The sequence below is a fragment of the Eleutherodactylus coqui genome, chromosome 2 (assembly GCF_035609145.1).
Source record: "Eleutherodactylus coqui strain aEleCoq1 chromosome 2, aEleCoq1.hap1, whole genome shotgun sequence".
Lineage (NCBI taxonomy): Eukaryota > Metazoa > Chordata > Amphibia > Anura > Eleutherodactylidae > Eleutherodactylus > Eleutherodactylus coqui.
Genome location: NC_089838.1, coordinates 16,571,001 through 16,715,179, shown reverse-complemented (window position 1 = coordinate 16,715,179; position 144,179 = coordinate 16,571,001). Strand labels below are relative to the sequence as shown.

General features: G+C 41.0%; 1 protein-coding gene across 2 annotated transcripts; it reads right to left on the bottom strand.

The window, feature by feature from the left end:
• Window positions 1-71,882: 71,882 nt before the first annotated feature.
• Window positions 71,883-129,023, bottom strand: LOC136610206 (small COPII coat GTPase SAR1A-like). 2 transcript variants are annotated; one of them, XM_066589449.1, is made up of 7 exons: window positions 128,974-129,023; window positions 123,026-123,101; window positions 107,089-107,208; window positions 103,087-103,152; window positions 94,367-94,470; window positions 73,320-73,451; window positions 71,883-72,078 (listed from the first exon to the last, which is right to left on the bottom strand). In XM_066589449.1, the coding sequence occupies exons 2-7, from the start codon at window positions 123,081-123,083 to the stop codon at window positions 71,962-71,964; spliced, it is 597 nt and encodes a 198-aa protein (XP_066445546.1). In that variant the 5' UTR covers window positions 123,084-123,101; window positions 128,974-129,023; the 3' UTR covers window positions 71,883-71,961. The 2 variants fall into 2 exon arrangements, with proteins under 2 accessions (XP_066445546.1, XP_066445545.1); XM_066589448.1 differs by lacking the exon at window positions 128,974-129,023 and adding an exon at window positions 128,820-128,944.
• Between the last annotated feature and the right edge of the window lie 15,156 nt (window positions 129,024-144,179).

The window sequence follows — 144,179 nt, the reverse complement described above, 5'->3', positions numbered from 1 at the left end:
ATTTCCTTTTTACCTGCCAGATGGATAAAGTTTGTGGCTAATATATTTAACTAAAATGTTTTTGCCTTTCATAAAATAGTTGTAAAGACTTGATCCTTTTTGGTTCCGCACTTATATGGATACAGATTGGCCAAACTAAAGTACTTGCTTTAAATTAAAATATAGTAAGTGCTTCCTGTTTGGTGTATCTGAATGCCATAATTACTCTTCAAAATAATTTTTAATCTTATGAAGAAACTTTGTCCAATTGTATTTAAGCAAAACAAGAGCTTTAACATGCCTTCAATCCTAAAGTATTTTGCATACATCTGTATTATTTCTATGCCCAAATCATGGAGCCACATGGGCCAAACTTAAGCATTGACTTTTCTATCATATACAGTAAGTGCATTTTGTTGGGGTAATCTAAATACCATGACTGCTCATCAATGTTGCATATATAGTCTTTTAAAAAACACTCAATTCCCTAGTCTTGACCCTAAAATGTCTTTTAACACACATTCTCTTCCCATGTTTTATGTGATAGGCTGTAACTTTTGAATATCAACATTTACTTTTTCAGCTGCCAGATAGATAAAGTTTGTGGCTAATATGTTTAAAATGTTTTTGCCTTTCATAAAATAGTTGTAAGGACTTGATCATTTTTTGTTCCGCACTTATATGGATACGGATTGGCCAAACTAAAGTACTTGCTTCAGATTAAATATAGTAAGTGCTTCCTGTTTGGTGTATCTGAATGCCATAATTACTCTTCAAAATAATTTTTAATCTTCTGAAGAAACTTTGTCCAATTCTATTGAAGTAAAACAAGAGCTTTAACATGGCTTTAATCCCAAAGTGATTTGCATGCATCTGTAACATTTCTATGACCAAGTCATGGAGTCACATGGGCCAAACTTAGTCACTGACTTTTCTATCATATACAGTTAGTGTATTTTGTTGGTTAATCTAAATACTATGACTGTTGATCAATGTTGCATATATAGTCTTTTAAAAAAACACTCAATTCTCTAGTCTTGACCCTAAAGTCTTTTAACACACATTCTCTTCTCATGTTTTATGTGATAGGCTTTAACTATTGACTATCAAAATTTCCTTTTTACCTGCCAGATAGATAAAGTTTGTGGCTAATATATTTAACTAAAATGTTTTTGCCTTTCATAAAATAGTTGTAAAGACTTGATCCTTTTTGGTTCCACACTTATATGGATACAGATTGGCCAAACTAAAGTACTTGCCTTAAATTAAAATATAGTAAGTGCTTCCTGTTTGGTGTATCTGAATGCCATAATTACTCTTCAAAATAATTTTTAATCTTCTGAAGAAACTTTGTCCAATTGTATTTAAGCAAAACCAGAGCTTTAACATGCCTTCAATCCTAAAGTATTTTGCATACATCTGTATTATTTCTATGCCCAAATCATGGATTCACATGGGCCAAACTTAAGCACTGACTTTTCTATCATATACAAAGTGCATTTTGTTGGTTAATCTAAATACCATGACTGCTTATCAATGTTGCATATATAATCTTTTAAAAAACAATTCCCTAGTCTTGACCCTAAAAAGAATTTTACCACACATTCTCTTCCCATGTTTTATGTGATAGGCTGTAACTTTTGAATATCAACATTTACTTTTTCAGCTGCCAGATAGATAACGTTTGTGGCTAATATGTTTAACTAAAATGTTTTTGCCTTTCATAAAATAGTTGTAAAGACTTGATCATTTTTTGTTCCGCACTTATATGGATACGGATTGGCCAAACTAAAGTACCTGCTTCAGATTAAATATAGTAAGTGCTTCCTGTTTGGTGTATCTGAATGCCATAATTACTCTTCAAAATAATTTTTAATCTTATGAAGAAACTTTGTCCAATTGTATTTAAGCAAAACAAGAGCTTTAACATGCCTTCAATCCTAAAGTATTTTGCATACATCTGTATTATTTCTATGCCCAAATCATGGAGTCACATGGGCCAAACTTAAGCACTGACTTTTCTATCATATACAAAGTGCATTTTGTTGGGTTAATCTAAATACCATGACTGCTCATCAATGTTGCATATATAGTCTTTTAAAAAACAATTCCCTAGTCTTGACCCTAAAAAGAATTTTACCACACATTCTCTTCCCATGTTTTATGTGATAGGCTGTAACTTTTGAATATCAACATTTACTTTTTCAGCTGCCAGATAGATAAAGTTTGTGGCTAATATGTTTAACTAAAATGTTTTTGCCTTTCATAAAATAGTTGTAAAGACTTGATCATTTTTTGTTCCGCACTTATATGGATACGGATTGGCCAAACTAAAGTACCTGCTTCAGATTAAATATAGTAAGTGCTTCCTGTTTGGTGTATCTGAATGCCATAATTACTCTTCAAAATAATTTTTAATCTTATGAAGAAACTTTGTCCAATTCTGTTTAGCAAAACAAGAGCTTTAACATGTCTTTAATCCCAAAGTGATTTGCATACATCTGTATCATTTCTATGCCCAAATCATGGAGTCGCATGGGCCAAACTTAATCACTGACTTTTCTATCATATACAGTAAGTGCATTTTGTTTGGTTAATCTAAATACCATGACTGTTCATCAATGTTGCATATAGTCTTTTGAAAACACTCAATTCAATGGTCTTGACCCTAAAATAACTTTTAGCACTCCTTCTGTCCCTAAGTATTAGGTGTTAGTCTGTATCTTTTACATATTAAAATATAGCTACCCATCTACCAGATACATAAAGTTAGTGGCTAATATATTAAACAAAAATGTTTTTGTCTTTCAAATAATAATTGTTGTAAAGATTTTCTCATTTTATGACACTCTTTTTTGTGGATACGGATTGGCCAAACGAAAGTACTTGCTTTGCTTTAAAATACAGTAAGTCCTTCTTGTTTGGTATATCTCAATACCATGATTCATCATCATTTTTCCCTTAAGCCTTGTTTCAAAATGGTATTGGATTTTCTATAACCAACACAAGAGTATTATCTTTTCTAATATGCCCAAGTAGTATGTAATAATCTGTATCTATTACATGGTATAAAAGAGATCACATAAGAAAGTAGCTTCACTAAAGTGAAGTTGGGAAAAAAATGTTAGAAGGGTGTGTCAGTGGGACCACACATTTTAAAACAATGATACTAAATGTGTGCATGAGCAAGAACATGATATTGAATGTGTGTATAAACAAAAGACTATTGTTCTGCAAATTTAGTCTCATGTACATTTTAATCATTGAATTCATTCACCCACTAGCAAAATATACAGGTTGGATATACTAATGTGTTAATGAAACTAAGGGAGGGTCAAATAACATGTGATTGGTTGAAAGTCTTATGGTTTTAGGCTTATAAATAGGCAACATTTTTGATACTGTGGCAGTTGCTAAATGGAAACTTGAAGAACCATGTCCTTTTAACAACCTAGGTAAGCAGTTGTTTTTTCATGTTTTTTTCTCTTTATCAGAAAGTGTTATGCATGCATCTGTATAATTTATATGCTCGAATGATGCAGACACATGGGCAAAAGTCAAGCACTGACTTTTGTATAACATACAATAATTGCATTTTATTTGGTTTATCTGAATACTATTACTGTTCAACAATATTGCATATATATATAGTCTTTGGAAAACACTAAAGTCAATGATCTTGACCCTAAAAAGACTTTTCCAACACTCATTCTGTTCTCATGTACTATGTCTTAGTCTGTAGCTATTGCACATCAAAATACGCTTATCCAGGTGCCAGATAGATAATGATTGTGGCTAATATATTTACAAAAATGTTTTTGCTTTTCATAAAATAGTTGTAAAGACTTGATCATTTTGTGTTCCGCACTTATATGGATACGGATTGGCCAAACTAAAGTACTTGCTTTAAATTAAAATATAGTAAGTGCTTCCTGTTTGGTGTATCTGAATGCCATAATTACTCTTCAAAATAATTTTTAATCTTCTGAAGAAACTTTGTCCAATTCTATTTAAGTAAAACAAGAGCTTTAACATGTGTTTAATCCCAAAGTGATTTGCATGCATCTGTAACATTTCTATGACCAAGTCATGGAGTCACATGGGCCAAACTTAGTCACTGACTTTTCTATCCTATACAGTTAGTGCATTTTGTTGGTTAATCTAAATACCATGACTGTTGATCAATGTTGCATATATAGTCTTTTAAAAAAACACTCAATTCTCTAGTCTTGACCCTAAAGTCTTTCAACACACATTCTCTTCCCATGTTTTATGTGATAGGCTTTAACTATTGAATATCAAAATTTCCTTTTTACCTGCCAGATAGATAAAGTTTGTGGCTAATATATTTAACTAAAATGTTTTTGCCTTTCATAAAATAGTTGTAAAGACTTGATCCTTTTTGGTTGCGCACTTATATGGGTACAGATTGGCCAAACTAAAGTACTTGCTTTAAATTAAAATATAGTAAGTGCTTCCTGTTTGGTGTATCTGAATGCCATAATTACTCTTCAAAATAATTTTTAATCTTCTGAAGAAACTTTGTCCAATTCTATTTAAGTAGAACAAGAGCTTTAACATGTCTTTAATCCCAAAGTGATTTGCATGCATCTGTAACATTTCTATGACCAAGTCATGGAGTCACATGGGCCAAACTTAGTCACTGACTTTTCTATCATATACAGTTAGTGCATTTTGTTGGTTAATCTAAATACCATGACTGTTGATCAATGTTGCATATATAGTCTTTTAAAAAAACACTCAATTCTCTAGTCTTGACCCTAAAGTCTTTTAACACACATTCTCTTCCCATGTTTTATGTGATAGGCTTTAACTATTGACTATCAAAATTTCCTTTTTACCTGCCAGATAGATAAAGTTTGTGGCTAATATATTTACCTAAAATGTTTTTGCCTTTCATAAAATAGTTGTAAAGACTTGATCCTTTTTGGTTCCACACTTATATGGATACAGATTGGCCAAACTAAAGTACTTGCCTTAAATTAAAATATAGTAAGTGCTTCCTGTTTGGTGTATCTGAATGCCATAATTACTCTTCAAAATAATTTTTAATCTTATGAAGAAACTTTGTCCAATTGTATTTAAGCAAAACAAGAGCTTTAACATGCCTTCAATCCTAAAGTATTTTGCATACATCTGTATTATTTCTATGCCCAAATCATGGAGTCACATGGGCCAAACTTAAGCACTGACTTTTCTATCATATACAAAGTGCATTTTGTTGGGTTAATCTAAATACCATGACTGCTCATCAATGTTGCATATATAGTCTTTTAAAAAACAATTCCCTAGTCTTGACCGTAAAAAGTATTTTACCACACATTCTCTTCCCATGTTTTATGTGATAGGCTGTAACTTTTGAATATCAACATTTACTTTTTCAGCTGCCAGATAGATAAAGTTTGTGGCTAATATGTTTAACTAAAATGTTTTTGCCTTTCATAAAATAGTTGTAAAGACTTGATCATTTTTTGTTCCGCACTTATATGGATACGGATTGGCCAAACTAAAGTACTTGCTTCAGATTAAATATAGTAAGTGCTTCCTGTTTGGTGTATCTGAATGCCATAATTACTCTTCAAAATAATTTTTAATCTTATGAAGAAACTTTGTCCAATTCTGTTTAGCAAAACAAGAGCTTTAACATGTCTTTAATCCCAAAGTGATTTGCATGCATCTGTAACATTTCTATGCCAAAATCATGGAGTCGCATGGGCCAAACTTAATCACTGACTTTTCTATCCTATACAGTAAGTGCATTTTGTTTGGTTAATCTAAATACCATGACTGTTCATCAATGTTGCATATAGAGTCTTTTGAAAACACTCAATTCACTGGTCTTGACCCTAAAATAACTTTTAACACTCCTTAAAATATAGCTACCCATCTACCAGATAGATAAAGTTAGTGGCTAATATATTAAACAAAAATGTTTTTGTCTTTCAAATAATATTTGTTGTAAAGATTGTCTCATTTTATGACACTCTTTTTTGTGGATATGGATTGGCCAAACGAAAGTACTTGCTTTGCTTTAAAATACAGTAAGTCCTTCTTGTTTGGTATATCTGAATACCACGATTCATCATCATTTTTCCCTTAAGCCTTGTTTCAAAATGGTATTGGATTTTCTATAACCAACACAAGAGTATTATCTTTTCTAATATGCCCAAGTAGTATGTAATAATCTGTATCTATTACATGGTATAAAAGAGATCACATAAGAAAGTAGCTTCACTAAAGTGAACTTGCGAAAAAAATGTTAGAAGGGTGTGTCAGTGGGACCACACATTTTAGAACAATGATACTAAATGTGTGCATGAACAAGAACATGATATTGAATGTGTGTATAAACAAAAGACTATTGTTCTGCAAATTTAGTCTCATGTACATTTTGATCATTGAATTCATTCACCCACTGGCAAAATATACAGGTTGGATATACTAATGTGTTAATGAAACTAAGGGAGGGTCAAATAACATGTGATTGGTTGAAAGTCTTATGGTTTTAGGCTTATAAATAGGCAACATTTTTGATACTGTGGCAGTTGCTAAATGGAAACTTGAAGAACCATGTCCTTTTAACAACCTAGGTAAGCAGTTGTTTTTTCATGTTTTTTTTCTCTTTATCAGAAAGTGTTATGCATGCATCTGTATAATTTATATGCTCGAATGATGCAGACACATGGGCAAAAGTCAAGCACTGACTTTTGTATAACATACAATAATTGCATTTTATTTGGTTTATCTGAATACTGTTACTGTTCAACAATATGGCATATATATATATAGTCTTTGGAAAACACTAAAGTCAATGATCTTGACCCTAAAAAGACTTTTCCAACACTCATTCTGTTCTCATGTACTATGTCTTAGTCTGTAACTATTGCACATCAAAATACGCTTATCCAGCTGCCAGATAGATAATGATTGTGGCTAATATATTTACAAAAATGTTTTTGCCTTTCATAAAATAGTTGTAAAGACTTGATCATTTTGTGTTCCGCACTTATATGGATACGGATTGGCCAAACTAAAGTACTTGCTTTAAATTAAAATATAGTAAGTGCTTCCTGTTTGGTGTATCTGAATGCCATAATTACTCTTCAAAATAATTTTTAATCTTCTGAAGAAACTTTGTCCAATTCTATTTAAGTAGAACAAGAGCTTTAACATGTCTTTAATCCCAAAGTGATTTGCATGCATCTGTAACATTTCTATGACCAAGTCATGGAGTCACATGGGCCAAACTTAGTCACTGACTTTTCTATCATATACAGTTAGTGCATTTTGTTGGTTAATCTAAATACCATGACTGTTGATCAATGTTGCATATAGAGTCTTTTAAAAAAAACACTCAATTCTCTAGTCTTGACCCTAAAGTCTTTTAACACACATTCTCTTCCCATGTTTTATGTGATAGGCTTTAACTATTGACTATCAAAATTTCCTTTTTACCTGCCAGATAGATAAAGTTTGTGGCTAATATATTTACCTAAAATGTTTTTGCCTTTCATAAAATAGTTGTAAAGACTTGATCCTTTTTGGTTCCACACTTATATGGATACAGATTGGCCAAACTAAAGTACTTGCCTTAAATTAAAATATAGTAAGTGCTTCCTGTTTGGTGTATCTGAATGCCATAATTACTCTTCAAAATAATTTTTAATCTTATGAAGAAACTTTGTCCAATTGTATTTAAGCAAAACAAGAGCTTTAACATGCCTTCAATCCTAAAGTATTTTGCATACATCTGTATTATTTCTATGCCCAAATCATGGAGTCACATGGGCCAAACTTAAGCACTGACTTTTCTATCATATACAAAGTGCATTTTGTTGGGTTAATCTAAATACCATGACTGCTCATCAATGTTGCATATATAGTCTTTTAAAAAACAATTCCCTAGTCTTGACCCTGAAAAGTATTTTACCACACATTCTCTTCCCATGTTTTATGTGATAGGCTGTAACTTTTGAATATCAACATTTACTTTTTCAGCTGCCAGATAGATAAAGTTTGTGGCTAATATGTTTAACTAAAATGTTTTTGCCTTTCATAAAATACTTGTAAAGACTTGATCATTTTTTGTTCCGCACTTATATGGATACGGATTGGCCAAACTAAAGTACTTGCTTCAGATTAAATATAGTAAGTGCTTCCTGTTTGGTGTATCTGAATGCCATAATTACTCTTCAAAATAATTTTTAATCTTATGAAGAAACTTTGTCCAATTCTGTTTAGCAAAACAAGAGCTTTAACATGTCTTTAATCCCAAAGTGATTTGCATGCATCTGTAACATTTCTATGCCCAAATCATGGAGTCGCATGGGCCAAACTTAATCACTGACTTTTCTATCATATACAGTAAGTGCATTTTGTTTGGTTAATCTAAATACCATGACTGTTCATCAATGTTGCATATAGAGTCTTTTGAAAACACTCAATTCACTGGTCTTGACCCTAAAATAACTTTTAACACTCCTTAAAATATAGCTACCCATCTACCAGATAGATAAAGTTAGTGGCTAATATATTAAACAAAAATGTTTTTGTCTTTCAAATAATATTTGTTGTAAAGATTGTCTCATTTTATGACACTCTTTTTTGTGGATATGGATTGGCCAAACGAAAGTACTTGCTTTGCTTTAAAATACAGTAAGTCCTTCTTGTTTGGTATATCTGAATACCACGATTCATCATCATTTTTCCCTTAAGCCTTGTTTCAAAATGGTATTGGATTTTCTATAACCAACACAAGAGTATTATCTTTTCTAATATGCCCAAGTAGTATGTAATAATCTGTATCTATTACATGGTATAAAAGAGATCACATAAGAAAGTAGCTTCACTAAAGTGAACTTGCGAAAAAAATGTTAGAAGGGTGTGTCAGTGGGACCACACATTTTAGAACAATGATACTAAATGTGTGCATGAACAAGAACATGATATTGAATGTGTGTATAAACAAAAGACTATTGTTCTGCAAATTTAGTCTCATGTACATTTTGATCATTGAATTCATTCACCCACTGGCAAAATATACAGGTTGGATATACTAATGTGTTAATGAAACTAAGGGAGGGTCAAATAACATGTGATTGGTTGAAAGTCTTATGGTTTTAGGCTTATAAATAGGCAACATTTTTGATACTGTGGCAGTTGCTAAATGGAAACTTGAAGAACCATGTCCTTTTAACAACCTAGGTAAGCAGTTGTTTTTTCATGTTTTTTTTCTCTTTATCAGAAAGTGTTATGCATGCATCTGTATAATTTATATGCTCGAATGATGCAGACACATGGGCAAAAGTCAAGCACTGACTTTTGTATAACATACAATAATTGCATTTTATTTGGTTTATCTGAATACTGTTACTGTTCAACAATATGGCATATATATATATAGTCTTTGGAAAACACTAAAGTCAATGATCTTGACCCTAAAAAGACTTTTCCAACACTCATTCTGTTCTCATGTACTATGTCTTAGTCTGTAACTATTGCACATCAAAATACGCTTATCCAGCTGCCAGATAGACAATGATTGTGGCTAATATATTTACAAAAATGTTTTTGCCTTTCATAAAATAGTTGTAAAGACTTGATCATTTTGTGTTCCGCACTTATATGGATACGGATTGGCCAAACTAAAGTACTTGCTTTAAATTAAAATATAGTAAGTGCTTGCTGTTTGGTGTATCTGAATGCCATAATTACTCTTCAAAATAATTTTTAATCTTCTGAAGAAACTTTGTCCAATTCTATTTAAGTAGAACAAGAGCTTTAACATGTCTTTAATCCCAAAGTGATTTGCATGCATCTGTAACATTTCTATGACCAAGTCATGGAGTCACATGGGCCAAACTTAGTCACTGACTTTTCTATCATATACAGTTAGTGCATTTTGTTGGTTAATCTAAATACCATGACTGTTGATCAATGTTGCATATAGAGTCTTTTAAAAAAAACACTCAATTCTCTAGTCTTGCCCCTAAAGTCTTTTAACACACATTCTCTTCCCATGTTTTATGTGATAGGCTTTAACTATTGACTATCAAAATTTCCTTTTTACCTGCCAGATAGATAAAGTTTGTGGCTAATATATTTACCTAAAATGTTTTTGCCTTTCATAAAATAGTTGTAAAGACTTGATCCTTTTTGGTTCCACACTTATATGGATACAGATTGGCCAAACTAAAGTACTTGCCTTAAATTAAAATATAGTAAGTGCTTCCTGTTTGGTGTATCTGAATGCCATAATTACTCTTCAAAATAATTTTTAATCTTATGAAGAAACTTTGTCCAATTGTATTTAAGCAAAACAAGAGCTTTAACATGCCTTCAATCCTAAAGTATTTTGCATACATCTGTATTATTTCTATGCCCAAATCATGGAGTCACATGGGCCAAACTTAAGCACTGACTTTTCTATCATATACAAAGTGCATTTTGTTGGGTTAATCTAAATACCATGACTGCTCATCAATGTTGCATATATAGTCTTTTAAAAAACAATTCCCTAGTCTTGACCGTAAAAAGTATTTTACCACACATTCTCTTCCCATGTTTTATGTGATAGGCTGTAACTTTTGAATATCAACATTTACTTTTTCAGCTGCCAGATAGATAAAGTTTGTGGCTAATATGTTTAACTAAAATGTTTTTGCCTTTCATAAAATAGTTGTAAAGACTTGATCATTTTTTGTTCCGCACTTATATGGATACGGATTGGCCAAACTAAAGTACTTGCTTCAGATTAAATATAGTAAGTGCTTCCTGTTTGGTGTATCTGAATGCCATAATTACTCTTCAAAATAATTTTTAATCTTATGAAGAAACTTTGTCCAATTCTGTTTAGCAAAACAAGAGCTTTAACATGTCTTTAATCCCAAAGTGATTTGCATGCATCTGTAACATTTCTATGCCCAAATCATGGAGTCGCATGGGCCAAACTTAATCACTGACTTTTCTATCCTATACAGTAAGTGCATTTTGTTTGGTTAATCTAAATACCATGACTGTTCATCAATGTTGCATATAGAGTCTTTTGAAAACACTCAATTCACTGGTCTTGACCCTAAAATAACTTTTAACACTCCTTAAAATATAGCTACCCATCTACCAGATAGATAAAGTTAGTGGCTAATATATTAAACAAAAATGTTTTTGTCTTTCAAATAATATTTGTTGTAAAGATTGTCTCATTTTATGACACTCTTTTTTGTGGATATGGATTGGCCAAACGAAAGTACTTGCTTTGCTTTAAAATACAGTAAGTCCTTCTTGTTTGGTATATCTGAATACCACGATTCATCATCATTTTTCCCTTAAGCCTTGTTTCAAAATGGTATTGGATTTTCTATAACCAACACAAGAGTATTATCTTTTCTAATATGCCCAAGTAGTATGTAATAATCTGTATCTATTACATGGTATAAAAGAGATCACATAAGAAAGTAGCTTCACTAAAGTGAACTTGCGAAAAAAATGTTAGAAGGGTGTGTCAGTGGGACCACACATTTTAGAACAATGATACTAAATGTGTGCATGAACAAGAACATGATATTGAATGTGTGTATAAACAAAAGACTATTGTTCTGCAAATTTAGTCTCATGTACATTTTGATCATTGAATTCATTCACCCACTGGCAAAATATACAGGTTGGATATACTAATGTGTTAATGAAACTAAGGGAGGGTCAAATAACATGTGATTGGTTGAAAGTCTTATGGTTTTAGGCTTATAAATAGGCAACATTTTTGATACTGTGGCAGTTGCTAAATGGAAACTTGAAGAACCATGTCCTTTTAACAACCTAGGTAAGCAGTTGTTTTTTCATGTTTTTTTTCTCTTTATCAGAAAGTGTTATGCATGCATCTGTATAATTTATATGCTCGAATGATGCAGACACATGGGCAAAAGTCAAGCACTGACTTTTGTATAACATACAATAATTGCATTTTATTTGGTTTATCTGAATACTGTTACTGTTCAACAATATGGCATATATATATATAGTCTTTGGAAAACACTAAAGTCAATGATCTTGACCCTAAAAAGACTTTTCCAACACTCATTCTGTTCTCATGTACTATGTCTTAGTCTGTAACTATTGCACATCAAAATACGCTTATCCAGCTGCCAGATAGACAATGATTGTGGCTAATATATTTACAAAAATGTTTTTGCCTTTCATAAAATAGTTGTAAAGACTTGATCATTTTGTGTTCCGCACTTATATGGATACGGATTGGCCAAACTAAAGTACTTGCTTTAAATTAAAATATAGTAAGTGCTTCCTGTTTGGTGTATCTGAATGCCATAATTACTCTTCAAAATAATTTTTAATCTTCTGAAGAAACTTTGTCCAATTCTATTTAAGTAGAACAAGAGCTTTAACATGTCTTTAATCCCAAAGTGATTTGCATGCATCTGTAACATTTCTATGACCAAGTCATGGAGTCACATGGGCCAAACTTAGTCACTGACTTTTCTATCATATACAGTTAGTGCATTTTGTTGGTTAATCTAAATACCATGACTGTTGATCAATGTTGCATATAGAGTCTTTTAAAAAAAACACTCAATTCTCTAGTCTTGCCCCTAAAGTCTTTTAACACACATTCTCTTCCCATGTTTTATGTGATAGGCTTTAACTATTGACTATCAAAATTTCCTTTTTACCTGCCAGATAGATAAAGTTTGTGGCTAATATATTTACCTAAAATGTTTTTGCCTTTCATAAAATAGTTGTAAAGACTTGATCCTTTTTGGTTCCACACTTATATGGATACAGATTGGCCAAACTAAAGTACTTGCCTTAAATTAAAATATAGTAAGTGCTTCCTGTTTGGTGTATCTGAATGCCATAATTACTCTTCAAAATAATTTTTAATCTTATGAAGAAACTTTGTCCAATTGTATTTAAGCAAAACAAGAGCTTTAACATGCCTTCAATCCTAAAGTATTTTGCATACATCTGTATTATTTCTATGCCCAAATCATGGAGTCACATGGGCCAAACTTAAGCACTGACTTTTCTATCATATACAAAGTGCATTTTGTTGGGTTAATCTAAATACCATGACTGCTCATCAATGTTGCATATATAGTCTTTTAAAAAACAATTCCCTAGTCTTGACCGTAAAAAGTATTTTACCACACATTCTCTTCCCATGTTTTATGTGATAGGCTGTAACTTTTGAATATCAACATTTACTTTTTCAGCTGCCAGATAGATAAAGTTTGTGGCTAATATGTTTAACTAAAATGTTTTTGCCTTTCATAAAATAGTTGTAAAGACTTGATCATTTTTTGTTCCGCACTTATATGGATACGGATTGGCCAAACTAAAGTACTTGCTTCAGATTAAATATAGTAAGTGCTTCCTGTTTGGTGTATCTGAATGCCATAATTACTCTTCAAAATAATTTTTAATCTTATGAAGAAACTTTGTCCAATTCTGTTTAGCAAAACAAGAGCTTTAACATGTCTTTAATCCCAAAGTGATTTGCATGCATCTGTAACATTTCTATGCCCAAATCATGGAGTCGCATGGGCCAAACTTAATCACTGACTTTTCTATCCTATACAGTAAGTGCATTTTGTTTGGTTAATCTAAATACCATGACTGTTCATCAATGTTGCATATAGAGTCTTTTGAAAACACTCAATTCACTGGTCTTGACCCTAAAATAACTTTTAACACTCCTTAAAATATAGCTACCCATCTACCAGATAGATAAAGTTAGTGGCTAATATATTAAACAAAAATGTTTTTGTCTTTCAAATAATATTTGTTGTAAAGATTGTCTCATTTTATGACACTCTTTTTTGTGGATATGGATTGGCCAAACGAAAGTACTTGCTTTGCTTTAAAATACAGTAAGTCCTTCTTGTTTGGTATATCTGAATACCACGATTCATCATCATTTTTCCCTTAAGCCTTGTTTCAAAATGGTATTGGATTTTCTATAACCAACACAAGAGTATTATCTTTTCTAATATGCCCAAGTAGTATGTAATAATCTGTATCTATTACATGGTATAAAAGAGATCACATAAGAAAGTAGCTTCACTAAAGTGAACTTGCGAAAAAAATGTTAGAAGGGTGTGTCAGTGGGACCACACATTTTAGAACAATGATACTAAATGTGTGCATGAACAAGAACATGATATTGAATGTGTGTATAAACAAAAGACTATTGTTCTGCAAATTTAGTCTCATGTACATTTTGATCATTGAATTCATTCACCCACTGGCAAAATATACAGGTTGGATATACTAATGTGTTAATGAAACTAAGGGAGGGTCAAATAACATGTAATTGGTTGAAAGTCTTATGGTTTTAGGCTTATAAATAGGCAACATTTTTGATACTGTGGCAGTTGCTAAATGGAAACTTGAAGAACCATGTCCTTTTAACAACCTAGGTAAGCAGTTGTTTTTTCATGTTTTTTTTCTCTTTATCAGAAAGTGTTATGCATGCATCTGTATAATTTATATGCTCGAATGATGCAGACACATGGGCAAAAGTCAAGCACTGACTTTTGTATAACATACAATAATTGCATTTTATTTGGTTTATCTGAATACTGTTACTGTTCAACAATATGGCATATATATATATATAGTCTTTGGAAAACACTAAAGTCAATGATCTTGACCCTAAAAAGACTTTTCCAACACTCATTCTGTTCTCATGTACTATGTCTTAGTCTGTAACTATTGCACATCAAAATACGCTTATCCAGCTGCCAGATAGATAATGATTGTGGCTAATATATTTACAAAAATGTTTTTGCCTTTCATAAAATAGTTGTAAAGACTTGATCATTTTGTGTTCCGCACTTATATGGATACGGATTGGCCAAACTAAAGTACTTGCTTTAAATTAAAATATAGTAAGTGCTTCCTGTTTGGTGTATCTGAATGCCATAATTACTCTTCAAAATAATTTTTAATCTTCTGAAGAAACTTTGTCCAATTCTATTTAAGTAGAACAAGAGCTTTAACATGTCTTTAATCCCAAAGTGATTTGCATGCATCTGTAACATTTCTATGACCAAGTCATGGAGTCACATGGGCCAAACTTAGTCACTGACTTTTCTATCATATACAGTTAGTGCATTTTGTTGGTTAATCTAAATACCATGACTGTTGATCAATGTTGCATATATAGTCTTTTAAAAAAACACTCAATTCTCTAGTCTTGAACCTAAAGTATTTTAACACACATTCTCTTCCCATGTTTTATGTGATAGGCTTTAACTATTGACTATCAAAATTTCCTTTTTACCTGCCAGATAGATAAAGTTTGTGGCTAATATATTTACCTAAAATGTTTTTGCCTTTCATAAAATAGTTGTAAAGACTTGATCCTTTTTGGTTCCACACTTATATGGATACAGATTGGCCAAACTAAAGTACTTGCCTTAAATTAAAATATAGTAAGTGCTTCCTGTTTGGTGTATCTGAATGCCATAATTACTCTTCAAAATAATTTTTAATCTTATGAAGAAACTTTGTCCAATTGTATTTAAGCAAAACAAGAGCTTTAACATGCCTTCAATCCTAAAGTATTTTGCATACATCTGTATTATTTCTATGCCCAAATCATGGAGTCACATGGGCCAAACTTAAGCACTGACTTTTCTATCATATACAAAGTGCATTTTGTTGGGTTAATCTAAATACCATGACTGCTCATCAATGTTGCATATATAGTCTTTTAAAAAACAATTCCCTAGTCTTGACCGTAAAAAGTATTTTACCACACATTCTCTTCCCATGTTTTATGTGATAGGCTGTAACTTTTGAATATCAACATTTACTTTTTCAGCTGCCAGATAGATAAAGTTTGTGGCTAATATGTTTAACTAAAATGTTTTTGCCTTTCATAAAATAGTTGTAAAGACTTGATCATTTTTTGTTCCGCACTTATATGGATACGGATTGGCCAAACTAAAGTACTTGCTTCAGATTAAATATAGTAAGTGCTTCCTGTTTGGTGTATCTGAATGCCATAATTACTCTTCAAAATAATTTTTAATCTTATGAAGAAACTTTGTCCAATTCTGTTTAGCAAAACAAGAGCTTTAACATGTCTTTAATCCCAAAGTGATTTGCATGCATCTGTAACATTTCTATGCCCAAATCATGGAGTCGCATGGGCCAAACATAATCACTGACTTTTCTATCCTATACAGTAAGTGCATTTTGTTTGGTTAATCTAAATACCATGACTGTTCATCAATGTTGCATATAGAGTCTTTTGAAAACACTCAATTCACTGGTCTTGACCCTAAAATAACTTTTAACACTCCTTAAAATATAGCTACCCATCTACCAGATAGATAAAGTTAGTGGCTAATATATTAAACAAAAATGTTTTTGTCTTTCAAATAATATTTGTTGTAAAGATTGTCTCATTTTATGACACTCTTTTTTGTGGATTTGGATTGGCCAAACGAAAGTACTTGCTTTGCTTTAAAATACAGTAAGTCCTTCTTGTTTGGTATATCTGAATACCATGATTCATCATCATTTTTCCCTTAAGCCTTGTTTCAAAATGGTATTGGATTTTCTATAACCAACACAAGAGTATTATCTTTTCTAATATGCCCAAGTAGTATGTAATAATCTGTATCTATTACATGGTATAAAAGAGATCACATAAGAAAGTAGCTTCACTAAAGTGAACTTGCGAAGAAAATGTTAGAAGGGTGTGTCAGTGGGACCACACATTTTAGAACAATGATACTAAATGTGTGCATGAACAAGAACATGATATTAAATGTGTGTATAAACAAAAGACTATTGTTCTGCAAATTTAGTCTCATGTACATTTTGATCATTGAATTCATTCACCCACTGGCAAAATATACAGGTTGGATATACTAATGTGTTAATGAAACTAAGGGAGGGTCAAATAACATGTGATTGGTTGAAAGTCTTATGGTTTTAGGCTTATAAATAGGCAACATTTTTGATACTGTGGCAGTTGCTAAATGGAAACTTGAAGAACCATGTCCTTTTAACAACCTAGGTAAGCAGTTGTTTTTTCATGTTTTTTTTCTCTTTATCAGAAAGTGTTATGCATGCATCTGTATAATTTATATGCTCGAATGATGCAGACACATGGGCAAAAGTCAAGCACTGACTTTTGTATAACATACAATAATTGCATTTTATTTGGTTTATCTGAATACTGTTACTGTTCAACAATATGGCATATATATATATATAGTCTTTGGAAAACACTAAAGTCAATGATCTTGACCCTAAAAAGACTTTTCCAACACTCATTCTGTTCTCATGTACTATGTCTTAGTCTGTAACTATTGCACATCAAAATACGCTTATCCAGCTGCCAGATAGATAATGATTGTGGCTAATATATTTACAAAAATGTTTTTGCCTTTCATAAAATAGTTGTAAAGACTTGATCATTTTGTGTTCCGCACTTATATGGATACGGATTGGCCAAACTAAAGTACTTGCTTTAAATTAAAATATAGTAAGTGCTTGCTGTTTGGTGTATCTGAATGCCATAATTACTCTTCAAAATAATTTTTAATCTTCTGAAGAAACTTTGTCCAATTCTATTTAAGTAGAACAAGAGCTTTAACATGTCTTTAATCCCAAAGTGATTTGCATGCATCTGTAACATTTCTATGACCAAGTCATGGAGTCACATGGGCCAAACTTAGTCACTGACTTTTCTATCATATACAGTTAGTGCATTTTGTTGGTTAATCTAAATACCATGACTGTTGATCAATGTTGCATATAGAGTCTTTAAAAAAAAACACTCAATTCTCTAGTCTTGACCCTAAAGTCTTTTAACACACATTCTCTTCCCATGTTTTATGTGATAGGCTTTAACTATTGACTATCAAAATTTCCTTTTTACCTGCCAGATAGATAAAGTTTGTGGCTAATATATTTACCTAAAATGTTTTTGCCTTTCATAAAATAGTTGTAAAGACTTGATCCTTTTTGGTTCCACACTTATATGGATACAGATTGGCCAAACTAAAGTACTTGCCTTAAATTAAAATATAGTAAGTGCTTCCTGTTTGGTGTATCTGAATGCCATAATTACTCTTCAAAATAATTTTTAATCTTATGAAGAAACTTTGTCCAATTGTATTTAAGCAAAACAAGAGCTTTAACATGCCTTCAATCCTAAAGTATTTTGCATACATCTGTATTATTTCTATGCCCAAATCATGGAGTCACATGGGCCAAACTTAAGCACTGACTTTTCTATCATATACAAAGTGCATTTTGTTGGGTTAATCTAAATACCATGACTGCTCATCAATGTTGCATATATAGTCTTTTAAAAAACAATTCCCTAGTCTTGACCGTAAAAAGTATTTTACCACACATTCTCTTCCCATGTTTTATGTGATAGGCTGTAACTTTTGAATATCAACATTTACTTTTTCAGCTGCCAGATAGATAAAGTTTGTGGCTAATATGTTTAACTAAAATGTTTTTGCCTTTCATAAAATAGTTGTAAAGACTTGATCATTTTTTGTTCCGCACTTATATGGATACGGATTGGCCAAACTAAAGTACTTGCTTCAGATTAAATATAGTAAGTGCTTCCTGTTTGGTGTATCTGAATGCCATAATTACTCTTCAAAATAATTTTTAATCTTATGAAGAAACTTTGTCCAATTCTGTTTAGCAAAACAAGAGCTTTAACATGTCTTTAATCCCAAAGTGATTTGCATGCATCTGTAACATTTCTATGCCCAAATCATGGAGTCGCATGGGCCAAACTTAATCACTGACTTTTCTATCCTATACAGTAAGTGCATTTTGTTTGGTTAATCTAAATACCATGACTGTTCATCAATGTTGCATATAGAGTCTTTTGAAAACACTCAATTCACTGGTCTTGACCCTAAAATAACTTTGAACACTCCTTAAAATATAGCTACCCATCTACCAGATAGATAAAGTTAGTGGCTAATATATTAAACAAAAATGTTTTTGTCTTTCAAATAATATTTGTTGTAAAGATTGTCTCATTTTATGACACTCTTTTTTGTGGATATGGATTGGCCAAACGAAAGTACTTGCTTTGCTTTAAAATACAGTAAGTCCTTCTTGTTTGGTATATCTGAATACCACGATTCATCATCATTTTTCCCTTAAGCCTTGTTTCAAAATGGTATTGGATTTTCTATAACCAACACAAGAGTATTATCTTTTCTAATATGCCCAAGTAGTATGTAATAATCTGTATCTATTACATGGTATAAAAGAGATCACATAAGAAAGTAGCTTCACTAAAGTGAACTTGCGAAAAAAATGTTAGAAGGGTGTGTCAGTGGGACCACACATTTTAGAACAATGATACTAAATGTGTGCATGAACAAGAACATGATATTGAATGTGTGTATAAACAAAAGACTATTGTTCTGCAAATTTAGTCTCATGTACATTTTGATCATTGAATTCATTCACCCACTGGCAAAATATACAGGTTGGATATACTAATGTGTTAATGAAACTAAGGGAGGGTCAAATAACATGTGATTGGTTGAAAGTCTTATGGTTTTAGGCTTATAAATAGGCAACATTTTTGATACTGTGGCAGTTGCTAAATGGAAACTTGAAGAACCATGTCCTTTTAACAACCTAGGTAAGCAGTTGTTTTTTCATGTTTTTTTTCTCTTTATCAGAAAGTGTTATGCATGCATCTGTATAATTTATATGCTCAAATGATGCAGACACATGGGCAAAAGTCAAGCACTGACTTTTGTATAACATACAATAATTGCATTTTATTTGGTTTATCTGAATACTGTTACTGTTCAACAATATGGCATATATATATATAGTCTTTGGAAAACACTAAAGTCAATGATCTTGACCCTAAAAAGACTTTTCCAACACTCATTCTGTTCTCATGTACTATGTCTTAGTCTGTAACTATTGCACATCAAAATACGCTTATCCAGCTGCCAGATAGATAATGATTGTGGCTAATATATTTACAAATATGTTTTTGCCTTTCATAAAATAGTTGTAAAGACTTGATCATTTTGTGTTCCGCACTTATATGGATACGGATTGGCCAAACTAAAGTACTTGCTTTAAATTAAAATATAGTAAGTGCTTGCTGTTTGGTGTATCTGAATGCCATAATTACTCTTCAAAATAATTTTTAATCTTCTGAAGAAACTTTGTCCAATTCTATTTAAGTAGAACAAGAGCTTTAACATGTCTTTAATCCCAAAGTGATTTGCATGCATCTGTAACATTTCTATGACCAAGTCATGGAGTCACATGGGCCAAACTTAGTCACTGACTTTTCTATCATATACAGTTAGTGCATTTTGTTGGTTAATCTAAATACCATGACTGTTGATCAATGTTGCATATAGAGTCTTTTAAAAAAAACACTCAATTCTCTAGTCTTGACCCTAAAGTCTTTTAACACACATTCTCTTCCCATGTTTTATGTGATAGGCTTTAACTATTGACTATCAAAATTTCCTTTTTACCTGCCAGATAGATAAAGTTTGTGGCTAATATATTTACCTAAAATGTTTTTGCCTTTCATAAAATAGTTGTAAAGACTTGATCCTTTTTGGTTCCACACTTATATGGATACAGATTGGCCAAACTAAAGTACTTGCCTTAAATTAAAATATAGTAAGTGCTTCCTGTTTGGTGTATCTGAATGCCATAATTACTCTTCAAAATAATTTTTAATCTTATGAAGAAACTTTGTCCAATTGTATTTAAGCAAAACAAGAGCTTTAACATGCCTTCAATCCTAAAGTATTTTGCATACATCTGTATTATTTCTATGCCCAAATCATGAAGTCACATGGGCCAAACTTAAGCACTGACTTTTCTATCATATACAAAGTGCATTTTGTTGGGTTAATCTAAATACCATGACTGCTCATCAATGTTGCATATATAGTCTTTTAAAAAACAATTCCCTAGTCTTGACCGTAAAAAGTATTTTACCACACATTCTCTTCCCATGTTTTATGTGATAGGCTGTAACTTTTGAATATCAACATTTACTTTTTCAGCTGCCAGATAGATAAAGTTTGTGGCTAATATGTTTAACTAAAATGTTTTTGCCTTTCATAAAATAGTTGTAAAGACTTGATCATTTTTTGTTCCGCACTTATATGGATACGGATTGGCCAAACTAAAGTACTTGCTTCAGATTAAATATAGTAAGTGCTTCCTGTTTGGTGTATCTGAATGCCATAATTACTCTTCAAAATAATTTTTAATCTTATGAAGAAACTTTGTCCAATTCTGTTTAGCAAAACAAGAGCTTTAACATGTCTTTAATCCCAAAGTGATTTGCATGCATCTGTAACATTTCTATGCCCAAATCATGGAGTCGCATGGGCCAAACTTAATCACTGACTTTTCTATCCTATACAGTAAGTGCATTTTGTTTGGTTAATCTAAATACCATGACTGTTCATCAATGTTGCATATAGAGTCTTTTGAAAACACTCAATTCACTGGTCTTGACCCTAAAATAACTTTTAACACTCCTTAAAATATAGCTACCAATCTACCAGATAGATAAAGTTAGTGGCTAATATATTAAACAAAAATGTTTTTGTCTTTCAAATAATATTTGTTGTAAAGATTGTCTCATTTTATGACACTCTTTTTTGTGGATTTGGATTGGCCAAACGAAAGTACTTGCTTTGCTTTAAAATACAGTAAGTCCTTCTTGTTTGGTATATCTGAATACCACGATTCATCATCATTTTTCCCTTAAGCCTTGTTTCAAAATGGTATTGGATTTTCTATAACCAACACAAGAGTATTATCTTTTCTAATATGCCCAAGTAGTATGTAATAATCTGTATCTATTACATGGTATAAAAGAGATCACATAAGAAAGTAGCTTCACTAAAGTGAACTTGCGAAAAAAATGTTAGAAGGGTGTGTCAGTGGGACCACACATTTTAGAACAATGATACTAAATGTGTGCATGAACAAGAACATGATATTGAATGTGTGTATAAACAAAAGACTATTGTTCTGCAAATTTAGTCTCATGTACATTTTGATCATTGAATTCATTCACCCACTGGCAAAATATACAGGTTGGATATACTAATGTGTTAATGAAACTAAGGGAGGGTCAAATAACATGTGATTGGTTGAAAGTCTTATGGTTTTAGGCTTATAAATAGGCAACATTTTTGATACTGTGGCAGTTGCTAAATGGAAACTTGAAGAACCATGTCCTTTTAACAACCTAGGTAAGCAGTTGTTTTTTCATGTTTTTTTTCTCTTTATCAGAAAGTGTTATGCATGCATCTGTATAATTTATATGCTCAAATGATGCAGACACATGGGCAAAAGTCAAGCACTGACTTTTGTATAACATACAATAATTGCATTTTATTTGGTTTATCTGAATACTGTTACTGTTCAACAATATGGCATATATATATATAGTCTTTGGAAAACACTAAAGTCAATGATCTTGACCCTAAAAAGACTTTTCCAACACTCATTCTGTTCTCATGTACTATGTCTTAGTCTGTAACTATTGCACATCAAAATACGCTTATCCAGCTGCCAGATAGATAATGATTGTGGCTAATATATTTACAAATATGTTTTTGCCTTTCATAAAATAGTTGTAAAGACTTGATCATTTTGTGTTCCGCACTTATATGGATACGGATTGGCCAAACTAAAGTACTTGCTTTAAATTAAAATATAGTAAGTGCTTGCTGTTTGGTGTATCTGAATGCCATAATTACTCTTCAAAATAATTTTTAATCTTCTGAAGAAACTTTGTCCAATTCTATTTAAGTAGAACAAGAGCTTTAACATGTCTTTAATCCCAAAGTGATTTGCATGCATCTGTAACATTTCTATGACCAAGTCATGGAGTCACATGGGCCAAACTTAGTCACTGACTTTTCTATCATATACAGTTAGTGCATTTTGTTGGTTAATCTAAATACCATGACTGTTGATCAATGTTGCATATAGAGTCTTTTAAAAAAAACACTCAATTCTCTAGTCTTGACCCTAAAGTCTTTTAACACACATTCTCTTCCCATGTTTTATGTGATAGGCTTTAACTATTGACTATCAAAATTTCCTTTTTACCTGCCAGATAGATAAAGTTTGTGGCTAATATATTTACCTAAAATGTTTTTGCCTTTCATAAAATAGTTGTAAAGACTTGATCCTTTTTGGTTCCACACTTATATGGATACAGATTGGCCAAACTAAAGTACTTGCCTTAAATTAAAATATAGTAAGTGCTTCCTGTTTGGTGTATCTGAATGCCATAATTACTCTTCAAAATAATTTTTAATCTTATGAAGAAACTTTGTCCAATTGTATTTAAGCAAAACAAGAGCTTTAACATGCCTTCAATCCTAAAGTATTTTGCATACATCTGTATTATTTCTATGCCCAAATCATGAAGTCACATGGGCCAAACTTAAGCACTGACTTTTCTATCATATACAAAGTGCATTTTGTTGGGTTAATCTAAATACCATGACTGCTCATCAATGTTGCATATATAGTCTTTTAAAAAACAATTCCCTAGTCTTGACCGTAAAAAGTATTTTACCACACATTCTCTTCCCATGTTTTATGTGATAGGCTGTAACTTTTGAATATCAACATTTACTTTTTCAGCTGCCAGATAGATAAAGTTTGTGGCTAATATGTTTAACTAAAATGTTTTTGCCTTTCATAAAATAGTTGTAAAGACTTGATCATTTTTTGTTCCGCACTTATATGGATACGGATTGGCCAAACTAAAGTACTTGCTTCAGATTAAATATAGTAAGTGCTTCCTGTTTGGTGTATCTGAATGCCATAATTACTCTTCAAAATAATTTTTAATCTTATGAAGAAACTTTGTCCAATTCTGTTTAGCAAAACAAGAGCTTTAACATGTCTTTAATCCCAAAGTGATTTGCATGCATCTGTAACATTTCTATGCCCAAATCATGGAGTCGCATGGGCCAAACTTAATCACTGACTTTTCTATCCTATACAGTAAGTGCATTTTGTTTGGTTAATCTAAATACCATGACTGTTCATCAATGTTGCATATAGAGTCTTTTGAAAACACTCAATTCACTGGTCTTGACCCTAAAATAACTTTTAACACTCCTTAAAATATAGCTACCAATCTACCAGATAGATAAAGTTAGTGGCTAATATATTAAACAAAAATGTTTTTGTCTTTCAAATAATATTTGTTGTAAAGATTGTCTCATTTTATGACACTCTTTTTTGTGGATTTGGATTGGCCAAACGAAAGTACTTGCTTTGCTTTAAAATACAGTAAGTCCTTCTTGTTTGGTATATCTGAATACCACGATTCATCATCATTTTTCCCTTAAGCCTTGTTTCAAAATGGTATTGGATTTTCTATAACCAACACAAGAGTATTATCTTTTCTAATATGCCCAAGTAGTATGTAATAATCTGTATCTATTACATGGTATAAAAGAGATCACATAAGAAAGTAGCTTCACTAAAGTGAACTTGCGAAAAAAATGTTAGAAGGGTGTGTCAGTGGGACCACACATTTTAGAACAATGATACTAAATGTGTGCATGAACAAGAACATGATATTGAATGTGTGTATAAACAAAAGACTATTGTTCTGCAAATTTAGTCTCATGTACATTTTGATCATTGAATTCATTCACCCACTGGCAAAATATACAGGTTGGATATACTAATGTGTTAATGAAACTAAGGGAGGGTCAAATAACATGTGATTGGTTGAAAGTCTTATGGTTTTAGGCTTATAAATAGGCAACATTTTTGATACTGTGGCAGTTGCTAAATGGAAACTTGAAGAACCATGTCCTTTTAACAACCTAGGTAAGCAGTTGTTTTTTCATGTTTTTTTTGTCTTTATCAGAAAGTGTTATGCATGCATCTGTATAATTTATATGCTCGAATGATGCAGACACATGGGCAAAAGTCAAGCACTGACTTTTGTATAACATACAATAATTGCATTTTATTTGGTTTATCTGAATACTGTTACTGTTCAACAATATGGCATATATATATAGTCTTTGGAAAACACTAAAGTCAATGATCTTGACCCTAAAAAGACTTTTCCAACACTCATTCTGTTCTCATGTACTATGTCTTAGTCTGTAACTATTGCACATCAAAATACGCTTATCCAGCTGCCAGATAGATAATGATTGTGGCTAATATATTTACAAAAATGTTTTTGCCTTTCATAAAATAGTTGTAAAGACTTGATCATTTTGTGTTCCGCACTTATATGGATACGGATTGACCAAACTAAAGTACTTGCTTTAAATTAAAATATAGTAAGTGCTTCCTGTTTGGTGTATCTGAATGCCATAATTACTCTTCAAAATAATTTTTAATCTTCTGAAGAAACTTTGTCCAATTCTATTTAAGTAGAACAAGAGCTTTAACATGTCTTTAATCCCAAAGTGATTTGCATGCATCTGTAACATTTCTATGACCAAGTCATGGAGTCACATGGGCCAAACTTAGTCACTGACTTTTCTATCATATACAGTTAGTGCATTTTGTTGGTTAATCTAAATACCATGACTGTTGATCAATGTTGCATATAGAGTCTTTTAAAAAAAACACTCAATTCTCTAGTCTTGACCCTAAAGTCTTTTAACACACATTCTCTTCCCATGTTTTATGTGATAGGCTTTAACTATTGACTATCAAAATTTCCTTTTTACCTGCCAGATAGATAAAGTTTGTGGCTAATATATTTACCTAAAATGTTTTTGCCTTTCATAAAATAGTTGTAAAGACTTGATCCTTTTTGGTTCCACACTTATATGGATACAGATTGGCCAAACTAAAGTACTTGCCTTAAATTAAAATATAGTAAGTGCTTCCTGTTTGGTGTATCTGAATGCCATAATTACTCTTCAAAATAATTTTTAATCTTATGAAGAAACTTTGTCCAATTGTATTTAAGCAAAACAAGAGCTTTAACATGCCTTCAATCCTAAAGTATTTTGCATACATCTGTATTATTTCTATGCCCAAATCATGGAGTCACATGGGCCAAACTTAAGCACTGACTTTTCTATCATATACAAAGTGCATTTTGTTGGGTTAATCTAAATACCATGACTGCTCATCAATGTTGCATATATAGTCTTTTAAAAAACAATTCCCTAGTCTTGACCGTAAAAAGTATTTTACCACACATTCTCTTCCCATGTTTTATGTGATAGGCTGTAACTTTTGAATATCAACATTTACTTTTTCAGCTGCCAGATAGATAAAGTTTGTTGCTAATATGTTTAACTAAAATGTTTTTGCCTTTCATAAAATAGTTGTAAAGACTTGATCATTTTTTGTTCCGCACTTATATGGATACGGATTGGCCAAACTAAAGTACTTGCTTCAGATTAAATATAGTAAGTGCTTCCTGTTTGGTGTATCTGAATGCCATAATTACTCTTCAAAATAATTTTTAATCTTATGAAGAAACTTTGTCCAATTCTGTTTAGCAAAACAAGAGCTTTAACATGTCTTTAATCCCAAAGTGATTTGCATGCATCTGTAACATTTCTATGCCCAAATCATGGAGTCGCATGGGCCAAACTTAATCACTGACTTTTCTATCCTATACAGTAAGTGCATTTTGTTTGGTTAATCTAAATACCATGACTGTTCATCAATGTTGCATATAGAGTCTTTTGAAAACACTCAATTCACTGGTCTTGACCCTAAAATAACTTTTAACACTCCTTAAAATATAGCTACCCATCTACCAGATAGATAAAGTTAGTGGCTAATATATTAAACAAAAATGTTTTTGTCTTTCAAATAATATTTGTTGTAAAGATTGTCTCATTTTATGACACTCTTTTTTGTGGATATGGATTGGCCAAACGAAAGTACTTGCTTTGCTTTAAAATACAGTAAGTCCTTCTTGTTTGGTATATCTGAATACCACGATTCATCATCATTTTTCCCTTAAGCCTTGTTTCAAAATGGTATTGGATTTTCTATAACCAACACAAGAGTATTATCTTTTCTAATATGTCCAAGTAGTATGTAATAATCTGTATCTATTACATGGTATAAAAGAGATCACATAAGAAAGTAGCTTCACTAAAGTGAACTTGCGAAAAAAATGTTAGAAGGGTGTGTCAGTGGGACCACACATTTTAGAACAATGATACTAAATGTGTGCATGAACAAGAACATGATATTGAATGTGTGTATAAACAAAAGACTATTGTTCTGCAAATTTAGTCTCATGTACATTTTGATCATTGAATTCATTCACCCACTGGCAAAATATACAGGTTGGATATACTAATGTGTTAATGAAACTAAGGGAGGGTCAAATAACATGTAATTGGTTGAAAGTCTTATGGTTTTAGGCTTATAAATAGGCAACATTTTTGATACTGTGGCAGTTGCTAAATGGAAACTTGAAGAACCATGTCCTTTTAACAACCTAGGTAAGCAGTTGTTTTTTCATGTTTTTTTTCTCTTTATCAGAAAGTGTTATGCATGCATCTGTATAATTTATATGCTCGAATGATGCAGACACATGGGCAAAAGTCAAGCACTGACTTTTGTATAACATACAATAATTGCATTTTATTTGGTTTATCTGAATACTGTTACTGTTCAACAATATGGCATATATATATATATAGTCTTTGGAAAACACTAAAGTCAATGATCTTGACCCTAAAAAGACTTTTCCAACACTCATTCTGTTCTCATGTACTATGTCTTAGTCTGTAACTATTGCACATCAAAATACGCTTATCCAGCTGCCAGATAGATAATGATTGTGGCTAATATATTTACAAAAATGTTTTTGCCTTTCATAAAATAGTTGTAAAGACTTGATCATTTTGTGTTCCGCACTTATATGGATACGGATTGGCCAAACTAAAGTACTTGCTTTAAATTAAAATATAGTAAGTGCTTCCTGTTTGGTGTATCTGAATGCCATAATTACTCTTCAAAATAATTTTTAATCTTCTGAAGAAACTTTGTCCAATTCTATTTAAGTAGAACAAGAGCTTTAACATGTCTTTAATCCCAAAGTGATTTGCATGCATCTGTAACATTTCTATGACCAAGTCATGGAGTCACATGGGCCAAACTTAGTCACTGACTTTTCTATCATATACAGTTAGTGCATTTTGTTGGTTAATCTAAATACCATGACTGTTGATCAATGTTGCATATATAGTCTTTTAAAAAAACACTCAATTCCCTAGTCTTGAACCTAAAGTATTTTAACACACATTCTCTTCCCATGTTTTATGTGATAGGCTTTAACTATTGACTATCAAAATTTCCTTTTTACCTGCCAGATAGATAAAGTTTGTGGCTAATATATTTACCTAAAATGTTTTTGCCTTTCATAAAATAGTTGTAAAGACTTGATCCTTTTTGGTTCCACACTTATATGGATACAGATTGGCCAAACTAAAGTACTTGCCTTAAATTAAAATATAGTAAGTGCTTCCTGTTTGGTGTATCTGAATGCCATAATTACTCTTCAAAATAATTTTTAATCTTATGAAGAAACTTTGTCCAATTGTATTTAAGCAAAACAAGAGCTTTAACATGCCTTCAATCCTAAAGTATTTTGCATACATCTGTATTATTTCTATGCCCAAATCATGGAGTCACATGGGCCAAACTTAAGCACTGACTTTTCTATCATATACAAAGTGCATTTTGTTGGGTTAATCTAAATACCATGACTGCTCATCAATGTTGCATATATAGTCTTTTAAAAAACAATTCCCTAGTCTTGACCGTAAAAAGTATTTTACCACACATTCTCTTCCCATGTTTTATGTGATAGGCTGTAACTTTTGAATATCAACATTTACTTTTTCAGCTGCCAGATAGATAAAGTTTGTGGCTAATATGTTTAACTAAAATGTTTTTGCCTTTCATAAAATAGTTGTAAAGACTTGATCATTTTTTGTTCCGCACTTATATGGATACGGATTGGCCAAACTAAAGTACTTGCTTCAGATTAAATATAGTAAGTGCTTCCTGTTTGGTGTATCTGAATGCCATAATTACTCTTCAAAATAATTTTTAATCTTATGAAGAAACTTTGTCCAATTCTGTTTAGCAAAACAAGAGCTTTAACATGTCTTTAATCCCAAAGTGATTTGCATGCATCTGTAACATTTCTATGCCCAAATCATGGAGTCGCATGGGCCAAACATAATCACTGACTTTTCTATCCTATACAGTAAGTGCATTTTGTTTGGTTAATCTAAATACCATGACTGTTCATCAATGTTGCATATAGAGTCTTTTGAAAACACTCAATTCACTGGTCTTGACCCTAAAATAACTTTTAACACTCCTTAAAATATAGCTACCCATCTACCAGATAGATAAAGTTAGTGGCTAATATATTAAACAAAAATGTTTTTGTCTTTCAAATAATATTTGTTGTAAAGATTGTCTCATTTTATGACACTCTTTTTTGTGGATTTGGATTGGCCAAACGAAAGTACTTGCTTTGCTTTAAAATACAGTAAGTCCTTCTTGTTTGGTATATCTGAATACCATGATTCATCATCATTTTTCCCTTAAGCCTTGTTTCAAAATGGTATTGGATTTTCTATAACCAACACAAGAGTATTATCTTTTCTAATATGCCCAAGTAGTATGTAATAATCTGTATCTATTACATGGTATAAAAGAGATCACATAAGAAAGTAGCTTCACTAAAGTGAACTTGCGAAGAAAATGTTAGAAGGGTGTGTCAGTGGGACCACACATTTTAGAACAATGATACTAAATGTGTGCATGAACAAGAACATGATATTAAATGTGTGTATAAACAAAAGACTATTGTTCTGCAAATTTAGTCTCATGTACATTTTGATCATTGAATTCATTCACCCACTGGCAAAATATACAGGTTGGATATACTAATGTGTTAATCAAACTAAGGGAGGGTCAAATAACATGTGATTGGTTGAAAGTCTTATGGTTTTAGGCTTATAAATAGGCAACATTTTTGATACTGTGGCAGTTGCTAAATGGAAACTTGAAGAACCATGTCCTTTTAACAACCTAGGTAAGCAGTTGTTTTTTCATGTTTTTTTCTCTTTATCAGAAAGTGTTATGCATGCATCTGTATAATTTATATGCTCGAATGATGCAGACACATGGGCAAAAGTAAAGCACTGACTTTTGTATAACATACAATAATTGCATTTTATTTGGTTTATCTGAATACTGTTACTGTTCAACAATATGGCATATATATATATATAGTCTTTGGAAAACACTAAAGTCAATGATCTTGACCCTAAAAAGACTTTTCCAACACTCATTCTGTTCTCATGTACTATGTCTTAGTCTGTAACTATTGCACATCAAAATACGCTTATCCAGCTGCCAGATAGATAATGATTGTGGCTAATATATTTACAAAAATGTTTTTGCCTTTCATAAAATAGTTGTAAAGACTTGATCATTTTGTGTTCCGCACTTATATGGATACGGATTGGCCAAACTAAAGTACTTGCTTTAAATTAAAATATAGTAAGTGCTTCCTGTTTGGTGTATCTGAATGCCATAATTACTCTTCAAAATAATTTTTAATCTTATGAAGAAACTTTGTCCAATTCTGTTTAGCAAAACAAGAGCTTTAACATGTCTTTAATCCCAAAGTGATTTGCATGCATCTGTAACATTTCTATGCCCAAATCATGGAGTCGCATGGGCCAAACTTAATCACTGACTTTTCTATCATATACAGTAAGTGCATTTTGTTTGGTTAATCTAAATACCATGACTGTTCATCAATGTTGCATATAGAGTCTTTTGAAAACACTCAATTCACTGGTCTTGACCCTAAAATAACTTTTAACACTCCTTAAAATATAGCTACCCATCTACCAGATAGATAAAGTTAGTGGCTAATATATTAAACAAAAATGTTTTTGTCTTTCAAATAATATTTGTTGTAAAGATTGTCTCATTTTATGACACTCTTTTTTGTGGATATGGATTGGCCAAACGAAAGTACTTGCTTTGCTTTAAAATACAGTAAGTCCTTCTTGTTTGGTATTTTTGAATACCACGATTCATCATCATTTTTCCCTTAAGCCTTGTTTCAAAATGGTATTGGATTTTCTATAACCAACACAAGAGTATTATCTTTTCTAATATGCCCAAGTAGTATGTAATAATCTGTATCTATTGCATGGTATAAAAGAGATCACATAAGAAAGTAGCTTCACTAAAGTGAACTTGCGAAAAAAATGTTAGAAGGGTGTGTCAGTGGGACCACACATTTTAGAACAATGATACTAAATGTGTGCATGAACAAGAACATGATATTGAATGTGTGTATAAACAAAAGACTATTGTTCTGCAAATTTAGTCTCATGTACATTTTGATCATTGAATTCATTCACCCACTGGCAAAATATACAGGTTGGATATACTAATGTGTTAATGAAACTAAGGGAGGGTCAAATAACATGTGATTGGTTGAAAGTCTTATGGTTTTAGGCTTATAAATAGGCAACATTTTTGATACTGTGGCAGTTGCTAAATGGAAACTTGAAGAACCATGTCCTTTTAACAACCTAGGTAAGCAGTTGTTTTTTCATGTTTTTTTTCTCTTTATCAGAAAGTGTTATGCATGCATCTGTATAATTTATATGCTCGAATGATGCAGACACATGGGCAAAAGTCAAGCACTGACTTTTGTATAACATACAATAATTGCATTTTATTTGGTTTATCTGAATACTGTTACTGTTCAACAATATGGCATATATATATATATAGTCTTTGGAAAACACTAAAGTCAATGATCTTGACCCTAAAAAGACTTTTCCAACACTCATTCTGTTCTCATGTACTATGTCTTAGTCTGTAACTATTGCACATCAAAATACGCTTATCCAGGTGCCAGATAGATAATGATTGTGGCTAATATATTTACAAAAATGTTTTTGCCTTTCATAAAATAGTTGTAAAGACTTGATCATTTTGTGTTCCGCACTTATATGGATACGGATTGGCCAAACTAAAGTACTTGCTTTAAATTAAAATATAGTAAGTGCTTCCTGTTTGGTGTATCTGAATGCCATAATTACTCTTCAAAATAATTTTTAATCTTCTGAAGAAACTTTGTCCAATTCTATTTAAGTAGAACAAGAGCTTTAACATGTCTTTAATCCCAAAGTGATTTGCATGCATCTGTAACATTTCTATGACCAAGTCATGGAGTCACATGGGCCAAACTTAGTCACTGACTTTTCTATCATATACAGTTAGTGCATTTTGTTGGTTAATCTAAATACCATGACTGTTGATCAATGTTGCATATATAGTCTTTTAAAAAAACACTCAATTCTCTAGTCTTGACCCTAAAGTCTTTTAACACACATTCTCTTCCCATGTTTTATGTGATAGGCTTTAACTATTGACTATCAAAATTTCCTTTTTACCTGCCAGATAGATAAAGTTTGTGGCTAATATATTTACCTAAAATGTTTTTGCCTTTCATAAAATAGTTGTAAAGACTTGATCCTTTTTGGTTCCACACTTATATGGATACAGATTGGCCAAACTAAAGTACTTGCCTTAAATTAAAATATAGTAAGTGCTTCCTGTTTGGTGTATCTGAATGCCATAATTACTCTTCAAAATAATTTTTAATCTTATGAAGAAACTTTGTCCAATTGTATTTAAGCAAAACAAGAGCTTTAACATGCCTTCAATCCCAAAGTATTTTGCATACATCTGTATTATTTCTATGCCCAAATCATGGAGTCACATGGGCCAAACTTAAGCACTGACTTTTCTATCATATACAAAGTGCATTTTGTTGGGTTAATCTAAATACCATGACTGCTCATCAATGTTGCATATATAGTCTTTTAAAAAACAATTCCCTAGTCTTGACCGTAAAAAGTATTTTACCACACATTCTCTTCCCATGTTTTATGTGATAGGCTGTAACTTTTGAATATCAACATTTACTTTTTCAGCTGCCAGATAGATAAAGTTTGTGGCTAATATGTTTAACTAAAATGTTTTTGCCTTTCATAAAATAGTTGTAAAGACTTGATCATTTTTTGTTCCGCACTTATATGGATACGGATTGGCCAAACTAAAGTACTTGCTTCAGATTAAATATAGTAAGTGCTTCCTGTTTGGTGTATCTGAATGCCATAATTACTCTTCAAAATAATTTTTAATCTTATGAAGAAACTTTGTCCAATTCTGTTTAGCAAAACAAGAGCTTTAACATGTCTTTAATCCCAAAGTGATTTGCCTGCATCTGTAACATTTCTATGCCCAAATCATGGAGTCGCATGGGCCAAACTTAATCACTGACTTTTCTATCCTATACAGTAAGTGCATTTTGTTTGGTTAATCTAAATACCATGACTGTTCATCAATGTTGCATATAGAGTCTTTTGAAAACACTCAATTCAATGGTCTTGACCCTAAAATAACTTTTAGCACTCCTTCTGTCCCTAAGTATTAGGTGTTAGTCTGTATCTTTTACATATTAAAATATAGCTACCCATCTACCAGATACATAAAGTTAGTGGCTAATATATTAAACAAAAATGTTTTTGTCTTTCAAATAATATTTGTTGTAAAGATTTTCTCATTTTATGACACTCTTTTTTGTGGATACGGATTGGCCAAACGAAAGTACTTGCTTTGCTTTAAAATACAGTAAGTCCTTCTTGTTTGGTATATCTGAATACCATGATTCATCATCATTTTTCCCTTAAGCCTTGTTTCAAAATGGTATTGGATTTTCTATAACCAACACAAGAGTATTATCTTTTCTAATATGCCCAAGTAGTATGTAATAATCTGTATCTAATACATGGTATAAAAGAGATCACAGAAGAAAGTAGCTTCACTAAAGTGAAGTTGGGAAAAAAATGTTAGAAGGGTGTGTCAGTGGGACCACACATTTTAGAACAATGATACTAAATGTGTGCGTGAGCAAGAACATGATATTGAATGTGTGTATAAACAAAAGACTATTGTTCTGCAAATTTAGTCTCATGTACATTTTAATCATTGAATTCATTCACCCACTAGCAAAATATACAGGTTGGATATACTAATGTGTTAATGAAACTAAGGGAGGGTCAAATAACATGTGATTGGTTGAAAGTCTTATGGTTTTAGGCTTATAAATAGGCAACATTTTTGATACTGTGGCAGTTGCTAAATGGAAACTTGAAGAACCATGTCCTTTTAACAACCTAGGTAAGTAGTTGTTTTTTCATGTTTTTTTCTCTTTATCAGAAAGTGTTATGCATGCATCTGTATAATTTATATGCTCGAATGATGCAGACACATGGGCAAAAGTAAAGCACTGACTTTTGTATAACATACAATAATTGCATTTTATTTGGTTTATCTGAATACTGTTACTGTTCAACAATATGGCATATATATATATTCTTTGGAAAACACTAAAGTCAATGATCTTGACCCTAAAAAGACTTTTCCAACACTCATTCTGTTCTCATGTACTATGTCTTAGTCTGTAACTATTGCACATCAAAATACGCTTATCCAGCTGCCAGATAGATAATGATTGTGGCTAATATATTTACAAAAATGTTTTTGCCTTTCATAAAATAGTTGTAAAGACTTGATCATTTTGTGTTCCGCACTTATATGGATACGGATTGGCCAAACTAAAGTACTTGCTTTAAATTAAAATATAGTAAGTGCTTCCTGTTTGGTGTATCTGAATGCCATAATTACTCTTCAAAATAATTTTTAATCTTCTGAAGGAACTTTGTCCAATTCTATTTAAGTAGAACAAGAGCTTTAACATGTCTTTAATCCCAAAGTGATTTGCATGCATCTGTAACAATTCTATGACCAAGTCATGGAGTCACATGGGCCAAACTTAGTCACTGACTTTTCTATCATATACAGTTAGTGCATTTTGTTGGTTAATCTAAATACCATGACTGTTGATCAATGTTGCATATATAGTCTTTTAAAAAAACACTCAATTCTCTAGTCTTGACCCTAAAGTTTTTTAACACACATTCTCTTCCCATGTTTTATGTGATAGGCTTTAACTATTGACTATCAAAATTTCCTTTTTACCTGCCAGATAGATAAAGTTTGTGGCTAATATATTTAACTAAAATGTTTTTGCCTTTCATAAAATAGTTGTAAAGACTTGATCCTTTTTGGTTCCACACTTATATGGATACAGATTGGCCAAACTAAAGTACTTGCCTTAAATTAAAATATAGTAAGTGCTTCCTGTTTGGTGTATCTGAATGCCATAATTACTCTTCAAAATAATTTTTAATCTTATGAAGAAACTTTGTCCAATTGTATTTAAGCAAAACAAGAGCTTTAACATGCCTTCAATCCTAAAGTATTTTGCATGCATCTGTATTATTTCTATGCCCAAATCATGGAGTCACATGGGCCAAACTTAAGCACTGACTTTTCTATCATATACAAAGTGCATTTTGTTGGGGTAATCTAAATACCATGACTGCTCATCAATGTTGCATATATAGTCTTTTAAAAAACACTCAATTCCCTAGTCTTGACCCTATAATGTCTTTTAACACACATTCTCTTCCCATGTTTTATGTGATAGGCTGTAACTTTTGAATATCAACATTTACTTTTTCAGCTGCCAGATAGATAACATTTGTGGCTAATATGTTTAAAATGTTTTTGCCTTTCATAAAATAGTTGTAAAGACTTGATCATTTTTTGTTCCGCACTTATATGGATACAGATTGGCCAAACTAAAGTACTTGCTTCAGATTAAATATAGTAAGTGCTTCCTGTTTGGTGTATCTGAATGCCATAATTACTCTTCAAAATAATTTTTAATCTTATGAAGAAACTTTGTCCAATTCTGTTTAGCAAAACAAGAGCTTTAACATGTCTTTAATCCCAAAGTGATTTGCATACATCTGTATAATTTCTATGCCCAAATCATGGAGTCGCATGGGCCAAACTTAATCACTGACTTTTCTATCATATACAGTAAGTGCATTTTGTTTGGTTAATCTAAATACCATGACTGTTCATCAATGTTGCATATAGAGTCTTTTGAAAACACTCAATTCAATGGTCTTGACCCTAAAATAACTTTTAGCACTCCTTCTGTCCCTAAGTATTAGGTGTTAGTCTGTATCTTTTACATATTAAAATATAGCTACCCATCTACCAGATACATAAAGTTAGTGGCTAATATATTAAACAAAAATGTTTTTGTCTTTCAAATAATATTTGTTGTAAAGATTTTCTCATTTTATGACACTCTTTTTTGTGGATACGGATTGGCCAAACGAAAGTACTTGCTTTGCTTTAAAATACAGTAAGTCCTTCTTGTTTGGTATATCTCAATACCACGATTCATCATCATTTTTCCCTTAAGCCTTGTTTCAAAATGGTATTGGATTTTCTATAACCAACACAAGAGTATTATCTTTTCTAATATGCCCAAGTAGTATGTAATAATCTGTATCTATTACATGGTATAAAAGAGATCAGATAAGAAAGTAGCTTCACTAAAGTGAAGTTGGGAAAAAAATGTTAGAAGGGTGTGTCAGTGGGACCACACATTTTAAAACAATGATACTAAATGTGTGCATGAGCAAGAACATGATATTGAATGTGTGTATAAACAAGACTATTGTTCTGCAAATTTAGTCTCATGTACATTTTAATCATTGAATTCATTCACCCACTAGTAAAATATACAGGTTGGATATACTAATGTGTTAATGAAACTAAGGGAGGGTCAAATAACATGTGATTGGTTGAAAGTCTTATGGTTTTAGGCTTATAAATAGGCAACATTTTTGATACTGTGGCAGTTGCTAAATGGAAACTTGAAGAACCATGTCCTTTAACAACCTAGGTAAGCAGTTGTTTTTTCATGTTTTTTTCTCTTTATCAGAAAGTGTTATGCATGCATCTGTATAATTTATATGCTCGAATGATGCAGACACATGGGCAAAAGTCAAGCACTGACTTTTGTATAACATACAATAATTGCATTTTATTTGGTTTATCTGAATACTGTTACTGTTCAACAATATGGCATATATATATAGTCTTTGGAAAACACTAAAGTCAATGATCTTGACCCTAAAAAGACTTTTCCAACACTCATTCTGTTCTCATGTACTATGTCTTAGTCTGTAGCTATTGCACATCAAAATACGCTTATCCAGGTGCCAGATAGATAATGATTGTGGCTAATATATTTACAAAAATGTTTTTGCTTTTCATAAAATAGTTGTAAAGACTTGATCATTTTGTGTTCCGCACTTATATGGATACGGATTGGCCAAACTAAAGTACTTGCTTTAAATTAAAATATAGTAAGTGCTTCCTGTTTGGTGTATCTGAATGCCATAATTACTCTTCAAAATAATTTTTAATCTTCTGAAGAAACTTTGTCCAATTCTATTTAAGTAAAACAAGAGCTTTAACGTGTGTTTAATCCCAAAGTGATTTGCATGCATCTGTAACATTTCTATGACCAAGTCATGGAGTCACATGGGCCAAACGTAGTCACTGACTTTTCTATCCTATACAGTTAGTGCATTTTGTTGGTTAATCTAAATACCATGACTGTTGATCAATGTTGCATATATAGTCTTTTAAAAAAACACTCAATTCTCTAGTCTTGACCCTAAAGTCTTTTAACACACATTCTCTTCCCATGTTTTATGTGATAGGCTGTAACTATTGAATATCAAAATTTCCTTTTTACCTGCCAGATAGATAAAGTTTGTGGCTAATATATTTAACTAAAATGTTTTTGCCTTTCATAAAATAGTTGTAAAGACTTGATCCTTTTTGGTTCCGCACTTATATGGATACGGATTGGCCAAACTAAAGTACTTGCTTTAAATTAAAATATAGTAAGTGCTTCCTGTTTGGTGTATCTGAATGCCATAATTACTCTTCAAAATAATTTTTAATCTTATGAAGAAACTTTGTCCAATTGTATTTAAGCAAAACAAGAGCTTTAACATGCCTTCAATCCTAAAGTATTTTGCATACATCTGTACTATTTCTATGCCCAAATCATGGAGCCACATGGGCCAAACTTAAGCACTGACTTTTCTATCATATACAAAGTGCATTTTGTTGGGGTAATCTAAATACCATGACTGCTCATCAATGTTGCATATATAGTCTTTTAAAAAACACTCAATTCCCTAGTCTTGACCCTATAATGTCTTTTAACACACATTCTCTTCCCATGTTTTATGTGATAGGCTGTAACTTTTGAATATCAACATTTACTTTTTCAGCTGCCAGATAGATAACATTTGTGGCTAATATGTTTAAAATGTTTTTGCCTTTCATAAAATAGTTGTAAAGACTTGATCATTTTTTGTTCCGCACTTATATGGATACGGATTGGCCAAACTAAAGTACTTGCTTCAGATTAAATATAGTAAGTGCTTCCTGTTTGGTGTATCTGAATGCCATAATTACTCTTCAAAATAATTTTTAATCTTATGAAGAAACTTTGTCCAATTCTGTTTAGCAAAACAAGAGCTTTAACATGTCTTTAATCCCAAAGTGATTTGCATACATCTGTATAATTTCTATGCCCAAATCATGGAGTCGCATGGGCCAAACTTAATCACTGACTTTTCTATCATATATAGTAAGTGCATTTTGTTTGGTTAATCTAAATACCATGACTGTTCATCAATGTTGCATATAGAGTCTTTTGAAAACACTCAATTCAATGGTCTTGACCCTAAAATAACTTTTAGCACTCCTTCTGTCCCTAAGTATTAGGTGTTAGTCTGTATCTTTTACATATTAAAATATAGCTACCCATCTACCAGATAGATAAAGTTAGTGGCTAATATATTAAACAAAAATGTTTTTGTCTTTCAAATAATATTTGTTGTAAAGATTTTCTCATTTTATGACACTCTTTTTTGTGGATACGGATTGGCCAAACGAAAGTACTTGCTTTGCTTTAAAATACAGTAAGTCCTTCTTGTTTGGTATATCTCAATACCACGATTCATCATCATTTTTCCCTTAAGCCTTGTTTCAAAATGGTATTGGATTTTCTATAACCAACACAAGAGTATTATCTTTTCTAATATGCCCAAGTAGTATGTAATAATCTGTATCTATTACATGGTATAAAAGAGATCAGATAAGAAAGTAGCTTCACTAAAGTGAAGTTGGGAAAAAAATGTTAGAAGGGTGTGTCAGTGGGACCACACATTTTAAAACAATGATACTAAATGTGTGCATGAGCAAGAACATGATATTGAATGTGTGTATAAACAAGACTATTGTTCTGCAAATTTAGTCTCATGTACATTTTAATCATTGAATTCATTCACCCACTAGTAAAATATACAGGTTGGATATACTAATGTGTTAATGAAACTAAGGGAGGGTCAAATAACATGTGATTGGTTGAAAGTCTTATGGTTTTAGGCTTATAAATAGGCAACATTTTTGATACTGTGGCAGTTGCTAAATGGAAACTTGAAGAACCATGTCCTTTAACAACCTAGGTAAGCAGTTGTTTTTTCATGTTTTTTTCTCTTTATCAGAAAGTGTTATGCATGCATCTGTATAATTTATATGCTCGAATGATGCAGACACATGGGCAAAAGTCAAGCACTGACTTTTGTATAACATACAATAATTGCATTTTATTTGGTTTATCTGAATACTGTTACTGTTCAACAATATGGCATATATATATAGTCTTTGGAAAACACTAAAGTCAATGATCTTGACCCTAAAAAGACTTTTCCAACACTCATTCTGTTCTCATGTACTATGTCTTAGTCTGTAGCTATTGCACATCAAAATACGCTTATCCAGGTGCCAGATAGATAATGATTGTGGCTAATATATTTACAAAAATGTTTTTGCTTTTCATAAAATAGTTGTAAAGACTTGATCATTTTGTGTTCCGCACTTATATGGATACGGATTGGCCAAACTAAAGTACTTGCTTTAAATTAAAATATAGTAAGTGCTTCCTGTTTGGTGTATCTGAATGCCATAATTACTCTTCAAAATAATTTTTAATCTTCTGAAGAAACTTTGTCCAATTCTATTTAAGTAAAACAAGAGCTTTAACGTGTGTTTAATCCCAAAGTGATTTGCATGCATCTGTAACATTTCTATGACCAAGTCATGGAGTCACATGGGCCAAACGTAGTCACTGACTTTTCTATCCTATACAGTTAGTGCATTTTGTTGGTTAATCTAAATACCATGACTGTTGATCAATGTTGCATATATAGTCTTTTAAAAAAACACTCAATTCTCTAGTCTTGACCCTAAAGTCTTTTAACACACATTCTCTTCCCATGTTTTATGTGATAGGCTTTAACTATTGAATATCAAAATTTCCTTTTTACCTGCCAGATAGATAAAGTTTGTGGCTAATATATTTAACTAAAATGTTTTTGCCTTTCATAAAATAGTTGTAAAGACTTGATCCTTTTTGGTTCCGCACTTATATGGATACGGATTGGCCAAACTAAAGTACTTGCTTTAAATTAAAATATAGTAAGTGCTTCCTGTTTGGTGTATCTGAATGCCATAATTACTCTTCAAAATAATTTTTAATCTTATGAAGAAACTTTGTCCAATTGTATTTAAGCAAAACAAGAGCTTTAACATGCCTTCAATCCTAAAGTATTTTGCATACATCTGTACTATTTCTATGCCCAAATCATGGAGCCACATGGGCCAAACTTAAGCACTGACTTTTCTATCATATACAAAGTGCATTTTGTTGGGGTAATCTAAATACCATGACTGCTCATCAATGTTGCATATATAGTCTTTTAAAAAACACTCAATTCCCTAGTCTTGACCCTATAATGTCTTTTAACACACATTCTCTTCCCATGTTTTATGTGATAGGCTGTAACTTTTGAATATCAACATTTACTTTTTCAGCTGCCAGATAGATAACATTTGTGGCTAATATGTTTAAAATGTTTTTGCCTTTCATAAAATAGTTGTAAAGACTTGATCATTTTTTGTTCCGCACTTATATGGATACGGATTGGCCAAACTAAAGTACTTGCTTCAGATTAAATATAGTAAGTGCTTCCTGTTTGGTGTATCTGAATGCCATAATTACTCTTCAAAATAATTTTTAATCTTATGAAGAAACTTTGTCCAATTCTGTTTAGCAAAACAAGAGCTTTAACATGTCTTTAATCCCAAAGTGATTTGCATACATCTGTATAATTTCTATGCCCAAATCATGGAGTCGCATGGGCCAAACTTAATCACTGACTTTTCTATCATATATAGTAAGTGCATTTTGTTTGGTTAATCTAAATACCATGACTGTTCATCAATGTTGCATATAGAGTCTTTTGAAAACACTCAATTCAATGGTCTTGACCCTAAAATAACTTTTAGCACTCCTTCTGTCCCTAAGTATTAGGTGTTAGTCTGTATCTTTTACATATTAAAATATAGCTACCCATCTACCAGATAGATAAAGTTAGTGGCTAATATATTAAACAAAAATGTTTTTGTCTTTCAAATAATATTTGTTGTAAAGATTTTCTCATTTTATGACACTCTTTTTTGTGGATACGGATTGGCCAAACGAAAGTACTTGCTTTGCTTTAAAATACAGTAAGTCCTTCTTGTTTGGTATATCTCAATACCACGATTCATCATCATTTTTCCCTTAAGCCTTGTTTCAAAATGGTATTGGATTTTCTATAACCAACACAAGAGTATTATCTTTTCTAATATGCCCAAGTAGTATGTAATAATCTGTATCTATTACATGGTATAAAAGAGATCAGATAAGAAAGTAGCTTCACTAAAGTGAAGTTGGGAAAAAAATGTTAGAAGGGTGTGTCAGTGGGACCACACATTTTAAAACAATGATACTAAATGTGTGCATGAGCAAGAACATGATATTGAATGTGTGTATAAACAAAAGACTATTGTTCTGCAAATTTAGTCTCATGTACATTTTAATCATTGAATTCATTCACCCACTAGTAAAATATACAGGTTGGATATACTAATGTGTTAATGAAACTAAGGGAGGGTCAAATAACATGTGATTGGTTGAAAGTCTTATGGTTTTAGGCTTATAAATAGGCAACATTTTTGATACTGTGGCAGTTGCTAAATGGAAACTTGAAGAACCATGTCCTTTAACAACCTAGGTAAGCAGTTGTTTTTTCATGTTTTTTTCTCTTTATCAGAAAGTGTTATGCATGCATCTGTATAATTTATATGCTCGAATGATGCAGACACATGGGCAAAAGTCAAGCACTGACTTTTGTATAACATACAATAATTGCATTTTATTTGGTTTATCTGAATACTGTTACTGTTCAACAATATGGCATATATATATAGTCTTTGGAAAACACTAAAGTCAATGATCTTGACCCTAAAAAGACTTTTCCAACACTCATTCTGTTCTCATGTACTATGTCTTAGTCTGTAGCTATTGCACATCAAAATACGCTTATCCAGGTGCCAGATAGATAATGATTGTGGCTAATATATTTACAAAAATGTTTTTGCTTTTCATAAAATAGTTGTAAAGACTTGATCATTTTGTGTTCCGCACTTATATGGATACGGATTGGCCAAACTAAAGTACTTGCTTTAAATTAAAATATAGTAAGTGCTTCCTGTTTGGTGTATCTGAATGCCATAATTACTCTTCAAAATAATTTTTAATCTTCTGAAGAAACTTTGTCCAATTCTATTTAAGTAAAACAAGAGCTTTAACGTGTGTTTAATCCCAAAGTGATTTGCATGCATCTGTAACATTTCTATGACCAAGTCATGGAGTCACATGGGCCAAACGTAGTCACTGACTTTTCTATCCTATACAGTTAGTGCATTTTGTTGGTTAATCTAAATACCATGACTGTTGATCAATGTTGCATATATAGTCTTTTAAAAAAACACTCAATTCTCTAGTCTTGACCCTAAAGTCTTTTAACACACATTCTCTTCCCATGTTTTATGTGATAGGCTTTAACTATTGAATATCAAAATTTCCTTTTTACCTGCCAGATAGATAAAGTTTGTGGCTAATATATTTAACTAAAATGTTTTTGCCTTTCATAAAATAGTTGTAAAGACTTGATCCTTTTTGGTTCCGCACTTATATGGATACGGATTGGCCAAACTAAAGTACTTGCTTTAAATTAAAATATAGTAAGTGCTTCCTGTTTGGTGTATCTGAATGCCATAATTACTCTTCAAAATAATTTTTAATCTTATGAAGAAACTTTGTCCAATTCTGTTTAGCAAAACAAGAGCTTTAACATGTCTTTAATCCCAAAGTGATTTGCATGCATCTGTAACATTTCTATGCCCAAATCATGGAGTTGCATGGGCCAAACTTAATCACTGACTTTTCTATCATATACAGTAAGTGCATTTTGTTTGGTTAATCTAAATACCATGACTGTTCATCAATGTTGCATATAGAGTCTTTTGAAAACACTCAATTCACTGGTCTTGACCCTAAAATAACTTTTAGCACTCCTTCTGTCCCTAAGTATTAGGTGTTAGTCTGTATCTTTTACATATTAAAATATAGCTACCCATCTACCAGATACATAAAGTTAGTGGCTAATATATTAAACAAAAATGTTTTTGTCTTTCAAATAATATTTGTTGTAAAGATTTTCTCATTTTATGACACTCTTTTCCGTGGATACGGATTGGCCAAACGAAAGTACTTGCTTTGCTTTATAATACAGTAAGTCCTTCTTGCTTGGTATATCTCAATACCACGATTCATCATCATTTTTCCCTTAAGCCTTGTTTCAAAATGGTATTGGATTTTCTATAACCAACACAAGAGTATTATCTTTTCTAATATGCCCAAGTAGTATGTAATAATCTGTATCTATTACATGGTATAAAAGAGATCACATAAGAAAGTAGCTTCACTAAAGTGAAGTTGGGAAAAAAATGTTAGAAGGGTGTGTCAGTGGGACCACACATTTTAAAACAATGATACTAAATGTGTGCATGAGCAAGAACATGATATTGAATGTGTGTATAAACAAAAGACTATTGTTCTGCAAATTTAGTCTCATGTACATTTTAATCATTGAATTCATTCACCCACTAGCAAAATATACAGGTTGGATATACTAATGTGTTAATGAAACTAAGGGAGGGTCAAATAACATGTGATTGGTTGAAAGTCTTATGGTTTTAGGCTTATAAATAGGCAACATTTTTGATACTGTGGCAGTTGCTAAATGGAAACTTGAAGAACCATGTCATTTTAACAACCTAGGTAAGCAGTTGTTTTTTCATGTTTTTTTCTCTTTATCAGAAAGTGTTATGCATGCATCTGTATAATTTATATGCTCGAATGATGCAGACACATGGGCAAAAGTCAAGCACTGACTTTTGTATAACATACAATAATTGCATTTTATTTGGTTTATCTGAATACTATTACTGTTCAACAATATGGCATATATATATATATAGTCTTTGGAAAACACTAAAGTCAATGATCTTGACCCTAAAAAGACTTGTCCAACAGTCATTCTGTTCTCATGTACTATGTCTTAGTCTGTAGCTATTGCACATCAAAATACGCTTGTCCAGGTGCCAGATAGATAATGATTGTGGCTAATATATTTACAAAAATGTTTTTGCTTTTCATAAAATAGTTGTAAAGACTTGATCATTTTGTGTTCCGCACTTATATGGATACGGATTGGCCAAACTAAAGTACTTGCTTTAAATTAAAATATAGTAAGTGCTTCCTGTTTGGTGTATCTGAATGCCATAATTACTCTTCAAAATAATTTTTAATCTTCTGAAGAAACTTTGTCCAATTCTATTTAAGTAAAACAAGAGCTTTAACATGTGTTTAATCCCAAAGTGATTTGCATGCATCTGTAACATTTCTATGACCAAGTCATGGAGTCACATGGGCCAAACTTAGTCACTGACTTTTCTATCCTCTACAGTTAGTGCATTTTGTTGGTTAATCTAAATACCAGGACTGTTGATCAATGTTGCATATATAGTCTTTTAAAAAAACACTCAATTCTCTAGTCTTGACCCTAAAGTCTTTTAACACACATTCTCTTCCCATGTTTTATGTGATAGGCTTTAACTATTGAATATCAAAATTTCCTTTTTACCTGCCAGATAGATACAGTTTGTGGCTAATATATTTAACTAAAATGTTTTTGCCTTTCATAAAATAGTTGTAAAGACTTGATCATTTTTTGTTCCGCACTTATATGGATACGGATTGGCCAAACTAAAGTACTTGCTTCCGATTAAATATAGTAAGTGCTTCCTGTTTGGTGTATCTGAATGCCATAATTACTATTTAAAATAATTTTTAATCTTATGAAGAAACTTTGTCCAATTGTATTTAAGCAAAACAAGAGCTTTAACATGCCTTCAATCCTAAAGTATTTTGCATACATCTGTATTATTTCTATGCCCAAATCATGGAGTCACATGGGCCAAACTTAAGCACTGACTTTTCTATCATATACAAAGTGCATTTTGTTGGGGGTAATCTAAATACCATGACTGCTCATCAATGTTGCATATATAGTCTTTTAAAAAACACTCAATTCCCTAGTCTTGACCCTAAAAAGTCTTTTACCACACATTCTCTTCCCATGTTTTATGTGATAGGCTGTAACTTTTGAATATCAACATTTACTTTTTCAGCTGCCAGATAGATAAAGTTTGTGGCTAATATGTTTAAAATGTTTTTGCCTTTCATAAGATAGTTGTAAAGACTTGATCATTTTTTGTTCCACACTTATATGGATACGGATTGGCCAAACTAAAGTACTTGCTTCAGATTAAATATAGTAAGTGCTTCCTGTTTGGTGTATCTGAATGCCATAATTACTCTTCAAAATAATTTTTAATCTTATGAAGAAACTTTGTCCAATTCTGTTTAGCAAAACAAGAGCTTTAACATGTCTTTAATCCTAAAGTGATTTGCATACATCTGTATCATTTCTATGCCCAAACCATGGAGTCGCATGGGCCAAACTTAATCACTGACTTTTCTATCATATACAGTAAGTGCATTTTGTTTGGTTAATCTAAATACCATGACTGTTCATCAATGTTGCATATAGAGTCTTTTGAAAACACTCAATTCACTGGTCTTGACCCTAAAATAACTTTTAGCACTCCTTCTGTCCCTAAGTATTAGGTGCTAGTCTGTATCTTTTACATATTAAAATATAGCTACCCATCTACCAGATAGATAAAGTTAGTGGCTAATATATTAAACAAAAATGTTTTTGTCTTTCAAATAATATTTGTTGTAAAGATTTTCTCATTTTATGACACTCTTTTCCGTGGATACGGATTGGCCAAACGAAAGTACTTGCTTTGCTTTATAATACAGTAAGTCCTTCTTGCTTGGTATATCTCAATACCACGATTCATCATCATTTTTCCCTTAAGCCTTGTTTCAAAATGGTATTGGATTTTCTATAACCAACACAAGAGTATTATCTTTTCTAATATGCCCAAGTAGTATGTAATAATCTGTATCTATTACATGGTATAAAAGAGATCACATAAGAAAGTAGCTTCACTAAAGTGAAGTTGGGAAAAAAATGTTAGAAGGGTGTGTCAGTGGGACCACACATTTTAAAACAATGATACTAAATGTGTGCATGAGCAAGAACATGATATTGAATGTGTGTATAAACAAAAGACTATTGTTCTGCAAATTTAGTCTCATGTACATTTTAATGATTGAATTCATTCACCCACTAGCAAAATATACAGGTTGGATATACTAATGTGTTAATTAAACTAAGGGAGGGTCAAATAACATGTGATTGGTTGAAAGTCTTATGGTTTTAGGCTTATAAATAGGCAACATTTTTGATACTGTGGCAGTTGCTAAATGGAAACTTGAAGAACCATGTCCTTTTAACAACCTAGGTAAGCAGTTGTTTTTTCATGTTTTTTTCTCTTTATCAGAAAGTGTTATGCATGCATCTGTATAATTTATATGCTCGAATGATGCAGACACATGGGCAAAAGTCAAGCACTGACTTTTGTATAACATACAATAATTGCATTTTATTTGGTTTATCTGAATACTATTACTGTTCAACAATATGGCATATATATATATATATTCTTTGGAAAACACTAAAGTCAATGATCTTGACCCTAAAAAGACTTTTCCAACACTCATTCTGTTCTCATGTACTATGTCTTAGTCTGTAGCTATTGCACATCAAAATACGCTTATCCAGGTGCCAGATAGATAATGATTGTGGCTAATATATTTACAAAAATGTTTTTGCCTTTCATAAAATAGTTGTAAAGACTTGATCATTTTTTGTTCCGCACTTATATGGATACGGATTGGCCAAACTAAAGTACTTGCTTTAAATTAAAATATAGTAAGTGCTTCCTGTTTGGTGTATCTGAATGCCATAATTACTCTTCAAAATAATTTTTATTCTTCTGAAGAAACTTTGTCCAATTCTATTTAAGTAAAACAAGAGCTTTAACATGTGTTTAATCCCAAAGTGATTTGCATGCATCTGTAACATTTCTATGACCAAGTCATGGAGTCACATGGGCCAAACTTAGTCATTGACTTTTCTATCCTATACAGTTAGTGCATTTTGTTGGTTAATCTAAATACCATGACTGTTGATCAATGTTGCATATATAGTCTTTTAAAAAAACACTCAATTCTCTAGTCTTGACCCTAAAGTCTTTTAACACACATACTCTCCCCATGTTTTATGTGATAGGCTTTAACTATTGAATATCACAATTTCCTTTTTACCTGCCAGAAAGATAAAGTTTGTGGCTAATATATTTAACTAAAATGTTTTTGCCTTTCATAAAATAGTTGTAAAGACTTGATCCTTTTTGGTTCCGCACTTATATGGATACAGATTGGCCAAACTAAAGTACTTGCTTCAGATTAAATATAGTAAGTGCTTCCTGTTTGGTGTATCTGAATGCCATAATTACTCTTCAAAATAATTTTTAATCTCATGAAGAAACTTTGTGCAATTGTATTTAAGCAAAACAAGAGCTTTAACATGCCTTCAATCCTAAAGTATTTTGCATACATCTGTATTATTTCTGTGCCCAAATCATGGAGTCACATGGGCCAAACTTAAGCACTGACTTTTCTATCATATACAAAGTGCATTTTGTTGGGTTAATCTAAATACCATGACTGCTTATCAATGTTGCATATATAGTCTTTTAAAAAACAATTCCCTAGTCTTCACCCTAAAAAGTCTTTTACCACACATTCTCTTCCCATGTTTTATGTGATGGGCTGTAACTTTTGAATATCAACATTTACTTTATCAGCTGCCAGATAGATAAAGTTTGTGGCTAATATGTTTAAAATGTTTTTGCCTTTCATAAAATAGTTGTAAAGACTTGATCATTCTTTGTTCCGCACTTATATGGATACGGATTGGCCAAACTAAAGTACTTGCTTCAGATTAAATATAGTAAGTGCTTCCTGTTTGGTGTATCTGAATGCCATAATTACTCTTCAAAATAATTTTTAATCTTATGAAGAAACTTTGTCCAATTCTGTTTAGCAAAACAAGAGCTTTAACATGTCTTTAATCCCAAAGTGATTTGCATACATCTGTATCATTTCTATGCCCAAATCATGGAGTCGCATGGGCCAAACTTAATCACTGACTTTTCTATCCTATACAGTAAGTGCATTTTGTTTGGTTAATCTAAATACCATGACTGTTCATCAATGTTGCATATAGAGTCTTTTGAAAACACTCAATTCAATGGTCTTGACCCTAAAATAACTTTTAGCACTCCTTCTGTCCGTAAGTATTAGGTGCTAGTCTGTATCTTTTACATATTAAAATATAGCTACCCATCTACCAGATAGATAAAGTTTGTGGCTAATATATTAAACAAAAATGTTTTTGTCTTTCAAATAATATTTGTTGTAAAGATTTTCTCATTTTATGACACTCTTTTTTGTGGATACGGATTGGCCAAAGGAAAGTACTTGCTTTGCTTTAAAATACAGTAAGTCCTTCTTGTTTGGCATATCTCAATACCATGATTCATCATCATTTTTCCCTTAAGCCTTGTTTCAAAATGGTATTGGATTTTCTATAACCAACACAAGAGTATTATCTTTTCTAATATGCCCAAGTAGTATGTAATAATCTGTATCTATTACATGGTATAAAAGAGATCACATAAGAAAGTAGCTTCACTAAAGTGAAGTTGGGAAAAAAATGTTAGAAGGGTGTGTCAGTGGGACCACACATTTTAAAACAATGATACTAAATGTGTGCATGAGCAAGAACATGATATTGAATGTGTGTATAAACAAAAGACTATTGTTCTGCAAATTTAGTCTCATGTACATTTTAATCATTGAATTCATTCACCCACTAGCAAAATATACAGGTTGGATATACTAATGTGTTAATGAAACTAAGGGAGGGTCAAATAACATGTGATTGGTTGAAAGTCTTATGGTTTTAGGCTTATAAATAGGCAACATTTTTGATACTGTGGCAGTTGCTAAATGGAAACTTGAAGAACCATGTCCTTTTAACAACCTAGGTAAGCAGTTGTTTTTTCATGTTTTTTTCTCTTTATCAGAAAGTGTTATGCATGCATCTGTATAATTTATATGCTCGAATGATGCAGACACATGGGCAAAAGTCAAGCACTGACTTTTGTATAACATACAATCATTGCATTTTATTTGGTTTATCTGAATACTATTACTGTTCAACAATATGGCATATATATATATAGTCTTTGGAAAACACTAAAGTCAATGATCTTGACCCTAAAAAGACTTTTCCAACACTCATTCTGTTCTCATGTACTATGTCTTAGTCTGTAACTATTGCACATCAAAATACGCTTATCCAGGTGCCAGATAGATAATGATTGTGGCTAATATATTTACAAAAATGTTTTTGCCTTTCTTAAAATAGTTGTAAAGACTTGATCATTTTTTGTTCCGCACTTATATGGATACGGATTGGCCAAACTAAAGTACTTGCTTCAGATTAAATATAGTAAGTGCTTCCTGTTTGGTGTATCTGAATGCCATAATTACTCTTCAAAATAATTTTTAATCTTATGAAGAAACTTTGTCCAATTCTGTTTAGCAAAACAAGAGCTTTAACATGTCTTTAATCCCAAAGTGATTTGCATACATCTGTATAATTTCTATGCCCAAATCATGGAGTCGCATGGGCCAAACTTAATCACTGACTTTTCTATCATATACAGTAAGTGCATTTTGTTTGGTTAATCTAAATACCATGACTGTTGATCAATGTTGCATATAGAGTCTTTTGAATACACTCAATTCAATGGTCTTGACCTTAGAAAGACTTTTTACACTCCTTCTGTCCCTAAGTATTAGGTGTTAGTCTGTATCTTTTACATATTAAAATATAGCTACCCATCTACCAGATAGATAAAGTTAGTGGCTAATATATTAAACAAAAATGTTTTTTGTCTTTCAAATAATATTTGTTGTAAAGATTTTCTCACTTTATTTATTTTTTTAAATCATGTTTTATCATAATTTCCAGAATAATTTCCAAGCTACGTAGGATGATAGAGATAAGCAATTCTTTTACATATAACTGAAGACGCTATTTTCGTCTCCCCAAGCGCTGACTGTCGAGTTCTGTGGACTCCATAAACTCCAACAAGGAAGTGAAAAAGGAATAAGTAGAAGCAGTTCCTGCTGTTTCCTATCAATTTTTGTGGTGTTTCCATCATTTTCTGATGTTTTTAGGTGATTCACACAACCTCTCCTATGCGGAGCATGGGTCAGCTTGAAAAATGCTTGAGTCTCCCATTGACTTCAATGGGGTTCATTACTCAAAACGAGCTCTCGAGCATTCAAAAAAGCCTGACTCGAGCAACGAGCACCCAAGCATTTTGGTGCTCACTCATCTCTATTAAAGACCCATTAGGCAACCACATGAGACACACTTAAGCTAGCAATGAAAAAGGTAACATTGTTCACAGAGATGTTGCAAGCGACCATTGTTGCAATACCAAAACCTGAGAAAACTGCACCCTTCCCTTCCAATTTCAGGCCCATTTCACTTATGAATAGTGACCCCAAATTCTAGGCAAATATTGTAGCAATGGATCTTTTGGAAATCATCCCGAGCTTAATTCATGGTGACCAGTCAGAATTTGTGGGGTAGAGACAAACCTCAGACACAACAATAGGAGTGATAGACTTGATGAGTAGAGTGGAAAGTTCCTGAAGGCATTTGATAGAAGGATCCTAGAGGTCATCCAAGCACTATATTCAACCCCCTCGGCCAGAGTAATGATCAATGGAATTTTATCCAAAACCTTTAATATAACAAAAGGGTACCCATTAGGGCTGTCCGCTATCCCCATTTATTTTGATGATGGAACCATTAGCAGAAGTGGTAAGAATGGATGAGAACATCAGGGGCATCCCATTGTCTTACAGACAACACAAGATCGGGCATCATTGCGGACGATATAGTTTTGATGTTATCTACACCCTTGGGGTTATTGAGAGCAGCATCCTGCCCAATTACAACATTCGGAGCAATCTCATATTAAAAAGTAAATCCTTCCAAGTCCCAAATTCTAGCTATCAACTCCCCCCCCTCTAAATTACAGAATCTGTATAAAGCTATCTTCCCCCCACAACAAACATAGCAAATCAAAAATTTTCCACTGTAATGAAATACATACAAGCTTACAAAGGCATGCTAAGATGGAATCTCCTGGTTAGGCAGAATAGTTTTATATAAAGTGTTGCTTCTATATAAATTGCGCACAATCCCCACCCAGTGCTTGGCAAAATTGATTAAAGATCTATAAAAACAAATGATAACTTTCAGCTGGGGTGAAAAATGACCGAGAGTCTCCAAGTCCATTATGTACAGCCCCAAAAGATTGGGCAGATTGTGTGTCCCAAAAATTGAAGCTTACTATAAATCAAACCTTTTAAAACAACTAAGACCTTGGTGTATAAAAAAGGAAGGAATAGGATGGCCCAACATAGAACATCTTGCAGGAGTGAAATGACTCCTACAGTAGAGACCTCAATTTATGCATAGCTCCAAATAGTTTAAATCTCAAGGGAGCACACTTCAAGAAAGTCTGTACCTCTCCATATAGAGATTTCTTGATGGATAATCTGTCCGTGCAGAGCTGGAAGAAAAGAGTTCAGCTTTTAAGTGAACTGACAAGTGGCTCAAAGATTAAAACCTTTGAAACCTTACCTTAGAGCATGTTCTGCCAGATAATCAATTCTTTCTATACTCTCAGATCAAAAACATATGGTTGACCTCAATGCAGACAGAGCTATCTCTGCCAGTGTATTTATATGAGCAACAGTCAGGACAGCTTATGGAAACATGGATTGGTTTGGAATCAAGAAAGATGTAAGGCTGCATTCTATTACCAGTCCTTTTCAATCTTTACGCAGAAAGAATCATGAGGCGATGCAATGTGGATGAATCAGAAATCGGAGTCAAAATTGGTGGCAGAAATGTCAACAACCTTTGATAAACAGATGACACCACCCTGCTTGTGGAAAGTGAAAGGGACCAGCAATACCGTATCCAACAAGTGCAAAAAGAAAGCAAATGCATGGGACTGTACTAGAGATGAGTGAGCATATTCGTCCGAGCTTGATGCTCCTTTGAGTATTAGGGTGTTTGAGATGCTCGTTACTCGAGACGAGCACCACGCGGTACTCGAGTCAATTCCATTTCTTTCCCTGCATGTTTAGCGCCATTTTCTGGCCAATAGACATGCAGGGAAAGCATTACAACTTTCTCCTGTGACGTTCCAGCCCTATCCCACCCCCCCTGCAGTGAGTGGCTGGTGAGATCAAGTGACTGCCGAGTACTTAAAGCGGTCGCACCCGTGGCTCGCCTCAGACACATGCTGGCAGAGATTAGAGAGGGTGCTGCTGCTATAGTTAGAGTGTTAGCATCTTAAAGAACCCCAACGGTCCTTCTTAGGGCCACATCTGACCATGTGCATTACTGTTGTGGCTGCTGGGAGCAGTTTCACACCCCAAATTTTTTTTTTCATCTCGGGCTCTGCAGGCTATTACAGTTATAGCGTTCTCAGTCTGCAGTCAATTATACAGAGTATAGGGGCAGTACTGGTGAGGCAGGGACAGTTGTAGTGTAAAATCCTGTCTACAAGAACCCCAACGGTCCTTCTTAGGGCCACATCTGACCATGTGCATTACTGTTGTGGCTGCTGGGAGCAGTTTTGCACTAAAATTTTTTTTTCATCTCGGGCTCTGCAGGCTATTACAGCTATAGCGTTCTCAGTCTGCAGTCAATTATACAGAGTACAGGGGCAGTACTGGTGAGGCAGGGACAGCGGTAGTGTAGAATCCTGTCTACAAGAACCCCAACGGTCCTGCTTAGGGCTACCTGTGACCGTCTGCATTTTACTGCTTGGCTGCTGGGAGTTGTAGTGCTTCACTATTACACAGCTAGGCTTTTTTGCAGCCTTGCGTATAATTTTTTTCTGGCTGCAGTTTGTGTTACATAACCGCTGTCAGCCTCCCACTGCATTCCTGTTAGCGCAAAATTCGCTATTTCAGGTATACTGTGTTTTGAATTGTTTCAAATTCGATAATATGTACCGGCCTGGAGAGCCTTTCAAAGATCACACGTCTCACATCATGTGTCCCAAAAGAGTCTCTAACTTTATTCACGCGCATAAAGTTTAAATAAAATCTCAACACAGGAAGTGAAGTAATTTAGGATACAGTTACATTATTTAGCATGCTGATTGGTCGTTCTCAGAGGGAGGTATTTGTGAGGTAGCTTGTGAGGTCATCCATCTGGGAGGAACTTCGGTGAGCACGCTCAGTTCATTCTTGAATTTGGTCTCATGAGAAGAACATCCTGTTTCTCCTCTCTGCTTGACCAAGAGACATTCCTCGATAGGTTTTTGCCAGTTAGAACGGGTTTGACCAGTTCTTGGACACACAGCACTGCTCCTCCAATTCTTGTGGAGGTGGGGGGGGGGAGGGGCGATGCTCCCTTCCCCCAAAGGATTAGACCATACAGAAAATACAGTATATTCCCAGTTGACAACAGAAAATACATACAAAATGGTGAACCTATTGGAAATCTCCCACAGCCAATAATTCCCTATTTTTTTACACCGCTCTGTGTCTGCCATCAGCTTCAGGCACAGCGTACGGCGACAGCCCCTGATAGAGGGAAAGTCATATACACGCTATATAGCCTGTATTCTTTTTCAACATTTTTTTTAAAAAAAAGCTCCTTCTTAGGGCTACCTGTGACCGTCTGCATTTTACTGCGTGGCTGCTGGGAGTTGTAGTGCTTCACTATTGCGCCGCTAGGCCTTTTTGCAGCCTTGCGTATAATTTTTTTCTGGCTGCAGTTTGCGTTACATAACAACTGTCAGCCTCCAACAGTACGCCAATAATTCCCAAATTTTTTTACACCGCTCTGTGTCTGCCGTCCGCTTCAGGCACAGCGTGCGGCGACAGCCCCTGATAGAGGGAAAGTCATATACACGGTATATAGCCTCTATTCTTTTAAAAAATAAATAAATACAAGCTCCTTCGTTTGGCTACCCCTCACCATCTGAAATTTACCGTGTGTCTGGTGGAAGTTGTAGTGAATCACTATTGCACGGCTAGGCCTGTTTGCAGCCTTGCGTATAATTTTTTTCTGGCTGCAGTTTGTGTTACATAACCGCTGTCAGCCTCCAACTGTACGCCAATAATTCCCTAATTTTTTACACCGCTCTGTGCCTGCCGTCAGCTTCAGGCACAGCTTGTGGAGACAGCCCCTGATAGAGGGAGAGTAATATACACGCTGTATAGCCTGTATTCTTTTTCAAAAAATACAATAAAAGCTCCTTGGTTGGGCTACCCCTGACCGTCTGAAATTTACTGTGTGTCTGGTGGAAGTTGTAGTGAACCACTATTGCACCGCTAGGCCTGTTTGCAGCCTTCTGTATTCTTTGTTTCTGCCTGGAGTTAACGTTACAATACCGCTGTCAGCCTCCAACTGTACGCCAATAATTCCATAATTATTTACACCGCTCTGTGCCTGCCGTCAATTTCCCACACAGCGTACGGCCGCAGCCACTGATAGAGGGAAAGTCATATTCTTTTTTAACAAAAATTACAATAAAAGCTCCTTCATTGGGCTACCCCTGACCGTCTGAAATTTACTGTGTGTCTGGTGGGAGTTGTAGTGAATCACTATTGTGCCACTAGGCCTGTTTGCAGCCTTCGGTATTCTTTGTTTCTGCCTGGAGTTAGCGTTACAATACTGCTGTCAGACTCCAACTGTACGCCAATAATTCCATAATTATTTACACCTCTCTGTGTCTGCTCTATTTGTAATCCACCATGCTGAGGGGTAGGGGTAGGGCTAGAGGACGTGGACGCGGGTGAGGATGCGGATGTCTAAGTGAGGGTGTGGGCACAGGCTGAGTTCCTGGTCCAGGTGAATCGCAGCCGGCTGCTGTGGGATTTGGAGAGAGGCAAGTTTCTGGGGTCCCCAGCTTCATATCACAATTTTTGGGTTCACGTGTTAGACCTTTATTACAAACAGAGCAGTGTGAGCAGGTCCTGTGGTGGATGGCAGAAAATGCATCCAGCAATGATATTGACCAGCCTGTCTTCTACGCCGTCCATTGCTGAAACTCTGAATCCTCTCACTGCTGCTCCTCTTTCCTCCCAGCTTCCTCACTCCATGAAAATGACACATTCTGATAAGCAAACAGACTCCCAGAACTGTTCTCGGGCCCCTGCCTTGATTGGGAAAAAATGGTTCCTCTCTCACCTGAGGAGTTTGTCGTGACCGATGCCCAACCTTTGGAAAGTTCCCGGGGTCCGGGTGATGAGGCTGGGGACTTCCGGCAACTGTCTCAAGAGCTTTCAGTGGGTGAGGAGGATGATGATGATGAGACACAGTTGTCTATCAGTGAGGTAGTAGTAAGGGCAGTAAGTCCGAGGGAGAAGCGCATAGAGGATTCGGAGGAAGAGCCGCTGGACGATGAGGTGACAGACCCCACCTGGTTTGCTAAGCCAACTGAGGACAGGTCTTCAGAGGGGGAGGCAAGTGCAGAAGCAGGACAGGTTAGAAGAGGCAGTGGGGTGGCCAGGGGTAGAGGCAGGGCCAGAGCGAAGAATCCCCCAACTGTTTCCCAAAGCACCCGCTTGCGGCAAGCCACCGTGCAGAGGCCAAGGTGTTCAAAGCTGTGGATGTTTTTCAGTGAGAGGGCGAATGACCGACGAACTGTGGTGTGCAACCTGTGTCGTGCCAAGATCAGCCGGGGAGCCACCACTACCAGCCTCACCACCACCAGCATGCACAGACATATGATGACAAGCACCCCACAAGGTGGGACGAAGGCCATTCACCGCCTCCGGGTCGCACCGCTGCCTCTCCCCCTGTGTCCCAACCTGCCATGCAGATCCAACCCCCCTCTCAGGACACAGGCATGAGCACCTCCTGGCCTGCACCCACACACTCACCTCCGCTGTCCTCAGCTCCATCCAGCAATGTCTCTCAGTGCAGCGTCGAGCACATTGCCAAATTGATCAGCCTGGAGATGCTGCCGTACAGGCTTGTGGAAATGGAGGCTTTCAAAAACATGATGGCGGCGGCGGTCCCACGCTACTCGGTTCCAAGTCGCCACTATTTTTCCCAGTGTGCCGTCCCAGACCTACACCATCACGTCTCCCACAACATCAATCGTGCCCTCACCAACGCGGTTACTGGGAAGGTCCACTTAACCACGGACACGTGGACAAGTACTGGAAGACAGGGCCACTATATCTCCCTGATAGCACACTTGGGGAATTTGGTGGAGGCTGGGACCGAGACAGAGCCAGGGACCGCACACATCCTACCCACACCCAGAATAGCGTGCCCTTCCTCGGTTCAGGTATCTGCGGCGGTCTATGCCTTCTCTTCTAAACCCTTCCCCACCTCCTCCTCCTATGCAACCTCTGGCCGTGCTGAAACTCCTCAGCCTATGTGACAAGAGGCACACGGCCCCCCCGAACTGTTGCAGGGTCTGACAGAGCAGACCGACCTCTGGGTTTCGCCGCTGAGCCTCCAACCGAGCATGTTCGTGTGTGACAACGGCCGTAACCTGGTGGCGGCTCTGCAGCTCGCCAGCCTCACACACGTGCCATGCCTGGCCCATGTCTTCAATTTGGTGGTTCAGCGGTTTCTGAAAACCTACCCGCACTTGTCTGACCTGCTCGGCAAGGTGCGCCGCCTCTGTCCACATTTCTGCAGTACACCGCGGACGCTGCCACCCTGATGACCCTGCAACATCGGTTTAATCTGCCAGAGCACCGACTGCTGTGCGACGTGCCCACACCGTGGAATTCTACGCTGCACATGTTGGCCAGGCTGTATGAGCAGCGTAGAGCAATAGTGGAATACCAACTCTAACATGGGCGGCCTAGTGGGAGTCAGCCTCCTCAATTCTTTACAGAGGAGTGGGCCTGGATGGCAGATATCTGCCAGGTCCTTGGAAACTTTGAGGAGTCTACCCAGATGGCGAGCGTCGATGCTGCAATCATTAGCGTCACCATTCCTCTGCTATGCCTGCTGAGACGTTCGCTGCAAAGCATAAAGGCTGACGCTTTGTGGTCGGAACAGGAGACGGGGGAAGAGAGTATGTCGCTTGATAGTCAGAGCACCCTCATGTCTATATCTCAGCGCATTTTGGAGGAGGAGGGGGAGGAGGAGGGGGAGGAGCAGGAGAAGGAGGGGAACAGACAGCTGGGCCGACTGCAGAGGGTACCCATGCTGCTTGCCTCTCATCTGTTCAGCGTGTATGGCCTGTGGAGGAGGAGGAGGATCCTGAAAGTTATCTTCCTAGTGAGGACAGTGATGTGTTCCGTACTGGTACCCTGGCACACATGGCTTACTTCATGTTAGGCTGCCTTTCTTGTGACCCTCGCGTTTGACGCATTCTGGCCACTACGGATTACTGGGTGTACACCCTTCTCGACCCACGGTATAAGGAGAACCTTTCCACTCTCATTCCCGAAGAGGAAAGGAGTACGAGAGTGATGCAATACCACAGGGCCCTGGTGGAAAAACTGATGCAAAAGTTCCCATCTGACAGCGCTAGCGGTAGAAGACGTAGTTCAGAGGGCCAAGTAGCAGAGGAGATGCGGGGCAAAGGCAGCATGTCCAGCGCAGGCAAGGGAACACTTTCTAAGGCCTTTGACAGTTTTATGGCTCACCAGCCAGACTGTGTCACCACTCCCCAGTCAAGCCTAAGTCGGAAGGAGCACTGTAAAAAGATGGTAAGGGAGTATGTAGCCGATCGTACCACCGTCCTCCGTGATCCCTCTGCTCCATACAACTATTGGGTGTCAAAGCTGGACACGTGACACAAGCTTGCACTGTACGCCCTGGAGGTGCTGGCCTGCCCTGCCATTAGAGTCTTATCAGAGACGGTGTTTAGTGCTGCTGGGGGAATCATCACGGATAAGCGTATCCGCCTGTCAACTGACAGCGCCGACATGCTTGCACTGATTAAGATGAACAAATGCAAGATTTCCCCAGACTTCTCTTCGCCACCAGTGGAAAGCAGTGGATCCTAAAGAGTCTTTTAGCTGTAACAGGAGAAATATGCATCCTCTCTCTAACCCCCAAAAAGGGGAGAAGTAGCTCGGTCTATCCCTTTTGGATCTTTCTCCTCCTACTCCTCCTAAAACAGCATGTCATCACCCTAAACTGCCAATTTTTCTGCAGGCCAAAAGGCTCCATTAAAATCAATTTTTTCGGAGGGCTGCCTCCAGGCTCTGTTACAAATTAAGCAAAAACAACCTCTATCTTTAAAAAACGTTTATTGGTTTCACCTACCCTTGGGGTAAACCAATTTTTCAGGGGTACACTTGTACTCTTGATACACCAATTTTTCAGGCATTCGCCTATACTCTTAGCAAACTAATTTTTCCGGCCTTCGCCTATACTCTTGGTAAATAAATTTTTTCAGGTGCTCGCCTATACTCTTGGTACCCAAATGTTTCAGTGGGTCGCCTATACTCTGGGTACACCAATGTTTCATGGGTCCGCCTAGACTTTTGTTACACAAATGTTTCAGGGGTTCGCCTATACTCTTGGTACACAAATATTTCAGGGGTTTGCCTATACTCTTGGTACACCAATGTTTCAGGTGTTCGCCCATACTCTTGGTACATAAATGTTTCAGGGGTTCACCTATACTCTTGGTGCACAAATGTTACAGGGGTTCGCCTATACTATTGTACAGAAAGTATTGAGGGGTTCGCCTATACTCTTGCTACTGAAATGTTTCAGGGGTTTGCCTATACTATTGCTACAGAAAGGTTTCTGGGATCTGCCTATACACTTGCTACAAAAAGGTTTCAGGAGTTCGCGCATACTATTGCTACAGAAAGGTTTGAGGGGTCCGCCTATACTCTTGCTGCAGAAATGTTTCAGGGGTTTGCCTATACACTTGCTACAGAAATGTTTCAGGGGTCCGCCTATACACTTGCTACAGAAATGTTTCAGGGGTTCGCTTATACTCTTGCTACAGAAAGGTTTGAGAGGTTTGCCTATACTCTTGCTACAGAAATGTTTCAGGGGTCCGCCTATACACATGCTACAGAAAAGTTAAAGGGGTTCGCCTATACTCTTGCTACAGAAATGTTTCAGGGGTCCGCCTATACTCTTGCTACAGAAATGTTTCAGGGGTTCGCCTACACTATTGCTACAGAAAGGTTTGAGGAGTTCGCCTATACTCTTGCAACAGAAATGTTTGAGGGGTTCGCCTATACTGTGGGTGCACAAAGGCTTTCCCATTGCGGTGTTTAGCTATCGGACACATACACAGAATGAATTGGGCAAAAGTGTGGGCAGAGGCCGAGATCCTGGGTGAGGTGAAACTCTGCCATGTTTGGGTCTTCTGATTTCTTCATATTTAATACTGTCCCTGGGTTTCAGGGGCTCGCCTGTGCTGTGGGTGCAAAAAGGTTTCCCAGCGCGGTGTTCAGCTGTCTGACACAAATACACTGAATAACTTAGGTAGGGTGCAGAGTTCAGACGACTTTCCCATTGCGTTGTTCAGCTATCTGACACATACACAGAATTAATAGTGTGGGGACACATGGGTTTTCCATAGCTATGTAACTCACGGCACCTTGGGTCACACAAGGTGGAGGCTGGGACCGAGCCTGACCCTGGGCCGGCTCACATGCTTCCCACACAGAGTATTGAGGGTCCTACTTCGGTCATGGTTTCTCGCGCTTAATATGCCACCTCCCCCTCCTGCTTGGAGTCTAGGGATCAGCACTGGTTGACATGCATTTGCTCTCATGTTACCACAGTTATCTGAGACACTGGTTTGGACCAATCAAAAGAAGCTTAACTGAATTAATAAGACGTTCACAGCTGTACTAGCATCTAAGTCCACTTTATGCCCGCGATTGCTGAGGGTGTGGGCAGAGGCAGAGGTCCTGGGAGGAGGGGGGGGGGCAATTGCACCAGGTTTGGCCTGTGGAACTTCTTCATGGTTCATCCCGTCTTTGTAGCGATGAAAGCAACCGCAACGGATGGCACATTGAGTCAACCAGGTGGAGGCTGAGACCGAGCCTGACCCTGGTGCTTCCCACACAGAGTATTGCGGGTTCTACCTTGGTCACGGTTTCTTGAGCTTATTATGCCACTTCCTCCTGCTCGGGGTCTGGGGAACAGCGCTGATCGCCATGTATTATCTCTCATGTTTCGTGTTACCACAGTTATCCGAGATACTGGATTGGAGCGTTCACAGGAAGCATAACTGATTTAATGAGACTTTCACTGTATACCTGTGGTGGCTACTTTTGCGACACCTCCTGCTTTTAACCAATCTTTGGTGTTAGTATGTGCTGCTGCATTGTGAAAATGTGTAGAAATACTGGCATCTGAGTCCCCTTTATGATCATGTTTGCGTCTCCTGACAATTTTCTGACGGAGGTGGCACGGGATTGAAATTATGATTGTACGTCAATTTATCATCAATTCTCATCAGCATTGTGGGGTATCGCTCACACTTTCAAAGAGGGTCGCTGCCAGGCCCTGCCAACCCTCTGCAGTGTGTCTCTCCGTTTCCTCCTCATCCAAGACACACTTATAAATAGACATGAGGGTGGTGTGGCTATCAAGCCAGCATGTGGCATGAGGGCAGCTGAATGCTGCACAGGGAAAATTTTGTGCGCGCTGTGGACGCAGACTCATGCGGGGGGTTGGACAGCAATGCCAGCATGTAACCCAAGAGAAGAGGCAATGGTGTCACCTACAGGCGGTGATTGGCCTTGGTTGCAGCTAGTGTGGGATTTAGCTAAGATGTGCCAGCACGTGTGCCTTACTGCTTATGGTCTGTCCCAAGTAAATTGGTAGTGGGGTGACCGCCAGGCTCTTGCCCCCAATTTGGCTTAATAGTGGGACCTGGGAGCCTCACATGCAACCATGGATGCTGCCCCTGCCATTTCCCTATCCATTTATGTTGTGTTTATGTGACTTTCTGATGTATTTAGGTGTTTCACAAAGCCTCCCCCATGCGGAGCATCGGTCAGCTTGAAAAATGCTTGCGTCTCCCATTGACTTCAATGGGGTTCGTCACTCAAAACGAGCTCTCGAGCATTACGAAAAGTTCGACTCGAGTAATGAGCGCCTGAGCATTTTGGTGCTCGCTCATCTCTAGTTAGGACATGATGTACAAGTTGATTGTCACAAGCCTTATATGAACAGCTATAATAGCCATAGTGTGAGAATTGATAACAGGTCAATAGAATACATGGGTCAATATCTTAGTGGTGACATCTATACACTAATTACAACAGCCACAGACTTCAGATGGTGCCTTTCCTTATCAAACACTCTTGGGCAGATATAATCATCTCCAATGCATTCCTTTATTAGCAGAATTGGGTTGTACGATGGTGGTGGTTTCCCGCGCCGTCCAGACCCAGGATGCATAAAAGATATGTGTGATTTATCCCATAAAAGATGATATCTATGATAAGCACCACACTGAATAGCACCACACACGAATCTTCACACATAGGAAGCAGACACAGCAGACACAATGAACAGTAGCAGGGGTGGAGCTAGGGGACTACGTCAGAAACGTGCCGCGTATACAATCCTGCGATGAGTGGGTCCCCTGCACAGGTATGGTGGATGCATCTCAAAATCATGGCAGCACAAGTCTTGCGAGAAATGATACTCGTATGCATGCGCAGGTGATACTAGAAGGAGACTTTCTTGTAGTCCAAGATTTATGGCAGGGAAAACAGATTACATATACTGAAAATGTTACTAATAATTTGTGCCCTGAGGTTAACCCCAAAGCATTTCACCCAGATGCTAAGGTTCCAACAGTAGGAGTGAGGAGTAACATACCTGTAATTATTCCCCTAGTAGTGTCAGGGTAATATATTCTAAATACAGCACCAATCAGGCCCACCCCACTTGCCCCGTTGCCGGCGGTAAAGAAAAAAACACCACACAGAGGTCTGGTATCATTCCTCACACAGGACATGGCTGCACTTTGCCGAGCTTTATTACAGATTACATGAGATCTTATACCCTTTGTCCCATCACCATCAAGGGGTGATGGGCTAATAACCATATATGGGCAGTCCGGATTTCCGGCCTGAGACACTGAAAACAGCCGTTATCTTGCTACGGCGCCTCTGGCTTATGTACAGAAAATCACGTATTCAATTAACTCCAGTGCAAAGAATCACCCACTCAATTCTAAGAAAACGGCCAAGCATGCATTCTCCATATATGGGAAGTCCGGATTTCCGGCCTAAGACAGTGAAAATTATGTACATAGTGGAACATCTTGATATCTTGCTTCTGGGAAAACGGCCAAGTACACGCGTCCTTCATGTCTGGTTCGGTATCATCTCTGAATTTCTAGAACATCTCTCTCAGCCTTGCAAAGCCTTGGAATATCTGATGTAAGGCGACATATAAGTTTTTTTCTCATTTGGAATTGAATAAAACTTGCATATAGGTATAAAAGTATAAAGAACATATGGCAATATATATATATACCCTCACAGTAGTACTAGCTGGTGAGTCTGAAAAGCAGGAGGAAGTTCCTAAAAAGTTAGTGGTGTCATGTGATAATTTGGGGATTATTCAGCTTAGAGATCCCATATTGTCAAAAGCTAAAGCAAATATGAAGGTGGTAAATGGTGTGCCTCGATTTCTTGGTGCCGACAATGTATTTCCCCACATGGTTGTTAACCAGGATGTACTTTACCAGGTAGACAGCATATGTAGGGAAATAACAGAGTAACTGGTAGTACCACAACCATACAACAGAGGTGTTTGGATCTAGCACAACAGCACGTCCTAGACAGATAGATGAACTAACAATATTATAGTATTGCATTATACTGTATACTAACAGGTGTTCACTCATGGATAACCTGGCAGTCCTGTCTGCCTATAGAGGATCACAGGCTGCCAGGACACCCGAATGGTTCCTCGGGAGCTCATCACAGGGAAAGAGGCTGTTTAGAACCCCAAACGCTGATCAGGGCATATAAATGCCACTTTTTAGAATTGACAGCAGCATTTAAAGAATTAACAGCTGCAATTGGTGTTATCTCTATTGCTGTCATGGATGGGTTTCTGCTGTCAAAGGCAGCTGACACCAAAAGTGCATGGAACAGGCTCGACCTCCAAGCTAATTCCATACACAGAAATCCGTGTACTGTACCGTACATGAATGGCACATGTTTGGAAGGGGTTAATATTCTGGCAGACCAGTGTGTAATTATAAAGTATTTATGCATGTTTAATAGAGATGAGCGAACGTACTCGTCCGAGCTTGATATTCGTGCGAATATTAGGGTGTTCGGGATGCTCGTTACTCTTAACGAGCACCACGCGGTGTTCCGGTTACTTTCAGTTTCCTCTCTGAGACGTTAGCGCGCTTTTCTGGCCAATTGAAAGACAGGGAAGGCATTACAACTTCCCCCTGTGACGTTCAAGCCCTATACCACCCCCCTGCTGTGAGTGGCTGGGGAGATCAGATGTCACCCGAGTATAAAAGTCGGCCCCTCCCGCAGCTCGCCTCAGATGCCTTGTGAGTTAGCTGAGGGACAGTGCTGCTGGTGCCGGAGCTGCTGTAGGGAGAGTGTTAGTAGTGAGTGTAGGCTTCAAGAACCCCAACGGTCCTTCTCAGGGCCACATCTATCCGTGTGCAGTACTGTGGAGGGTGCTGTTAGCAGTGTTGCACAATTTTTTTTTTTTTCAAAATCGGCAGTCTGCAGAGCATTGCGCCTTGCAGTAATACTACAGGGACAGAAGTGGTGGTTAGGTAGGGAGAGTGTAAGGAGTGAGTGTAGGCTTCAAGAACCCCAACGGTCCTTCTTAGGGCCACATCTATCCGTGTGCAGTACTGTGCAGGCTGCTGTTAGCAGTGTTGCATATTTTTTTCTTTTCAAAATCGGCTGTCTGCAGAGCATTGCGCCTTGCAGTAATACTACAGGGAGAGAATTATGTAGGCAGGGCCAGAAGACATATATTATTGATTGAATATAGTCAGTGGGCCCTCCGTTTCCCAAAAAGGGAAAAATTGTATTTGTCCTGCAGGCTTGCGCCAATTTATTTGCTGCCTGTGAAAAGTCTCCGCTCTGCTGCACTTCATATAACTGCATTTCTGTGCAACACATATCTTATCTGATTGAATATAGTCAGTGGGCCCTCCGTTTCCCACAAAGGGAAAAATTGTATTTGTCCTGCAGGCTTGCGCCAATTTATTTGCTGCCTGTGAAAAGTCTCCGCTCTGCTGCACTTCATATAACTGCATTTCTGTGCAACACATATCTTATCTGATTGAATATAGTCAGTGGGCCCTCCGTTTCCCAAAAAGGGAAAAAACTGTATTTGTCCTGCAGGCTTGCACCAATTTATTTGCTGCCTGTGAAAAGTCTCCGCTCTGCTGCACTTCATATAACTGCATTTCTGTGCAACACATATCTTATCTGATTGAATATAGTCAGTGGGCCCTCCATTTCCCAAAAAGGGAAAAATTGTATTTGTCCTGCAGGCTTGCGCCAATTTATTTGCTGCCTGTGAAAAGTCTCTACTCTGCTGCACTTCATATAACTGCATTTCTGTGCAACACATATTTTATCTGATTGAATATAGTCAGTGGGCCCTCCGTTTCCCAAAAAGGGAAAAATTGTATTTGTCCTACAGTCTTGCGCCAATTTATTTGCTGCCTGTGAAAAGTCTTCGCTCTGCTGCACTTCATATAACTGCATTTCTGTGCAACACATATCTTATCTGATTGAATATAGTCAGTGGGCCCTCCGTTTCCCAAAAAGGGAAAAATTGTATTTGTCCTGCAGGCTTGCGCCAATTTATTTGCTGCCTGTGAAAAGTCTCCGCTCTGCTGCACTTCATATAACTGCATTTCTGTGCAACACATATCTTATCTGATTGAATATAGTCAGTGGGCCCTCCGTTTCCCAAAAAGGGAAAAATTGTATTTGTCCTGCAGGCTTGCGCCAATTTATTTGCTGCCTGGGAAATCACTGGTAATACAGCATGCTGAGGGGTAGGGGTAAGCCTTGAGGACGTGGACGTGGCCGAGGACGCGTAGGCCCAAGTGAGGGTGTGGGCACAGGGCGAGCTCCTGATCAAGGTGTATCGCAGCCGACTGCTGCGCGATTAGGAGAGAGGCACGTTTCTGGCGTCCCCACATTCATCGCCCAATTAATGGGTCCACGCGGGAGACCTTTATTAGAAAATGAGCAGTTTGAGCACGTCCTGTCGTGGATGGCAGAAAGTGCTTCGAGCAAGCTATCATCCACCCACAGTTCTGCGCCGTCCAGTGCTGCAAATCCAAATCCTCTGGCTGCTACTCCTCCTTCCTCCCAGCCTCCTCACTCCACTACAATGACACATGCTCAGGAGCGGGCAGACTCCCAGGAACTGTTCTCGGGCCCCTGCTCAGATTCGGCAGCAGTGGTTCCTCTCCAAGCAGAGGAGTTTATCGTCACTGATGCCCAACCATTCGAAGGTTCCCGGGGTCCAGGGGATGAGGCTGGGGACTTCCGGCAACTGTCTCAAGACCTTTCAGTGGGTGAGGAGGACGATGACGATGAGACACAGTTGTCTTGCAGTGAGGTAGTAGTAAGGGCAGTAAGTCCGAGGGAGGAGCGCACAGAGGATTCGGAGGAAGAGCAGCAGGACGATGAGGTGACTGACCCCACCTGGTGTGCAACGCCTACACAGGACAGGTCTTCAGAGGGGGAGGCACGGGCAGCAGCAGGGCAGGTTGCAAGAGGCAGTGCGGTGGCCAGGGGTAGAGGCAGGGCCAGACCGAATAATCCACCAAGTGTTTCCCAAAGCACACCCTCGCGCCATGCCACCCTGCAGAGGCCGAGGTGCTCTAAGGTCTGGCAGTTTTTCACAGAGACGCCTGACAACCGACGAACAGTGGTGTGCAACCTTTGTCGCGCCAAGATTAGCCGGGGAGCCACCACCAACAGCCTCACCACCACCAGCATGCGCAGACATATGATGGCCAAGCACCCCACAAGGTGGGACGAAGGCCGTTCACCGCCTCCGGTTTGCACCGCTGCCTCTCCCCCTGTGCCCCAACCTGCCACTGAGATCCAACCCCGCTCTGAGGACACAGGCACTACCGTCTCTTGGCCTGCACCCACACCCTCACCTCCGCTGTCCTCGGCCCCATCCACCAATGTCTCGCACCGCACCGTCCAGCCGTTGCTAGCGCAAGTGTTTGAGCGCAAGCGCAAGTACGCCGCCACGCACCCGCACGCTCAAGCATTAACCGTCCACATAGCCAAATTTATCAGCCTTGAGATGCTGCCGTATAGGGTTGTGGAAACAGAGTCCTTCAAAAGTATGATGGAGGCGGCGGCCCCGCGCTACTCAGTTCCCAGTCGCTACTACTTTTCCCGATGTGCCGTCCCAGCCCTGCACGACCACGTCTCCCGCAACATTGTACGCGCCCTCACCAACGCGGTTACTGCCAAGGTCCACTTAACAACGGACACGTGGACAAGCACAGGCGGCCAGGGCCACTACATCTCCCTGACGGCACATTGGGTGAATTTAGTGGAGGCTGGGACAGAGTCAGAGCCTGGGACCGCTCACGTCCTACCCACCCCCAGAATTGCGGGTCCCAGCTCGGTGCTGGTATCTGCGGCAGTGTATGCTTCCTCCACTAAAGCACCCTCCTCCTCCTCCTCCTCCGCAACCTCTGTCTCGCAATCAAGATGTGTCAGCAGCAGCAGCACGTCGCCAGCAGTCGGTGTCGCGCGGCGTGGCAGCACAGCAGTGGGCAAGCGTCAGCAGGCCGTGCTGAAACTACTCAACTTAGGAGATAAGAGGCACACGGCCCACGAACTGCTGCAGGGTCTGACAGAGCAGACCGACCTCTGGCTTGCTCTGCTGAGCCTCCAACCGGGCATGGTCGTGTGTGACAACGGCCGTAACCTGGTGGCGGCTCTGCAGCTTGGCAGATTCACGCACGTGCCATGCCTGGCCCACGTCTTTAATTTGGTGGTTCAGCGCTTTCTGAAAAGCTACCCACGCTTGTCAGACCTGCTCGTAAAGGTGCGCCGGCCCTGCGCACATTTCCGCAAGTCCCACACGGACGCTGCCACCCTGCGCACCCTGCAACATCGGTTTAATCTGCCAGTGCACCGACTGCTGTGCGACGTGCCCACACGGTGGAACTCTACGCTCCACATGTTGGCCAGGCTCTATGAGCAGCGTAGAGCTATAGTGGAATACCAACTCCAACATGGGCGGCGCAGTGGGAGTCAGCCTCCTCAATTATTTTCTGAAGAGTGGGCCTGGTTGGCAGACATCTGCCAGGTCCTTCGAAACTTTGAGCAGTCTACCCAGGTGGTGAGCGGCGATGCTGCAATCATTAGCGTCACCATTCCTCTGCTATGCATCTTGAGAAGTTCCCTGCAAAGCATAAAGGCAGCCGCTTTGCGCTCGGAAACAGAGCCGGGGGAAGACAGTATGTCGCTGGATAGTCAGAGCACCCTCCTGTCTATATCTCAGCGCGTTCAGGAGGAGGAGCATGAGGAGGATGAGGAGGAGGGGGAAGAGACAGCTTGGCCCACTGCTGACGGTACCCATGCTGCTTGACTGTCATCATTTCAGCGTGTATGGCCTGAGGAGGAGGAGGAGGAGGAGGAGGAGGAGGATCCTGAAAGTGATCTTCCTAGTGAAGACAGCCATGTGTTGCATACAGGTACCCTGGTACACATGGCTGACTTCATGTTAGGATGCCTTTCTCGTGACCCTCGCGTTACACGCATTCTGGCCACTACGGATTACTGGGTGTACACACTGCTCGACCCACGCTATAAGGAGAACCTTCCCACTCTCATTCCCGAAGAGGAAAGGGGTTCGAGAGTGTTGCTATACCACAGGACCCTTGCGGACAAGCTGATGGTAAAATTCCCACCCGACAGCGCTAGTGGCAGAAGGCGCAGTTCCGAGGGCCAGGTAGCAGGGGAGGTGCGGAGATCGAGCAGCATGTACAGCACAGGCAGTGCAACAGTCTTTAAGGGCCTGGACAGCTTTATTGCTCCCCAGCAAGACTGTGTCACCGCTCCCCAGTCAAGGCTGAGTCGGCGGGAGCACTGTAAAAGGATGGTGAGGGAGTACGTAGCCGATCGCACGACCGTCCTCCGTGACGCCTCTGCCACCTACAACTACTGGGTGTCGAAGCTGGACACGTGGCCTGAACTAGCGCTGTATGCCCTGGAGGTGCTTGCTTGTCCTGCGGCTAGCGTCTTGTCGGAGAGGGTGTTTAGTGCGGCTGGGGGAATCATCACAGATAAGCGTACCCGCCTGTCAACCGACAGTGCCGACAGGCTAACACTCATCAAGATGAACAAAGCCTGGATTTCCCCAGACTTCTCTTCTCCACCAGCGGACAGCAGCGATACCTAAGCAATACGTAGGCTGCACCCGCGGATGGAAGCATCGTTCTCTCTCACCATCCAAAACGGGGACATTTCTGCTTCATCAATCTGTGTATAATATTCCTCCTCCTCCTCCTGCTCCTCTTCCTGAAACCTCACGTAATCACGCTGAACGGGCAATTTTTCTTAGGGCCACAAGGCTCACTCATATAATTTTTCTAAAAATTTTTTATACGTTTCAATGCTCTTAAAAGCGTTGGAACTTTAACTTGAACCAATTTTTCGTTAAACTGGGCTGCCTCCAGGCCTAGTTACCATTTAAGCCACATTAACCAAAGCGATTAATGGGTTTCACCTGCCATCTTGGTTGGGCATGGCCAATTTTTACTGAGGTACATTAGTACTGTTGGTACACCAATTTTTTTGGGCCCTCACCTACAGTGTAATCATAGCAATTTCTATGTTCTTCGCCTGCACTCATGGTACAGAAAGGTGTGTGGGGTTGGCCTACACTTTAGCTACATAAATGTAACTTGGGCCTTGGCTATACTGCAGCTACTGAAATGGAACTAAGACTGCGCTCCCACTATACTGCTGCTTCGGAATTGTTCCTGGGGCCTGTGTAGGCTGCTACTATTACTTAAATGGAACTTAGACTATGCTCCTCCTATACTGCTGCTTCGGAATTGTTACTGGGGCCTGTCTTGAGTGCTACTATTACTGAAATGGAACGAAGACTGCGCTCCCACTATACTGCTGCTTCGGAATTGTTACTGGGGCCTGTCTTGAGTGCTACTATTACTGAAATGGAACTAATACTGTGCTCCCCCTATAATGCTGCTAGTGATATTTAAGTGGGGCCTGTCCTAATGCTACGGCTGAAATGTTACGAATTATGGGCTCTGCCTATACCGCTGCTAATGGTATGTCTCTGGGGTGTGGAAACAAAGGCATCCCAAAGACATGATGGCGGCGAGGCCATTTCCCACCAACGCGGTTACTGTTAAGGTGCATATAACCACGGACACGTGGAGAGGACACGTAGTGCCTCAAAAACATCCCCCTCCTCCTCCAACAATGAAAACATTCTTGGCAAATGCCTTTGCATTGGTTCGTCTGGTGGCAGTCCAAGAATTTCACCTTTACCGACACAACAAGAGAGCCCCCCCACCATCCCCCCGCCACGGCCCACTTAATCCTGGCCACATTCCGAAAACCAACAAAATACAACCGCGCTACTAGGTCCGCAGTCACCACCACATTACCACCAAAGCGGTTACTGTTAAGGTGCATATAACCACGGACACGTGGAGAGGACACGTAGTGCCTCAAAAACATCCCCCTCCTCCTCCAACAATGAAAACATTCTTGGCAAATGCCTTTGCATTGGTTCGTCTGGTGGCAGTCCAAGAATTTCACCTTTACCGACACAACAAGAGAGCCCCCCCACCATCCCCCCGCCACGGTCCACTTAATCCTGGCCACATTCCGAAAACCAACAAAATACAACCGCGCTACTAGGTCCGCAGTCACCACCACATTACCACCAACGCGGTTACTGTTAAGGTACATATTACCAGTCTGACTGGGGCATGCAGACACCTTGACAGAATGAATAGTGTGTGGCACATAGGTTCCCCATTGCTATGCCCACGTGTGCAGCTCCTGATGGCGGTGGCACAGGATTATATTTCTCATTGCTTCTGTACAGCATTGTGGGCTATGGCCACACCACTTTTAAAGAGGGTCGCTGCCTAGCCGTGCCAACCCTCTGCAGTGTGTGCCTGCAGTTCCTCCTCATGGCAGACGCACTTATAAATAGACATGAGGGTGGTGTGGCATGAGGGCAGCTGAAGGCTGCGCAGGGACAGTTTGGTGTGCGCTGTGGACACTGCGTCGTGCAGGGGGGAGGGGGGTTGGGCAGCATGTAACCCAGGAGAAGTGGCAGCAGAGTGTCATGCAGGCAGTGATTGTGCTTTGTTGTAGGTAGTGTGGTGCTTAGCTAAGGTATGCCATGCTAATGAGGGCTTTTCAGAAGTAAAAGTTGTTGGGAGGGGGGGGCCCCACTCTTGCCGCTATTGTGGCTTAATAGTGGGACCTGTGAACTTGAGATGCAGCCCAACATGTAGCCCCTCGCCTGCCCTATCCGTTGCTGTGTCGTTCCCATCACTTTCTTGAATTGCCCAGATTTTCACACATGGAAACCTTAGCGAGCATCGGCGAAATACAAAAATGCTCGGGTCGCCCATTGACTTCAATGGGGTTCGTTATTCGAAACAAACCCTCGAGCATTGCGAAAATTTTGTCCCGAGTAACGAGCACCCGAGCATTTTGGTGCTCGCTCATCTCTAATGTTTAACCCTTTCCAATCCACTGTCTGACATCTAAAGACATTCTATTTGAAGACTGTACAGCTCCAATGTCGGAAGATGTCCGGCAGGGTATTCTTACTGTAGATTACTGGCTGCTCTGTTGTCGGGGGGCCTCTCCAGCATGTCCCATACCACAGTACTGGCTCTAGCCAGCAGATGGCGCCATTGTATAATGGCAGAAAGAGAAAGCCCCCTAGGAAACCCTGAATCCAAAATTGGATTACAAAGGGTTAAAATACTTCCTAATTTTGTCAGATTCCAATACTTCGATAAAAGCAATTTAACGACATACATAATCTACCTCTATTAACAATATTACAGTACAGATGGATACACGTGACACTTTTATTTAAACTATTATAATTTAAAAATAGCTACATGAGACAAAGGATTCAGTTTTGGACTACTTTGATATAAAATAAGCAAGTCATATATCAAGTAGGCACCATTTAATTGAAGTTACAAAATCTGAGCAACAAAATAAAATAGGGAATAATCGTCAAAACTTGTGAATCAATCAATGTACTGTGACAGCCAGCGGAATCCTTCCCCATAACCTTGTCGCTTCAGTATGCTGCACATGAACACTTCAAGAGGTCTTGCGTTTAGCTGCTGTAAAGGCACTTTTCCCTATAAATTAAATTTAAAAGTATTTTTGATAATTGCATATAAAAGACAAAACCGGAAGTAAAAAAAAAGAGCAAACAGCAAATCCTTATGATACAATAAAATAAAGCATTAGGAATGCCACACGTCACTACTTCTGCCACAGCTGTGACAGATATGGCAGAGAATCCCTTCAACCCAGCGGGGACATCGGAGATGAAGTAATCCTCTGCCACAGCTGTGGCAGAAGTCCGTGATTCTATCCTTTTCAATGGGGTCGGCACTGCTGCGGCCCCATTGAAAGCAGTGGGTTGCAGACAACCCCTGCAGCAATGATTTTCAGGGAAGGGCTTGAAATATAAGCCCTTCCCTGAAAATCAGCCCTAGCTGTAAAAAACTGTGAAGAAAAAATAAATTATACTCACTGGCTTGGCAGTGCTCAGCCATTCATTCAATTCATTGAATTCAATGAATGGCTGAGCTCTGCCTGTGATTGGCTGAGCACTGTGACCAACCACAAGCAGCGCTAAGCTGACATTCAATGGCTGATCGCTGGCTGTGATAGCTGAGCGCTCAGTCAATGACAACAGTACTTTCTGGAAGCGGGGATTTTTCAATCCCTGGCCTCCAGAAGATAGAAGTAGACTGCCTGCCAGAGAGAAGAGCGAGATGACTCTTCTAGATGAGTATAATTTTGGGTTTTCCTTTTACAGCTAGGGCTGATTTTCAGGGAGGGGCTTATATTTCAAGCCCTTCCCTGCAAGTCATTGCTGCGGGGGTTGTCTGCAATCCACTGCTTTCAATGGGGCCGCAGCAGTGCCTATGTTTTCAATAGGGGGCTGGCTTTGACGCCGCCAGCCCTATTGAAAGCAGTGTGCCATATCACAGAGTTTTCTCTGCGCTGCGTGGCACCCTCTCTTGCAGCGCAAGAAAAAATATCGCTAGTGGGTAGCCATCTAAGGGCACATTCCTTCGAACAATATTCTCGCTCAAGATTTGCTATTGGGCCTTATAAATGTTAGTTATGTCCATGAACTGAAACATTGATGCACATACGATGAGTTTTTTAGGTCCTGCATAGCCAACTTCAGGCACAAACCAAATGCAGCTATAGGAAAGATTAGAGCAACTGTTGCATCATATGATTTGAGTCCTGTGGCCTATCTCTAGCTTGGATTGTGCAAAGGAGTTCCTAATCTAGCTCTGGTATTAGAGAACGCTAAGAGAAAGACGATACAATTCATAGGTAAGAGTCAAATCAGTACCTTTCCTGTTGTGAGACCATAAAGTCCAAATGCATATAAAAGTTTCTCTTCACTGATGGCCTCTGTTCTATCAATCTTGTTGCCAAGAAGCAGTATCGGTATGCTGCTGCTTGTTTCAACAGCTAGCAATTCCTAAAACACAAAAACAGGGATATAGTTTAATAAAATTCACATATACTGAAATACACATCAAGCTATTTATCAGTCTTTAAACAAAAAGTTGCACATAACCAAATCCCAACTTTTAGAGGCCCTTTGTAAATGAGCTAACACTAAAACTGACTATAATTACAAGCCAATTTCTTTGTCACCTGGCAAACCAAAACCATAGTTCAGAATTCTGTAAGGCTCTTTTCACACAACACTTTTGCAGTCCAGTGCTTATTCCATCCTGGTTTCTGTCTCTTGGGCAGAGAACTGCATAGGGAATGGAAACCAGGATGGAACCATAGGGTTCAAAATGTGAGACAGAGACTTATTTGATCTTCATTTCACATAGTTTCTGTCCCTTAAACCTAATAGAAAACCACTGAGGCTCAGAGCTCGTAATTATTATTACCTACTATATGCACCTAAATAAGCTACAGAGCAGAAGTATACAGTCAGGGGGATGAGCTGTGATCTCCTCTATTGGAGCTGTGTGATTATCATCAGTGACTGTGGTAGAGTTTTTACGCTCGTCGAGTCGTTGCTAAAAATCGCAGGAATTAAGATTAACTGCAATCAAGTCACAATCTTAATTAGCATTTTCTTGTCCATTCATACAATGAAAAAACACACTGCAGCGCGGAAATCCCTTGGTCGACAGAAATTGTAAGAATTACTGCTAATGCTTAAATAAAGCCAACTGTCTTATTTTCCCGGCATTGGATGCAGCTAAATTTCCTCTCACTTCCTTTTTTTTCCAGCTTCCATAGGAGTCTATATAGGAGTTTTAAGCATGGCTTGTCAAAAGATAGGGCAAGACCAATCTTTTGACGCTAGGTATAAAATCAGTCATCGCTTGTCACTCGCCAATTTGCTATTTTTCCTGGAGCGATTTTTCTACGTGCCTTAAAGGGGTTGTCTCGAGGAAGCAGTGAAATTTTTTTTTTGCCCAGTCCCCCTTTTTAAGCATACATTACTAAGCACCCGTGTAAATGACTTTTCTAGCCGGTTTCTACTTACAGTTCCAGCGTTTCAGCAACTTATAAAAAGTTTCCCAAAGATGGCCGCCGGCTCTTTTCCCGTCGATTGCTGTAGCCCAACGTGCGCGCTCCCGAGACGCTACCAGCTGTGTCTCCCTGACAACCAGACGCCCCGCGACCGCCGACCACGGCACACGCTCTTGGGCCACAGTCACCCACCGCCAGGCAGCAGGTAACCAACGCTAGGCCCCGGCTCCCCCGCGCTAGGCCCCGACTCCCCCGCGCTAGGCCCCGGGGCCCAGCGGCAGGCCCCTGACAACAGACGAAGGCTCCGGGGCCTGGCGGCAGGCTCCGGGGCCCGGCGGCAGGCCCCTGACAACAGACGAAGGCTCCGGGGCCTGGCGGCAGTCCCCTGACAACAGACGAAGGCTCCGGGACCCGGCGGCAGGCCCCTGACAACAGACGAAGGCTCCGGGACCCGGCGGCAGGCTCCGGGGCCCGGCGGCAGGCTCCCCAGCGCACACATCACCCCCGACCCCCGACCCCTCACTTACATGGGCGTCATGGCAGGGCTGGGCTGGGCTTCTCGGCTGGGCTGGGCTTCTCGGCTGGTCTGCTGGGCTGGGCTTCTCAAGTTTCTGCACCATTCTCTAACAGAGGATGGTAGCAGAATGGCCGCTCCAGCGCGCTCCCGAGAAGTTACAGCTCGTCTGCGCATGCGCAGAAGAGCTGTAGCGGCAAGCATGCTGAAGCGGCTCGTGTTCAGAGCAGAAGAACGGACTGCGCAAGCGCGGCTAGAAAAGCAAGCCGCCGGCGATTTTAGACGGATCCATGGAGACGTGGACGCTAGCAACGGAGCAGGTAAGTGAATAACTTCTGTATGGCTCATATTTAATGCACGATGTATATTACAAAGTGCATTAATATGGCCATACAGAAGTGTATAACCCCACTTGATTTCGCGAGACAACCCCTTTAAAATCGCTCATCTGAATAAATACATTGGAATCCAATGCTTCAAATGGTCACGATTTTTGGACGCAGCTACAATAGCTGTATATAGACGGTCGTGTAAAGAAGCCCTTAAATGTTAGAGGCAACAACACATCTCAAAAAAGTTGGGACAGGGCCATGTCTACCAATGTGTAGAATCGCCTCTTTTTACAACCATCTGTAAACTTCTGGGAAGTGAGGAGACCAATTACTGAAGTTTTGGGTGAAGAATCTTGTCCAATTTCCGTCTAATGTAGGATGCTAGCTTCTCAACAGTCCTGGCTCTTCTCTGCCAGATTTCTGTTTCATAATGCACCAAATGCTTTCTGTTGGTGAAAGGTCTAGCCTACAGGCAGACAAGTTCAGCACCCAGCCTCTACTTCTGCTAAGTCATGCTGTAGTGATGGATGTAGTATGTGGTTTCGCATTGTTTTGTCTGGAAGGGAGCATAAGTTGTTCTAAAACCTCTAAATACTGCTCAGCAGTGATAGTGGGTTTTTTTTTAATATGTAAACTGCTCATTCCATAGGCACTATACTATCCCATATTATCAGAGATGCTGGCTTTTGAACTGTGTGCGGATAATAAGCTGGATGATTTTCTCCCCTTTCATCTACAGGACACGGCATCTGAGGTTTCCAAAAAGAATTTCAAATTTTGATTCATCTGACAGAGAGCAGATTTCCATTCTGCCTCAGTACATTTTAAATGAGCTTTGGCCTAAAGAAGACATCAGCGCTTCTGGATTATATGGATTCTGAATATTTGGATTCTTCTTTACAGCTTTAACTTACATCTGTTGATTGCACTGCTAACTTTGTTCACAGAGGGATTTCTGGAAGTATTTCTGAGCCCATGTGGTAATTTGTATTACAAAATCACCCCTGCTTTTAATGCAGTGACTGAATGTGCCAACCATCTGACCCAGGAATAAAAATGCTATTGAGCTAATTTCCCCAAAGTGGTTACATATAGTAGAGGGCACAGGCACAAAATTGTGCACAAAGTTTGCAGTTATGTAATTTACAGAGAAGACTAAATCAATGGTCCAAGGCCATAAAATGGTTCTTACGGGCATCCAAATGCGCCAATCCCCAAGAAATTTTCCATAAATTAATCTTGAGATGGTACTATTACCCCTCTAAATTAGTACAATTATTCTCATGCACTTCTATTTATGCTGGCGCAACTGTGGGCAGACAGGCTGACTGCTACATATTTTTGGGGATTGCCCTAAAATACAAATTCAGTGGTCTTCTATATTCAAATTGTTATCGGAGGTAACTGGAAGCCACGTTGTAATGGACCCAGCCTTGGCCTTGCTAGCCTTAGGCATTGACAATTATCCACCCAACATCAGGAGACTAATTTGCCATGTTTTCCAGTCAGCAGCTCTCCTGATTGCAAGAAACTGGAGATCCAACGCCTATCCATCTTTAGACTCCCTGACATCTATCGTATCCAAACACCGTTTACTGTTTAGGTTGGTCATCTGCCTTTTATTTATGCTGGGACCCATGGCTCCACAAATTGCCTAGATGAGGGAGACCTTAAAGATCTAAGGATCCTCTTAACGGTAAAATTGGGTATAGTTGGAAAAGAGTCTTTATTTTTAAAGATAAGACTGAATCACAGAGTCTGTGGATGTGCAAGAAGTTACTGTTGTAAGATTTAAAGTGCCAGAAACCTGAATTGAAAGTCTGGAGAAAGAGAGAGAGTTTAAATATGTTTAGTGGTTATTTGTAGAGAAAAAAAATTGAATTTCACATGTAACTTGGAAAACTTAACAACTTTCAGTAGTGAGTGGCTGGGCCGATCAGGTGACCGCCGAGTACTTAAACTGGTCTTGCCCGCGGCTTGCCTCAGACGCATGCTGGCAGAGGTTAGGGAAAGTGCTGCTGCTTATACAGGGATAGTGATAGCGTAAGATCCTGTCTTCAAGAACCCCAGCGATCTTTCTTAGGGCTACTCTTCATAGTGTGCATTACTGTTGTGGCTGGCTGGGAGCAGTAGTGCACCAATTATTTTAAGCATCTCGGGCTGTGCAGGCCATTTCAGCTATACTGTTCTGTGTCTGCAGTGCATAACACAGAGTGTAGGGACAGAGCTACTTATATAGGGAAAGTTATACAGTCCTCCTGATCCTCTGTACAAGAAACCCAACAGTCCTTAGGGCTACATCTGACCGTGTGCATTATAGTTGTGGCTGGCTGGGAGCAGTAGTGCATCAATTTTTGTATTACGCATCTTGGCCTGTTCACAGCCTTTCAGTAATAGTGTTCTCAGCTTGCAGTGCCGTACAACCAGCTCTCACTGTGAAACTGCTCTCTAACATTTCCTAGCCTACTGCAAACGACTTCAGTTATACTGTTCTGTGTCTGCAGTGCATTAGACAGAGGTCTCACCGCTAAACACTACTGTAATATTTTCTGGGCCACTGCAAAGTATTTCAGCTCTGCACTCTGCAGAGCGTCTCACAATACCCTTTCCTTAGTGGGGTTGAGATAGCCGCAGTTACCAGCACTATCCACTGGCTTTAGCGTCTTCTCCCACTCCATACAGCCTCTCTTATCTACAAGTCTCTGTGAGCGGTAAATTACCCCAAGGTATCAGCGCAAGACAGCGGGTTAATTTTTTCAAGTCACAGCATAGAGCCTCCGCTATCTACAAGTCTCTGTGTGCGGTGAATTAAACCACAGTTTTCAGTGCTGTACAGTGGGATAATTTATTTGGGCCCTGCTCTATTCTTAATCCACCATGATGAGGAGTAGGGGTAAGGGTGAGGACCTGAACGCGGACATCCAAGTGAGGGTGTGGGCACAGGCCGAGTTCCTGGGCATGGTGAATCACAGCCGGCTGCTGTGGGATTAGGAGAGAGGCAAATTTCTGGGCTCCCCAGCTTCATATCATAATTTACGGGTCCACGTGGTAGACCTTTATTACAAACAGAGCAGTGTGAGCAGGTCCTGTTGTGGATGGCAAAACCCGTCCAGCAATGTATCGACCACCCAGTCTTCTACGCAGTCCACTACTCCCAGCCTAGGGACTGCAACTTTGAATCCTCTGGCTGCTGCTCCTCTTTCCTCCCTGCCTCCTCACTCCATGAAAATGACATATTCTGAGCAGGCAGACTCTCAGGAAGTGTTCTCGGGTTCCTGCCAGGAGTGTGATAAAAAATTTCCTCACTCACCTGAGGAGTTTGTCGTGATTGATGCCCAACCTTTGGAAAGTTCCCAGAGTCCAGGTGATGAGGCTGGGGACTTCCGGCAACTGTCTCAAGAGCTTTTTGTGGATGAGGATGATGAAACACAGTTGTCTGTCGGTGAGGTAGTAGTAAGGGCATTAAGTCCGAGGGAGGAGCGCACAGAGGATTCGGAGGAAGAGCAGCTGGACGTTGAGGTGACTGACCCCACCTGGTTTGCAAAGCCTACTGAGGACAGGGCTTCAGAAGGGGAGGCAAGTGCAGTAGCAGGACAGGTTGGAAGAGGCAGTGGAGTGGCCAGGGGTAGAGGCAGGGCCAGAGCGAAGAATCCTCCAACTGTTTTCCAAAGCACCACCTCACGGCAAGCCTCCATTCAGAGGACTAGGTGTTCAAAGGTGTGGATGTTTCTTAGTGAGAGCGTGGACGACCGACGAACAGTGGTGTGCAACCTGTGTCGCACCAAGATCAGCCGGGGAGCCACCACTATCAGCCTCACCACCACCAGCATGCGCAGGCATATGATGGCCAAGCACCCCACAAGGTGGGATGAAGGACATTCACCGGCTCCAGGTCACACCACTGCCTCTTTCCTGTGCCCCAACCTGCCACACAGATCCAATTCCCCTTCCAGGACACAGGCACGAGCGCCTCCCAGCCTGAACCCACACCCTCACCTCCACGGTCCTCCACTCCATCCAGCAATGTCTATCCGCACAGCGTTCAGCTGTCGCTAACACAAGTATTGGAGCGAAAGCGCAAATACGCCACCACCCACCCGCATGCACAAACTTTACACATGCACATTGCCAAATTAATCAGCCTGGAGATGCTGCCGTACAGGCTTGTGGAAATGGAGGCTTTCAAAAACATGATGGCGGAGGTGGTCTTGCGCTACTCGATCCCCAGTCGCCACTATTTTTCCCGGTGTGCTGTCCCAGCCCTACACCAGCATGTCTCCCGCAACATAAATCGTGCCCTCACCAACGCGGTTAATGGGAAAGTCCACTTAACCACGGACACGTGGACAACTACTGGCGGGCATGGCCACTATATCTCCCTGACGGCACATTGGGTGAATTTGGTGGAGGCTAGGACCGAGTCATAGCCTGGGACCGCTCACATCCTACCCACACCCAGAATAGCGGCTCCTACCTCGGTGCTGGTATCTGCGGCATTTTATGCCAACTCCTCCAAACCCTTCCCCTCCTCCTCCTCCACCACGTCTACCTCTCAATTAAGAAGTGTGAGCACGTCGCCAGCAGTCGGTAGCGCGCGGCGTGGCAGCACAGTGGTGGGCAAGCGTTAGCAAGCTGTGCTGAAACTAATCAGCTTAGGTGACAAGAGGCACACGGCCCCCAAGCTGCTGCAGGGTCTGACAGAGCAGACCAACCTCTGGCTTTCGCCGCTGAGCCTCCAACCGGGCATGGTCGTGTGTGACAACGGTTGTTACCAGGTGGTGGCTCTGCAGCCTTACACACATGCCATGCCTGGCCCACATCTTCAATCTAGTGGATCAGCGGTTTCTGAAAAACTACCCCCACTTGTCTGACCTGCTCGGCAAGGTGTACTGTGTCTGCACACATTTCCGCAATTCCACCATGGACATTGCCACACTGAGGACCTTGCAACGTTGGTTTCAGCTGTCAGAGCACCGACTGCTGTGCGACGTGCCCACACTCTGGAATTCTATGCTGCACATGTTGACCAGGCTGTACGAGCAGCATAGAGCAATAGTGGAATACCAGCTGCAACATGGGCGGTGGAGTGGTAGTTAGCCTCCGCAATTCTTTACTGAGGAGTGGGCATGGATGGCAGATATCTGCCAGGTCCTCGGAAACTTTGAGGAGTCTACCCAGATGGTGAGCGGCGATGAGGCAATCATTAGCGTTACCATCCTGCTGCTTTGCCTGCTGAGAAGTTTGCTGCAAAGCATAAAGGCTGACGCTATGCAGTTGGAACAGGAGACAGGGGATGACAGTATGTCGCTTGATAGCCAGACCACCCTCATGTCCATATCTCACCGCGTTTTAGAGGAGGAGGAGGAGGGGGAAGGGTAAGCTGTCCACACTGCAGACATATCCCATGCTGCTTGCCTCTCATCTGTTCAGCATGTATGGGCTGAGGAGGAGGGGAATACTGAAAGTCATCTTCCTAGTGAGGACAGCGATGTGTTGTATACTGGTACCCTGGCACACATGGCTGACTTCATGTTAGGCTGCCTTACCCATGACCCTCACGTAAGATACATTCTGGCCAACACCGATTACTGGGTGTACACCTTTCTCGACCCACGGTATAAGGAGAACCTTTCCACTCTAATTCCCGAAGAGGAAAGGGGTATGGGAGTGATGCAATATCACAGGGCCCTGGTGGAAAAAGTGATGCTAAACTTCCCATCTGACAGCGCTAGTGGCAGAAGATGTAGTTCAGAGGGCCAAGTAGCAGGGTAGGAGCAGGGATCAGGCAGCATGTCCAGAGCAGGCAGGGGAACACTCTCCAAGGCCTTTGCCAGCTTTCTGGCTCTCCAGCAAAACTGTGTCACCACTCCCCAGTCAAGGCTGAGTCAGAGGGAGCACTGTAAAAAGATGGTTAGGGAGTATGTAGCCAATCGTACCACTGTCCTCCGTGATGCCTCTGCTCCCTACTACTATTGGGTGTCAAAGCTGGACACGTAGCACAAACCTTCGCTGTACGCCCTGGAGGTGCTGGCCTGCCCTGCCACTAGCGTCATGTCAGAGAGGGTGCTTAGTGCATCTGGTGGAATCATCAGGGATAAGCATACCCGCCTGTCAACTGCCAGTGCCGACATGTTTACACTCATAAAGATAAACAAAGGCTGGATTTCCCCATACTTCTCTTCTCCATCGGCGGAAAGAAGCGGAACCTAATGATTCTTTTCGCTGCAACTGGAGAAAAATGCATCCTCTATCACCACAAAAAAAGGGGGAATTGTCAATCGCTCTTGGATATTATTACTCCTCCTCCTCCTAAAACAGCATATCATCACTCTGAACTGCCAATTTTTCTGAGGCCCAAAAGGCTGTGTTTAAAAGTTTTTTACAATTTTTCAAAGTTTCAAAAGTATTGATACTTTAATAGAAACCATTTTTTTCACAGGGCTGCCTTCAGACTCTGTTACAAATTAAGCAACTTTATCTTTAAAAAATGTTTATGGGTTTCACCTGCCCTCACGGTTGAGCAATTTTTCAGGGGTGCACTTGTACTCTTGGTACACCAATTTTTCTGGCACTTGCCTATACTGTTATCTAACTAATTTTTCTGGCCTTCGCCTATACTTTTGGTGTTCGCCTATACTCTTGATACACCAATGTTTCAGGGGTTCGCCTACACTCTTGCTACAGAAATGTTACAGGGGTATGCCTATACTTTTGCTACAGAAATGTTACTGGGGTCAGCCTATGCAGTTTCTACTGAATGGTTTGAGGGGTTCGCCTATACTTTTGCTACAGAAATGTCACTGGGGTCTGCCCTTTATTCTTGCTACAGAAATGTTACTGGGGTCTGCCTATACTTTTGCTACAGAAATGTTACTGGGGTCCGCCTATACTCTTGCTACAGAAATGTTACAGGGGTCTGCCTATACTTTTTCTATAGAAATGTTACAGGGGTCTGCCTATTCTCTTGACACGGAAATGTTACTGCGGTCTGCCTATGCTGTGGGTGCACAAAGACTTCCTACCATGCTGTTTTACCTATCTGGAACAAATACACTGACTGACAAGGTTAGAAATGTGGGCCGAGGTCCTTGGCGGGTTGAAACTCTGCCATGTTTGGGCACTCTGATTTCTTTATGTGTAATACCATCTTTAAGTTCCTTGGGCTCGCCTATGCTGTGGGTGCACAAAGACAGCCCATAGCAGTGTTTTACCTGTCTGGCACAAATACACTGACTGTCTAGGGTAGAAATGTGGGCCGAGGTCCTTGGTACATATGGTACATATCTTGGAAAAATGGTTCAGCTCAAATCAAGTATTTAAATAATAAAACATATTTAATTGAAACCAGGAATTAAAAAGTTTAAAAAAACAAAAGCATACAATAAAAAAAACATGGCTAGAATAAAGGGGTAAAAAAGAAACGATTGGGAGGGGGCGTGGCCTAGATGCAGACCCGGGCAGAAGTGTTTCCTTGAGCTCGGCTCACACCTGGCCTTAAAGCTACTAAAAAAGCATTTCCAGCGCAGTAAAGCTGCTTATTTTACTGCTGAAGAACCACACAGTGGAAAGGGCATAACTTATATGCTGAAAAGCGAAACCGGAAAAAAGAAAAAAAATAGAGATACTCGCCATCCAACACAATCAGAGAGGTGGGAGCGTCCGGAGAAGTGCTGGAGGTCTCACCCGTATTCGGAGGCTTCTCTACAACGGAGGAAACAGGTCAGAGCTACAGCGCAACCCTGCAGTGCCTCCCGGTGAGTTACTGTAATCGGAGGTCTGGGGAGGCGCGGGAACGGGGCGCCATCTTAGACACCGGCGGCCGTGACTGAGTGTGAAGTGAGGAGTGAAGGAGAAGTGACAGCAGCTGACTGCACACTCTGCCTCCCCGAGTCTCCCGATATAAAGCTACTTACACACAGCAGCTGACTGCACACTCTGCCTCCCCGAGTCTCCCGATATAAAGCTACTTACACACAGCAGCTGACTGCACACTCTGCCTCCCCGAGTCTCCCGATATAAAGATCCCCAGAACAGCTACTTCCATACAGCAGCTGACTGCACACTGCCTCCCCGAGTCTCCCGATATAAAGCTGCCCACAACAGCTACTTCCATACAGCAGCTGACTGCACACTCTGCCTCCCCGAGTCTCCCGATATAAAGATCCCCAGAACAGCTACTTCCATACAGCAGCTGACTGCACACTGCCTCCCCGAGTCTCCTGCTATAAATAGATCCATAACAACTACTTACACACAGCAGCTGACTGCACACTCTGCCTCCCCGAGTCTCCCGATATAAAGATCCCCAGAACAGCTACTTCCATACAGCAGCTGACTGCACACTCTGCCTCCCCGAGTCTCCCGATATAAAGCTACCAACAGCTACTTCCATACAGCAGCTGACTGCACACTCTGCCTCCCCGAGTCTCCCGATATAAAGCTACCAACAGCTACTTCCATACAGCAGCTGACTGCACACTGCCTCCCCGAGTCTCCTGCTATAAATAGATCCATAACAACTACTTACACACAGCAGCTGACTGCACACTCTGCCTCCCCGAGTCTCCCGATATAAAGCTACCAACAGCTACTTCCATACAGCAGCTGACTGCACACTGCCTCCCCGAGTCTCCTGCTATAAATAGATCCATAACAACTACTTACACACAGCAGCTGACTGCACTCTGCCTCCCCAAGTCTCCCGATATAAAGATCCCCAGAACAGCTACTTACATACAGTAGCAGACTGGGTACAGGAATGCTGGCTGCTTGCATTGAATAGTGAGCTGATAACAGAGAGAACAGCTCAGCAGCATTTGGGTGCCGGTGACAGGGTCCTCAAAGATAGTGACTCCACTACGTTGGATCTTGCAAATAGAGTTCCCCAAGCAGTGTGTAGGCTGAAAACGGCTGAATACAAAGACAAACATAGCCCTACACATACCACAAGTGAAATTAATATCAGCCTTTCAAGCTACTTTAAAGCTTTTCCAGCGGGTCAAACTCACCCAAAGGCTCCTGAAGGCTTCCCCGGACATCATGCCTAAAAGGAAAACAGCTAAAGTGCCGGTACAGAGAGTCTCCGACTTCTTTTCCTCCCGCAGCGCGGGACGGGCTGAGTCGGCAGTGCAGGAGAGCCCCCCGATGTCTGCCGGCTCCGCTGCTGCCGCCGGAGCTGAAAGAGACACTGCGGGCTCACCAAGCAGGAGAAATGAAGCGACGACCGGCTCGGAGAGGCTGCCTCTGGACCGACAAAGGACACCATCCCAGCGCAGGGTGAGTGAACAAAGTGATAGCTCCGCCATTAGCAACTCTGATGCACACAAAATGGCGTCGCAGCACACACACTCCCCGCACAACGTGTCCTCTCCTAAATCTCTTACACCAACCAACAGCCCTGAAAAACAGAGATCCCGCATGTCCCCATCTAATTCTACTCATAACCAACCTCTGTAGACAGAAGGGGATCCTATAATTGATCTTCCTTCTTCAAGTCTTCCCGCGTCGGAGGATTTTATAAAAAACATGGTCCTGGCCTTGCGCAGCTCGTTACAAAGCGACATTAAAGAGTTGTCTAATACATTCAATATGTCCATACAAGAACTAGAGCGGCGCACAGATCAGGCTGAAAATAAAATAGGAGAAATAGCGTCATCCCATAACAGTCTCATTGACGCACATTATTCTCTTGAAGAGGAGGTAGAATTTCTTAAGATCAAAATGACGGATTTAGAAGACAGAAGTAGAAGAAACAACGTGAAATTTAGAGGCATTCCCGAGAGCATAACACAAAACGATCTTGGAAAATATCTTATCAAGCTAATAAAACACCTTCTTCCAGACGCTACCGACAACGACTGCATCATAGACAGAGCTCACAGACTAACAAAGCCAAACTTCCTTCCTGAAACTACGCCTCGGGATGTAATTGCTAGAATACATTTTTTTCATGTAAAGGAAGCACTTATGTCGGCGGCCAGAGCCTCAGGCTCTCTAAGTTCGCCATACAACAATATCCATCTGTACACGGACCTATCTCAGTCCACAATTCAAGCCAGAAAAGCGTTCTCCCAGATAACCCTGGCCCTACGAAACGCCAAAATTCCATACAAATGGGGCTTCCCCACCAAATTGATAGTCCGCCGGGAAAACGAAACACAAACCATATCCTCTCCAGAAGAGGGAAGAAAATTTCTATCCAAGTGGAAGATCTCTTTGCCAGACATTCCACAATCAGCGAAACCCCAAAGACCACAAGGAGCTCATGGTCGGCGTACTCTACCATCAACGCCTCCGTGAGAAATCTAACATGCGCTCACTACGACCTTACTTACTCCACACGCTGGAATAACAATACCACCTACACATGGAAAAAGGCTGCCATCTATGTGCCGAACTTTTCCCCCAAATGAACCAGGTTTTAATACCTGCCATACTGTTATGTTTAAACTGTTTTTGTTGGCAGATCCTTAACTACTTGGTTGAGGAGTTTCCCCCTCAAACCTTTTCTTACAGGCAAGACATTTCCTCCCTCAGGAATAACTCCTGCAAACCTTTGCCTATACACAACAAAAGATCTGCCTGCAACGTTGTCTGCGAGTTTACAACTAAAGAACAATCTTCGCGAGCCCTACCTTCCAAGATGTTCAACTCCGTCTTCAGGAGCGACGGCCGCGGACCTCCATATACACACAACAGAAGACCTCGCACATTTGTTGTAAGTTTACAACCTGTTGTATTTACTGTTATTTATGCTGCCAAGGTAATCCCACATACATTGCATATATTTATCACACAAGATGTCGTTGAATGTTTGCTCGCTTAACGCCAAGGGACTGAACACCCCTTTTAAAAGGGCAATGGTTTGGAGAGACGCTAAGTCAGCAAACATTGACCTACTATGCCTGCAGGAGACACATTTCACGCATCTCTCTTCTGCTAAATTCTCGAATAAGCTCTACCCCAATATCTTTTTCGCTAATGCCTCAAAAAAACATTCAGGCGTACTGATAGCCTTTAAAGAAACACTGAATTTCTCCCTCAAAGAACAAGTAGTTGACCCTAAAGGAAGATATCTCATCTTGGTAGGCAAATTAAACGAAACACCAATCACAATAGCAAATATCTATGCGCCCAACAAGTCACAAATTTCCTTTTTAAACAAACTAGTAAAAAAAATCAAAAAGATCCATGAGGGCAAACTTATCCTATGCGGCGACTTCAATATTATCTCAAATAAAGATTTAGATTCTACAGCCAAAACAAGAATCGCTCCCACACTCCAGTCCTGGCTTCATAGAGAGGGTCTATATGACTCCTTCAGGTGTTTAAACGCCTCCTCAAGAGAGTATACTTATTACTCCCCAAGACATAAGACGTTCTCACGGATAGACCTCCTGTTAGTCGATAGATGGACTCTTCCGTCCGTTACCAACTCATCAATAGGTACCACCTCATGGTCCGACCATTCCCCTATCTACTTAAAAATAAACATTAACGCCCCTTTTAATCCAGCCAGGATTTGGAGAAATGACGTGAATTTATTTAACTCACCCACCAACCAAACACTAATCAAAGAAGCACTAAAAGAATATTTCACCAACAACTCTACTCCTGATATCAACAACTTTACATTATGGAATGCCCACAAGGCAGTTATTCGAGGAATTTTAATTAAACTTAAAATTCAAGATCGAAGAAACAAACAAAAAAAAATTGACTCCCTACTAGAAAATTTAAACAAACTAGAGAAGTCCCAACAGGAATCTCCTCAGATGAGATGTCACCTAGAATTGATAGCGATGAGAAGCGAATTAAGGAAAATTCTCCTAACTAGACACGCCAACAATCTTACCTTCTTAAAAGCAAACTTTTATTCTCACATTGATAAACCATCAAAATTAATGGCCAAACTAGCTAAAAAGAAACAAGTTAAAGCAAAAATTCCATTTTTAGACTCTCCCACAGACCCCGACATAAAAATTACCCACCCTCAACAGATAGCAGACCAATTCAAAACTTTCTACTCGAATTTATATAACCTAGCGAACGACCCAAACTCATTCCAACCCACCACAGATCTCATAGAGAGATTCCTAAACAATATATCTTTTCCATCTTTGAAACTAATAAATGAACCTTTGAACAAACCAATAACTATTCCAGAAATAATTTGAGCCATCAACGGATTAAAAAAGTATAAATCCCCTGGTCCAGATGGACTATCTAATGAATACTACAAAAAATTCTCCCTCTCCCTAACACCACACTTAGCAGCTATCTTCAACGACTCAATGAATCAGGGCAAAATGGCGGAGGAGATGCTACAAGCCATAATCGTTACTATCCCCAAACCAGGGAAATCTACCTCATCCCCATCAAATTACAGGCCCATATCCCTCCTAAACTCTGACGTCAAGATATACTCTAAAATTTTAGCAACCAGATTATTGGAACTCCTCCCTGAGGTTATCAACGACGACCAGGTGGGCTTCACGAAGGGCAGAAATGCGGTGGATGGCGCGAGGAGAACTCAAAATCTAGTGGAACTATCAATCTCGAGTCGGACGCCTTCTCTCCTCCTTTCCCTGGATGCAGAAAAGGCGTTCGATAGAGTCCATTGGGGGTTTGCCTTCGCCGTCCTTCGTAAGTTCGGAGTGGGGGACAATTTTCTTCATGCGGTTCAGGCCCTATATACGCAGCCCTCCGCGAGGGTTCTTGTGGATGGGGCTCTTTCCACGCCATTCTTAATCACAAATGGAACCCGTCAGGGCTGCCCCCTTTCACCTCTGATATTTACCATGATCATTGAACCGCTGGCTGAAATGATTAGAACCTCACTAACAATTAGAGGGATACCAGTCAATATGAGACAATATAAAATTAGCCTCTTTGCAGACGATATACTTATCACCTTAACTGACCCCCTAAATTCTCTTAGAGAGGTTAACGAATGTATATCTCGTTTCAGCCAAGCTTCCTACTATAAACTAAATTTAAGTAAGTCCCAGATTATGGGTTTCAACATAGATAAAAAATTAAAAGAAAACATACAAAAAGAGTTCCCTTTCCAGTGGAAAACAACAATCCCCTACCTGGGAATCAAACTGTGCAACACTTTAGCAGAGATCATACCAGAAAATATGAATCCACTTTTTGCCTTGCTCAAAGAAGAGCTGGGGGAGTTGGGTAGAAGAGAGATTTCGTGGTTTGGCAGAGTGGCCTTATATAAAATGCTCATTCTGCCAAAAATCTTGTATCTGTTTCGTACAATATCTTACCCAATTCCACAAAACATCATAGCCAACTTCCAGCGACAGATGCTGGACTTTATCTGGAACTATAAAAGACCTAGAGTGGCTGCTTCCATTTTATACCAACACAGGAGACAGGGAGGGCTAGGCATGCCCAATCTACAGGCCTATTACAACTCAACTATCTTAAGCCAATCAGCCATCTGGTTCAAAAGCTCGCAAATCCCATCATGGTGCCACATGGAGAGGCATAGAAACCAAAACCAACCTCTGAGCCTTGTTATCAAAGCCTCTGTGGTGGGCATTCTTAACTCAGAAAGACCCCCCTTTCTCCTATCAACCAATTTTACATCTTTGATGCTAACCACGTTACACTGCTGGAACCTTCTAGCGTACAAATTCGAACAGTCTGCCAGAACTCCCTCAGCAAACCTCCCTCTAAGCATTTTAACATACTTTATTTGTGATCTAAACTTAAAAGATTGGAACAGACGTGGGATCACTCTCCTGTCTGATCTCCTAGAGGGGGAAAAACCACGACCTTTCTCAAGCATACAATCTCAGTACAACTTGCCCGACGCGGAGGCTTTATCCCATTTAAGGATCCTGTCGTTTATCAACCGTTTACGTTCAGAGACATACTCTTTACCAAACGATCTGGAGACTCTGTTCCACAAATGTGCCACCTCATCAACTTCCATGACAAGAGTATTCTACGATATCATTGCAGGCAACATGAACAGTATAAAAAAAGTCCACCTACTAAATTGGGAGCGCGACCTCGGGAAAAAATTTGAAACCACACAATGGCTGAAAGCTTTTGAAAGCGCAAACAAATCAACTATCTCAGCCGGACTACTTCAGACGCACTACAAAGTGTTGTCAAGATGGTATTACACTCCTATCAAGTTAGCCAAATGTTTCCCAGACACGAGCAGGGAATGTTGGAGAAACTGTGGAGCTGAAGGCTCTCTATACCATATCTTCTGGAGCTGTCCCTCGATTCAAAATTACTGGCGAGAAGTCTTCGACACCATTCGACTTATCACTGGAAACAGACTTGTCAGAACCCCACAACTAGCCCTCCTTCTCTTGGAAAGCGACTCTCTTCCAACAGACAAAAGAATTTGGACATGCCACTTTCTTCTTGCAGCCAAAAGCCTTATCGCAAAGAGATGGAAAACGACCTCGTCACCAACTCTGAAAGAGCTACTAGATATTATATCCGACCACCATTGCTTCGAGAAAATATATGCTCAAAACAATAATTCTCTACCAAAATTTAATCGTGTATGGGAACCTTGGCAGCAATTCAAGTTAAAATGTTAATTATAGTTTTAATTTTACTCTACATACATAACTAAAGCAATAATTTACCTACATTCAATACCAGCAGCAAGAAAATGTAACTTTGAAAGTATTGCAATTTGTCAACTGACCCCTTTTGTTAGTATTACATGCAATGCTTTACATATAGACATGTTAATCTGTATACTATAAACCATTCTTGCATGTATGTATACTTTAAGAAAATGTTTAATAAAAAATATTAAAAAAAAGAAAAAGAAACGATTGGGATTGCACTGAATGTGTATCATATATAAATTACAGGCACACATGATCGATTGAAATGTATAATTAATGCATGAACACACATTTGTGTAGCTAGACAGACACACTGATTCATAGGTAATTACCTGCCTTTACAGTTCAGTACTTCATAGGTCCACATAATTAGCAGTGATGAATAGTGTATGGATTGGATAATGATGAATTAATCGTAAATAAATAACTAAACAAATTAATTAAATTGATAAAATTACAAATAGGTCGATGGCTTAATACATGAAGTGAATAAATTAAAGTATGAATGAAAGAAATTGTAGTGAGGATTGGTGATGGATTTCTTCTAGTAAAGCTTTGTCAAGGCAAATCACAATGAGCGCAGGGACCAATAAGAGGCCGCTCTCAGCTGTCATTCAATAGCTGAGAGCTGCCTCTGATTGGTCCCAGCACTCAGCCAATCAGAGACAGCACTCACTCACCCATTCATGAATTCATGAAAGGATGAGTGCTGCCTCTGATTGGCTGAGCGCAGGGACCAATCAGAGGCAGCTCTCAGCTTTCATTCAATAGGTGAGAGCTACCTCTGATTGGTCACAGTGCTCAGCCAATCAGAGGTAGCCCATTCAGCAGGTGGGGATTTTAAATCCCCGTCTGCTGAATATTCCTCAGAGCAGTGCAGGAGAAGAGCCAGTTGGACGCAGCTGAGCCCCGGCAGCTGAAGAAAGGTGAGTATGTTTTTTTTTATTTTTATCACCTTTTTTCATGTTTTTCAGTGAAGGGCTTATATTTAAAGCTCTTCCCTGAAAAACAATTACAGGATGCTAGCAGCTGGATCCCCTACTGTCGCTGTCATCTGTGACACCTGTGGTAGGGAATTCTTTATTTCCTCTAGGGATGAACAATTCCTTTGCTGCATCTGTCACAGATGTGGCAGGTTTTTTTTTTCTTTTTTTTCTACACTGAAATTCTTGTTTTTCAGGGAAGAGCTTATATGTAAAGCTCTTCTCTGAAAAACAATTCAGGGGTGCCGGCAGACCATTGTCTTCAATGGAGCCGCCGGCAGCAGCCCCGGCTCCATTGAAGAGAATGCGTGCATTTTTTTTTCTTTTTACACTAAAATTCTTGTTTTTTAGGGAAGAGCTTATATGTAAAGCTCTTCCCTAAAAAACAATTCAGGGGTGCTGGCAGACCATTGCCTTCAATGGAGCTGCCGGTAGGAAGACAATGCACGGACCGGCATTCACGCGTGTTTTTGTACGTACATGGATGCGCACTTATATACGCATCTATGTACGCACAAAAACACACAATAGTGGGCTACAAAGTGTCATATCAGGAACACAGGGGAAGAGTTGTCTGTCACAATGTTTGCACTCTGCTTGTCAGTATAGGCACTCTTGCCAGTCTACGGCTACGCAGCACCATACATAGCAAGTTGAGAAGCACACCATTCTAGCATATCTTTTTTCACCCTGCCATGCTGTGTTAGCTGTGTGAGTAACAAAAGATTTGTTCTTCTCCACTGGCCAGAACATCAGGCGCTTTGGACTGCATGGGGCATAGAGGGGTCATTGTTTCTCAGAGGTGTACTACTACTTTGCAGTAGTATAGACTGTCCCTATATTGCTTTAAAAGGTCACAAAATCGCGCTTGCTATATGAGCCATTATGGGCAGAAAATAAGCATTTTCTTGTAGTGGCACTATGAGGGGATTATAAGCATATAAATTATAAATGTATGGAGGCTCTACTACTTTTTGGGGCACAAAAGAGGGCACTAGTGATTTATAGGGCAAAAAGGCAGGCACCATTACTATAGGGAGGCATTGAACAACATTGGGGGTGGTGGCAGGATGGGGAGACTGTGTAGTGGCAAATGTAGTGGTATGGAATATTGTGTACAGTTTTGGGCACATATCAGAGCCTGAGCGGGTACAAAGGAGGGCAACTAAAGTAATAAATGGAATGGGTGGGCTAAAATACTCAGAGAGGTTATCAAAATTGGGATTATTTAGTTTAGAAAAAGATGGCTGATGGGCGACCTAATAACCATGTATAGATATATCAGCAGATAAGACAAACATCTCTCACAGGATCTATTTGTACCCAGGACTGTGACAATGACAAGGGTGAATCCTCTACGGGCAAAGGAAAGAATGTTTCTACACCGACATAAAAGGGGGATCTTTACTTTAAGAGCAGTGAGCCTATGGAACTCTCTGTCTGAGGACGTGGGGATGGCAAATTCGATAGAAGAGATTAAGAGGGGTCTGGAGGCCTTTCTTGAGTTATACAATATTATATGTTAAAGTCATTATTAAAGGGGTTGTCTCGAGGAAGCAGTGAATTTTTTTTTTTGCCCAGTCCCCCTAATTAAGCATACATTACTAAGCCCCCCTGTAAATGACTTTTCTAGCTGGTTTGTACTTACAGTTCCAGCGTTTCAGCAACTTATAAAAAGTTTCCCCAAGATGGCCGCCGGCTCTTTTCCCGTCGCTTGCTGTAGCCCGACGTGCGCGCTCCAGAGACGCTACCAGCTGTGTCTCCCGGACAACCAGACGCCCCGCAGCTGCCGACCGGACCCCGGGATTGAACGCGGCCGACCAGTCACCCACCGCCAGGCAGCAGGTAACCGGCGCTAGCCCCCGGCTTCCCCGCGCTAGCCCCGGCTTCCCCACGCTAGCCCCCGGCTTCCCCGCGCTAGCCCCGGCTCCCCAGCGGTAGGCCCCGGGGCCCAGCGGTAGGCTCCGGGGCCCAGCGGTAGGCCCCGGGGCCCAGCGGTAGGCTCCGGGGCCCAGCGGTAGGCTCCGGGGCCCAGTGGTAGGCTCCGGGGCCACAGCGGCAGTTAGTCACGCGTCACCCCCGTCAGTCCGTCACCCATCACTTACCCGGGCGGCTGGGCTGGGCGGCTCTGCTGGGCTGCTGGGCTGGGCTCCTCGGCTGGGCGGCTCCAGTTTCTGCACCTTCCTCTAACAGAGGATGGTAGCAGAATGGCCGCTCCAGCGCGCTCCCGAGAAGATATAGCTCGTCTGCGCATGCGCAGAAGAGCTGTAGCGGCGAGCACACTGAAGCGGCTCGTGCTCAGAGCAGAAGACCGGACTGCGCAAGCGCGTCTAAAAAAGCAAGCCGCCAGCGAATTTAGACGGAACCATGGAGACGAGGACGCTAGCAACGGAGCAGGTAAGTGAATAACTTCTGTATGGCTCATAATTAATGCACGATGTATATTACAAAGTGCATTAATATGGCCATACAGAAGTGTATAACCCCACTTGATTTCGCGAGACAACCCCTTTAACTTCATCAACTTAATCAAGGGTTGTTGATCCAGGGCTTATTCCGAATGCCAGATTGGAGTCAGGAAGAAAATTTTTCTCTCAAATTGTAAAAATTAGCTTCTCACTCATTGGGGTTTTTGCCTTCCTCTGGATCAACATTAGTGATAATAGGCTGAACTGGATGGACATATGTGTTTTTTCAGCCTTACATACTATGTTACCTAATGCACTGTGTGTACCCATCTTATAGCTCCTTGAGAAGCTGATTCTCCAAAAGCTGAATAGGCTGTGGGTCACAGGAAAACCAGACTTGCCCCAGGAAGGAAAGATAGGCCCTACTGCCAACTTACCCATCACTCCATAACAATTCATCCCAGAACAGTATAACTAAAAGTCCTAAGCAGTCTCTGGTTAAACCACACTTCCTGGATACTTTGTATCTCAATCAGCTTCTCCTGGATGAGATATACTTCCTGGGTGTAATACAGCATTCTGTGGGAAACACAGTGTCCCTCCAGTGCTCTCCCTTTCACTATGGCACAATATTTAAAATTATTATTATTACTACTAAGAGGATAGTAGCAGGTAAAAGTGCAGAAAACTGCATCATTGAGAAGGGGACACAAGGCAAGACCAAAGTTCTCTGTGAATTCACTAAATATAGGAGGCAGTGCCAATAGGTGGCAGCACTACACCTTACAATAGCCCAACTGCTGATTGACTGTGATGTGTAATGTATCAATCCAGTGTAGACTGAACACTTCAAGCTATGGAAATCTTGCATGTGCATGCATACACACTTTCCTCCAATGCAAACTTCAGGCACTGTCAGCTGCTGGTGGCCACAGCTTTTAAACAAACATTGTCATATGCTCGTTATACCCGGATCCCTAACTCCTGAATGCTTCCTGTGTATTGCTGTAAAATTAATCATTGAACTAAAGTACTTACATTGAGTTCGGCTTTAGATTCAGCCAGCCGCTCATGATCAGCACAGTCAATGAGGTAAACAATGCCATTTACTGCAGGGAGGTACTCTTTCCACAATCTTCGTACTAAATTAAAAAAAATATATATATGAAGGTGAGTACTTGAAGAGAATCTGAAATATGAACAGATCTCTTCCTCTCTCGCACCCACAAGAAAAAAAAGTGATCTGACCATCCAGTGTGAACCCTTTCCAATCCAATTTTGCTGCTGCCCGCACATACCCCAGTTCTTATTTATTTTGGGTGGGAAAATGCATTGTGGATTCCTTGAAATTAATCAATAGTCACACATAAAAGTTAACGGTCATGATGATTAGCAATTTTTTTTAAATTAACCCTTTCCAATCCTGTGTCTGACCTCATCCAACATTAAGATTTTTCTGCATGGCATCGATGTCGGACAAGGTCCAACATATGTTTGTAACAGTATGTTACATCACTCCAATGTGGGATGCTGCTCTGCATATGTGTCGGACCTTGCCCGACATCAGAGATATGCTGTGAAATCTTATTGCTGGATGAGGTCAGAAACTGGATATGAAAATTAATATACTTCAGTTAATTATTATTAATGCAGAAGTTATTCCACCCATGATGTGATACAATATTATATAGGGATTTTGTTGTTGACTTCATCCTTTTCAAAGCCAGCTCTGAAATTGTAAAACATGTTTGTACTAGCATTGTAGGATTCTCTAGTTTCCCTAAAAGACTAGGGAAAGGGATTTGTATAGCCAACTTATTCCGCAGTGCTTTCAGGTAATTTATTTATTACCCCCGACCAAGCTGGGTACTGAGGTATCAACCTCAGAAGGATGGAAGGCTGAGTCAACCTTGAACCAGCTACCTGAACCAAACGGGGATTGAACTTGCAACCTTCAATGCAGTCTGCTGCCTTAACACTCTGGCACACACTACTGCAAAGCAAATCTCTGGAACTGCTATTACAAAAGCTTAGACAAAATAGCTGCCTCCATCATCATGTGAATAGAATAAAATAATGGTGGGACTGCTGCCATAGCATCTATAGGGCCTCTATAGGGCCCATGGTCTCAGGGAAACCCAGGCCACCTGTCCTGGCACACTATGGAGATCTCAGATCGGTTCCGGTCAATGCAGAACCTACAATGGGCCCGCGGTCTCAGGAGGTCTGGCACACAATCTCTGGTTAGTATAAATTCATGTGCTACCCAAATGGAAGAAAGAGTAGAGCTAAGGCTTCTTTCACATGAGGGCATATCCGCCAGTGTTTTCACGGTCAGCCGATATGCTCTGTGATCTGATGCATTGGATTCCAATGCATCAGATCACATGGGCGTATTGGTGAGATGTAAAAACACCCGGCCAAGCAAATATAGCGTCGGGCGTTTTTACGTCGGACCAAAACATAGTTCTGGAACTATGTTTTGGCCGGAATACGTTCAGCCGCTGCACGGGATCCTATGGAAGCCCATGGCAGCGACCATTCAGTGTATTTTTTATGTTGATATTAGATTCATATTCTGTTTTAAAGCCAACATTTTTTATTTTTCGGATGAGACTCCCACTCAGATGAAAGTAACGCTCTTTGACTTTAGCACATAAAAAAGGCAATTGTAACGGCAGTCATACAAGCCTCCTCAAAATCAACTTAAACCTTTTGAGATGCCAGATTTTGGAGTCAATAGCTTAATTATTCCGAACATTCTCTTAAAGATATTCATGTCCCTTCTTAGTAATAAAATGTACAAACATGGCGGATAAAAATTACCCACCGTGGCGTGCTACGCGTATAGCTGTTAAAACACATTGGGCACTTTATCAAAGGTGCCATCCCCATAGATGGAATCTTTGCTCATTTCAAGTATAAGATCTCTGTCACATAAAACCAGAATTCTGTTTGGATCCTCCTTTCCTAAATCATGAAGTATTAGTTGACTTTTATTTTCAGGAATGTTAAAATTTATAGTTTTTGAGTTAGGCAAATTACCAACTACTCTATGATGGAGAAGACGTCTCACAAAAGATGATTGTCTTGTCATAATGGCCACTACATCATTGCTCAACACAGACAACACCTTTGCTACTGTGTTTCCTCAAAAATAAGACATTGTCTTATATTAATTTTTGCCCCAAAAGAAGCACAGTGTCTTATTTTTGGGGGTGTCTTATACTCACCTAGCCAGTGGATTCCTTGTCCCTCACATTGGTTTGCAGCGCTGTGTCCTCCGCGCTAACAGAACTCTCTTCCCTGTTACTAGGAAGAGAGTGCTGTCAGCACAGAGGGCACAGCAGCCTGCCGCAGTGCTGGGGACCGATTCGAGAGACCGGGATGCCGCCAGCTAGGTGAGTATGCTTGTTTTTTTTGTTTTTTTTTATTCTAGTGTAGCTTGGGCTTATTTTGGGGGGAGGGCTTATATTTCAAGCCCCTCCCACCCCAATCCCATTCCAAAAATCAGGGTAGGTCTTAATATCCAAGAACCACGGTATCACGTTGAGAGGAGCAGTACTGACTGCTCTCATGTTCTTCCTCATTTTGCTTCTGGCAACATTTGGTACTGCTTTTTGAGCGTAGGAGTCATGACAATGTTCTATTAATTTTTGAACTTTGTTGCATCTTTTCTTTTGATTAGGCTACGTTCACACAGGCAAGCGCAATATTGGGCCATGATATCGGGTATTTTACCTGCGGATGCGAGGTGTTTTTCATGCAAAAATGCCTTGCACCACTTCAGTGAAATTGCGATCCTCCGGCGCTCGCTTCATGCCTATTGGAGGATTGGCAAGTGTTTCACATTGATTTCAATGGCTAAGGAGAAGACCCGGCTGGGCGCGCCTTTTACACATTTTAGGGATGATTTTCAGGGAAGCGCTTTTATTTAAAGCCCTTCCACGAAAATCAATGCAGGGCTTGCCGGCAGCCCATGGCTTTCAATGGAGCTAGCTGTAGTGCCGGCTCCATTGTATTCAATGGGAGAATATCAAGCTCTTCTGCCACAGCTGTGACAGCTGTGGCAGAAGATCGCAGTCTTCACTGTATATTCTCAACGGGGTCGGCGCTGCTGCTGCCGGCCCCATTGAGCACAAGGTGAAACCCCTGGATGCGGCACTAGGTGAAACCCCTGAATGTGGGGTTTCACGTTCAAAAAATACCGATGCTGCAGTTACCAGCGTTTTTAAAAGCAGTGTCCTATAATTTTTGCGCAGAAGTTTTTGCGTGTGTAAAATTCGCACATGTAACCATTGTCATTGGAAAACATTGGTCCCATATAGTGCTTTTTTTTTTTTTAACACGCGGATAATCGGACTTTAAAACGCCCGTGTGACTGAGCCCTTAAGAAGAAACGATATCCTTACCGACCACAGATAACACACAGATACCTCCCTACCCAAGTAAAGATAATGTAGTTAATGTCACCTTCTGTTCCATGTAACACCATAGATAACATAGTGATACCCCGGTGAGTAAAGGCCCATTTACACGTAACAATTCATTCAAATTAACAAATTTGAGTGATAATCATTCAGCGTGAATCCAAAAAAAAGAAGTTCACTTGTCATTCGCGGTTGTTTAAGCTGACTTGTCAGTCAGCTTAAGAAACCTCGTTAGCACACACGGGCTTCTTATCCTGTGTAAATGCCATAGGAGGCATGGGAGGTTGTTACATCCTCTCGGCGCACTAAAACGCCACTTCTCAGAACAGACGCAAGCACGTCTATTTAAAACCGCAAATACACTTATACAGTATTTGCAAGGACCATCAGACGTCTGGAGGCCACACCTGCCCAGGGATAGGAAGAAACCTGCGGGCCGCCTGCACCTGTGTGGTCACCGTACTCCACACAACACAATGCATGCACCCCAGAACGCAAGGAGGGGATGGACAGCAGGTGTCCAGACCATCTTCAGGGGAGAAGAGAGGGACACTACAGACAAGCATGCAAACACACTAGCTCTGAGTGGGATTAACAGTCAAGAACTAAAATGACCAGCAATCTCTCCCAAGAGTTTGCTGGTTTTTATCTGCTGCAGAACAGGGGGTTTAGCTGATGGAGAATACCACACCCAGCCAGCTCAATTAACCCGTACCTGTGAAGGTGTGCACAAGGAAGCCTGTAGAACCACAGGTCCCAGATGCACAACCTTAAGCCCTCATGCCGACAGCCGTGACGGACTCCGCTAGCAGAATATTGCAGCAGAGTCCACCACGGCGCCCCCAAAAGTCTCATACTCACCTCCCGGATCCACTGCATTATTCACTTCCCTCGAGCTGCATGCGCAGTACATTGCATGACGTGCTGGCAGTGCGGGATGATGTGGCCAGTGGTGGGTGGGAACACGTATTCACGCGATATTTCCGCTGTGTGGAAGCTGACCGCACGTATTCCCGCGGCACTTAAAGCATGCCGCGGTTTCTTTCACTCTGCAGAATTCCGCGGTGGAATTCTGCAGCGTGATTATTGAACTATTACGTTTGATAGAACCTAATAGCTGTGGCATAACGCCGCAGATTTCCGCCGTATGAAAGGCGGCAGAAATCCGTCCGTGCGCATTAGCCCTAACAGAGGTAAAGCACTGAGTGAGAAGCAGACGTGAAGCCCACAAGCCAGGGGCAAGTCAGGTCCACGTTATTCGAGTCGAGCTTTTCGTAAAATTCGAGAGCTCTACTCGAGTAACAAACCCCATTGACTACAATGGGAGACTCGAGCATTTTTGCATGTGGGACGCCGGGTGCCGAGCTTTTTGTTTTCTTCCTCTCTCTCTCTCTCCTGCCTGCCAGACAAAAAAATTGCCATTGACGCGCACTGCGTCACGGTGGGGAGGGGCCAAAACAGGCACGTCACAGTGGGGTGGGGCCAAAAAGTGGGGCGGGGTCGAACACGGCTTGATGCTCGTTCGAGTAATGAGCACCATCGAGTACGCTAATACTTGAGCGAGCATCAAGCTCGGCAGTGTATGTTCGCTCGACTCTACTGACCACACATAATGTAGTAAATGTTCCCTGCAGTCTCATGTAAATCAGGGGCAAGTAGGAGCAGTAAGTGGTGAGACCAGATTATATCTATTTATTGATGATAATGATAGACTGGTACAAACATGTGTTTGTAAAGAATAGATCCTCATACTTTTTTGCACTAACTTAACCCAAAATAACAATCTGATCGCATACCATGTGAACATCTTGGCCTTGCACCTCAAATATCATAGATCGATAACTTTGTGGTGTTGCAATAATGCAAAAACGTCTGAGCAGTTGTTCTGTCTGAGCAATTTTCTGTGTGGGCATTTTTCTTTGTGGGCAACTCTCCACTTAGGAAACTTTTCGCAGGCCCAAATTTCCATGTGATACATTTTCCTGTGGGCATCCATGACTGTGGGCTTTTTTTCTTTGGCTGTTTTTCCTTTGGGCATTTTTCATGGAACCAACTTTCATGGATCATGCTGATTGATGTGCATGGCTTAAAAGAAGGTGGGGAGACCCTTCATTGCACATATCCCAACTAGTGGAACCTATACTTTCAAGATTTTCATACAATACATGTGCATAGTTTCTAATCGTATCACAAATTACGATGCACTGCTGGATCCATCCCACTATGAACACCAACGGAGCTCAATGGAAAATAGTGGCACTAAAATTAAATATTTTTAAACAATCAAGTGCTCATTTAAAAAAACTCACTCAACCCATTGGAAAATCCCAAAACTTGTTTTTATGGTGTTCATTAAGGGGCTTAAGGCTACACCAACTCATTCACAGTAAACAGCAGCCTAGTCTAAGTGAAGCACGGGAGTCCTGTGCCAGCAGGAACAGAGTCTAATGACACCTAGGCTTCTGCTCCAATGGCAAAGTTCAGAGGTCTGATCCTTTAGATGGTGCAGTCACTAGCAACAGCAGCATCTAAATGGTTTTAGAGGGAGCTCCCGCTTTCACACAACAGCCCTCTGAGATGCAATTGTAGAGTGTTGATTGGTTGCCATAGCAATCGAAGGTCTATAAATGGCCTCTGGGCTTGCCATGGACTGAAGCCTGCTAGGCATTGTCTGAGACAGTGTATAATAGACTACCAATTTCTAAAGTACTGTGGAATATGTTGGCGCTATATAAATAAAGATTATTACTATATTAAACTACAGTATGTAAGTAGTGCAGTGTATTATGTAATCAGCTTTTTTAAAAATTGCATTTTTGACTTCCCTTGCGGGACAAAAAAAGTTCCATATTTTTTCCCACAAAATATTTTTTAATTGAGAAAATTAGAAGAAAATAAAACAATTCTGCATAATAGGTATTGCGACATTCAGAATGTCTCAAATTATAAAAATGTTATTTATCCGACATACTGAACTACATTTAACAAAATGTCAGAGAACATTTTCCCGTCTCTTTCATTCTAATACCTTGGTGGCTATAAGATATTTATTACAACACTGGTTGCAGGCCTCAATGCCTGATGATCAGAGTAGTATTTTAACTTAAGAAACTATTAATTTTGAAAAGACTGGAAACAGAGTGTAATAAAGACAAACTCACTACTGCTTTCTTTCAAAAATGGCAGAGGTCTTATACAGATGAGGAAGTCAACTGATGACACTCTTTATGATGACACAATGGTATCCACTAATGGTATGAGGGGCACTTTAGATGGATTAAACATTGGATGATGGTCACACAGTGCTGGATTCTGAGACCTATGCTACTGTCTAGATGAGCCATGTAAATATTGCTGAGGAATAATATATGCTAAGGGGCCCATTTCTAACACTAATGTTATATTTTTTGTAAGGGAGGATCTCCCACTGCATTGTGTTATGTTGTTTCAATGAGCAAAATAAAACTACAATATGTTACAAAAATGCCAAAAGGTGGCTACAAAGGTTGCATATACCCCAAAATGGTACAAATGAAAACTACAACTCATCCTGCTACGAACAAGCCCTGTATACAATCCTATTGATGGGAAAATAATACAATAATCAGAATTAGTAATAATAAGTAATTGTACTGAACTGTAGAAAAAGGTTAATATCTCTACTAAATCACACGAATGCCGTAAAAACGAAAAAATACTCATGAAGGTCTGTCCCTAAAAATGCCCATTTTAGCATGACTCATGTCCTGAGGCAGGAATAGGTTATTACTAGAGATGAGCGAGCGTACTCGGAAAAGCACTACTCGCTCGAGTAATTTGCTTTATCCGAGTATTGCTGTGCTCGTCCCTGAAGATTCGGGTGCCGGCACGGAGCGGGGAGCTGCAGGGGAGAGCGGGGAGGAACGGAGGGGAGATCTTTCTCTCCCTCTCTCCCGCCCGCTCTCCCCTGCTCCCCGCTGCGACTCACCTGTCAGCCGCAGCGGCACCCGAATCTTCAGACCCGAGCACAGCGATACTCGGATAAAGCACATTACTCGAGCGAGTAGTGCTTTTCCGAATACGATCGCTCATCTCTAGTTATTACAAATCCTTCAAAATCTCACATACATGCTATCACCTGTTAGTTCTTCAATATGTGGAGTAAGGCTGGGTGTCCATCTTTTAGTGCAGGTACTGATTATACACATAGGTACATGGTTAGAATGCCATTTAGCCACACTATAGAGCAATGGGGCACTTTACCTACCATGCTACTGACAGGTTCTCTTTAACCCCTTAACGCCACAGGACATAAGGCTACGTCATGGCAGGGTGGTACTTAAGTGAACATGACGTAACCTTACATCATGTGGCTCTCACAAGCCTTAAGAGATCCCGCGACATCCAGCAGCAGGAGCTGGCTGTTACTGATAGCCGTCCTCCCACCGCAGCGACCCATCACCCCCTGTTGTTAACCCGTTACACGCTGGGATCTATGTAGATCTATGTATCGTGCTCCTTCTGTGACGTCATTGGATCCCCCCGATGTAATCGGGGAGGGACGTTGGGTTGCCATGGCAACAGGATGCCAGCTACAAGCGTCTTGCTTTGCCATTGCCTATGATCGCTATAACAAGTGATAAGGCATTGCAGGACAGACGTCCTGCAATGCCTTACCATAACGATCATAGCTGCTATGGATCAGATCCCCTTCAGGGACCTAAACAGTGTAAAAAAAAAACCAAAAGAAATAGAGTAAAAAGAAAAAAATGTGTCTTTGAATGTAACTATTAGAGATGAGCGAACATACTCTGTAAGGCCGATTTCGCAATCGAGCACTGCGATTTTCGAGTACTTCAGTACTCGGGTGAAAAGATTCGGGGGTCGCTGGGGGGCGGGGCATGGCGTGGTGGAGCGGGGGGTAGCAGAGCGGAACAGGTGGGAGCTCTCTCTCTCTCCCTCTCCCCCCCACTCCCCTCTGCAACCCCCCGCTCACCCACAGCACCCCCGAGTACTTATCACCCGAGTAGTGAAGTACTCGCGGTGCTCGATTGCGAAATCGGCCTTACCGAGTACGTTCGCTCATCTCTAGTAACTATGCAAAATAATTATACTTTCCAAAAGAAAAGAGTTTTTTTTGTACAAAAGTGAAAAAAAACAAAAAAACTATTATGTTTTTGGTATCGTTGTAATCATACCAACCAACTGAAAAAATCTACTGCCAGTTATGCTCTTTGATTGACGTTGTTAAAAAATAAATAAAAAACAATGGCAGAATAGATGTGTTTTCTCTCCCTGATGCATGATGAGATATGAAATGTCAAACTCCACGCATATTCAATAACTCACCTTGAGCATGTCCTCCTAGATCATATGTAGTGAATGTCATTCCGGCAATTGTTAATTCTTCTGATGCTAAAAAGAAGCCAAGACATATTTATCAAATTCCAAACACCTTTCTTAGCAATAACTGCACATTCTCATCTGAATTATCAACTCAATTAAAAAAATTCTCATACTGTATCTGACCTTCATTAAACCAGTTTACCTTCATTGGTTTTTATTGAGATAACTAAGCCATTTCACATAATTATTATTACTAGAGATGAGCGAGTATACTTGCTAAAGGCAATTGCTCGAGCGAGCATTGCCCTTAGCGAGTACCTGCCCGCTCGAGGCAAAAGGCTCGGGTGCCTGCGGCGGGCAGGGAGCTGTGGGGGAGAGCGGGGTGGAATGGAGGGGAGATCTCTCTCTCCCTCTCTCCCCCCCCGCTCCCTCCTGCTGACTGCCGCTACTCACCGCTCCCCCGCGCCGGCACCCGAACCTTTCGTCTCGAGCAGGCAGGTACTCGCTAAGGGCAATGCTCGCCTGAGCAATTGCCTTTATCGAGTATACTCGCTCATCTCTAATTATTACGTATACAACTGTTACATGTATGTTAGAAATTTTGTTTCTGGTGTCCTTCGACAGCTCTTTGGTCTTCACTAGGGATGAGCGAGTATACTCGCTAAGGCACTACTCGCTCGAGTAATGTGCTTTAGACGAGTATCTCCCTGCTCGTCCCTAAAGATTCGGGAGCCGCCGCAGCTGACAGGTGAGTTGCGGCGGGGAGCGGGGCAGAGCTGGCGGGGAGAGGGAGAGAGAGATCTCCCCTCCATTCCTCCCTCCTCTCCAGCGCAGCTCCCCTCCCCGCGGCGGCACCCGAATCTTTCGGGACGAGCAGGGAGATACTCGGCTAAGGCACATTACTCGAGCGAGTAGTGCCTTAGCGAGTATACTCGCTCATCCCTAGTCTTCACCATAGTGGAGTTTGGAGTGTTACTGCTTGAGGTTGTGGACAGGCGTCTTTTATACTGATAACAAGTTCAAACAGGTGCCATTATTACAGGTAATGAGTGGAGGACAGAGGAGCCTCTTAAAGAAGAAGTTACAGGTCTGTGAGACCCAGAAATCTTGCTTGTTTGTAGGTGACCAAATACTTATTTTCCACCATAATTTGCAAAAAAATTCGCTAAAAATCAGACAATGTGATTCTCTGGATGTGTTTTCTCATGTTGTCTCTCATAGTTGAGGTCTACCTATGATGTCAATTACAGGCCTCTTTCATCTTTTTAAGTGGGAGAACTTGTACAATTGGTATCTGACCAATACTTTTTCCCCCACTGTATTTTATACAGAAAAATGCATGACACAAATATAACAAAGTTCAAACTTAGCTGGAAAAAATTTATGCAAAATTGAAAACAATGTGAGGACACGATTAGTGGCACCTGCTATTCAGTTTGAAACAAGGGGCGAAATCATGCTAACCCATGATTAATTAGAAATTATATTTACCTGCCCCCACCTTTTCGGTGCTCAAATGACTTTAAGTAGCCTATAAATGGTAGCCTTGATGCTTAAAATGTTATTACCAAGCACGAGCAGTCTAAAGGGTACATGACTCTCCAAAGACCTTTGCATCCTGGTTTCAACAGTTTGAAATGTTATCAAGAAGGCTGTGACTCATGAAACAAACAAGAATCTTTCAGGATGTGGGAGAAAGAGAAAAAATGAAGAGAAATCTCTGTGAAAGTTGATTTGAAATATGGCAAAGAAACCACCTACAACCTCCAAAGAACTTCAAGCTGAGCTGCAGACATCTGGAGTGATGGCTTCACTCATACTACACATTGCACACTGAACAGAAGAGGCTCCTACAGGCAATGACCACAGAGGTCCACATTATTTAATCCCTAATGCCACAGGACACATTGTACTTATCACAACAGGACGTAAACTTACATCCTGTGTTTAAAGTGTCTCCGCGGTGGCAATCGTGACAACACTAGTGATGGCTGCTAAAGTGTTATCGGTGGTTTGAGAGAGAGAACTGAAGAGAGAATTGTGTCCAAAAAAGAAAAGAATATAGCGATCTGGGTTAGTATAGGTAATGTAGGTGTAGTGTTAGTGTAGATAGTGTATTGTGATCAGTACATTGGTGTAGTTAGTAAAGTGTGATCAGTGTGTCAGCGTAGTATTAGCTTAGTCGGTGTATTTAGTGTAGTGTTTGATCCTGTCGGTGGAAAAAAAAAAAAAAAAACCCAAAAATTTACTACTGGGTTCCCGACCCAGTTCCAATGTGAGGCAATCCCATTATCCTGTGGTTACCCACTCAATACATTTTTTTATTGTGCTTTTTTGGATGCAAAATAAATTTATATACTGTATCTATGGTATGGTCTGCAGGAGGTTTACTATGGAGGAAGCTTACACAATAATCAGTTAGACCCAGCTAGTGATGATGACCCCACTTTTCTAGCATTATCCTCTTCATCGTCAAGCAAATCTGAACACACTGTACCCCTGAGAAGGCATCCAAGGACTGCCACTTCAGACGACCCAAATGCATCTGATTCTAAGACCCTCAGATTCCTGACTTTACTGGGAACTCAGAAATACAATTTTATACAGCAGGATTCAGAGGGATGGACTTTTTAAAGTTTTTTGAATGGTATTATTGCCCACATTGTTACCCAGACTAATTTATATGCCAAGAATATTATCCGAAAAAACCCCAACTCTAGTCTTGCTAAACCCCAAAAATGGAAATCTGTCGATGCATCAGAAATTTCTAAATTTGGGGGCATTGTATTATGTATGGGGCTATTAATAGAGATGAGCGAACCTACTCGGCCACGCCCCTTTTTCACCCGAGCACCGCAATTTTCGAGTACTTTCGTACTCGGGCAAAAAGATTCAGGGGGCGCCGTGGGTGAGTGGGGGTTGTAGCGGGGAGTGGGGGGGAGAGGGAGAGAGAGAGGGCTCCCCCCTGTTCCCCGCTGCTACCCCCTGCTCCGCCACGCCTCCCCCCGCCCCCCGGCGCCCCCCGAATCTTTTCACCCAAGTACGGAAGTACTCGAAAATCGCGGTGCTCGATCGAGTGATTACTCGAAACGAGTAGGTTCGCTCATCTCTAGCTATTAAAGAAGCTAAGCATTAGGGCCTACTGGAGCATGGATATTTTATACCACATCCCAATGTTCTGCATGGCTTTTTGAAGTGATCATAAAATTTCTGCATTAAACTGACAATACGCAGTGCTCACCCACCAATGACCCCCAATTATGATTGCTTACTTAAAATTAGGCTGGTAATAGAGCATTTTAACCCCTTCCCGCCCCATGACATAAGGGTACGTCATGGGAGCGGGGTACTTCCCGCAAAATGACATTCCCTTACGTCATGGGGATAGCGCGAGATCATAGCAGATCTCACGCTATCCCGCAGCGGGAGCCGGCTGTCACTAGTAGCTGGCGTCCCGCTGCAATAGCAGGGGGCATCGGAGATGCGCCCCCCTCTAGCTGTTAACCCCTTCCCTGCCACGATCTAAGTAGATCGCAATAACATCGCAAGAGCCTTGCTGGTTGCTATGGCAACAGGATGCTAGATACCAGTGATACCGTGCTGATTGGTCAAGCTTCAACAATAAGTGCTATGCATCTATACTGCACAAGCCTAACACTGATTGGCTGAGGCTTGGCCAATCGGTTCTATGCTTTATTTCTGCACTGTCTCCCAGCTCACCAGCTTCTAATAGAGGCTGTGGCTAATATTGATTTAATGATTCTGATGAAGGTAAGAATTATGCCTCTGCAAAATGGCAATTAATAGCTTACCCCTAATTAGAATCCTAATGTAGACCATGAAAAAGAACTATGAGTCATAAACTTTATTACAAAAGGAACAATTTTAAAGTGACAAAACAATCTAAAATGACTAAAAAGTTATCAAGATTTACAGTGAATTCAGTTTACATATAAGGAATATCATTTGCCCTATTAGAAGTTAGAGACATGTTTTAATACTCACTTGACTTAAGTGTAGGAGCACTCTGGCCCATTCGTCCAACTTTAAGCATCTGTAATAAAGTGGTTTTGCCAGCATTGTCCAACCCTACAAAAATTAATTTTCCCTTTTTCTTGTATAGACCTGCAAAATAAAATGTATGTCAACAAATACATGTTGCACATGCTTAATACATAGGAAAAATGTATTTGTTGATGTATTTGGTACATGTTACTCCAGGCAACATTTCTCCAAGACTAGTCTTTAAAATGCTGATCTTAGATAAAAGTTCCTGAATGTGTCACGTTTTTGGTATTTCACATTTAGGTATGTTAGTTTAGCAATTATTAAAAAATATTGTTGCTATAATGCTTTAGCAAAATAAGGCCACTCCCACACAGGTGACAGTAAAAACACTGCGTTTGGTAAGGCCCAATGGCCATGGGCAAATTTGATTTGTGGAATCTGTGCATGGCACCCGTGTGGGAGATCTGCAAATCAAGCCACCCATAGAGATGCATGAGCATCCGCAAATGGATTAAAAAATGCCGATTTGATTAGCGGACCTTTTGGTCAGGCAAACAAATCGCAGCATGCTCTATTTTTGTGCAGATTCCGCACGGACTGCCTCCATTGAAGTCAATGGAAGCCTTCCGATCTGCAGCATACCTGCAGCTGACACAGCGGATGTGCCGCGGATCCACAGGAAAGCAGGAGATTTAAAAAAAAAAAAACAGCTGTCCTGCGTATATCAGACAACGAGCCGTGAAGACCATACGCAGTACAGCGAACCAGGAAGTGAAGGAATTCGCACGGATGCCGCTGCTGGGGAAATGCAGGTAAGCAGAGCTCACTGGCCGCGGGCATGAGTGGATTCTGCGCGGGATTCCCACTCTGCAGAAACTGCAAGGCAAGTGTCAGAAAAGCTAAAGCTATTAATGAATTGAGACTTGCAAGAGAGGCCGAAAGCAATAAAAAAGGATTTTGTGGGTATGTCAAAAGCAAAGGAGAAGTCAAAGATGCTACAGGATATTTACAAGAAGAAAATTGTGAATTGGTTAAAAATGATGTTGAGAAGACTGAACTTTTAAATTCCTATTTTGTATTTGTTTTCTCTCAGAAAGTAAATGCAACATTAACTGATCTTCCCCTTGGTACTGAAAAAAATGAAAGACTATCTATAAGCAGAGAGATGGTAATGAAACACTTTGCTAACTTAAATGAACTTAAGTCTCCATGTCCAGATAAATGACATGCTAGAACAAAGCAGCAGGGGTAAAACACTCTGAGGTAAAGCACTCTCGATAATCTTTGAAAAACCCTGAAGAACAGGAGAAGTCCCAGAAGATTGGAAAGGGGCAAATGTTATTTCTCTCTTCATAAAAGGGAAGAAGATTGACCCAGGAAACTACAGGCCTGTGAGCCTTACTTCTGTTTTAGGAAAGATCTTTGAACAAATTATGAAACAGCATGTATGTAAGTGCTTGGATGAGACTGAAGTAATTAACCAGAGTCAGCATTTGTAACAAACAAGTCATCCTAGATAAATCTGATTTCCTTTTATGACAGTATCACCGACTCGGTTGATCAAGAAAATGTAGTAGATATAGGAAATCTTCACTTTAGTAAAGTATTTGACAAAGTATCTCATACTATACTTATTGAAAAAATGATCAAATATGGGATTGACAAGGCAACAGTTAAGTGGATTCACAACTGGCTAAGTGATTGTACTTGGAGAATGATCATAAATGGCTGCACATCCAATTGGAGGAATGTCTCAAGTGGGGTACCACAAAGCTCTGTCCTGGACCTCATGGTGTTGAACATTTTTATAAATGATCTAGTTGAGGGAATTGAAGGGAAACTGATCAAGTTTGCCAATGACAAAAATCTAGGAGGGATAGCTAACACTAGAGAAGAGAAAAAAAGCACATACGAAGTGAAAGGAATTTAACTAAGGAGCACATGTGAAAAAGACTTGAGTATACTAACAGATACTAATTGGGTATACTCTACTATACTTGGGTATACTAATCGATCACAGACTGAACATGAGTCAACAGTGTGATGCAGCAGAAAAAAAGACAAACACAATTCTGTGATGTGTTAAGAGAAGCATAGAGTCTAGATAATGTGAGGTAATTATCCCCATCTACTCTAGCCAGACCTCCTCTGGAATACTGTGTCCAGTTCTGTGCACCCTTATTTTAAAAAGATATCAACAAACTGGAGCAAGTTCAAAGAAGAATTACCAGGATGGTGAGCGGTCTGCAAACCATGTACTATGTGGAACAGTTGAAGGATCTTGGAATGTTTATCTTGCAGAAAAGAAGGTTGAGAGGAAATTTAATAGCTGTCTACAAATATCTGAAGGATTGTCACTGGAGATGAGTGAGCACACTCGTCCGAGCTTGATGCTTGTTCGAGTATTAGGGTGCTCTAGATGCTCGTTACTCGGAACGAATACCACGCGGTACCCGAGTCAATTGCATTTCCCTTGCCTGCACATTTAGCGCCATCTTCTAGACAATAAACATGCGGGGAAGGCATTACCACTTCCTGCTGTGACGTGCCAACCCTATGCCCACCAACAGCAGTGAGTGGCTGGGCCGATCAGGTGACCGCCAAGTACTTAAAGTGGTTCCACCCGCGGCTTGCCTCATGCTGGCAGTGACTAGGAAAAGTGCTGATGCTTATACAGGGATAGTGTTAGCGTAGGATCCTGTCTTCAAAAGCCCCAACGTTCCTTCTTAGGGCTACTCCTCATCCTGTGCATTACTGTTATGGCTGGCTGGGAGCAGTAGTGCACCATTATTTTATTTTTTTTAAGCATCTAGGCCTTTGCAGGCAATTACACCTATACTGTTGTGTGTGTGCAGTGCATTAGGCAGAGTTGAGGGAAAGAGCTGCTTATATAGGGATAGTGTTAGAGTAGGATCCTGTCTTCAAGAACCCTAACAGTCCTTCTTAGGGCTACATCTGACCGTGTGCATTATAGTTGTGGCTGGCTGGGAGCAATAGTGCGCCATTTTTTTTAAGCATCTAGGCCTTTGCAGGCCATTACACCTATACTGTTGTGTGTGTGCAGTGCATTAGGCAGAGTTGAGGGAAAGAGCTGCTTATATAGGGATAGTGTTAGAGTAGGATCCTGTCTTCAAGAACCCTAACAGTCCTTCTTAGGGCTACATCTGACCGTATGCATTATAGTTGTGGCTGGCTGGGAGCAGTAGTGCACCAGTTTGTTTTTTTTAAACATCTATCCCTCTGCAGAGCATTACAGCTATAGCAGCTCACTCTCATCGCTAAATAGTACGCAAATATTTCCTGGCCCACTGCAGAACAGCATTTCACAGATACCATTCTATGTGTTGAATGAAGTTGCCACAATTATCAGCACAATCCACTGGCTGTATAGCTTTTTTTGCCCCTGTGCAGACCGTCGCACAATAGCCTTTCCTTGGGTGCGGTGAAGTTGCAGCAGTTATTAGCACTGTCCACTAGCTGTATAGTTTTCTGCACCTGGGCAGAGCGTCTCACAATACCCTTTTTTTGGGTGCAGTGAAGTTTTTTTGTTTTTTTTTATATATATCTCTCTGCAGAGCATTACAGCTCTCAGTCTGCAATGCATTAGGCATTGAGTTAAGGGAAAGAGCTGCTTATATAGGGAAAGTGTTTGAGTAGGATCCTGTCTTCAAGAAACCCAACGATCCTTCTTAGGGCTACTCCTCATCGTGTGCATTATAGTTGTGGCTGGCTTGGAGCAGTAGTGCATCAATTTTTTTTTAAGCATCTCGGGCTGTGCAGGCTATTTCAGCTATAGCGTTCACAGTCTGCAGTGCATTAGGCAGAGTTTAGGGAGAGAACTGCCTATATAGGGAAAGTTTTACAGGACTCCTGATCCTCTGTGCAAGAACCCCAACGGTTCTTTTTAGGTCAACTTCTCACCGTGTGCATTATAGTTATGGCTGGCTGGGAGCAGTAGTGCATCATTTTTTTTATTACGCATCTAAACCTGTTCCCAGACTTTCACTTATGGCATTCTCAGTCTGCAGTGCATAACTTGAGGTCTCACCGTGAAACAGTACTCTAATATTTTCTAGGCCACTGCAAAGTATTTCAGCTCTGCCACTGTCTCACAATACCCTTTCCTGGAGGGGGGTTGAGATAGCAGCAGTTACCAGCACTATCCACTGGCTTTAGCGTCTTCTCCCACTCCATACAGCCTCTGTTATATACAAGTCTCTGTGAGCGGTAAATTACCCCTAGGTATCAGTGCAAGACTGCGGGTTCATTTTTTCAAGTCACAGCATAGAGCCTCCGCTATCTACAAGACTCTGTGTGTGATTAATTAGCCACAGTTGTCAGCGCTGTCCAGTGGGGTAATTTATTTGGGCCCTGCTCTATCCTTAATTCGCCATGATGAGGAGTAGGGGTAAGGGTCAAGGACGTGGAGACGGTCGCGGGCGCCCAAGTGAGGGTGTGGACACAGGCTGAGTTCCTGGGCGGGGTGAATCACAGACAGCTGCTGAGGGATTAGGTGAGAGGCAAGTTTCTGGGCTACCCAGCTTCATATCACAATTTGCGGGCAGGTCCTGTCGTGGATGGCAGAAAACGCGTCCAGCAATGTATCGACCACCCAGTCTTCAACACATTCCACTACTCCAGGCCTAGGTACTGCAACTCTGAATCCTCTGGCTGCTCCTTCTTCCTCCCAGCCTCCTCACTCCATGAAAATGACATATTCTGAGCAGGCAGACTCCCAGGAACTGTTCTTGGGTCCCTGCCCTGAGTGGGAAAAAAAACGGTTCCTCTCTCACCTGAGGAGTTTGTCGTGACTTATGCCCAACCTTTGGAAAGCTCCCGGAGTCCGGGTAATGAGACTGCGGACTTCCAGCAACTGTCTCAAGAGCTTTTTGTGGATGAGGATGATGAGACAGAGTTGTCTGTCAGTGAGATAGTAGTAAGGGCAGTAAGTCCGAGGGAGGAGCGCACAGAGGATTCGGAGAAAGAGCTGCTGGATGATGAGGTTACTGACCCCACCTGGTTTGCTAAGCCTACTGAGGACAGGGCTTCAGAGGGGGAGGCAAGTGCAGAAGCAGGACAGGTTGGGAGAGGCATTAGAGTGGCCAGGGGTAGAGGCAGGGGCAGAGCGAAGAATCCCCCAACTGTTTCCCAAAGCACCACCTCACAATAAGCCTTCGTGCAGAGAGCTAGGTGTTCAAAGGTGTGGATGTTTTTGAGGGAGAGCGCGGACGACCGACGAACTATGCTGTGCAACCTGTGTTGCACCAAGATCCAGAGGGGATCCACCACTACAAGTCTCACTACCACCAGCATACGCAGGCATATGATGGCCAAGCACCCCATAAGGTGGGACGAAGGCCATTCACTGCCTCCAGGTCACACCACTTCATCTTCCCCTGTGCCACAACCTGCCACACAGATCCAATCCCCCTCACAGGACGCAGGAACGAGCACCTCCCGGCCTGCACCCACACTCTCACCTCCACGGTTCTCCACTCCATCCAGCAATGTCTCTCAGCGCAACGTTCAGCTGTTGCTAACACAAGCGTTGGAGCGAAAGCGGAAATACGCCGCCATCCACCCGCATGCACAAGCTTTAAACATGCACATTGCCAAATTAATCAGACTGCAGATGCTGCCGTACAGGCTTGTGAAAACGGAGGCTTTCAAAAACATGATGGTGGCGGTCCCGCTCTACTTGGTCCCCAGTCGCCACTATTTTTCCCGGTGTACCATCCCCGCCCTACACCAGCACGTCTCCCGCAACATAAATCGTGCCCTCACCAACGCGGTTACTAAGAAGGTCCACTCAACCACGGACACGTGGACAAGTACTGGTGGGCAGGGCCACTATATCTCCCTGACGGCACATTGGGTGAACTTGGTGGAGGCTGGGACTGAGTAAGAGCCTGGGACTGCTCACGTCCTACCCACACCCAGAATAGCGGGTCCTACCTTGGTGCTGAAATATGCGGCGTTTTATGCCACCTCCTCCAAACCCTCCCCCTCCTCCTCCTCCACCACCTCTACCTCTCAATTAAGAAGTGTAAGCACGTCGCCAGCAGTCGGTAGCGCGTGGCAGCACAGCGGTGGGCAAGCGTCAGCAAGCCGTGCTGAAACTAATCAGCTTAGGTGACAAGAGGCACATGGCCCCCATGCTGCTGCAGGATCTGACAGAGCAGACTGACCTCTGGCTTTCTCCGCTGAGCCTTCAACCGGGCATGGTCGTGTGTGACAACAGCCGTAACCTGGTGGCGGCTCTGCAGCTCGGCAGCCTCACACACGTGCCAAGCCTGGCCCACATTTTTAATCTAGTGGTTCAGCGGTTTCTGAAAAACTATCCCCACTTGTCTGACCTGCTCGTCAAGGTGCGCCGTGTCTGCGCACATTTTTGCAAGTCCACCACGGACGCTGCCACCCTAAGGACCCTGCAACGTCGGTTTCAGCTGCCAGAGCACCGACTGCTGTGCAACGTGCCCACATGCTGGAATTCTACGCTGCACATGTTGGCGATGCTGTACGAGCAGCGTAGAGCAATAGTGGAATACCAGCTGCAACATGGGCTGCGGAGTAGTAGTCAGCCTCAGCAATTCTTTACTGAGGACAGACATCTGCCAGGTCCTCGGAAACTTTGAGGAGTCTACCCAAATGGTGAGCGGTGATCCGGCCATCATTAGCGTTACCATCCAGCTGCTTTGCCTGCTGAGAAGTTTGCTGCTAAGCATAAAGGCTGACGTTTTGCGGTTGGAACAGGAGAAAGTGGATTAAAGTATGTCGCTTGATAGCCAGACCACCCTCATGTCTGTATCTCAGCGCATTTTGGAAGAGGAGGAGGAGGAGGAGGAGAAGGGGGGAAGAGACTGCTGGCCACACTGCAGAGGGTACCCATGCTGCTTCCCTCTCATCTGTTCATCGTGTATGGGCTGAGGAGGAAGAATAGGAAGATCATGAAAATCATCCTCCTAGTGAGGACAGTGATGTGTTGCGTACTGGGACCCCGGCAAACATGGCTGACTTCATGTTAGGCTGCCTTTCCCGTGACCCTAACTTTAGACTCATTCTGGCCAACACGGATTACTGGGTGTACACCCTTCTTGACCCACGGTATAATGAGAACCTTTCCACTCTCATTCCCGAAGAGGAAAGGGGTACAAGAGTGATGCAATACCACAGGGCCCTGGTGGAAAAAATGATGCTAAACTTCCCATCTGACAGTACTAGTGGCAGAAGATGCAGTTCCGAGGGTCAAGTAACAGGGGAGGTGCGGGGATCAGGCAGCATGTACAGCGCAGCCAGGGGAACACTCTTCAAGGCCTTTGACAGTTTTATGGCTCCCCAGAAAGACTGTGTCACCACTCCCAAGTCAAGGCTGAGTCAGAGGAAGCACTGTAAAATGATGGTGAGGGAGTACGTAGCCGATTATACCACTGTCCTCCGTGATGCCTCTGCTCCATACAACTATAGGGTGTCAAAGCTGGACACGTGGCACGAACTTGCGCTGTATGCCCTGGAGGTGCTGGCTTGCCCTGCCGCTAGCGTCTTGTCAGAGAGGGTGTTTAGTGCAGCTGGGGGAATCATCACGGATAAGCGTACGCGCCTGTCAACTGACAGTGCTGACATGCTTACACTCATAAAGATGAACAAAGCCTGGATTTCCCCAGACTTCTCTTCTCCACCGACGGAAAGAAGCGGAACCTAATGATTCTTTTTGCTGCAACAGGAGAAAAATGCATCCTCTATCACCACAAAAAAGGGGGAAATAGCATCGCCAATCACTCTTGGATATTATTACTCCTCCTACTCCTCCTCCTAAAACAGCACTTCATCCCACTGAACTGCAAATTTTTCTTTGGCCTAAAAGGCTCTGTTTAAAAGTTTTTTACAATTTTTCAAAGTTTCAAAAGTATTTATACTTTAACAGAAACCAATTTTTTTTACAGGGCTGCCTCCAGGCTCTATTACAAATTAAGCAACAGCGAGCTGTATCTTAAAAAAATGTTTATCGGTTTCACCTACCCTCGCGGTTGAGCAATTTTTCAGGGGTACACTTGTACTCTTGGTACACCAATTTTTCAGGCCCTTGCCTATACTGTTATCTAACTACTTTTTCTGGCCTTTGTCTACACTCTTGGTAACCACATTTTTTTCAGGTGTTCGCCAATACTCTTAGTACACCAGTGTTTCAGGGGTTCGCTTACACTCTTGCTACAGAAATGTTACAGGGGTCCGCCTATACACTTGTTACTAAAAGGATTGAGGGTTCGCCTATACTCTTGCTACAGAAATGTTACAGGAGTTTGCCTATAGTTTTGCTAAAGAAATGTTACTGGGGTCCGCCTATACTCTTGCTACATAAATGTTACTGCAGTCCACCTATACACTTGCTACTGGAAGGTTTGAGTAGTTTGCCTATACTCTTGCTACATAAATGTTACTGGGGTCCGCCTATACTCTTGCTACAGAAATGTTACAGGGGTTCGCCTATACTTTTGCTACAGAAATGTTACTGGATCCACCTATACTCTTGCTGCAGAAATGTAACTTGGGTCCACCTTTACTCTTGCTATAGAAATGTTACAGGGGTTCGCGTATACTCTTGCTACAGAAATGTTACTGGGGTCAGCCAATACTCTTGCTACAGAAATGTTACAGGGGTTCGCCTATATTCTTGCTACTGAAATGTTACAGCGGTCCGCCTATACTCTTGCTACACAAATGTTACTGGAGTCCACCTATACTCTTGCTACAGAAATGTACAGGGGTTCGCCTATATTTTTGCTACAGAAATGTTACTGGGGTCCACTTATACTCTTGCTACAGAAGTGTTACTGGGGTCCACCTATACAGTTGCTACTGAAAGGTTTGAGGGGTTCGCCTGTACTGTTGCTACAGAAATGTTACAAGGGTTCGCCTATACTTTTGCTACAGAAATGTTACTGGGGTCCGCCTATACTCTTGCTACAGAATTTTACAGGGGTCCTCCTATTCGCTTGCTACAGAAATGTTACAGGGGTTCGCCTATACTTTTGCTGCAGAAATGTTACTGGGGTCTGCCTATATTCTTGCTACAGAAATGTTACTAGGGTCCGCCTCTGCTGTGGTTGCACAAAGACTTTCCATTGCAGTGTTTTACCTGTCTGGCACAAATACACTGATTGACTAGGGTAGAAATTTGGGCCAAGGCCCTAGGCGGGGTGAAGCTCTACCATGTTTGGGCACTCTGTTTTCCTCATGTGTAATACCATCTTTCAGTTCCTTGGCCTCACCTATGCTGTGGGTGCACAAAGACATCCCATTGCAGTGTTTTACCTGTCTGGCACAAATACACTGACTGACTTGGGCAGAAATGTGGGCCGAGGCCGAGGTCCTTGGCGGGGTGAAACTCTGCCATGTTTGGGCACTCTGATTTCTTCCTGTGTAATCCCATCTTTGTGCACCGACAGCATAGGCGAGCCCAAGGAACTCAAAGACTTCCCATTGCGGTGTTGAGCTATCTGACACCTACACAGAATGAATTGTGTGGGGACACATGGATTTCCCATTGCTATGTAACTCCCGGCACCTTGGGTCACACAAGGTGGAGGTTGGGACCGATCCTGACCCTGGGGCCGCTCACGTGCTTCCCACACAGAGTATTGCTGCATTGTGCAGATGTGTAGAAGTGCTGGCACCTGAGTCCCCTTTATGCCCATGTTTGCGGCTCCTGACAATTTTGTGACGGAGGTGGCATGGGATTGGAATGATGATCGTTCATCAATTTATCATCCATTCTCAACAGCATTGTGGGCTATTGCCCACACTTTCGCTGCCTTGCCCTGCCAACCCTCTGCGGTGTGTGCCTCCGGTTCCTCCTTATCCAGTACGCACATATAAATCGACATGAGGGTGGTGTGGCTATTAATCGAGCGTGTGGCATGAGGCCAGCTGAATGCTGCACAGGGAAAATTTTGTATGCGCTGTGGACGCAGTCGTGCTGGGGGTTGGAAAGCAATGCCAGCATGTAACCCAGGAGAAGAGGCAGCGGTGTCACCCGCAGGCAGTGATTGTCCTTGGTTGCAGGTAGTGTGGTGCTTAGCTAAGATGTGCCAGTACGTGTGCCTTGCTAATGAGGTTTTGTCCCAAGTAAACTGTTAGGGAGGTGACCGCCAGGCTCTTGCCCTCATTTTGGCTTAATAGTGGGGCCTGGGAGCCTCAGATGCAGCCCTGCATGCTGCCCCTGCCATTCCCTATCCGTTTCTGTGGTGTTTCAATGACTTTCTGATGTTTTCATGTGTTTCACAAGTCATCACCTATGCAGAGCATAGGTCCCATACAAAAATGCTCAAGTCCCCCATTGACTTCAATGGGGTTCGTTACTCGAAACGAGCTCTCGAGCATTACGAAAAGTTCGACTCGAGCAACGAGCACCCGAGCATTTTGGTGCTCGCTCATCTCTAATTGTCACAGTGCAGAGGGATCAGCCCTATTCTCATTTGCACAAAAAAAGACTAGAAGCAATGGGATGAAACTGAAAGGGAGGAGACACTGATTAGATATTAGAAAAAACTTTTTGATAGTGAGGGTGATCAATGAGTGGAACAGGTTGCTTTGTGAGGTGGGGAATTCTCTTTCAATGAAAGTCTTCAAACACACGCTGGATAGACATAAGTCTAGGATGATTTATTGAATTCTGCATTGAACAGGGGGTTAGACTAGATGACCCTGGGGGGTCCCTTCCAACTCTATAATTCTATGATTTAACTAAAAATTGTTTTATTTTCTTAACTGTGTACATTTTTAATAACATTAATTAATATTAGGGATGAGCGAACGTGTCCGTTACGGACACATCCGCACCCGGACACCGGCTTTGCCGAACACTGCAGTGTTCGCGCGTAAGTGTCCGGGTGCCGCCGGGGGGCGGGGAGATGCGCGGCGGCGCGGGCGGCAGTAGCGGGGAACAGGGGGGAGCCCTCTCTCTCTCCCTCTCCCCCCCACTCCCCGCCGCACCCCCCCGCGCTGCCACGGCGGCCCCCGAACTTTTTCGCCCGAACACTGAAGTGTTCGCAAAGTTCGGTGTTCGGGCGAAAAAGGGGCGGAGCCGAACGTGTTCGCTCATCTCTAATTAATATGTATTATGTTTACAATTTTTTTTTTCCGGTCTTTTTTTTTTTAGTATGTTCATAGCTGACCTAGAATAAGGGTATATATTTACAGTCCATGTAGTGAATATGGTGATGGTTGGGAATGCTAAATATGTAAGGTTTGATGTTTATGTATCTGTGTTTTTTTAATAAAATATATTCATGCTGTGAATATATTGCCTTATTAGGCCTCCAGCAGACAGCCGGGTCGGATCCCGCTGGGAGAATACTTGCAGCAGAATGCGAGCTGTGCCCCTGCAGTGACCTGGTGCTCACCTGGTGCTCACCTCCTCCCGGCGTCTCGCTCTGCTCGGCGCTGGCTGTCGCACAGCCGCGCATGTGCAGACCAGAACTGGCGCGTAACCAGTGATGTTTCTGTGCGGGGTTCGCACAGAAATAGGACATGCCGTGATTTGTTTACCGTGCAAGTTTTCACATGGTCAAATCGCAGTTGCCTGCATAGGATTGCATTATCTAATGCAATCCTATGGGAGCAGGCACAGGCGGAAATTCCACCCTTCTGCATTTGGCCTTAGTTTTCTAATAATACTTTATTTTACTTACATTTTTTACTCTTTTATTTAATTCCATAAAGGTACAAAGCTTATAGAGAGCTAATAAATATTGATTCAACTCTGTTGCTTTACTAGAGAGAGAAGAGGGGGCAGCACAAGTGGCTGGGGTAGGGGCAGTCACAGAAACACACTGTGGTTTTACAAATCAGGACAAAATAAAAAATCTGGCTCCTAGTAAGTCTTCAAATTAGGTAAATATACAAACTCGGATGAACACCACATAACAAATTACACTGTCATTATTTATTTTACAAAAACTGGGCTAGACTGCAGAAGCAATGTGTGAATGTGTGAAGAATTAACTTCACCCCATTAATCAATAACTTGAAGGAATCATTTTCTGTACCAAGGACTGGGGGGAGGGCAAAAAGAGAGACAGGGGGGTAGACAGTGTAGATAGCAACCTGGGACGAAGAAATGGAAAGGGGGATCAAGAAGGGGGTGGGGTTAGTACAGCTAGAACTGACAGAACAGCCAATAGTACCATTAATAGCAAAATTAATATAAAGAACAACCACCGTATAAATTGCATGGCAATGAATGCAAGAAGTCTGATCGGTATGGTGGGTGAGCTTGAAGTGAGAATGTCTGATGAAAATTACGATATAGTGGGAATAACAGAAACATGGCTTGATGATAAGTGCAATTGGACGGTGAATTTACAGGGTTACAATCTCTTTAGAAGAGATCGTGCAAACCAGAAAGGAGGAGGAGTATGTCTGTATGTTAAATCGTACTTAACACCGAAGCTACGAAAAGATATAGGTGCAGGAGTTGGATGTGTGGAATCTCTGTGGGTAGAAATACAGGAAGAAAAAAATCCTGACTTTAATTATACAGATATAATATGGGAAGATGAAACCTGCAAATCTCACAAGAGTGATAAGTTCTTGAGAACAATCTAAGGTAACCACCTTACCCACCTTCTGCGGGAGCCAACTAGAGGGAGGGCGACTCTGGAGTTACTATTAACTAACAAACTGGACAGAATGACCGGGGTGCAAGTGCAGGGACACTTGGGAAATAGTGAACACAATATAATTAGCTTCCAGCTGTCATTTAACAGGAAGCCTTAGCATGGAGCGACAAAAGAACAAAACTTTAGTAAAGCAAAATTTGATCAGCTAAGAACTACTATTGGAAACATTAATTGGGATAATGTCCTCATAAATAACAGTACAGATGACAAATGGGAGACGTTTAAAACATCCTAATGACCTCATGTAAGCTCTTCATACCCCTTAAAAACAAAAGAACTCGACAAGACTGTAAGGGCTCCCACCCACTGGCGTTTTTTTCTCCACCGCGATTCTAAAGTTAAAGTCTCGCATCGCAGTGCGAGAAAAACGCCGGAGATACCCCAAAATCGCTGGGATATCGCTGCGACATTGCCAGTCTTTTCAATGGGGCCAGCGGCAGCAGCGCTAGCCCCATTGAAAAGATATGGAGAATGCCGTGGACTTCTGTCACAGCTGTGGCAGAAGTCCGCTGCATGCTATCCCATTGCTTTCAATGGGATCGGCACTGCTGCCGATCCCATTTAAAGCAGTGGTTTCTGACAAGCCCCGCAGAATGATTATCGGAGAAGGGCTTAAAATATAAGCCCTTCCCCGATAATCATCAAAAAGTGGTTAAAAAAATAATAAAAAAGTTACTCACTAAAGATGAGCGAACACCAAAATGTTCGGGTTCGCGTTATTCGAAACGAACTTCCCGCGATGTTCGGGTGTTCGTTTCGAATAACGAACCCCATTGAAGTCAATGGGCGACCGGAACATTTTTGTATTTCGCCGATGCTCGCTAAGGTTTTCATGTGTGAAAATCTTGGCAATTCAAGAAAATGATGGGAACGACACAGCAAGTTCTCCTCTGCCACAGCTGTAACAGCTGTGGCAGAGAAGAACGATGTTAGCCCATTGAATTCAATGGAGCCGTCAATACAGCCGACTCCACTGAATGCAATGGGCTGCCGGCGATCGCGGGATGAATTGTCGGAAAGGGGTTAAATATATAAGCCCTTTCCTGCAATTCATCCAGAAATGTGTAAAAATAAAAAATATATATATACTCACCTGGTGCCGACAGACGGAGTTCAGCGCGGCAGGCTGCAGTTCTCCTGAACTGCTCTGAACAGCTGTTAGTAGTATTCAGCAGCCGGGGATTTAAAATCCCCGCCTGCTGAATAAGATGCCTCTGAATGGTCACAGCCTGACCAATCAGAGGCCAGCCCTCACTCACACCCATTCATGAATTCATGAATGGGTGAGTGAGGGCTGCCTCTGATTGGCTCAGGGGCACTCTCCTGCCCCTGAGCCAATCAGAGGCAGCCCTCACTCACCCATTCATGAATTCATGAATGGGTGTGAGTGAGGGCTGGCCTCTGATTGGTCAGGCTGTGACCATTCAGAGGCATCTTATTCAGCAGGCGGGGATTTTAAATCCCCGGCTGCTGAATACTACTAACAGCTGTTCAGAGCAGTTCAGGAGAACTGCAGCCTGCCGCGCTGAACTCCGTCTGTCGGCACCAGGTGAGTATATATATATTTTTTATTTTTACACATTTCTGGATGAATTGCAGGAAAGGGCTTATATATTTAACCCCTTTCCGACAATTCATCCTGCGATCGCCGGCAGCCCATTGCATTCAGTGGAGTCGGCTGTATTGACGGCTCCATTGAATTCAATGGGCAAACATCGTTCTTCTCTGTCACAGCTGTTACAGCTGTGGCAGAGAAGAAGGATTTGTCTTCTATATGTTCTCAATGGGGTTGGCGCTGCTGCCGCCGGCCCCATTGAGCGCATATAGAAATGATTTCTCAGGGAAGAAAGTTAAAGTAACCCGAACATCCGAACATCGTGTGGTGTTCGTTACGAATAACGAACATCCCGAACACCCTAATATTCGCCCGAGCATCAAGCTCGGACGAGTACGTTCGCTCATCTCTATTACTCACCTCTCCTGCTGTTAGCCGCGTCTTCCGGATGGCTCCCCGGCACTGCTACTGAGCTCTTTCAGCAGACGGGGATTTAAAAATCCCCGCCTCCTGAAAGGGCTGTGCGGATTGGCTGAGGGCTCAGCCAATAGCAGCTAGTGCTTAGCTATTGGCTGAGCGCTCAGCCAATGGCAGATAGCTCTTAGCTATTCATTCATGAAACTCCTGCCACAGCTTCCACAGCTGTGACAGCTGTGGCATTCTCCATATCTTTTCAATGGGGCTAGCGCTGCTGCCGCTGGCCCCATTAAAAAGACTGGCGATGTCGCAGCGATATCCCAGTGATTTTCTCGTACTGCTCTGCGAGAGTTTTCACTTACTCTTGCAGCGCAGTGGAGAAAAAAACGCCAGTGGGTAGGAGCCCTATGGGGTACATGAAAAAAAGAAAGGGTTTAAACTACTAAAACAAGAAGGCAGCAAAGAAGCACAAAAATCATACAGGGAAAAAAAGAAATCATATAAAGAAAAGATCCAAATTGCTAAGGAGGAGGCAGAGAGACTGTGGCCAAAGAAAGCAAAAATAATCCTAAACTATTCTTCAATTATATAAACAATAAAAGGATTTGTTTCGGAATATATACACTTTGAAATTTGTCTCAGAGGCGAGCTAGAAGTCACGGGTGCAAACTACACCAGCTTGCCAAATGCATGCAGACTGATATACATGAGCAGGGAGAGAGTCTTCATACAGCAGGTAGCGAAAGGCCAATGCAGCCTGCCCTGTGACTTGAACCTCAGCTCCAAATCAAACTTCAACACTGCAGTGTTTCAGAATAGCACTTATAGCAATGGAAATCCCTATCTCGAAAACATGCTGCCCGTGGTTTGGGCAGCATGAGCCTGATTGCAGAATCCTTTTAAAATTTGAACAGAACACCATAGCCTCCACCCACCATGGGGTTCCGAGTTTATGTAAATATTCTATAGATTTAATGCTTCATGTGGATTAAGAATTTAGAGGCATACACATGGACAGTGTATCTCTCATGCACCTCTACCGCAGCCCTATTACTGCTCTATACAGACAGAGCTGTAATATGGCCATATGCATAAGGCATAAAATTGCAACATTATAAACCTGGCTTAACCTCATTAACACAATTAATATGTTATATCACAAATATAAGCTATTGTTGAATTTACACTAGAATTGTATACTTAGTAGTTCTTTGTTACTTTGATACCTGTTCTACATTGTTTTTGGGCTAATAAAATATATTATCATGGATTCCCACAAACTTACCTAAATACTGAAGAATGCTGCTGAAACCACTGTATATCCAGTTGTATAGGAAAGACATATCAAATGGTTAGTAAGCCTATAGAAAAGCAAATAAGATCTTATTAGTTTCATAGTCTACGCTTTTCAAACAGACAAGAGTCTAGAGCAATGAACACAGTGTCATCAGGAGCTAAAAGAGGTTGATGTCTTCAAAACAAATGAATAGTTGTATTCGTCAACTAAGCTGCAAAATGCTTTATTATGCTGAAATATTACATTAGCTCTGCTGTAAAGAAATGTAGCACAAACATCACTTTTATGGCTTTCAATGGTTCAGACTGATAAGAAAAAGATCTGTCTTTCTCCTACACAAATATAGGAAAATTGGCATCCTATGAAATAGTTGTGTCTACTAGGGAAATTAAATTGTGAAACAGATTGGGTGACTTCTAGAAAGGGAGCTTTGATGAACTATATAAAGAGGCTGAGCAAAGCAGTGGTGGTTCAGAGAAGACAGTCATGCTGTGCTGATTGCTGAGGAAAAGAGCTGTTGCTGAGGACTGTTGGAGCTGAGAACTACTCCTGCTAAGAATCTCTAGATCAACAAGCTTGCCTACCGCAGACAGAGACTCCCAGTGACTATCCAGGAGGGTAGTAACCAGCTTAAGCATCCACCAAGACAAAGCTCATGAGAAAGACTATAACATAGTGGGAATAACTGAGACCTGGTTGGACAAAAGCTGTGACTGGGCAGTATACCCCTTAGTGAAAAAGCCTGTTTGCACCTTAGTGACAAAGCCAAATTTTGAAAATCTGACATGTGTCACTTTAACGTTGAATATCTCAGTAAAGGTTTTGCATATCCAAGTGATTCTAGCAGGTTTTTTTCACCAAATATTGTACTTTATTTAGGTGGTAAAAAATAGACAGAATTTGGGAATATTTATTAAAAGTGCTAATATTGGGAACATTTTGAAAAAAAATTTCACATTTTTAACTGCAATATCTCAAATATGTGGAAACATACTGTACAATTTTTCAATAAGCTATATCTTTCCATCTGTTTACTTTATTCTGGACATACATTTGAAAAACTTTAGTTTTTTTTTTTAACCATTCAGGAGACATACAAATTTAACATTACTTATCAACATTTTGAGGAACACTTTGTTTTCCTACACCAAGGCAAGATTGCAAAGGCTCATAGCTGTTAGAATGATAGGTGCCCCCCCCCCCCCAAAAAAAAAAATGATCCAATTTTAAAAACTACACCCCTTAATATACTCACTGAGGGGTGACATGAGTATTTTGAACCCACTGGGTTTTTTTAGGAGTTAATGCAATTTAGAGGAGAAAAAATATATTTTTGCAAATATGTCATTTTAAAGAGATTTTTTTTATAGTGCATATGAAAATGAGGATTTGCACCCCTGTGTTCATAAACATACCCATTGTGGCCCTAATCCTATGTCTGGCTGCACAATGGGGCCCAACTTGAAAGGAGCAGCCGGTGGCCCTCAGAGCAGACATTTTGCTTGAAGGCCTTTTAGGCCCCATTGCACACTTGTAGAGCCCTTGAGTGAACAAAATGATGGAAAACCCCCACAAATGATTCACTTAACGAATTCATCTATTTTGACCGCACAGTTTTTGAATGAATGAATGAATCTAAGCAAAGCAGAAGAAAAAAATTACGATTTTCATTTTTTTGGCAATTGTGCCATTTTAAAACCATTTTTTTTGTATAGCACACATATGAATGAAGACTTTCATCCCAAAATGGATACCCCTGTTTGTCCTGTGTTCAAAAACATACCTAGTGTGACCCCAATCTTATGTTCGTATGCACACTGGGGCCCAAACCGAAAGGAGCATTAAACCTCACCTGTTTTTTAACTTCTACATGATCGGCGTTATCCTTTGGATAACGGTGATCATGTGACCGGGGACAGCTCACCGCGGCCCTTAGTCACTGCTCCAGGCTCTCGGCTACCTTTAGTAGCCAGAAGCAAGGAGATTTTAAATTTCTGTGCCCTCCCCAGCTTCTGTGCTTGCGTCCGGCATTTTGCCGATGGGCTCATGTGCCAAAGCTGGGTCAAGATCGGCAGCTAAAGAGCCTGTCGGGGGACATTGCCGTAGGTCTTATGTAAATGATTTCACCTCCCCTCACGGATCGGATCCGTGACCGGAGATGAAACGTTAACTTATTTACTTTTACGCGATTGCCTTTATCCATTGGATAACGACAAGCACGTGAGCAAGGACTGCGTACCAGGGCCCCTTGGGGAAACTCTAGGCTCTTGGTTACATTTGGTAGCCAGTATCAGGGAGATTTTAAATTACCCCAGCAATCTGCGGCTGTTATGCATGCATCGGCCACTCTGGCGACAGACACGTGTGCAGAAGACGGTAAGTTCCATGGATATGATCTGTGAGGGGAGTTGAAATAAACTTTTTACACTTTTCTTTACTTTACATGATCACCGTTATCCATTGGATGAAGGCGATCATGTGACGGAAACCGCAATTTCATAATCATACTAGCTGGAAGAAGAGGGATTTTAAATTTCCCAGGCCTCCCGTCCTTCTGCACATTCGCCTGATGTCCTATGTCTGGCGCTCATGTGCAGAAGGCAGCATGAATCCTGGAAGGACTAGAACACCACGGGACATCGCGGAGGATGTAGGGGAGTACTTTCAGCTCCCCTCATAGATCTGATGGATGTGAGGGGAGCTGAATCTTTAAGCTTATTTTACTTTCTGTTTAGAGACCGTTATACAATGAAAAATAGCATTTTGCAGCCCACCATGATGACTCCATATTGTTGGCTACCTCCAACAGCCGACAGCAGGGAGCTGTTAGGTATAGGGTTACCACAGGGGGCACTGGCGGCCGGCGGTTGCGCTCTGCTCCCCCTGGCGCCATGGGTGTCAGTGCGGGCGGCTCCGGTCGGGGTTCCCCTGTGTTGGTAGTTGCCCACTCATGCTGGTGGTGCATGCCCAGCCGCGCTCAGGGATGCGCTCCCTCTGGCCAGCCGCACAGCTCTCTGTATGGTACACGGCCCCAGGGAGAGTCGGTCTTATCATCTCCCCTAGGAGCGTGTCACCTTTCCCCGCCCTGTCTGGCCAGGGACTTTCACATATCAGGCTGCTGAGTGCTAGTAGAGGATTCCAGAGTTTGGCTAGCACCCACATATTCTGTTCCCGACTGATTTGTTCTTTGACCCACTTTTGCTTTTGACTCCGCTCCTGTCTTAGTCCCTTTGTACTGCGCACGTGCCTCCCCAGTTTGACTTGGTTTCCCTGACTACACTCTGTGTTACCCTTTGTCGTTTTGCTCTTGCTAGGTTTTGACCCGGCTTGTTTTGACCATCTGTCTCCTGTCCCTCTCCCTTGGGGTCTCTGTCACTAGGTCAGACCAGGGACCGCTGCCCAGTTGTCGCCCTGGGGCTTGGCCCAGGGGGGCAAGTAGGTAGAGATACAGGAGTGGGCTGGTGTAGGGAACCCCCCCTGGCCATCTGTCCCTTACCCTCCTTAACAAGAGCTGTCACATCCATGGCCCCCACGGCTCTGTTTCTATGGTGCACAAACTGAAATACAAATGGCTTGATAACTGTATTTTATGGGTCAGTATGATTACTACGATACCAAGCTTATAGAGGTTTTTTTTGCTGCATTACTTGTATTTTTTTTAAAAAGATATTTGTTTTTTAAATTATTTCCTACCACTATCTTCTGCGCGCAAAAGCTTTTTTATTTTTTCATTGAAATAGTGGTGTGAGGGCTCATTTTTTTCCGGGACATCCTGTAGTTTACGTTAGTACCATTTTGGAATACATATGACTTTTTGATCGCTTTTTATTGCATTTTTTCTTGGAGACAGGGTGACCAAAAAGCGCATTTCTGGCGTTCTTTATTTTTTCTTTCTGACCACGTTCATCGTACAGGGTAAAAAAACAGACGCAGCGATACCAAATATGTATTTTTGTTTTATTATAAATATGGCAAAAGGGAGGAGAGGTTTAACTTTTATTACTTCTTTTTTAAATAATTAGTAAAACTTTATTGTTCTTTTTCCTTTTTTTTTTAAGTTCCCACAGGGGACAACAACTTGCAATGCTTTGATCGCTCCTGCAGTATGATGTAATGCCACAGCATTACATCATACTGCGATCTGACAGGCAGTCTATCGAGCCACCCCATGGGCTTGATAGGCATTCTGCCATAACAGCCCTGGGACCTTTTAGAAGTTCCATGGCCGCCGTGACATCCACACGGCTCCCTGTGATCTCATTGCGGGGGGCTGTCCGGGACCATCGAACATCATTTGGGGGATTTAAATGCTGCAGTCAGGATTGACAGCGGCATTTAAAACGTTAACAGCCCCGATGATCCGTGCCAGGTGTCAGCTGTAAGAAACAGCTGGCACCTGGGATTTTCCAAGGCATATACCTCCAAGTTCTAAGTTAATCAAGTAATGTAATAGATAGACCATGGTTTATAGCGATGGGGTCTGTTCAACTAGATTGGCACATGGCAAATGTGGTGCCAATATTCAAAAAGGGGTCAAAAATGAACCCAGAAACTACAGGCCAGTAAGTATTACTTCTTTGGAGGATAAAATGTTTGAAGGGTTTCTTAACTATGCTATACTGGAGTACCTCGATGAAATTAGCTGATATTCTGATCAGCTTCTACAAAGAGGTTAGTTCTAGATTGGACTGGGGAGAGTCATTGGATCTTTGATATCTTGACTTTTCCAAAGTTGTGATACTGTGCCACATAGAGGTATATAAAATGAGAATGCTTGGTCTAAGTGAGAATGTGTGAAAGTGGGTAATTAATTGGCTCAATGATAGAAAGCATAAAGGGGTTATTAATGGTACCTACTCTGATTGGTTCACAGTTACTAGTGGGGTACCACAGGGGGCAGTATTGGGCCCTATTCTTTTTAATATATTTATTAATGACCTGGTTGAAAGATTGCACAGTAAAATATTATTTTTTGCAGATTATACAAAACTATGCAAAGTAATTAACACAAGAGAGGACAGACAGCGGTTGTAAACAGATCTGGATGGGGACTGGAAGTTGGGGGACAGGGCAGAACAGTGGGAAATTAGGTCTAACATGTAAGGTTATGCACATGGGCAGGGAAAATACATGTCAACATTACACGCTAAATGTGAAACAACTGAAAAGAACTTGACGATTTTAATTAACTGTAAACTTAACTGGAGCAACCAGTGTCAGGCAGCTGCTGCTAAAGTAAATTGGATTATGGAGTGCATCAAAAGAGAGATAGGGGCACATGATGAGAACACTGTTCTTCCTCTTAACAAATTACTGGTCAGACCACACATGAAATACTGTGTACAGTTTTTGGCACTGGTACTCAAGAAGTACATATCAGCACTTGAGCGGGTTCAAAGGGAGGGCAACAAAATTAATAAATGGAATGAGCGGACTACAATACCCAGAGAGGTTATCAAACTTGGAGTCATTCGCTTTGGAAAAAAGACGGCTGAGGGGCAACTTAATAACTATGTACAAATATACCAGGTGTCAATACAGAGATCTCTCCCTTGATCTATTTATACCCAGGACTGTGACTGTAACAAGGGGGCGCCCTCTACATCTAGCTCATTGGCATCTACCTTACTGGGGCTTTTTTTTTGCTTTCCTCTGAATCAATAGTGGGGGTAACTAGATGGACAGTTGTCTTTTTTCAGCCTAACATACTATGTTACTATGATCCTGAGATCTCCTGTAATCACAAACCCACAATACAAGCACAACAGATACAAATGGTTACCTTGTGCAGCAGCAGGATGAGGCAGAGATAATCAGGTGATTCCGTGAGTGTTCCTTAGTATAGTCACACGATCCTAAGAATCAGGCTGTCTCCTCCTCTGCTGCTGCTGCAACCTCTACACTGTAATATCTGAAAACAGTTTCCTGTCACTCACATGCCTGCTGATCAGACCTATTCCAGGTTGTCACTGAAGTAAGGATCCTCCTTATAGCTCCCGGAACTGGATCATGCACTACTGCAGGCTGGGGAACACCAATACAATCAGTCACAGTGACTAGCGTGACAAGTTCAGAAGTTTTCCCTAAAGGGTTATTCTTACTCCTTCTGTACAACTACAATCTGCAAAAGCAGAAACTTCAGGATTACCATTATGAACAAATGATGAAGTCATATATGTCTATAGCTGAGAATACTGATCTGAACACATCAGAAGCCTTTACTGTGAACTATAAAATCTGTAACATTTTCATCAGCTTAAAAAATAATCACAGGTACAATATTTTCTTAAAGAAAAAATGTACATAAATTTAGAAAACGAGAGCATCCACCAATGTGCCAAACAAAGGGGTAACAGCAACTAACACTGGATAAGGGAGCGTTCACACTGCGTTTTTCAACATATGCGTTTTATACTGTAAAGTATAATGCGTATACCTCGCAAAAGTGTAAAAACAAATGCAAACATATATCTCATTTGCAGTATATATATATATATTTATTTTAAAAAACATATCCTTTTCCATAAAAATGTATACTTTTGCAAAGAAAAGAAGAACAGAAGAGGAGAATGAAAATAACATCGGAGGAGTTGTTTATGGGTGGTTTGCTAATGCTGCCTAAGGGCGAGCACCCACTGGCGATTGCGTTTTCCGCGGGAAAAAAACGCAGCGTTTTCGCGGCGTTTTCCGCATTTTTCTGTTAATTTCCATTGACATTCATGGGTGCATTAGGAGAAAAATAAGGACACATATGCAACTGACAGTTCCTATGTTAAAAATGCAAACGCAACGCAAAAAAAACGCCAGTGGACAGGAACACATGTTATCTCTATGCCTGTGCAGGAAAAACGCAAAACGCAGGTAAAAAAACGCCAGTGGGTGCTCGCCCTTATGCACAGACTGATCTAAATCCCTCAGAAATTCAGCAGTACGATCACACACCATGCCAGGACAAAATCTTGGCTATCTAGTGCGGCTCCAATGCCGCTTTCTCCTCTGAAATAAAATAAAGATGCCGCCCGACCAGCAAGGCAAAAAGTTGTGTCTATCCACTGCATATGCAGTATACAGTAGAAGTGTGGTGCATATGCTGCATATATGTGTGTGTATGTATCTCTGTATGTGTGTATATATATATATATATATATATATATGTATATACACACACACACACACACAGACTCTTTTTAAATAAATTCAGAACACACTTTGTACTTTGCAAACTTCTGTTGCTCAATCAAGACAAGCTTTACAGCCTGTGTCTCTCCACTGTCCACAGCTTCTGGGCATGCCAAAAGGGGAAGACTCAAAGTTGTTGTCTTGTTTTGTCTGCTACTTGATCTCCGCTGCCAAGTAATGTATCCATTTTTACAGGGAGTAATGGTATTCTGCAGTACTGCATACTGCACAATACATCAGAACGTAGGAGGTAACCATTGCAAAAAAAAAAAACAGTAAACAATAGAGATGAGCGAGCATACTCGTTTCGAGTAATTACTCGATCGAGCACCGCGATTTTCGAGTACTTCCGTACTCGGGTGAAAACATCCGGGGGGCGCCGTGGGTGAGTGGGGGGGGGTTGCAGCGGGGAGTGGGGAGGAGAGGCCGAGTAGGTTCGCCCATCTCTAGTAAACAAACATGTATATTTTTTTGCTGGACATAATAGTGTAGTCACCTACAGTGTACTGCAAAAAAAAAAACAAGTTAAAACGCAAACATGTGAAGCGTAGACCATACATTTGTATGTTTGTGTATGTTTTTTATTACAAAACTTTATATATATGTTAAAGTATCAGTTTTGAACGGCCGCTATGTTAAGTCAATGGAGAAGGGCAGGGGAGCACGAGGAGACAAATCTCCTGCAGCTGCCCAACCCACCTGCTGGCCACTCTGTGAGCGAGCCAGCGCTACTAGCTCCCGTGTGATAGCACAGAAGCAACTGTATGCAGAGACGAGTGTCGGGCCTCGTTTGCTCCATCTAAATGGACCCTAAGATAATATGTACAGTGCAGGTTTATGATTATACATGTACAGTGGTGCTTTGGGTTAAGAATTTAATTCATTTCGTGATGGAGCTCTTAACCCCAAACACTTGTAAGTCAAATCAATTTTCCCTATTGAAATGAATGGAAAAGCCATTAATCCGTTCCGGATCGAGAAGCTCTCCCACTGATTTCAATAGGGATGGCGATGTCTCATTGAAAGCAATAGGACGCCAGCACCCCCGCAGTGATTTTCGGGGAAGGGCTTTAAATATAAGCCCTTCCCTGAAAATCATCCCTAGCTGTAGTAAAAAAAAATTATATATATATATACATATATATATATATATATATATATATATATATATACCACCTATCCGCCGGGGCCCAGGAGCGAAGATGGTGAAGATGACAGAAGACCATACTACCCAAACCAGAAGGATGGTAATGATTTGGTAAGAGATCTTAGTCTTATAAAAGCTAAAGCAGAAATTCCGACATCCAGGCTGAAACAGTGGAACTTGCTTGATGTTTTCTACCTTCTTCACCCTTCAAGATGGACTCTGTTACTGCCATGATGTGACAGGTCTATTCAGTGAAATTGGGATACCTTGTAACGCACAGGGTTGTCGCCTTTTCATCGACAGTTCTTCCAAGAGCCTGAAAGCAGTTCTGTTCCACAATGGAAATCAACTTCCATCCCTTCTAGTGGCTCACTCTGTACATCTCAAGGAGGAGTACAGTAGTGTGAAATACCTGTTGCAAGTTCTGAAGCACGATCAGTATGGTAGGGAGATAATTAGAGAATTCAAGATGGTTGCTTTCCTAATGGGTCTTCAATGTGGTTTCACAAAGTTTTCTTGCTATCTTGGTCTTTAGGATAACAAAGCCAAAACTAAACACTACCATCAATGAGACTGGCCTGAATGTATTGACTTCACTGTCGGACGAAGCAACATCATTTGGGAATCCCTAGTAGATCCTAAGATGATTCTGATGCCACCTTTTCACATAAAACTCGGGCTTATGAAAGTTTGTCACAGCTCTAGATAAAGAATGTTACAGTGATGAAACATCTACTAAACTTCCCCCCGAAGCTGACTGAGGCCACGGTAAAAGCTGGCATCTTTGTGTGACCAAAAAAATGAAGAGGATCATAGAATGTCCGAAATTTCCTGACATGCTCACAGAAGCACAAAAAGCAGCTTGGAAGAGTTTTCCTGCCGTGGTTCAGGGGTCCTTGGAAAATCACAAAGCAGACAACTATGTGGAGTTGGTGGAAACGATGGTGAAGAAATACCACACTGTGGGCTGCAGGATCTCGCTCAAGGTTCATATTCTGGATTCTCATCTACATACATTCAAGCAAAACATGGGAGCATACTCCAAAGAACAAGGAGAAAGGTTCCACCAAGATATACAGCAGTTTGAGCATCACTATCAAGGACAATACAACAAGAATATGATGGACGACTACATCAGAAGTGCGTGAAAGTGACCAAGTACACAATCGAAAGGAACCAGACATTTTCATTAATTTTGAACTGCATGGACATACTCTGCATTGCATAATGACTTTAGCTCATGATTGTATGTAATTTCTTTTCTCACTGTGTATGTCCTTAAAACATTCGAAATTCAAAATCATATATTTTTAATTATCGATGTCCTGACCACAAAAGCAAACTTTTTTCTAAATGAAAGTTATTTTCCATTATATTTTACAATAAGCTAACAGGAACAAATAAACTTTTCTTAGACAGAAAAATCATGTTGCCTAGTGTTATGTATAAAGCAAATAAAAGTAGCAAACGTGGAGACAGAGATATTCATTGCCAAAGAGAGTAAAACTAACCCTAAACTGTTCTTCAACTATATAAATAGTAAAAAGATTAAAATGGAAAGTGTTGGCCCTTTAAAAAATAATGAGGGAAAATTTATAGAAGGTGATGGAAGGAATGTAAATCTATTACGTTGTTTTTTTGGCAGTGTATTCCTTCAGGAGAATGAAATGACAGGTGAAATGCAGAATGATAAAGTAAACTCTCCAATAAATGTTACCAGTCTAACTCATGAAGAAGTGCAGAGCCTCCTTAAAAAGATTAAAATAGACAAATTACTGGGTCCTAATGACATTTTTCTCTTTACAAAGCACTGGTCAGACCACACATGGAATATTGTGTACAGTTTGGGGCACCGGTACTCAAAAAGGACATATCAGAATTCGAGCTGGTTCACAGACAGGCAACTAAGTTATGAAGTGGAATGGGTGGATTACAATACCTGGAGAAGTTATCAAAATTGGGGTTATTTCATGTAGAAAAAAGGTGGCTGAGGGGTACTCTAATAACTATGTATAGATATATCAGGGGTCAATAGGACGTGGTGATGGTGAACTCACTAAAATGTGTTTAAAAGTGGCCTGGACATCTTTCTTGAGTATAACAATATTACATGTTATTATCACTGATTACTCAGAAGCGTTGTTGATCCAGGGGTTTATTTTGATTGCTATATTAGAGTCGGGAAGGAATTTTTCCCCCTAAAATGAGGAAAGTTGGCTTTTAGCTCATAGGGTTTTTTGCCTTGCTCTGCATCAACATTTGGGGGTAATAGCCTGATCTAGGTGGATATGTCTTTTTTCAGCCTTATACACTACATAGTAACATAGTATGTTAGGCTGAAAGAAGACAATGTCCATCTAGTTCAGCCTGTTTTCACCCCCATCCCACTTGTTGTAAATACCACCGCCTGGATAGTGCGGTGTAAATCCCATCCCACTTGTTGATTCAGAGAAAGGCAAAAAACCAAATGAGGCAGAAACCAATTTAGCCTATTTTGGTGGAACAAAGTCTGTCCTGAATCCATAGTGGCAGTCAGAATAATCCCTAGATCACTGTTTAAAAGAACCTACCTGACTCCAAGACCCGAATCAACAACCCCGCTGGTTGTTTAATATCTATATCCTGTAATAATTATAGCGCTTTAAAAAAATATCTAGTCTCCTTTTAAACTCCTTTATCGATTTTGCCACTGTTACTACACTGTTACCGTGTTTCCCCGAAAATAAGACAGTGTCTTATATTAATTTTTGTTCAAAAAGGTTTAACTTTTTTACACGTATAGCTGCCTGGACACTATTTAAATTGACTTTTTTAATTAACTGTTAGCAGGGCTTAAAGGGGTTGTCCCGCGGCGAAAGCGAAATTTTTTTTTTTCACTTACCCCCGCATTCTGCCCTGTTAAAAAGAAAGCATAGGTTAGTTTTTAAAAATGGCATTGCGCTTACCTGCATCAGCGTTCTGCAGCTTCTTCTTTTCTTCTTTTAAAGATGGTGCCGCTGGTCTTCTCCCACGGTGCACCGCGGGTCTTCTCCCATGGTGCACCGTGGATTTTCTTCTCCTTCCTTGCGTTCCATTGCCGATTCCAGCCTCCTGATTGGCTGGAATTGGCACACGTGACGGGGCGGAGCTACGATGACGACACGGTGACCAGCTCTCCGGCACGAGTGGCCCCATTCACCAGCCAGAAGACCGGACTGCGCAAGCGCGTCTAAAAACGCCAGAAGACATCGAAATTAGACGGCACCATGGCGACGGGGACGCCAGCAACGGAGCAGGTAAGTGAATAACTTCTGTATGGCTCATATTTAATGCACGATGTATATTACAAAGTGCATTAATATGGCCATACAGAAGTGTATAACCCCACTTGCTTTCACGGGACAACCCCTTTAATTTTGGAGTAGGGCTTATATTCCAAGCATCCTCAAAAAGCCTGAAAAATCATTTTGCATCCTTAAAAATTCTGGAAAATCATGCTATGTCTTATTTTCAGGGTATGTCTTATATTCAGGGAAACAGGGTATGTTAACAGAAAAATTAATTAACTGAAAAGCAGCAATAAAAAATGCAAGTGAAAAATGGAGGCATTATCTAAAAAAATGCATGCGAGTTCACTTTTTTTCCCACCAAAGAGTGATGTCATGCACACTGGAGCACATTTATCCAAGACCTGTGTTTTACACAATGATCTTAGATAAGTTTGCCTCTAAGTTTAGATACAAGATGTGGGTGTCTATTCTAACCTAGAGTAGGGCTGACACATTCCTCAGTCAGTAACAGTGCAAAGTTCAAGGTACATTTGATTAGGGTCTGTGGAGTGTACTAAACAGTGTTGATGTCTCTTCAGATATAGTTCACCAGTTGTGACTGGACATCGATAAAATTATGTGCTTTCATTACATTAATTAAATATAACAGTAAACAAATGTGCTGTTCTTGGGGAAAGCAGTAATCTGATCACTAGGTGATGGTAGAATGAATTACATGAAGCAGAGGTGTGTCATAATACCTCCCTCCATACACGTCCTGCAATAGCAGGACGTAGTTTCCCGATGGGGCGGTCGTTAAGGGGTTAATAGACTGTGCCCCTCCTATACAACTGACACTGTTAGCAATAATTGGGCAGTGTCACTCTGCCTTTCTGTATCATCTGCCTTTATTATATATACTAGTACTGTAGTAGATAAGTTTGACAAAAGTGTATTTGCCCTAAATATTTGTGATAAGTATTCTTGCTATAACGTTCAGACTCATACTGTATGTTTTTAGATTCAGACTTTTAGTGCAGACTCTCTAAGTAATCCTAAGGGCTCATGTCCACGGGAAAAAGAAGAATTAAAATCCGCAGCGGATTTTAACTCTTCTCCCGCGCGCGGATCCGCACCCCATAGGGATGCATTGACCACCCGCGGGGTAGATAAATACCCGCGGATCGTCAATAAAAGTGATTTAAAAAAAAATGGAGCATGAAAAAATCTGGACCATGCTCCATTTTCATGCGGGTCTCCTGCGGGGACGGCTCCCGCGGGCTTCTATTGAAGCCTATGGAAGCCGTCCGGATCCGCGGGACACAAAAATCATATTTTACTCACCCGCTCCGGTTCTTCTCTTCTCCGCGGCGCCATCTTCTCTCAGCCGCGGCCGGATCATTTTGCTTCGGCCCGGCGCATGCGCGGGGCACGTCACCGACGTCATCGTGCACATCCGCCGAGCCGAAGAATGAAGATCCGGCCGCGACGAGAGAAGATGACGCCGCCGCGAAGAGAAGAAACGGAGCGGATCGGAGGTAAGTTTATTCTCATTTATTTGCATTTTCAGCCCTCATGTCCGCGGGGCAGGAGGGACCCGCTGCAGATTCTACATGTAGAATCTGCAGCGGATCTGATTTTCCCCGTGGACATGAGGCCTAACAGTGTACTAAGTCTGTTCAGCTTTTTGTGCCAGAATAGCTGAATCACAAAGGTTGCACAATCTGACTCGGGATGAAGAGAGAATTGCTTCTTATCAGTAGAGTACAAAGTTTCTATACACGCTGGTGACTGTAGTAACAAAGGCTAAGGCTATTTTTATTTTTTATACTTGGGACTTAAAGCCTGCCTTAGGGAAAGTATAACCAAGAAGAAGAATGATAATATTTGTCTTATTTGAGATTTTTCAGGTATGTTATGTTGTACCGATCAAAATAAGAAAAGAGTTATGAATAGAGATGAGCGAGCACACTCGTCCGAGCATTAGGGTGTTCAAGATGCTCGTTACTCAAGACGAGCACCACGCGGTACTCGAGTCAATTCCATTTCCTTCCCTGCATATTTAGCGCCTTTTTTTTAGCCAATAGACATGCAGGGAAGGCATTACCACTTCCTCCTGTGACGTTCCAGCCCTATCTCACCCCCCTGCAGTGAGTGGCTGGTGGGATAAAGTGACCGCGGAGTACTTAAAGCGGTCCCGCCTGCTGCTTGCCTCAGACACACACTGGGAGAGATTAGGGAGAGTGCTGCTGCTGCTATAGGGAGAGTGTTAGTGTAGGATCCTATCTACAAGAACCCCAACGGTCCTTCTTAGGGCCACATCTGACCGTGTGCATTACTGTTGTAGCTGCTGGGAGCAGTTTTGCACCCAAATTTTTTTTTTCATCTCGGGCTGTGCAGGCTATTACAGCTATAGCGTTCTAAGTCTGCAGTCTGTAATACAGAGTATAGGGAAAGTGCTGCTGAGATAGGGACAGTGGTAGTGTAGGATCCTGTCAACAAGAACCCCAACGGTCCTTCTTAGGGCAACCTGTGACCGTCTGAAATTTACAGGGTGTCTGGTGGGAATTGCAGTGCATCACTATTGCACAGCTAGGCCAGTTTGCAGCCTTCTGTATTCTTTGCTTCTGCCTGGAGTTAGCGTTACAATACAGCTGTCAGCATGAAAGTGTACGCAAATAATTCCATAATTATTTACACCACTCTGTGTCTGCTCTATTCGAAATACACCATGCTGAGGGGTAGGGGTAGGGCTCGAGGACGTGGACGCCGGCGAGGACGCGGAGGTCCAAGTGAGGGTGTGGGCACAGGCCGAGTTCCTGGTCCAGGTGATTGCAGCCGGCTGCTGCTGGATTAGAGAGAGGCAAGTTTCTGGGGTCCCCAGCTTCATATCACAATTTATGGGTCACGTGGTAGACCTTTATTACAAACAGAGCAGTGTGAGCAGGTCCTGTCGTGGATGGCAGAAAATGCTTCCGGCAATGTATCGACCACCCAGTCTTCTACGCCGTCCACTGCTGCAACTCTGAATCCTCTCGCTGCTGCTCCTCCTTCCTCCCAGCCTCCTCACTTCATGAAAATGACACATTCTGAGGAGCAGGCAGACTCCCAGGAACTGTTCTCGGGCCCCTGCCTTGATTGGGAAAAAATGGTTCCTCTCTCACCTGAGGAGTTTGTCGTGACTGATGCCCAACCTTTGGAAAGTTCCCGGGGTCCGGGTGATGAGGCTGGAGACTTACGGCAACTGTCTCAAGAGCTTTCAGTGGGTGAGGAGGACGATGATGAGACACAGTTGTCTATCAGTGAGGTAGTAGTAAGGGCAGTATGTCCGAGGGAGGAGTGCACAGAGGATTCAGAGGAAGAGCAGCTGGACCATGAGGTGACTGACTCCACCTGGTTTGCTACGCCTACTGAGGACAGGTCTTCAGAGGGGGAGGCAAGGGCAGTAGCAGGACGAAGCACCCCCTCGCGCCAAGACACCGTGCAGAGGCCAAAGTGTTCAAAGGTGTGGATGTTTTTCAGTGAGAGCGCGGACGACCGACGAACAGTGGTGTGCAACCTGTGTCGTGCCAAGATAAGCCAGGGAGCCACCACTACCAGCCTCACCACCACCAGCATGCGCAAGCATATGATGGCCAAGCACCCCACAAGGTGGGACGAAGGGCGTTCACCGCCTCCGGGTCGCACCGCTGCCTCTCCCCCTGTGCCCCAACCTGCCACTGAGATCCAACCCCCCTCTCAGGACATAGGCACGAGAGTCTCCCGGCCTGCACCCACATCCTCACCTCCGCTGTCCTCGGCCCCATCCAGCAATGTCTCTCAGCGCAGCGTCCAGCTGTCGCTAGCGCAAGCGTTGGAGCGAAAGCGCAAATACGCCGCCACGCACCCACACGCTCAAGCTTTAAACGTGCACATTGCCAAATTGATCAGCCTGGAGTTGTGCCGTACAGGCTTGTGGAAACTGAGGCTTTCAAAAACATGATAGCGGCGGTCCCACGCTACTCGGTTCCCAGTCGCCACTATTTTGCCCGGTGTGCCGTCCCAGCCCTACACCAGCACGTCTCCCGTAACATCAATCATGCCCTCACCAACGCGGTTACTGGGAAGGTCTACTTAACCACGGACACATGGACAAGTACTGGCAGGCAGGGCCACTATATCTCCCTGACGGCACATTGGGTGAATTTGGTGGAGGCTGGGACCGAGTCAGTGCCTGGGACCGCACACGTCCTACCCACACCCAGAATAGCGGGTCCTTCCTCGGTTCTGGTATCTGCGGCGGTCTATGCCACCTCCTCTAAACCCTCCCCCTCCTCCTCCTGTGGCAGTACAGCGGTGGGCAAGCGTCAGCAGGCCGTGCTGAAACTACTCAGCTTAGGTGACAAGAGGCACACGGCCCCCGAACTGTTGCAGGGTCTGACAGAGCAGATTGACCTCTGGCTTTCGCCGCTGAGCCTCCAACCGGCCATGGTAGTGTGTGACAATGGCCGTAACCTGGTGGCAGCTCTACAGCTCAGCAGCCTCACACACGTGCCATGCCAGGCCCACGTCTTCAATCTGGTGGTTCAGCGGTTTCTGAAAAACTATCCGCACTTATCTGACCTGCTCGGCAATGTGTGCCGCGTCTGCGCACATTTCCGCAAGTCCACCACGGACGCTGCCACCCTAAGGACCCTGCAACATTGATTTAATCTGCCAGAGCACCGACTGCTGTGCGACGTGCCCACACGGTGGAATTCTACACTGCACATGTTGGCCAGGCTCTATGAGCAGTGTAGAGCAATAGTGGAATACCAACTCCAACATGGGCGGCGCAGTGGTAGTCAGCCTGCCAGGTCCTCGGAAACTTTGAGGAGTCTACCCAGATGGTGAGCGGCGACACTGCAATCATTAGCGTTACCATCCCGCTGTTATGCCTGCTGAGAAGTTCGCTGCAAGGCATAAAGGCCGACGCATTGCGGTTGGAACAGGAGACGGGGGATGACAGTATGTCGCTTGATAGCCAGACCACCCTCATGTCTATATCTCAGCGCGTTTTGGAGGAGGAGGAGGAGGATCCTGAAAGTCATCTTGCTAGCAAGGATAGCCATGTCTTGCGTACTGGCACACTGGCACATATGGCTGACTTCATGTTAGGCTGCCTTTCTCGTGACCCTCGCGTTAGATGCATTCTGGCCAACATGGATTACTGGGTGTAGACCCTTCTCGACCCACGTTACAAGGAGAACCTTTCCACTCTCATTCCAGAAGAGGAAAGGGGTATGAGAGTGATGCAATACCACAGGGCCCTGGTGGACAAAGTGATGCTAAACTTCCCATCTGACAACGCTAGCGGCAGAAGGTGCAGTTCTGAGGGCCAAGTAGCAGGGGAGCATGTTCAGCGCAGGCAGGGGAACACTCTCCAAGGCCTTTGCCAGCTTTATGGCTCCCCAGCAAGACTGCGTCACCACTCCCCAGTCAAGGCTGAGTCGGAGGGAGCACTGTAAAAAGATGGTGAGGGAGTACGTAGCCGATTGTACCACCATCCTCCGTGATGCCTCTGCCCCCTACAACTACTGGGTGTCAAAGCTGGACACGTGGCACGAACTTGCGCTGTATGCCCTGGGTTGCTGGCTTGCCCTGCCGCTAGTGTCTTGTCAGAGAGGGTGTTTAGTGCCACTGGGGGAATCATCACGGACAAGCGTACCCGCCTGTCAACTGCCAGTGCCGACATGCTTACACTCATAAAGATGAACAAAGCCTGGATTTCCCCAAACTTCTCTTCTCCACCGGCGGAGAGCAGCGGAACCTAAAGATTCTTTTCACTGCAACCGCAGATAAAATCACTCTTCTCAATCACCGGAAAAACGGGGCATTTCTCTTTGTCAATCTGTCTCTGACATTAGTCCTCCTCCTGCTACTCCTCCTCCAGAAACAACATGTCATCGCGATGAACTGCCACTTTTTCTGCGGCCCAAAAGGCTCATTTAGCAATGTTTTTACAATTTTTAAACGTTTCAAAAGTATTGATACTTTAACATGAACCAATTTTTTCAACAGGGCTGCCTCCAGGCTGTGTTACAAATTAAGCAACAGCGAGCTGTATCTTATAAAACATATTTATGGGTTTCACCTACCCTCTCGGTTGATAAATTTTTCAGAGGTACACTTGTACTCTTGTTACACTAATTTTTCGGGCCCACGCCTACACTCTAATCCAACTAATTTTTTTCTGCCATTTCTGCTTAAATGTTACAGGGGTCTGCCTATACTGCTGCCACTTAAATGTTACAGGGGTCTGCCCAAACTCCTGCTACCAAAAAGTTACAGGGGTCAGCTTATACTGCTGCCACGTAAATGTTACAGGGGTCTGCCTATACTTCTACTACAGAAATGGTGCTGGGGTCTGCCTATACTTCTGCCATGTAAATGTTACAGGGGTCTGCCTATACTTCTGCCACGTAAATGTTACTGGTGTCTGCCTATACTTCTGCCACGTAAATGTTACAGGGGTCTGCCTATACTGCTGCTACAAAAATGTTACAGGGGTCTGCCTATACTTCTGCCACGTAAATGTTACAGGGGTCTGCCTATACTCCTGCTACCAAAATGTTACAGGGGTCTGCCTATACTGCTGCTACAAAAATGTTACAGAGGTCTGCCTATACTTCTGCCACGTAAATGTTACAGGGGTCTGCCTATACTTCTACTACAGAAATGGTGCTGGGGTCTGCCTATACTGCTGCTACAGAAATTATACAGGTGCCTGCCTATACTGCTGCTACATAAATGCTACAGGGGTCTGCCTATACTGCTGCCACTTAAATGTTACAGGGGTCTGCCTATACTTCTGCTACAAGAATGTTACAGGGGTCTGCCTATACTTCTGCCACGTAAATGTTACAGGGGTCTGCCTATACTTCTATTACAGAAATGGTGCTGGGGTCTGCCTATACTGCTGCTACAGAACTGATACTGGGGTCTGCCTATACTTCTGCCATGTAAATGTTACAGGGGTCTGCCTATACTTCTGCCACGTAAATGTTACTGGGGTCTGCCTATACTTCTGCCATGTAAAAATGTTACAGGGGTCTGCGTATACTGCTGCTCCATAAATGTTACAGGGGTCTGCCTATACTGCTGCTACAAAAATGTTACAGGGGTCTGCCTATACTGCTGCCACGTAAATGTTACAGGGGTCTGCCTATACTTCTGCCACGTTAATGTTACAGGGGTCTGCCTATACTTCTACTACAGAAATCGTGCTGGGGTCTGCCTATACTGCTGCTACAAAATGATACTGGGGTCTGCCTATATTGCTGCTACATAACTGTTACTGGGGTCTTCATATACTTCTGCCATGTAAATGTTACAGGGGTCTGCCTATACTTCTACAGAAATGGTACTACTGGGGTCTGCCTATACTCCTGCTACCGAAATGTTACAGGAGTCTGTCTATACTTCTACTACAGAAATGGTACTGGGGTCTGCCTATACTACTGCAACCGAAATGTTACTGGGGTCTGCTTATACCCTTTCTACTGGAATGTTACAGGGGTCTGTGTATACTATGGGTGCACACAGACTTCCCATCATGGTGTTTTACCTATCTGGCACAAAAACACTGACTGACTAGGGCATGAATTGTGGGCCGAGGCCAATATGTATTTTCTCTTGTGTTACCACAGTTATCTGTGAAACTCGTTTGGGCCACTAAAGAGGAGCGTTATTGCATTAATGAGACGTTCACAGCTGTACTAGCATCAAAGTCCGCTGCATGCCTACGATTGCTGAAGCTATTGGCCGAGGCCTATGTCCCGGTGGAACTGCAACTGCGCCAGGTTGGGCCTGTGGAACTTTTTCCTGGCTAATCCAGTCTGTGGAGCGGTGAAAGAAAACGTAACTGATTTAATGAGACCTTCACAGGTGTACTAGCATCGAAGTCCGCTTCATGCCTACGATTGCTGAAGCTGTTGGCCGAGGCCTATGTCCCGGGTGAACTGAAACTGCGCCAGGTTGGGCCTGTGGAACTTTTTCCTGGCTAATCCAGTCTTTGGAGCGGTTTTATCAAAAAACCTTTCTTCCCTGATAAATTCCCAAGCCGTGGACACCTTTCAACTTGCATTTCCAAAAAGTGACCACTAGATGGCACTGTTGCTAAATAGCTGTATATATAGTGTATATGTAGCTTTGCGTGATGTATTTTTAATCATGTACCTACCAGCTGCACCATATAAAATGCTGTCTTAGATCATTTGTCCGACAGTAACATAACATTCCTTCATATACAGCTGACTACTTTACCTCAAATGAATAAAAATGAATTTGGAATAAATTGTAGTTTTTACAAAGAATGAGAAATCTTCCATTAATATTTTAATGCATATCTAGAGCCCCCTTCACCATGGGAGCGTGCAGCAGGTACAGTATATAGGAAGCATTCAAGGCCACCCTTTAACCCTTTGAGGACATGTCCATTTTTCACTTATAGTTTCCCTTCCCCACTTTTTTCTCCCAACGGTTTGTGTTTTGCACAACCAGCTGTGTTTTTCAATGGTACTATTTAAAGTGGATGGGTGAAAACTGAAAAAAATGCCCCATCACCTGATTAACCCCTTAAGTTGATGCTGAATATGAATGGTTAATGGCGCACGCCCTTAAATCACTAGTGAGCTGCAGCCAGCTGGAGTTTTGGTCGCACAAGTGGCCACATCCTAACTGAGTGGCGAACGCTTTATGGGACGGAACATTAAGTTCAATCCCAGTAGTATATTCCTATATGTTTACATAACTAACTTGTATAGTATAATGCTTGGCAGGATACAGATGGCCATATGTGAGTTGTGCCCGAGAATCTTTAGGGCATCTGACAACACACCTATGTTATATCCAATCCGTGCGGACAGTGGACATCGCATGTTGTATTCACACGAACATATTTGCTCGCGTATTCGCATGCACAAAGTTTATGTATACAATCTGCAGAGAATAGAACTCATTGACATCAATGGGTTCATTCTCTTCCTCCTTTTTCGTGCACATTTCTCGCATGCGCAAAAAATAGGACCTGCTTCTACTTTGTGCGAATTTGCACACCTTAAGAGCTCCATAGAGGTCTATCCAGGGAGGGGGGGGGGGGGGGGGGGGCACTCACATACACCATGGGAGGTGTGAAAAACAGCAGGGAAAAAAAACACATCTGGACATCATTAGGCTAAATAGACTTTTAGATCACGGCAGCGGGTGTTGTGTGAGCATATGAACAGGACCTGTGTGCACACAAAAAGGAAATAAAATGTGCCGACACACGTGCAAAAAGGCCTCATACACAGCGCAAATGCATTACGCTATGGAATGTGTTATTGTTCGTATGTCCGTGTGAAACTGCGCTTAGCCAATACTGATAAATTACGACATGTTTTAGAATAGCTTCACACAAACACATTTGCGTACGTTTTTGCATGTACATTACGCAGAGAATAGAACCCATTCAATGGTTTCATGCACACTTTCACTTTTCACGTTCATTTTGCTCCATTTTTGTGCTGATTTGCGTACCTAAGGCACCATAGGAGTCTATGGGTGTGTG

Coding starts and splice junctions, on each gene's coding strand:
- LOC136610206 (XM_066589449.1), bottom strand. CDS start 123,083: ATGTCTTTCCTATACAACTGGATATACAGTGGTTTCAGCAGCATTCTT. Junction 107,209..123,025: donor CAGCATTCTTCAGTATTTAG/GTAAGTTTGTGG, acceptor TTTATTTTGCAG/GTCTATACAAGAAAAAGGGA. Junction 94,471..103,086: donor TCTAGGAGGACATGCTCAAG/GTGAGTTATTGA, acceptor TTTTTAATTTAG/TACGAAGATTGTGGAAAGAG.